This window comes from Hemitrygon akajei, chromosome 18 (genome assembly GCF_048418815.1).
Source record: "Hemitrygon akajei chromosome 18, sHemAka1.3, whole genome shotgun sequence".
In the NCBI taxonomy this organism is placed as follows: Eukaryota; Metazoa; Chordata; class Chondrichthyes; order Myliobatiformes; family Dasyatidae; genus Hemitrygon; species Hemitrygon akajei.
The window spans coordinates 28,561,954-28,706,132 of NC_133141.1; the positions used below are offsets into that span (position 1 = coordinate 28,561,954).

Sequence of the window (144,179 nt, forward strand, 5' to 3'; positions counted from 1 at the left end):
GATCGACGAGGAGCCTGATACTGATCGAGTGTGGTGTAGTGTGTGGAACCTCACCAGAGATCGACGAGGAGCCTGACACTGACCGAGTGTGGTGTAGTGTGTGGAACCTCACCAGAGATCGACGAGGAGCCTGATACTGATCGAGTGTGGTGTAGTGTGTGGAACCTCACCAGAGATCGACGAGGTGCCTGACACTGACCGAGTGTGGTGTAGTGTGTGGTATTTTACCAGAGATCGACGAGGTGCCTGACACTGACCGAGTGTGGTGTAGTGTGTGGTATTTTACCAGAGATCGACGAGGTGCCTGACACTGACCGAGTGTGGTGTAGTGTGTGGAACCTCACCAGAGATCGACGAGGAGCCTGATACTGATCGAGTGTGGTGTAGTGTGTGGAACCTCACCAGAGATCGACGAGGAGCCTGTTACTGATCGAGTGTGGTGTAGTGTGTGGAACCTCACCAGAGATCGACGAGGTGCCTGACACTGACCGAGTGTGGTGTAGTGTGTGGTATTTTACCAGAGATCGACGAGGTGCCTGACACTGACCGAGTGTGGTGTAGTGTGTGGAACCTCACCAGAGATCGACGAGGTGCCTGACACTGACCGAGTGTGGTGTAGTGTGTGGAACCTCACCAGAGATCGACGAGGAGCCTGATACTGATCGAGTGTGGTGTAGTGTGTGGAACCTCACCAGAGATCGACGAGGAGCCTGATACTGATCGAGTGTGGTGTAGTGTGTGGTATTTCACCAGAGATCGACGAGGTGCCTGACACTGACCGAGTGTGGTGTAGTGTGTGGAACCTCACCAGAGATCGACGAGGAGCCTGACACTGACCGAGTGTGGTGTAGTGTGTGGTATTTTACCAGAGATCGACGAGGTGCCTGACACTGACCGAGTGTGGTGTAGTGTGTGGAACCTCACCAGAGATCGACGAGGAGCCTGATACTGATCGAGTGTGGTGTAGTGTGTGGAACCTCACCAGAGATCGACGAGGTGCCTGACACTGACCGAGTGTGGTGTAGTGTGTGGAACCTCACCAGAGATTGACGAGGTACCTGACACTGACCGAGTGTGGTGTAGTGTGTGGAACCTCACCAGAGATCGACGAGGTGCCTGACACTGACCGAGTGTGGTGTAGTGTGTGGAACTTCACCAGAGATCGACGAGGAGCCTGACACTGACCGAGTGTGGTGTAGTGTGTGGAACCTCACCAGAGATCGACGAGGTTCCTGACACCGACTCCTGAACTCTCCCAATCTGAGTCAACCACAGAGTGGGGAGTCCGTGTGGGACAGGAGCCAGTGTGGACATCGCTCATCTATGGAACCACTTCCCATTTGTGAGATTCCTTTTCTGGAACCTCTAGCCACTGTTTTGTGGAGGACCTGTCAGAATCCCTGGGGTTTGGGGCCTGCATCGCTCAGTTGCTGGAGGTTTGATTGGCAGAGAGATGCCCATCCCCCTGTCTGACTTCAGGAGCCATATGCCTGACCCTCAGAGTGCGATGCCCCTGGGTCGAGATCACTGCTGTGAAGGTGCACAGTAGAATTCAGTACTGGGCCACTGAGAGTTGGATAAGGCTGAGCTGAGGTACGTCTTTGAGGCTGCAACTTGGGAGGATAGTGCGGGTGGGGAGACTGTGGACTGGACAGTGTATGGTCTGTGTATCTGGCTGTTGACTGCGTTCAGCAGGTCGGCTGGGCCCGACGTGGCTGTGGGGCTGAGTGCTTCCTGGCGCACAACACCAGAGGGTGCGGCCATCCCTGATGCAGAGTGATCACAGCAGTCTTGTTTTTAAAAAGGTATATTTTCATTGAACGTGTTTAATCCATGTACAACTTTAGCAAAAATCAAAAAAAAGTTACAGACACAACTACACCCACAGTGAAAAGCAAGGAACGTGTGCAGGACAGAGCAGGGTGCAAGGCATCGTGTATCTCGTGGAGCCGGAGAAAAAGTCTGCTGTGTGGGGCTCTTCAAAACCCCTCAGACTGGCTGCCAAGTCCTCCGCCCCCATTTTCTCAGACCAACCCTCCCTCCCATGCATGTGACCGACCCCCTCCAGCAGTGGCACCTTCTGAAACAAAACAGGGAGCACACTCCACTCCCAAACACAACACCCCCCCCCCCCCCCCCACCAAACCTCTCCAAGGAGTCGGCAAATTCATCTCTGACTCCAGGGTCTTGGGAGGTGGAACTGGGTGCCGGAAGAGAGGGAGCAGGGCTCTCTCTCTTGCTTCCTCTCTCTCTTTCTCTGGCCGGATGTCTCTACGAGCACCATTAGTGATTGACAACAGGGCGCCAATCGAGGGAATCTCCAAACCTTGGCCATGAGAGGAGAGGAGCACCAATGAATGTGCAGAGGGCAAAGCAGTTTCAGAATCCTCCCACCCATGGGCCAGGTGTAGACGAGACATGCTCCAGCTGCCCTGGCCTGGTCTTTGGCACAGAGCCCTTGAAATCGGGCTTCCCACACTCCCTCCCACCACCCGTCCCGGAAAAAGATTCACCCTGGTCAATGCTGGTTCTGTAGGTCACAGGTAAATATAAAATATATTGCACTCTGAGAACAGCTTGAAAAATTTACATCCAAACCCATCCCAACTCGATGTCCTCACCGAGGGAGCTTGAAAGAACGTTTAAAATCACAATCAGTGCTTTTGAATAATTTCCTTAAATAACGTTTGCAGAAATTCCACAGCAGCTCCTGGGTGCTCCTTTTCCTGAATTGCTCCTTCTTTGACCTGGAGCACAGAGGAGTTCTGCCGTGTCCCCCACGGTATGGAGCAGTGCAGTGGGTCCTCTCACTCGTCTCTCCCACATCTGGGCCATCTCGAACTTTAAGCCTCCGATGCGGCCTGTGGCTTGAGCTGCGCCTTTTTCATTGCTGGCCCGTACGGCAGTTCGGATCGTTTGAAGAAGTTGAGCTGCAACACACAGAGGGGCGCGCGGGGTTTAGTGAGCAAGATCGCGGGAGGCACAATGCGCTGTGACGAAAGAGTCTGCTAAAACAAGGGGGCCGTAACTTTTAAGGAGATGGGAGGAAAGTATAGGGGGATGTGTTTTTTCCACACAGAGATGTGAGAGTGCGAGGATCACCCTGGTTGCGATGGTGGTAGAGGCAGATGCATTAGGGGCATTTAAGAGACTCTTAGATAGACACATGGATGATAGAAAAATGGAGGGCTATGTAGGATGGAAAGGTTAGATTTATTTTAGAGTAGGCTGAAATTACTGCACAGCATCAAGGCTTGAAGGACCTGTACTGAGCTGTGGCGCTCTATGCAGCAGTTAGAGAGTCACAGGGAGTGAGGGAAAAAGATTTGGCAACTTTTACATCTCTCTCAGAACATCCTACTGTCAGCCAATGTGACTGAGGGTGGTCAAGACACTGCAGAGAACAGCCTTTAAATCCAACCAGATCCACGCTTTGTCTAAAAGAAAGAACCGCTCTGTCAGCAGTCTTCAGGCAGGTCAGACAGAGTCCACCCTCAGTCTGTGACGTGGCAAGAGGCAGGAGAGAGGGAGTGGCTGAGAGGAGAGCAGAGGAATAACCAAGATCCAGAGCGAGACAGGGAGAGAAACACAGTGGTACAGAGAGCACACAGAAAGCAGGCCTTTCACACTGAGGTTGCGTGAGATTGGAACCTGAGGTGATGGGTTAAGGGTGAAAGGTGAAATATTTGACAGGAACCTGAGGGGAAACGTCTTCACTCAGAGGGTGGTAGAACATGGAATGAGCTGACAGCAGAAGTGGTGGATGCGGGTTCAATTGTAACACTTAAGAGAAAGTTGGATAGGTGCATGGATGACAGGTATGGTGTGGGCCAATGGGAATAGGCAGAATAATAGTGTAGCATGGGCCTAAGGGTTTGTTTCTGTTCTACGATTCCGAGTGGACAAGGAAGGTGAGTTAAAGAAAGAATGCAGTAGAGGGGATAGTCCTGTGTAAAAATGAGCCAACACACCTCAGGTCTCTCTCTCTTCCCTCACCTAAATCTGGCCTCTATGCTGGAGTCACTACTGAAGGCTGCATCCTTCAGAACAGGGTGAATATTGAATGATAAAATAGGAAACTTACTTTGTACAAGATTAGGATGAGAAGAGCCAACAGGAGCAGGCCTATCAACACAGCCAGGATGATGATCCAGAGGGGCGCGGCGGACGAGCTCTCAGACTTGGCCCACACCACGTAGGTGGACAGCTGGAAAGGAGAGTCAGGGGTGTCATCCAAGCTGTACTTCAAGCCAACCACCTCACCTTTGCACACATCCCCAGGACACCCCCTTTCAGCAATGCTCAGAACACCCTCTTGCCTCTGCTCCCAGACTCTCAGTGGTCAGAGTGGAACAGGGAGTCACCCGGGTCAGGCAGGTTCACTGCGCCCCACCTGCTTTCGGCCGTGAAACATTCTCCCAACTTCAGGACCACCCCACTCTTTGCAAGCAAGCAATTTTTAATCCCCGGCCTTGTTGCCTCCCTCCATACTGTTCCCACATATTGTCATTGGGACATCACAAACTTGGAATGTGGAAGGCTGGTGGAATGAAGGGTAGTCCTGGAACTGGGTGGGCATGATGAGCAGGTCTTCATATTGGCAGGGGCACTGCCAGATCCCTGTTATGTCCCACACATAGGCGGGACAAGTGATGGGACTAATACGAGGAGCTTTTGATGGCTCTGGGCCTGTACTCACTGGAGTTTAGAAGAATGGGGGGTGGGGGGGGCAATCTCATTGAAATCTATCGAATATTGGAAGGCCTACCAGAGGGTGGTGTATCTGTGGAATTCATTGTCAAAGACGGCTATGGAGGCCATGTCATTGGGTATAGTGAAAGTGGAAGTTGATAGGTTCTGTATTAATAAGAACATCAAAGGTTACGGAGGAAAGGCAAGAGAATGGCATTGAGAGGGATAATAAATCAGCCATGATGGAATGGTGAAGCAGACTTGATGGGCCAAATGGCCTAATTCTGCTCTTGTATCAAATGGTCCCACGGCTGGATGAGTTTTTTTTTGGGGGGGGGGGTGGAGGGAACAAAGATGAGTGAATTGGGGGACTGGGGAGAGGGTAGAAAGGGGAACAAAAATGGGAGGATGAGTCAATCAGAAGGAAAAGATAGGGGAGAGGAAAGGGGGGAAAAAAGGGGTGGTTACCTAATATTGGAAAATTCGATGTTCATGCTGTTGGGTGTTGCATTACCTAGACAGGATAACAGGAGGGCCTCTTCACCCTCCGGTGCTCATGCACAGCAGCTGCTACTCATGGGACAGGCCAGAGGAACCAGCTCCTGCTCCACACGGCGGGGGGGGCAGGGAACATCACTAGGAGGCCCAGGGCACGCGGACGGGCATCTTACCGGTATGGAATCTCCAGGGTAGACAGCAGGGAGAATGCGATAGGGCATGCTGTGCACCTGGAACGACGCGTTGCAGTGGAGAGAATACGGGTGGTTTTCCATCTGAAACACACAACGGGAGAAGAGGCGACTCGAGGTAAGCGTCACTCACTGAGCGCGAGATGGCATACATGTGCATGGATATACACACGCCTACAGGCACTTGTGCAGCACACACACACACACACACGGACACGGACACACACACACACACACACGGACACAGTCACATGCGCACACACACACACAGAGCCAGACAATTGATGACGAGCAGGTTACCTGGAGGAAGGTGTGTGCCCACACATGGGAACGGATCTGTAGCACCACGTTCCCCCCTCTCTCTACCAGGCCGACCCTGCAGCTCAGCGTCAGGCACTCCACCTGCTGGCAGCTCTGCAAAGAGAACAAGGTGCAAGGTGCTGAATGCCGCCCACAGCAACTGCCCCATTAGCGCCCTACTCTGCGCGTGTTTTTGCTCGTAGCCCACTGCACAAAGCATGGCTCCATTCATGTTTCGCCCCCTCGGGAGCCTTCTTTCTCAGCCCGAGGCACACTGGATGCCTTGTCCCCATTTCCTGTGCCCCATCAGCCACTGGCATTCCCTCAGCTTGGCACTGCCAGAGGCCTCATCATTACGAACAGAGGAAGCAAGAGGCCACCCATTCCTTAAATGTCAGCTGTCCTGTGACTCTGAGGACTGACGCCCCAATCAGCAAAGGGTCATCCGAGCAGCCAAATGTGAGGGTTTTCAATTGATGTGAGATTGAGAAATGCTGCTGGAAGTGGGGTGGGGAGGCACTTAATGTGGTGGTAGCTGTGGGGGGGGGGGTGTTTACAGTGTGGGAAAGGTGGGAGATGTGGGCAGGGAGTAGAGGAAGGGGTGAGTGCCCATTCTGCAGAATGAGGTCCACATTGCAGAATGGGACACAGCCCCATGAATGAGTCAAGGCAGTGGGTGTCATTCGATGGCTCTGGCCCTGAACTCACTGGAGTTCAGAAGACTGAGGGAGGACCTCATGGAAACCAATTGAATTTGAAAGGCCTAGATACAGTGGATGTGGAGAGGATGTTCCCAGGCTAGGACCAGAAGGCACAGCCTCAGAATACAAGGACGGCCATTTAGAATATAGTCCATTTAGAATTTAGGAGAAATTTCTTTAAGCAGAGGGTGGTGGATCTGTGGAACTCATTGCCACAGACGACTGCGGAAGCTAAGTCATTGAGTATATTTAAAATGGAGGTTGACAGGTTCTTGATTAGTAAGAGTGTCAAAGGTTTTGGGGAGAAGGCAGGAGAGTGGGATTGAGAGGGATAATAAATCAGCCATGATGGAATGTTAGTATTCATTTCAAGAGGACTGGTATGTAAAAGAAAGGATGTAGTGCTGAGGCTTTATAAGGCATGGGTCAGACTGCTCTTGGAGAATTGTGAGCAGTTTTAGGCCTTTATCTAAGAAAAGATGTGCTGCCATTAGAGAGGGTCCAGAGTGGGATCTGAGATCCACCACAATGGAATGGTGGAGCAGACTCGATGGGCTGAATGGCCTAATTCTGCTCCTATGTCTAATGGGTCACAAGAATTATCCCAGGAATGAAAGAATTAACATATGAGAAGCATTTGATTGCTCTGGGCCCTGGGAAAGGAACTGCTCAAATCAACGCCAAAGGAAAGCGGGCCACAGAGGAGAATGGAAGCATTGCAGCCTTTGCTTGGTTTCTCGCCTTGACCCGCCACAGGATGACGTGGACTTTCTTCAAACCTTTTACAACCAAACTTGACCACACTCGTCTTCCATTACTGCTGTGCACATAGAGCACCGAGATCTTCTTTCAAAATCTTCTCACCAGGTAAGTTTGCAAGCTTCCTTCTCTCTAGCCACAAAACCAGGCAAATATAACATTGTATGAAATCTTCAGGACTGAATAGAGCAATTGACTGAGATCTTTCTAGGCCAGTAAATGTACTCAGCTCCTCTTTTAACCGGATGCTCACTAACATCTGTCGCAACATGGTGTGTGTTGGGGGGGGGGGGGGGGGGGGAGGGGGAATCATTTCAGGATTCTCGCCCAGACTGCAAACAAAAATTCTCTGTCCATTGTTATTTTGAATCTCAGTCCTCTAACCACTTTAAGAATTATTCTGCTGAGAAGCTATCTGATCCGTTCCATCCCACAGAAGTGCTGGAGAGAATTTTCCACAGTACATTTAAGCGTAACCTCTCAACATTTGTAGATGCAGATGTCAAAGAGGAAAACACAAGCAGAGAACATCATAGAGATCACTGTGTCGCAACAAAAGCATCTTGGGCTTTGAACAGTGTGGAAACTGGGCCAGCCAGTGGCAAGTGCAGTTTAGTGTCGATAAATGTAGAGGAGACAGGGAAGCAGACTGTCAAAGCCCACTCCCACAAACACTTGGAAGCCAGAAGTAGAAAGGGAAAAAGCTGTGGGACGATAATCCTTGGACACAGGCTTAGCTGTAGAAGAAGATGAGAAACAATGGGTACTCGCAGAGGCTGAGACGGATCTGCAGAGGGACTCAGATGCTCATTGGAGTGCCGTGCGCAGTTTACTCGCCTGTGAAGAATAGTGAAGGTGACATCAATTCTGGTCAGCACAGATCTGATGCAGAATAAGGCAAGGAGCCTTACCATTCTCACAAAGTGCACTTGGAGCAGAATCTTGAATCTGACGGTTGAAGGAATGGTCTCTCTGGAGCGAGAGCGAGGGCACTCTGCGCTCAGAGAAACGTACTGTAAATGCCGGCTGCCCAGTCCTGCCCCAGCCCCACTCTGCTAGGATTGCTGCAACACTAGCTTACAGGGTGTCACCATTCCTGGCCTGGTCACAGACGGAGGTGGCGCAGACACTGGGAATGACGGCATTACTGGCTGGTCACAGTCAGCGTTACAGCTGAGCAGTACTGGAGCTGGAACGGAGGCAGCAGCAGCAGAGTGGGGCCCGCAGGGGCAGAGGGCAGCCGGCATTTACAGTACTTTCCCCATCTCTGGGAGTCACTGGGTTTTGCTTCAGCAAGACCACCAAGATTCCGCCAGATATCAATTTCTTGGACTATTGCTTGCTTTTGCTGCTGCTTTGTTGCTATTGGCTAGCTTGATGCTGCTGGTTGTCTACTATTGGTTGGTTTGCTGCCGTTGGTTGTCTATAATTGGTTGGTTTGCTGCTGCTGGTTGGATACTATTGGTTGGCTTGCTGCTGCTGCTTGGCTACTATTGGCTGGCCTGCTGCTACAGTTTCACTGCCATTGGTTGGAATGCTGCTGCTGGTTGACCGTTATTGGCTGCTGCTGCTGCCGCTGCCGCCTCTGATTTGTTGGCTTCTTTTGGTTAGTTGCTGCTTACTTTTACTCACTGGCCGTCAGCTCCCTGTCCCCCATGCTGCAGTTGGTTGCTCCAGCCCTCTGCTCCAGAGTCTTCCATCTCCTCATCAGATCAGGTACTGTAAGGACTATTAATATTTCGGTTTAGCCAAAAATCATACTGTTTACAGACAACAATCTCACAGTTCTTCCCAGTCATGGCCAAAGTGTCGTCCTTCTGTTTGCAGACTCACAGTTATACAGCAGGGAAACAGGCCACTTGGCCCACAACATCAATACTGACCAGTGGGCACCCATCTGTGCTAACCTCACCTCTCAGCACTTGGCCCATAGCCCTCCGTAGCCGGCTGTTCACCTGGACACTGATTGAACGCTGTCCGTGACTGTCACCAGCGGTGCGTTCCGAGAGACTCACCACTCTCTGGGTGAAGAAACTCCCCCTCAGAACCCCTCTTAATCTCTGCCCCCTCACCCAAAATCTGTGTCCTCTCGTTTTATTCACCTCTGATACAGGGAACGGTTTACAAATTCACTTCCCTATCTACCTCAGTTTTGTCTCCTCTTAATCCCCTCTGTCCAGGGAGGAGAGACCCAGCCTCTCCATAGGGCAGTGCCCCACTCTCCAGTCTCTCCACATAACTGAATCACTTCATCCTGTTAATGCAGAGGAGTGAGATTCCTGGGCAGTGGGCAAGAGGTAAACCAGTTCACCTCAGGGTTCTCACACCCCCAACCGCCAGAGTGGAATTATGTAAATACAGAGCAGGTTAACAGGGCAGCTATCCAGTCCAGCTGGTGGGCCCACACAGAAAAAGGCCCTTTGGCCCGTCATGTCCACGCTAGCCATCATAGCAAACCCCCGTTTGTCAGCATTTGGTCCGTAACCCTCTCTGTCTTGGTGATTCAAGTACTGGGCAACACATTTCTTCAATGCTGTGAAAGTCTTTACTTCCACCACCCCCTCAGACAGCATGTTCCAGATTTCAACACACCCCCAACTTTCTTCCTCAGATCCCCTCTCAGCCTTAAACTGATTCTTTCTGCTATCAGACACCTTTGCCATGAGGTAAAGTTTCTCACCATCTGTCCTCTCTATCCCCGACATCCCCTTCAGCCTCCTCCGCTACAGGGAAAACAAACCCAGTCCCTCCTCATAACTGAAACCCTCCATCCTGGGCAACATCCTGGTGAATCTCCTCGTCAACCTCTCCAGTGCAGTCACATCCTTCCTATAGTGTGGTGACCAGAACTGCACACAGTTCTCCAGCTGTGGTCTGACCAGTGTTTTATAAAATTCTATCATAAATACCCAATTCTTAAAATCAGTGCCCTGACTAATAAACCTGCGTGCCTTCTTCATCACCCTGTCTATCTGTCCTACCACTTTCAGGAGTCTTTGGGGTTTGTACAGAGATCCCTCTGTTCCTCAATCATTCACAGTGTATGTTCTACATTGTTCGTCCTCCCAAAATGCATCAACCTCACACATATCAGGACTAAACTCCACCCATTTTACTCTGCAGCCTTAGACTAACCTCCTCACTGCAGCTACATGCGTCAATTTACATGCCATCTGCAAAATTGTTAATCACAGCTTCAACATTAACAACCAAGTCATTAATGTAAGGGACACAGCACCAATTCCTGTGGTACACCACTGACTATCGGCCTCCAATCACAAAAAAACAACCTCCACCATCACTCTCTGCCTCCGACCATCAATCCGATACGAGATCCAATTTACTACTTGTCTTGGCTCTAAACTTCTGAACCAGTCTTCTCTTTGATTTTCTTCATTCCACATGTAAGATCTGTAAATACAGATAAGGCTGACCAGGACAAAGCTTGACCCCAGCATACTGGGGTGGGAAGAAAGCTTGAGGCAGATAAATGGAAGCAAGGACTGCTGTGAAGTAGGCCTGGTGGGCACAGCTCCACAGGTCATGTTTGGGGAACTTCACACTTGCTCGATCAGAGTCTTTAAGGAGAAGCTAAACAAATCTCTACTGGAAAGGACATCAAGGGTTTGAGCTCCATTACTGACCCTCAGCCAAATGACGTTCATGGAAAAGGACTGGGGCAAAGAACAAGCTGCTGGAGGAACGCGTGGGGTTGAGCAGAATCTGTGGAAAGAGAGACACACAGTTGACTTTTTGGGCTCAGGCCAAGTGTCTCTCCACTAACAAGAACATTTTTATTTTGTGCTCATTGTCCATGGGGTGTGGATATCACAGCTGAGTACCTTGCTAGGCTATTTCAGGGAGTTAAGAGCAGGCCACACTACTGAGGTGCTGGGTCACAAACAGGCCTGGCTGGGTTCGGATACCACTGGGTTTTTGGGACAGTCACCATTGCTCCCTTGAGCTTTGTGGAACCACAATGCAGTCCAGTGCTGGCACAACCTGAAATAACATCTGGGAGTACGCGGAAGCAGCCCTGTTCCCAAACTAGAAACACGGAAACCACACTTCTTCAGCCACTGCGAGTCAACAACTCTGTGAGGAAGTCAGACTGTACATTTGTTCTACGTACAGAGGAAGTTCCAAGGTGATTTTGTGGCAGTTTCCAGAAACAAGGATTTGTTAATCATTCCCAGAAGTCAGAAGTTAACAATGATGTGAAGGAAATGCAGGCAGTAAATGAGGTGGGGGGGAGGGGCGACTGTCAGGTGGGACACAACCCAGAGGGGTGCAGGTGCAAAGCACTGTGGGTACCTTGTTTACAATCGGTAGTGTGGGGGGGGGCACTTTCCTTACTAAGTGACGAGGTGAGGAGAATCTGTTGCTCGTTTGCTCAAAATTCCATAAGCAACCAAAGATTTCAAAAGAAATTCTTTGGATCTGTGCAGAGTCAATTTTACAACAGTTTTAATTTTTGTGGCTGACAGGGGAATATCAACCGCCAGCATTAATAAGTTTGCTGGAAAGTGATCAGGAACAGGAATTCGAGCTGCTGTTCCCTCTCTTTCCCTCTACACCCCCCCCCCCACTCAGGGGGTCATTGGGCAGTGACGGGGAGCAGGAATCCTGGCCGATACCCCCACCTCCGACATCCTAACCCAGCGCTGCTGAGGTCACTGTTGTTACGCTCTCTCGGCGCTGATGTGGTGTGTACAAAGAAATCAGGCCTCAGTACCACAGGGAAGATGCTTCCTGAAGCAACAAAATCAGGCAACCCTGTGAAGACTCCGTGGCATCGGCTGCTCTCACTAGAGTGTAGGAGAATGAGAGGAGATTTGATAAAGGTGTACAAAATTATGAGGGACACAGACAGGGTAAGTCAAAGCAGGCTTCTTCCACTGAGGCTGGGTGAGGCTAGAACGAGGGGTCATCGGTTAAGGGTGAAAGGTGAAATGTTTAAGGAAAACCTGAGGGGGGATCTTCTTCTCTCAGCCCTGGCCTCAAGCTCAGCTGGAGAGCGGGTTCAGTCAGGGAAACGACTGCCCTCTCTGGGCAAAGCACGTTGAGATAGCCAAGCCTGCAAGGAGGTAATGTTCCAGCTTTAAAAAACACTGGTTAAGCTGCACTTGGAGTACTGTGTCATTCTGATCACCACACTATAGGAAGGATGTGACTACACTGGAGAGGGTGCAGAGGAGATTCACCTGGGATGGAGTGTTTCGGGTCTGTTCTCCTCCGGAGCAGAGGACGTTGATGGGGATTCTGATAGAGGGCTACAAAATTATGTGGGATAGACGGTGAGAAACTTTATCTCAAAGCAGAGGTGCCTAAAACTAGAGGACATGGGACTGGGGTACGGGAGCTCTAGGTTCAGAGGGGATTCTGAGGGGGTGTGGGTTGGAATCTGGAGCACACTGCCTAAGGAGATGGTGGGGGCTGAGACTCTCACAATGTTTAGTAAGTATCTGGACCACACTTGAATCACCAAAGCAAAGAAAGGTCAACAAATGGGAGAGCCACTCTCACACGGCTGACTACAGGGGTGATCTGGAGCCCACACCGTGGCTCATTGTCAGTCTCCCGCTCCCCTCCATCCTTCTCCCCAGAGTTTTAAATGCCCTCCCTCCACTTCCATTCCCACCTCACCACTTGTTCATTCACAGAGTGATACAGCAAGAGCCCCACTGCATCCACCTTCCAATGACTCACCAGGCTCTCCAGCTCCTTCAATTGCTCCGTTACCTCTCGACGCTGAATGGAATGCTGGGCCTTCTCAGAGGCCATGCTCAGTGCCAAGGGCATCTCTGTTGGAGAGTTCTGCAGCTGCACAGCATGAGAGAAGCACATGGGCCATGAGATCAACAAGATTGTAAGAGTACAGAGAAAATTTACAAGCATGTTGACCTTCCACTCGGCCTTGGATCACCTAGACAACAGCAATACCTACGTCAGACTGCTGTTCATTGATACAGCTCAGCGTTCAACACCATCATACCCTCAGTACTAACCAACAAGCTCCAAAGCCCAGGACCTCTGTACCTCCCTCTGCAACTGGATCCTTGACATCCCCTCAGGAGACCAGACCCAATCATATTTCATTAGGAGTTACAGGGGATTTGGTATCTCACCAAAGACACTTGTAAATTTCTACAGATGTACTGTGGAGAGCATTCTAACTGGTTACATCGGTGTCTGGTATGGAGGGGCCACTGCACAGGATCGGAAAAGGCTGTGGAGGGTTGTAAACTCAGCCAGCTCCATCGTGGGCACTGCCCTCCCCAGCAAACACACACTCAGTGTTTTAGGAACAGCTTCTTCAGATTTCTGAATGGACAATGAACCCATGTACACTACCTCACTTTTTTTTGTCTCTTACTGCACTATTTAATTTTAATTTTTATATCTATTTCTTATTGTAATATATAGAGTTTATTATTATGTATTGCATTGTACTACTGCCACAACACAACAAATTTCACGGCTTATGTCAGGGAAATTGTGACAGTGAAATATGACAGTGGAACCTGAGTTACAGGGAAAGATTAAACAGGCTAGGATTTTATTCCCTAGAGCGTAAGAGAATGAGAGGAGATTTGATAAAGGTGTACAAAATTATGAGGGACACAGACAGGGTAAGTCAAAGCAGATTTCTTCCACTGAGGCTGGGTGAGGCTAGAATGAGGGGTCATCGGTTAAGGGTGAAAGGTGAAATGTTTAAGGAAAACCTGAGGGGGGTTCTTCTTCCCTCAGTGTGGAATGAGATGCCAGCAGCAGTGGCGGATGTGGGTTCAACTTTGAATACGTTCATGGATGGGAGGGGTATGAAGGGCTATGGTCTGACTGCAGGTCGATGGGACAAACACCAAGGGCAGTGAGCCTCCCTGCCATCAGCCTGGTATAAAATGACCCACTGAACGGAACTTCCGGAGCACAGAGGGACGAGGCCATAGATATACCCCTCTTCAGGACGTGCCCTCTTCTCATTACTACCATCAGGGAGGAGGAACAGGAGCCTGAAGAGACACACTCAATGTTTCAGAAAGTTTCTTCCCTTCCACTATCAATGAACCCATGAACACTACCTCAATATTTTGCTCTCTTTTTGAACTATTTATTTTCATACATAATTCTGATTGTAATTTATAGTATTTTTGCACTGTGCTGCTTCACAAAACAACGAATTTTATGACGTATGTCAGTGATAATAAACCTGATTCCAATTCTAGTACAAACCAGCAGATGAACGGCCACCAGGTACTTCCCTCCCACACCCACACATGTGGACAGTTCTCCAACTCCAGAGCAGGCCACCAGTCTCCAGGCCTCAACCATCGGGCTTCAACTATCAAATTTCCGATTCATCTTCGGTATCAACCCCCAGACTAGCTGATGACAGCACCCCGAACTCGAAGACAATTGACCAGCCCTTGTGCCAGCTTGCGCCTCCTGCTCGCATGGATTTCTGATCCTGGGAATCACCAGCCTGGAGGACACGGATGTCCTTCATCGCCCGTCCTCGTCTCCGGCCTTTGAGCACAGAGCGGAGAGTAAACTGTCAATGTCTTTTTTCACCTGTCCATGTCGTTGGACTTTGAACAGAGAGCGGAGGCCTGACAACTAACTCCTCTAGATCCCTGTCCCTAAACTCTAATCTGACCTCTTTTCCGCCACAGAGCAGATGGTCTTACCGTCAGCTTGAGGGGGTTCAGCAGGCTGCTGGCTGTACAGTTCAGGGGGGCTCCTGAGGTCGTGTAGTCAACGATGTAGAGCAGGCGGTCATTTTGGAACTTCATTGGGCAGCTGACCTGTAAGAGAGTGTGGCTGATGGAGCTGGGACCATTGTTGGAAAGCTATAAAAAAAAACACAGGTGCAGAGTTGGAACTAGAGGCAGACAGACTGACAGTACAGCAGCATGAAAGACAGGGACCACTGAAACTTAGTGTCATGCAGTCCAGACTAGATACAGAGTGACTCACCCTCCACACCGTCCCATCACACACTCCCGGGGTCAGACACAGAGTGAATCTCCCTCCACACTGTCCCATCACACACTCCCGGGGTCAGACACAGAGTGAATCTCCCTCCACACCGTCCCATCACACGCTCCCAGGGTCAGACACAGAGTGAATCTCCCTCCACACCATCCCATCACACACTCCCAGCGTCAGACAGAGAGTGAATCTCCCTCCACACTGTCCCATCACACACTCCCAGGGTCAGACACAGTGTGAATCTCCCTCCACACCGTCCCATCACACACTCCCAGGGTCAGACAGAGAGTCAATCTCCCTCTAGACTGTCCCATCACACACTCCCAAGGTCAGACACAGAGTGAATCTCCCTCCACACTGTCCCATCACACACGCCCAGGGTCAGACACAGAGTGAATTTGCCTCCACACTGTCCCATCACACACGCCCAGGGTCAGACACAGAGTGAATCTCCCTCCACACTCTCCCATCACACACTCCCGGGGTCAGACACAGAGTGAATCTCCCTCCACACTGTCCCATCACACACTCCCGGGGTCAGACACAGAGTGAATCTCCCTCCACTCTGTCCCATCACATCCAAGGGGCCTGCTTCCATTTCTCTCTCTCTCACACACACACACACACACAAACCTGAAAGACGTGTTTGACTTGCGGTCCAACATCCTCTTCATTGATTGGCTTCTTTTTGGGCTTCCAGTTTTTGATGGGGAAGACAATCTTTTCCTGAAGGGAGACCCTGGCCACGAGAGAAAAGTGGGGCAGTTAAGCAGGCGTCAGTGGTGTGGTTGCCCAGGCAATGTCCTGGCCCTCAGCCAATGACACCTGGCAGTCAAGCCAAGCGATCAGCACAGAAAGCTGCACTACCCTGCCCCTCCTGGCTGCGTCCAGTGACACAGCGTGGTCCAGCTTCTCCACAGCCAGACCTGCCTTGGCATCAGATGCTCCTTCACCGCACTAAGGAACAGCTCGAGCAGAGCCCACCCTTCCCCGGGCTCGCCAAAAAGCCAGGTTTTGCAGAGATTCGGGCTGAGGAGATGAAGCTTACCCTCGGATGTTGACTTGCGCCAAGACCTCCACGTTCAGCCTGTATGCAAAAACTTCACTTCTTGAATTGTTCAAGTTCTTACTGAAAATAGAATGAAAAGAAATCAGAGGGTCAGCCCGAATGGTTGTGTGGTGATGTGAGCCGTACAGTCAGGGGAAAGCTTGGATTTGCCTCGGTGAACCCACTGCTCTGGCATTTGCCATGGCAATCGTTTGCTGAACTCACTGACTTGTTGGACCAGCTCACCATGTGGTCCTGGTTCAGGTGGGTACCCCATTCCCTCTCCCAGAGACCCTCGATAAAGCTGGCAAGTCTCCATGACAACTGATCCTGACATTGGCCCACAGCCAATCAGATTTAATATTGAAAGGACACTCACAACTGTGCGGCCAGACACTGCTTTAACTCCATTTACAAGTTTGCAGATGATCCCACTGCAGCGGGCGCCGCATCCCAAATATGATGATTCAGAGCGCAGGAGGGAGGATAGAGAGTCTACCGACATGTTGTCATGACAACAACCTCTCCCTCGATGTCAGCAAAACAACTGAGCTGGTCATTGACTTCAGAAAAATGCTTCTGTCTACATCTGCGGTGTTAAGGACGAGAGGGTTGAGAGCTTCAAGTTCCTAAGTGCGAACATCACCTAGTCCACCCTGTCTTGGTCCAACCACGCAGACAAAATGGTCAAGAAAGCTCACCAACACCTCTACTTCCTCAGGAGGCCAAAACAATCTGGCATGTCCACGTCGACTCTTACTGATTTTTATCAACACACCATAAAAAGCACTTAATCTAGCTGCATAATGGCTTGTATAGCAACTGCTCTGCCTGTGACGGGTAGAAACCGGGGAGAGTTGTGGACACAGCTCAGCACATTAGGAAACCAGCATCCCCTCCATGGACTCTGTCTACACTTCTCACTGCCTCAGTGAAACAGCCATCATCATCAAAGACTCTGCCCACCCCAGATATTCTCTCTTCTCCTCTCCCATCAGGCAGAAGATACACAAGCCTAAAGGCACATACCACTAAATCAAGGACAGTTTCTACCCTACCATTATCAGACTCTTGTACAGTAAGATGGGACTCTTCAGCTCACAATCTACCTCATTGACTTTATTGTCTATCCGCACTGCTCTTTATTTTGCATCGAGTCTGTGCTGACCATCTATACTAATCCCATTTTATTCTCCCCAGATTCTACCCCTCACTTCTACACCAGGGATAATTTACAGTGGCCAACTAACCCACCGACCCGCACGTTTTTGGGGTGTGGGAGGAAACTGCAGCACCCCCATTCACAGGGTGAACGTGCATTCTCCACGCAGTCAGTGCCCAAGGCCAACATGGAACTGGGGTCTCAGGAGCTGTAATGCCATGCAAGGCCCAGGTATTTCCTCCTGAACTAACTATATCATCAGGCTGGAGAAAGTGAGATAGGCAGGAGGTCCGTGCAAGTTTCTTTGGTGGCTTCACCATTAACGTCACCCTGGGCATACCTGCGGATCTGGAGCTCAAACTCGATGAACTTCTTGTCATCGCGCAGCTGATGAACGGTGAAGCGGAGGCCCCCTGAGAGCTGAGGGAGAGATACGGTTAGATCAGTGACAGTACCCCCTCCTCTTCCTGCGATCCATCCTCAACAGGAGTGCTGACACATCACAGTGACCAACATCCCTCTCCCAGAGAGGAAGGAAGGAATGGCTAAACGTCCAAATTTAACCTCCCAAACTCTGTTCTACTCTCAGGTTTGGGGAAGAGCCAGGTTTTCCAGCTCTCTGGGCAGTGGGATTGCTCTGTGATGAGGTAAATGGTTGTCAGCAGCTTGTGGCCTGTAGGGATTCCAGACCAGTCTGGCAGAATCCCACCCTTCCACCTCATCCCCACCATCCCAAGCTCTTTCCCAAGAAATCGTTAATCCAACCCCACAAGCAGAAACTCTGCTTGCTGCCCCTTCTATCTCTGTCCCACCATTCCTGTCCACCTCCTCACATCCAGTACACACCGCGTTCCCTCACCCATTCCCACCTCCCTGCCCCCTCTCTCCACTCCCAATGCACATTCGAGGACAAATCCGTCAGCCTCTCGCCCCCTCCCCCTCACACAGCTGTTGTGCCACACTTACGTTGGTCCCAGGCTTCATAGGGTTTCCCAGGATACACACCACAGTCTGGTTGTCACAGGTACAGCTGAGCATGGCCAGGCCCTGCAGTTGGACAAAGAGGAGGTTAGATGATGCCAGGCTGGAAGCCCGGGTACAGACTGAATTACTCTCGGGCTGTAGCAACAGCATCATGGTGTCTGAGAGGAGAGGAGGCAAGGTCACCAAGCCCTGACAAACACATAGGACTGAACAAGGAGGTTAAGAGGTGAACGTGTAAAAATAAAATGATGAGCTGATCACACACTCCCAGGGTCAGACACAGAGTGAATCTCCCTCCACACTGTTCCATCACACACTCCCAGGGTCAGACACAGAGTGAATCTCCCTCCACACTGTCCCATCACACACTCCCAGGGTCAGACACAGAGTGAGTCTCCCTCCACACTGTCCCATCACACACTCCCGGGGTCAGACACAGAGTGAATCTCCCTCCACACTGTCCCATCACACACTCCCAGGGTCAGACACAGAGTGAATCTCCCTCCACACTGTCCCATCACACACTCCCAGGGTCAGACACAGAGTGAATCTCCCTCCACACTGTCCCATCACAGACTCCCAGGGTCAGACACAGAGTGAATCTCCCTCCACACCACACCATCACACACTCCCAGGGTCAGACACAGAGTGAATCTCCCTCCACACCACACCATCACACACTCCCGGGGTCAGACACAGAGTGAATCTCCCTCCACACCACACCATCACACACTCCCGGGGTCAGACACAGAGTGAATCTCCCTCCACACCATCCGATCACACACTCCCAGGGTCAGACACAGAGTGAATCTCCCTCCACACTGTCCCATCACACACTCCCGGCGTCAGACAGAGAGTGAATCTCCCTCCACACTGTCACATCACACACTCCCGGAGTCAGACACAGAGTGAATCTCCCTCCACACCGTCCCATCACACACTCCCAGGGTCAGACACAGAGTGAATCTCCCTCCACACCGTCCCATCACACACTCCCAGGGTCAGACACAGAGTGAATCTCCCTCCACACTGTCTCATCACACACTCCCAAGGTCAGACACAGAGTGAATCTCCCTCCACACTGTCCCATCACACAATCCCAGGGTCAGACACAGAGTGAAGCTCCATACTTACCTCGTCCCGTACTATTCCACTGAAATGTGCTTCGGGAGGCAGGAATACATACAGCTCGGCCTCATACGCCCCTCCTTCACCCTGATTCCTCGCCTCAAAATTCAGTGTCAGTGGATTTTCATCACCAAAATAGACAGTTTTACGATCCCTGCAAGGAAGCATAGCATTACGTTGAGCCGGGTGGGCCAAACCATCACAGCACTTTCCCTACAGACACCTGGAATTCACAGCCAGACATTACACCAGAAGGCTGCTTGTAAAATGAGGTCACTGTTGTAACGTAAGCAAACCCAACAGTCAACTGGGCCCACAAGGAGCAGGAGCAGTGGGAACCTCTTCATGATTTCTGTGGTTTTACAAGGAGGACATGCTGCCCTTATTTGTATCGTAAGAACTCTACCATCCCCCAGCTCAGTAATTATACCGCCAGAGGCTCAATACCCTCTACAAGAAGTTTCAACATACCTCAGATTTAAATGACTGCCCTAATCCTGTCCTCTCATTCGAAGCCTTCCCACCGATGGAAATATCTCCCGGATGACACAAGGGTTGGGGGTGTTGTGGATAGTGTGGAGGGCTGTCAGAGGTTACAGTGGGACATTGATAGGATGCAGAACTGGGATGAGAGGTGGCAGATGGAGTTCAATCCAGATAAGTGTGAGGTGGTTCATTTTGGTAGGTCAAATTTGAAGGCAGAATATAGTATTAATGGTAAGACTCTTGACAGTGTGGGGGATCAGAGGGATCTTGGGGTCCGAGTCCATAGGACACTCAAAGCTGCTGCACAGGTTGACAGTGTTGGTAAGAAGGCATACGGTGCATTGGCCTTTATCAATCGTGGGATTGAGTTTCAGAGCCGAGAGGTAATGTTGCAGCTATATAGGACCCTGGTCAGATCCCACTTGGAGTACTGTGCTCAGTTCTGGTCACCTCACTACAGGAAGGGTGTGGAAACCATAGAAAGGGTGCAGAGGAGATTTACAAGGATGGTGCCTGGATTGGGGAGCATGCCTTATGAGAATAGGTTGAGTGAACTCGGTCTTTTCTCCTTGGAGCGACGGAGAATGAGAGGTGACCTGATAGAGGTGCATAAAATGATGAGAGGCATTGATCCGGTGGGTAGTCAGAGGCTTTTTCCCAGGGCTGAAATGGTTAACATGAGGAGGCATAGTTTTAAGGTGATTGGAAGTAGGTATTGAGGGGATGTCAGGAATAAGTTTATCACACAGAGAGTGGGGGGGGGGGGGTATGGAATGGGCTGCCAGCGGCGGTGGTGGAAGTGGATACAATAGGGTCTTTTAAGAGACTCTTAGATAGATACATGGAGCTTAGAAAAATAGAGGGCTATGCGGCAGGGTAAATCTAGGCAGATTCTAAAGTAGGCTACATGGTCAGCACAACATTGTGGGCCGAAGGGCCTGTAATGTGCTGTAGATTTCTATGTTCTGTGTTCAAGTCACCTCAGCATCTTACACGTTTCAATAAGGTCACCCCTCATTCCGCCAAACCCCAAAGAATACAGATCTAATTCCTTTAGTCACTCATGAGAGGGCAACTCAATCACCACTCTGTAGGAAGGATATGACTGCACTGGAGAGGGTGCAGAGGAGATTCACCTGGGATGTTGCCCGGGATGGAGCGTTTCTGTTATGACGGAAGACTGGAGAGAGCAGAACTGAACACAGTACTCCAAGTGGGGTCCTGAAGCCTGACAGAGGCGTACAAAATTATGAGGGGGTACTTAGGGCAGATAGTGAGAAACCTGTTGCCAGTGACTACCATTGGGGAGGTGGTACAGGAGCCTAAAGATCCACACCCAAAAATTTAAGAACAACTTCTTCCCCTCCACCATCTAAGTTTTGAACCGTTCACAAACCCATGGTTCATTATTCCTCATATGCACGATTTACTTTATTACTTTCTTATGTCTCAGACTGTGTGGTGGAAGTTGGGACTCTCACGTTTAAGAGGCATCTAGATGAGCAGACAACACAGTCTAGGGGTGTGCTGGCATAGCCCAAAAGTGTCACCACACTTCCAGTATCAAGAGCTCCTTAACCCTAACCCCTACGTCTTTGGACTGTGGGAGGAAACTGGGACACCCAGAGGAAACTCACATGATTACGGGGAGAACATACAAACTCTTTAGAGGAGACAGCAGTGGGAATAGAACTCCAATCAGTGATCACTGGTGCTGTAAAGCGATTGTGTTATCCACTACACTACCTTGGTACATTTTATGCTGTATTACTCTATAAACCCTTGTAAAATTCCCAGCCCACTGATCACAACTAGCCCTTGTCACATTGTATGCTCTGGTCTTTGATTTAATATTTCTCTTGGCTTTCTTTGTTAACCATAGATGGTTCCTCTTTCCCCTGTGGTCTGATTAATCTCTGCTCAGTGTTATGAACCAGCTGTTTAAATACCTGCCGTTGTTTCTCCACTGACCTACCAACCCCATCGACTCCAGACACCGGTGTGGGGGCACTGCTTCAGGACCCTAGGTATCCACCCTCAAACACAGTCCTGAGTTCTACCACGCTGGGATCACTGTCTCATTTCTCAGAAAGATTTGCTGTGCTTGCCAACTTTTTATTCCTCTGGCCATGTCTGCAATGAACGCATTCGCCTTGTAAAAGATTTGCTTACCCCTGTACGGAGAGATGCAGGTCTGGAACACAGATGTTGTCCTCCCCACAGTCGAGCTGAATCTGGGCCTGATTAAAATCCACAAAAGAAAGACGTTATTTGGTGTGTTGAAAGAGTGAAAACTCTGCCCAGTTCCTGCTCCATTTGGGACTGGTTTCAGATAAAGCAGAGGCTCCCCATCCACTGGGCCGGGCACTGTCCAGAACACCCTCAGACAGGGGCTGAGCCAGAACAGAATGCTGGAAACACTCAGCAGGTCAGGTAGTGCTTGTGGAGATAGAGGGAGACAGAGAGAGATTTATAAATAGGGAGAGAGAGGGAGAGGAGAGGGAGATAGAGATGCAGAAGGTTCAGAAGGAATGGGGTAGGAGAGGAGTGCAATCGTGATAGAGGATTCAATAGTTAGGGGAACAGACAGGAGATTCTGTGGACGTGACAGAGACTCTCAGAAGATATGTTGCCTCCCAGGTGCCAGGGTCAGGAATGTCTCAGATTGGTTCCATGACGTTCTAAAGGGGGGGAGTGAGTAGCCAGATTTTATGGTAACATTATAGAGCCGATGACTTAAGTCGGAAAAAGGATGAGGTTCGGAAGAAATAACATTGGGAGCTAGGTAGAAAGCTGAAAAGGTAGTGATCCCTGGATTGCTGCCTGTGCTATGACACAGTGAGGGTAAGAAGAGGATGATTTGGCAGATGAATGCATGGCTGAGGAACTGGTGTAGGGGAAAGGGTTTCAGATTTCTAGATCATTGGGATTTCTTCTGGGGTAGGTATGACCTAGTTTGGCAGGGGGATGGGAGCCAGAGTGGTGGGTCAGAGAATGGGGCTGTTGGTGTACAGGTAGATGTTGTGTGTAGAGAGACTGAGGAAGGAGAGGCAGTTGACAGGGTAAAATTGCAGTCAGTGGGATGGATTGAAGTGTGTCTATTTAATGCAGGAAGTATCTAGAACAAGGGAACAAGGGATCTGGTAAATGGAACTATGACATTATGGAGACGTGGCTGTCACAAGGGCAGGAATGGCTGCTCGATGTTCCAGGCTTTAGAATGTTTCAAAAAATACAGGGAGGGTGGGAAAAGAGGTGGGGCATTGTTAATCAGGAATAGTTTCATAGCTGTAGAAAGGGAGAATGTCATGAAGGGATTATTCACAGGGTCAGTGTGAGCGGAAGTCAGAAACAGAAAGGGGGCTAGCACTCCATTGGGAGTATTCTACAGACCCTCCCCCCCAATAGCAAGAGAGACCCTGAGGAATAGATCAGGGGGCAGATTTTGGAAAGGTGCAAAATGAAGCACTTGCGTAGGCTTCTGGATGGTCTGGCCCATTGAGACAGGGAAAGGATGGTAGGGTGAAGAAACCACGGTTAACAAGAGAGATGGACCATTTAGTCAAGAGGAAGAAAGAAACTTACTTAAGGTTTAGGAAGCAAGGATCAAGCAGGGCTTTAGAGAGTTAAATGGCATTCAGGAAAGAGCTGAAGAATAGACAGAAGAGCTAGAAGGGGATGAGGTGTCCTTGGCAAGGTGCTCTAACTCCAGCATGAACTGTTCCAAGCACGGCTGCAAAAGGCAGAGGGTTGGGCCTGGGACTAGCAACCTCATCCTGTAAAAACCCAGTGTTACAGAAACACCAGCAGAAGCTCTAAAGGCCTCGTCCATGAGAGAGGAAGGATACACAAAGAAAAAGGGCTATACCTGGAGACAGCGTGAAAGACCAGCCCAGGACAGGGGACTCTGGCGAGCTACTGTCAGTAGGGGTGATGGGGCTCAACTTAACCCTAACCAAGTTGTCCTACACATATGTGAAGACCTGGAGGATGACTAGAGTAAGGGTAGGACTGATCAGGGATAGAAGAACAAACATGTTCCTTGAGTCAGAGGAGGTAGGGGAGATAATTAATGACTATGTTGCTTCAGGTTTCACCAGTGAGAGGGACCTTGACGAATGAGAGGACAGCGTAAAACAGGCTGATATGCTGGAACATGTCAACGTTAAGAAAAAGGATGTGCTGGAACTTTTGAAAAAAAACGAGAATCCCCGAGGCCAGACAGGATATACCCCAGGATACTACAGGAAGTGAGGGAAGAAATTGCTGCACGTTGGGCAATGACCTTTGCATCCTCACTGACCACAGGAGTAGTGCCTGATGACTGGAGGGTGGCAAATGTTATTCCTTTGTTCAAGAAAGAGAGCAGAGATAATCCTGGGAATTATAGACCAGTGAGCCTTAGGTCAGTACTGGGCAAACTATTGGAGAGGATTCTTAGAGACAGGATGTACGAGCATTTGAAGAAACATAGTCTGATTAGGGAGAGTCAGCATGCCTCATGAGCCTGATTGAATTCTTTGAGGAAGTAACAAAAACAAATTGATGAAGGTAGAGCAGTGGATGTGGTGTATATGGATTTTAGTAATATGTTTGATGAGATTCCCCATGGTTCATTCAGAAAATCAGGAGGCAGGGGATCCAGTGAAACTTGTCTGTGTGGATTCAGAATTTGCTTGTCCACAGAAGGCAGAGGGCGGTTGTAGATGGAGCGTATTCTGCCTGGAGGTCAGTGACCAGTGGTGTTCCGCAGGGATCTGTACTGGGATCCCTGCTCTTTGTGATTTTCATAAATGACTTGGATGAGGATATGGGAGGGTGGGCTAGTAAGTTTGCAGATGACACAAAGGTTGATGGTGTTGTGGATAGTGTAGATTACAAGACAGTTTCAGGATGCAGAGCTAGGCTGAGAAAAGGCAGATGGAGTTCAACCCAGAAAAGTGTGAAGTGATTCACTTTGGAAGGTTGAATTTGAAAGCAGAATACAGGGTTAATGATAGGATTCTTAGCAGTGTGGAGGATATCAGGGATCTTGGGGCCCACATCCATAGATCCCTCAAAGATGCCATGCAAGTTGATAGGGTGTGTTGGCCTTCATTAGACGGATCGAATTCAAGAGCTGCTATGTAATGTAGTTACAGTTCTCTCAACTTTGGGGGCTTTTTCACACCTGGAGTTAAGAGGGTCCAGGACAGGTTCTCTGAGATAGTGACACCCAGGAATTTAAAGTCCCCTTCCCCTTTTTACACCTTGCCTTGCTGTGTATGACCTCTGTTCTTTCTCATTATAGGAAGAATGTGGAAGCTTTAGAGACGGTGCAGAGGAAATTTATCAGGATGATGCCTGGATTGGAGAACATGTCTTATGAGGATAGATTGAGCAAGTTTGGGCTCTTTGGAGCGAAGGAGGATGAGAGGTGACTTGATAGAGTACAAGATGATAAGAGACATAGATAGAGTAGATAGCCAGAGACTCTTTCCCCCGGAGTGGAAATGGCTAATACAAGGAGGCATAATTTTAAAGTGACTGGAGGAAACCATAGGGGGGATGTCAGAGGTGAGATTTTTTAAAAACACAGAGAGTGGTAGGTGCATGGAATGCACTGTGAGAGGTGGTGGTAGAGGCAGATACATTAGGGACATTTTAGAGGGAAGATGATAGATATGGATGATAGAATACTGGAGGGCTATGTCAGAATCAGAATCAGATTTATTATCACCGGCATGTGACATGAAATTTGGTAACGTAGCAGCTGCAGTTAAAAAAAACATAATAATAAATAAACAAGTAAGTCAATTACATGTATTGAATAGATTTTTTAAATGTGCAAAAACAGGAAATACTGTATATTAAAAAAAAAGTGAGGTAGTGTCCAAAGCTTCAATGTCCATTTAGGGATGGGATGGCAGAGGGGAAGAAGCTGTTCCTGAATCGCAGAGGGAAGGGTTAGATTGATCTTTGAGTAGGTTAACAACATCATGGGAAGAAGGATCTGTACCATGCTGAGGTGCTCTATGTCAACCCTTGTGACTTGTTGCTTTAATAATACTCATTACAGATGGTGCCAAGATGACAAAGGATGGTTGAACCTCACTTTAAACTCAGCATAATCCCATTCACCCAAACCTCGCTGAGGGGGAAGGACATACCTTTTGTACCAGGGAGTCACTTGTCGAGTAGCTGAGGATTGGCTGCAGTCCGTGGTCATCAGTGGGGTTTCTGGGATCCAGACTGAAGTTCAGTCCTATGTGTATCAGTGAGAGTTTATCTCGAAATTTATGTTCTTCCTGCCGATGAACAACAGGTTATAAATTTCACTGGTGAGAAATTCAAGTTGATCTTCAACTTCAAAACTGGAAATAGTCATGAACTCTTTGTCATTCAGCATGGAAACAGGCCCTTTGGCCCACTGAGTCTATGCTGGCCATCAACCACCCATCTACACTGATCCCACTTTATTCTCCCCGTGTTTCCATCAAATCCCTCCCTGATTCTACCCCTCACCCACACACCATTATAGCAGCCAATCAACCCTCCAACCCACATGCCATTAGCACGTGGGAGGAAACGGGAGCCGACGATCTCACAGGGAGAACGTGCAAACTCCGCACGGGCAGCATCAGAGGCCGGGCTCGAACCCAGTTCTCTGGAACGGTGATGTAGTGCTTCTAGCCACTGTGCAACTCCCCACAGCTCTGAAATCAGAATGCGGTCACCAAAACGATGCAGAATCCTGGTGAAGTGTACATATCGGACCCAATGCGAGCAGGTCCTGAGCTTGTAACAAGTTGCCCGGGGATGCAGTCAGATCCGTGCTGAGGGGCGTGGGCACCAGAGGGACTGCAGCATTGACAGAGGCCACTCAAATCGCCAGACCACAAGCAGATGACCAAAAGGTTTTGAATCAAAATAAGAAACTCTTAAGAACTTCAGACTGGGTAAGGGCTGCTGCCAGGGTATCATGGACTCAGAGTTGGAATTAGAACAGACTGTCATTCGGATTAACAGGAATAGACCGGCAAGGCTCCCGTGCCTGTTGCTGTTGCAGGAACCGTGACCATAAGTGAGTGCGGAGCAGAAACCAGCACTTACAAGGAGATAGACCTTCAGGTCTCGGCAGATCTCTGCCTGCCCATTGATGATGGTGATGTTGTCCTGATACAAAGGCTCCTGGGAATGGAGAAACAGCACTCGCTTTATGGCACCCTTCTGCTTCAGTTTGTCCAATTGCAACTCCACCTTAAAACCTGCAGAGTGAAAACCAACAATCAGAGATGGTGTTCGAGTGAAAGGAGGGAAGTGAAGAAAGGGGGTAGAGGGGGTTGGAGGAGAGGGGGAAAGATGGGGGAGGAGAGGGGTGGAGGAGGGGGAGGAGGAGTGGGTGCAGAGGGGGAAGGAGGGAGAGGGTGAGAGAAGGGGGGGAAGGGGGGAGGGAGAGTGGAGGGAAGTGGAGAGTGGGGGGAAGTGGAGAGAGGGGGACAGAGGGAGACAGAGGGGGGGGAGAGAGTGCAGGGTAGGGACAGAGGAATGCATAAGGTATGGTAAAGAGAGTGAGAATGTAGGTATCTGGGTAGGCCGGATGTGAGAGTACAGGGAGTACAGGGCAGGGTGGGAGGCTGGTGTGGAGACAGGGAAGGAAGAGGTTAGAGGTGGGGAAGTCATAAGATATTGGAGAAGAATTTGTGGACTACGTCAGGAATTGCTTCTCAGGTCAGTAAGTTACAGAACCTACCCAGTGACAGACTATTTTAGATTTTGGTTATTTATAAGGAGGATGGGCTACTATGAGATCTTGTGGTTAAATATCCCCAAGGAAGGAATGATCACAACCTGATAGAATACCAGATAAAGTTTGAAGACCAACACCACAGGACCAAACCCAGAGTGTCTCCAACATAAATAAGGACAATTGTAATGTCATGAAGGTGGAACTGTTTATGGTGGACTGAAAAAATAAGCTTAGAGATGGGTCAGTGAATGAACAGTGGCGGATATTCACACAGCTGCTCCATAACACTCAGCAGGAATTTATCCGAATTAGACAGAGGGATTCCACGACAGAGAGGCACCATCTGTGGTTAACATTAGACTTGGTCTCCATTGTTAAATTGAAAAGCAGGCATATAGAGTGGCAAGGACTGGTGGGAGACCAGAGGATGGGAACACTTTAAAATCCAGCAGCAAATGACTAGAAATTGATAAGGGAGAAAATACATTTTCAGAGAAAAATCGCATGCAACATCAAAATAAAGAGTAAGATTGTCTGTGGACACACAAATAAGAAGACAGCCAAGGTAGGTGAGGGAACTCAGGAAAATGAGACTAGTAAATTAATAACAGGAATGAAAGAAATGGGAGCTATGTTAAATCAATATTTGCGCTGGCCTTCACTGCAAATACCCACAAGATAACAGATGGGCTCATTTCAAATAACAGGGAGGAACCTGTAGAAATCCCAACACAAGAGATGACATGTCAGAGAAACTTGGGGGATAAAGGTGGACAAGTTGCCAGGACCTAATGGACTGCACCCAAAGATTTAAAGGAAGTGACAACTGCAGAGATAGTGAAGCCATTGGTTAAAAAATGTTGGTACCAGACAGGGTGGTTTGAGTATCTCAGAAACTGCTGATCTCCTGGGATTTTCACGCACGACAGTCTCTAGAGTTTACAGAGAATGGTGCGAAAAACAAAAAAACGTCCAGCGAGTGTCAGTTCTGCAGCCTGATAATGAGAGAGGTCAGAGGAGAACAGCCAGGCTGGTTCAGACTGACAGGAAGGTGACAGTAACTCAGATAGGCGCGTATTACAGCAGTGGCATGCAGAAAAGCATCTCTGAATGCATAACCCGTCAAGCCTTGAAGTTAATGGGCTACACCAGGTTCCGCTCCTGTACCTAATAAAGTGGCCACTGAAAGCTATAAAATACGCATGAATATACGTATTTATTTCTCATTGTAATTTATAGAATTTTTATAGCACTGTGCTGCTGCAAAAAAAACAGATTTCACAACATATCAGTGATAATAAACCTGATTCTGATTTGGATTCTCTTGCTTAAAAGAAATCTGAAGGCGGTGAACTACAAGCCAGTTAATTTAACATCTATTGTTGGCAAGAGGCTAGAGGCAACAAGAAGAAATAACTAATCACTTAGAAAAGCTGAGTTTAATCAAACCTGTCAATATGGTATAAGTAAATTTGTTTGAATTGTTCGAGGGTGTGACAAGGAGAGCTGATAGAGGGGAACCTGTAGATGTAGCATACCTAGATTTCCAAAAGGCATTTGACATGGAAACACATAAAAGACTGGTGCATTACTTAAGAGCCCAAGGTGTTGGAGTGTGTTAAAATGGATTGAAAACTGGCCTCATGTGGAAAGTAGAGGGTTGGAATAAATGGGTTCTCTTTAGACTGGACTGGAGGGACATAACTAATGGAGTTCCTCAGGAATCGGTTCTTTGCCTAAGGTAATTTACATAATGACCCAGTGGAGGGAACAAAATGTAATGTTTCCAAATTTGTCAATGATACAAAAGTAGATTGAAGGGCATGTTTTAATGAGAACATTGTAATTCTGACAGACTGGGTGAGTGGGCAAATGACTGACAAACAGAGTTTAACAAGAGGTCATGCATTTCAGTGAGGGGAAACAAAGGGCAGATTATTATCTAAACGTAGAGAGACTGCAAGTGAGTGACGTGCGGAGGGATCTTGGTGTTCTAGTGCACAAGTCACAAGAAGTTAGCAGGCAAGTCTGACAAGAGAGTGGCTTGTCGGCCTTTGTTGGTGAGGCTGCACGCTGTTTTGATCCCCTCATCTAAAATAGGACATGGGAGCATTGGAGGCAGTCCAAAGGAGCTTCACCAGGATCATTCCTGGGATGAGAAAGGTTGTCCTAGCAAAGGACAGGCAATATGGGACTATATTCCCTGGAGTTTCGAAGAATTACCTTATTCAAACTTATAAAATCCTCAGGGGACTTGACAGGGTAGACATTGAGATGTTTCTAGCAGTGGGAGAGCCACAAATAAGGGGATGTCTTTACAAAATAAGTGAAAACTGAGGTTTGCAGAATTTTCTTCTGTCAGAGGGGGGTGCATCTCTGGAATTTACTGCCCCTGCCTCTCCCTGTTCCTATTTTCTCGTGTTCCTGTGTGGCATTGGTATTGGTTATTATTGTCACCTGTACTGAGATACAGTGAAAAACTTGTCTTGCATACTGTTCATACAGATTAGATCAATGAATCACAGGGCATTGAGGTAGAACAAGGTAAAACAATAACAGAATGCAGAATAAAGTGTCACAGTTACAGAGAGCGTGCAGTGCAGATAAATGATCAAGTGCAAAATCATAGCAAGATAGACTGTGAGGCCAAGAGTCTATCTCATTGTACTAGGGGACCGTTCAAAAGTCTCTATTGACAGTGAGAGAGAAACTGTCCTTGGGCCTGGTGGAATGTGCTTTCGGGCTTTTGTATCTTCTGCCCGATGGGAGGGAGAGAAGAGAGAATGTCAGGGTTGGTGACACGGCTGACTGCTCTCTGCTCCAGTCTGCAGCTGGATCTACTTTGGTCAATGTGTGAGCCTGGTGACTCAGTGATCACTTCCTTCCTCACTACTAATGCCACCTGCCCTCCGAGAATCCCTGCCCTCTTGCCCTACAACGTCCCCCTTATCAAGGGCCAACTCACTGTGCATCGGATCTAATGCATGCGATGGCTTCCGGTCTCTGTGGGCTCAGCAGAGGTCCCACTGTTAGGGAATGTGACCCTCACACACCACCCTGGCCCAGGGGGCAAAGAAGGGAATTGTTACCATGATACTCACACAAGCTGAACAGTCCCACCAGCTTGCTCTGGAGGTACAGTCATACAGACAGCTGGACAAGTGATCGGCCATGTTGTGGGACAGGCTTTACTGGGTGTCTTCAGTGTTGAAAGAGGAAGGATTCTCCAACCTCTCATCCAAGAGCAGCCCCACTGGATCTGAACCCTCTCCCTTCCCTCAGCTCACCACCCCTGCGTTTGACACGGCCACTCGCCCCTCTCTGTCAGCCTGTCCTGTTTAGGTACATCACCGTGACACGGCCGTCACACTCACCGATCGAGTCTGGCACGTGTTTCCCAGACGCACTCAGGCAGAAGCTGACGTTGATGCTGCGTGAGAGAAGAGAGTGGTGATATTATACACAAGCACTTCTGGCGGCCCATCCCGGAGTAGCACTGGCAGGCAGGCCCTCAGCAGCTCCCAACTTGCTCCAGGATTGCTTCTCACTGCATTCGTCAGCTGCGCACTGACCTGTACGCATTCAGGAGTGTGAGAGTTAAAGGGACAGAGTACCCTGATATATTCTCAACCTCGGTCAGTGCTGGGCTTTAAGCCATGGCTCATTCTCGAGCCTGCAGAGTAATGTTATCCTAGGGGCCTAGGGAGCAGGCTCCAGCCCCCTGGCCAGGCTGGGAGGAGGAGGTTGGCTGAGAAGAGGACAGGCCCTGCTAGCACTCTCCTGCCTGACAGGACATGGAGCTGGAGCAGGAGGCCATCCAGCTGCCTGCAGGCAGTGGGAGCCCAGCCAAGTTGGAGACAGGACAGCTGATGAGAATTACTCCACGTGTCCCAGAGGGAGGCTGAAATGTCCAGCGGCAGAACTGGGAGGCCGTGGTTTCAGGATCCGTGAATGGGAGGGAGGGAGCTGACAGATCCCACCCCACACTGCTGGCTGAGAAAAGAGCAGACAGCCTGATAGCAGAGATGGAGATGGGTGGTGGGCAGATGTAGTATGAAGGGAGTTGTGTGTTCCCAGAAGCCAGGGTACTCTCCCTACCCCAGCCCTGCCCACCTGACGCTGCAGCCAAGAGCGGGCCCGAAGTGTGCTCCCCCCAACCGGGAAAAGCGGCTTGCAGACCGAAGCACTGCAATTCCTTGTCAGACCTGCAGCAGCCAAGAACCCTGCCTCTGGAATTCACTTGTTCAGCCACTCTGGAAGATGATCAACCTCGTGACCTGCTCAGGAACTTATTAGATTACCCTGACCTGGCAGCTTTTGTTACAGGCATGGGAAACGTCAACTGCAGTACAGCCTTCTGGGAGGTGGAATGGTTACAGCACCACAGACCATTCAGCCCATTCTGCTCGCACTGGCTCTCCAGCAGAGCAACTCATGAGTTTTTCCCAACTCCCCCATGCAAACCTTTCCTAACCATCCATCTCTCCACTCCCCTCCAGAAGGTCACAGTGGAATCTGCCCCCACTGCATCCTGAGGAGCACGTTCCAGGTCCCAACCACACACTGCGTACAAACCTCTGACCTCATGTCAGTCTTCATTCTCTGACCACAACACCCCCACCAGTGAGAGCAGTTTCCCACTCCAGTGTACTCTGAGGCCCGTGATCTCCTGTTACGGACTCAAGCGTACATTGGAAGTTTCAACCATGACGGTCAAGGTCACATTCACTAGCCTCAGGACCATTCCAAGCTGCTGCTGATCCCTGCCACATCTCTCGCTTTGTGGCATCTCCAAACTCCAAGGAGAAGAGCAAAAGAATTCTACTTGATAATACACAGTTCGAAGACGCGGTCGTAGAATTAGAACAAGAATAGCATGTGGGCAAATGGGATGAGTGTGGATGGGCAAGGAAAGGTCAGTATGCACACAGTGGGCCACAGGGCCTTTTGCATACTGTACCATTCGATGGCCATTCAGCTCTACAGGGGATATACCATTGGGACTGGCTGAAAACTACACGTACCATGTGACATCAGTGTTGTTCACTGTGCAGGCCTTCTCCTCTGGGTTGAAGACAGAAGGCGACACTTTCAGCGTGGCACTTGCACGCACAATAGGCCTGGCCCTGGACCAAGAGACAAGAGCATTAGTTCCTGAAATGGTTGCTATGGCAATGATGAGCAAGCTTGACAATCCTGAAACAACATGGGTTTGCTGACATGATGAGAATTGACAGGAACTCATCACAACACATTTTGCTTACATATACCAGTAGGATGCTTAGCAAACCCACTCCCTAGGGACAAGAAACCTTCCTCATGTAAATGAGGAAGTCCTATTCCCTGGCACCTGACAGGACAAAAGCAGCAAGGCCCCAAATCCTGGAGACATTTGGACCAGAGACCCAAGGGGTTGTTCAGAAAGGAGACACGTTGATGCTAAACAAGCAGCAATTTCCATCCCAATGCAAGGTCCCTGTGTCAAGCAGAGACCTGGAGAGATTTGGGGTCTGTAAGGCTATGACTCGTTCCCAAGCTAGCCTGGGAGTTTGAGAGGAGGGAGATGGCAGTGCAGTGGGTGAGGGGCCTGACGGCCAAGAGCAAAGGCAGCCCATGGCTCCCTGATGTTGCTGCCGCTTTCCTCAGAGGGAATGGAAGGAGATCTCCTCCACCTGTCGCACACACACCTCACCCAGACTCATCTCAGTTGTAAGCCAGAACCAGATTCAGTGCTGACCTGCACAGTTGCCTGGCAGAGCAGTGGGTGCGTGGTGCTGGACAGCGGGAGCGAGGAACATCTCTGACAGGAGCTGGACTGGTTCTGTTCACCAAGTTGGGGAAAGAGGAAGGGAGCCATGTTGTGGGGCAGAGGAGCTTGCCTGGCAGTCAGACACTTCCACCTTCTCTAGATGAGCAAGAGAAAACCTGTGTCAGGAAGCCAGACCGTGCACAGGGTCACACCTCGAGCTGATATCGACACAACGCAGCAATCTATAGCAAATATACTGAGCAGGCCATCTGCACGTTCTTACCTGTAAACCACAGCCCGATCAACACCAAACGCCCCCACAATTACATCTGAAAAACAGAAATGTAACTGAACAGAACGGAACTACGAAGGGTCAGCCCACTTTAGTGTTTACACTTCACTACAGGCAGTCCGGGGTTAAACCAGGATACAGGAGCGTGAGTTATAACAATAATGGAAACACGGCTCAAAGGTGGCCAGGTGGTGACAGCTCAGTTGCTGTTTCCAGATGAGAAGGGGAAGGACACTACAGTGTTGCTAGTTTCACCCTGACCATCGTGCAAGCGCTGAACAGAGAGCACCACTCTCCCTGTGACCATGTGGGCTTCCCCCAGGCACTCTGGTTACCCCCCACATCCCAAAGACGTGCAGGCTGATTGTCAGTATGGACTCAATGGGCCAAAGGGCCTGTTTCTGTGCTAGGTGACCCAGAATACCAGAAGCACAAGTATAATGCAGGGAACTACGTCAACGATGACGTCTATTCTGCTACTCCCCCATAAAGTGGGCGGGAGGAGGAGAGTTTACAATCCAAAGAAATACTGAAGTGGATACGTAGAGGTTTTATGAGAATGGGGAGGGAGGGGTCTTGGTTTCAAGAATAACATGAACAAGTGGGGAGGACGATGGTGCTACTTTTCCCCATTACAACTGTCCAAAACCAATGGCTTTGACTTTAATGTAGAAGGGTGCAAGAAAGAATATTTTTCCCCCAGAGGAGTAGGATTGGATTGAGGCACACACTGTCTGAGGTGGTGGTGGAGCCACCACCTGTACATTTAAAATCCATCGAGACGAGCACTTGAACCACCAAGGCAGAGAAGGGAGCGCCAACTGCTGGGCATTGGGATTGGTGTAGGTGGGTAGCTGACGGTCAGCATGAAGATGGTGGGCTAAATGGCCTGTTTCTGTACTGTGGATGTACACTAGTTGCACAAAGTAGCTCCACAGATTAAAACAGCCATAAAAAGATTTACCTCTAGTACATGACAAATGGGAAGTAACAATGTTAAATCCTGATGCTCGGTTAGAACACACACTGCACTGCGCACAACTCATCTCTGCTCTACAAAAGTCAAATTGAGACACTGGAGAACGTGCAGAGACATTGACATGGCTGAGAGCTAAACGGGGAAGGGAAGAGTGAAGAGCTAGGGGCCCTTTTTTCTGGGAACACGAACAGTGAAGGCATGACTAGAGTTTTCACTGGCTGGGCCCATGTCAGGACGGTGAAACACAATGACATGAACATCGTTACCTAGGAACTCAGGTGAAATTCTTTAACCAGTGAGCAATGAGTCTGTGGTACCCAGTCCCATGGAGAGTGGCTCAGGTAAATGACATGGGAGCGTGAGGAGGAAGTCAACAGGGAGGTGTCCTGAAGGGCAAGCAGCTGATCTGTTAGGGCCCAATGGCCTGTGTCTGTGTGATAGACGGGGCGTAATTCCATGTTACCTCTGGGATGAGGGCTGGACTTGCCCAGGAAATGGACTGCTCCTGCAAATGTCGCAGCAGCTCTGCCTTCTTTGTCACTTGCACTACCCAGATACGGGCAGGTCCTGTAGCTCACTCCCTCACCCACTGATTCCCACTTGCACTGAGACATTTGAGGCTTAAAATTCGATTGAACTCAGTCTGCAGTTGTTCCCTTAATGCACAACCGGAAAATTTCCTCCATCGTGGTCGGGAAAAAATTGTTCTACAGGGAACGGATTCCCAGCCCTCGGTTTGGGGCAGGGCTTGTTGACATCAATCCTCAATGGCCCTCTTGTTTGTAACATGCTCCACCTCCACCTACTGAAGAAACGGCTTTCCCCTCCCGCCCTCATCACTGCACGGCACAGAGAATGAAAGCGGAATGCAGGATGTGAACCGTGTATCTGCGTGCGAGAGGAAGGATAGGCACACAGAGGAAAAGCTGCAAGACTGGAATCATTAAGAAGACCTGTTTCGACCTTCTCTTGGGTGGATTACACTAATGGAAGGAGCAATTTGGTGCCCACACACTACAGTGCTGTGTAATACCTGGGTACCCGTTCATATCCAAGTCTGTTGCTCCACGGATGGCAAAGCCGAAGCTTGCTGGCATCTTGGCGGTGGCTGCCCACTGTCCCACCAGGATCTGGGAAGGAGTGCTGTTGAGGCCATCGGATTGCCCGTTGTAGATGTAGACCAGGCCCTGGTCCCCAGCGTATGGGGCTCCAACTGCCACATCTGTAGGCAGAAGATCAGGGTCAGTCTGAAGTCCCATCTAAACACACACAAAATGCTGGAGGAACTCAGCAGGTCAGGTAACATCCACAGAGAGGAATAAAGAGTCGGCGTTTCGAGCTGAGACCCTTCTTCAAAATCGGAGAGGAAGGAGGAAGAAGCCAGAATAAGAAGGTGGAGAAGCTGGGAGGTGTCGGGTGGACAAGGCAAAGGGCTGGAGAAGAAGGAATCTGATAGGAGAGGAGAGTGGACCATGGGAGAAGGGGAAGAAGGAGGGGAACCGGAGGAGATGATGAGCAGGAGAGAAGAGAAGGGGTAAAGGGGAACTCAGAATTGGGAATGGAAAAAGAGAGAAGGAGGAGGAGGAGGGAGAAGTTGAAGAAATCGATGTTCGTGGAACAGGCCCTTCAGCTCACCATGACTATGTCAAATGTGATGCCAAATTAAACTAAACCACTTTTGCCTGCACATGTTTGTCTAAGAGCATCTCAAATGCCTCCATAGTATCTGCCTCCACCACCACCCACGGCAGCATATTCTAGGCATCCAACACTGTAAAAACATGCCCCACCCATCTCCTTTGAACGCTCCCCCCTCACCTTAAATGTACGCCCTCTAGATTAGACATCTCTACCTTTGACAGTATGACTGGCTATCCTATATATACCTCTTATAATTTTATAAACCTTCATCAGGTCTCCCCTCACCCTCTGAAGCTCCAGAGAAAACAATCCAAGTTTGTCCAGCCTCTCCTTGTAGCTCATGCTCTCTAATCCAGACACATCCTGGTGAGTCTCCTCTGCTCCCTCTCCAAAGCCCCCACACCCTTCCTGTAATGGGACAACCAGTACTACGCATAATACCTTAAGTTCAGCCTGGCAGAAGTTTTATATCTGTAACCTGACTACCTTGCTCTTGAACTCAGTGCAAACACCTTCCTCACGACTACCAACCTATGCGGCCATTTTCAAGGAACTGTGCACTTGGACCCCAAGATCCTTCTGTTCTGTTGAGAGTCCCATCATTTACATTTCATCTCTCTCTGTTTCGTGCAAGCATTTACTCCGCCCTTTGCTTTAAAAGGTGCTGCCCATTGCAAATTAAATGCCAACCATCCTCCCCCTCAACGGGTTAAATCCACCTTTCCCAAACCACTGCCATCCAGGGCCTTCAGAGGCACAATTCCAGAGCTGCTCCACTCCAATGTCCTCCTTTCAGAGAGATTGTGGCGACCAAATCTCAGCCAATCTATTTAGCAAATGATTTATTTATTCACCTCCATGCAGGAGGTGTGAATGATTACCCTTTAAACCAATCAAGGTCATGGAACAGAGACCTAGAAATGCTCTCACTGCAAGGAGAAGCAAGCTCTGCATACCATTGAATCCGTCTTGATCCAGGTCCCCTAGCACTGCCACAGAGGTCCCGTATCGTCCGTAGGTGTCCTTGCCCGTCAGGTTCTGAGTGACGCCAAATTCCAGCAGGCCAGTCTGCAGATAGACGTAGACTCGTCCAACCTCCTGCAGCCTCCCCCTGGAGTCTCGCTCCATGAACATCGGTGCACCCACAAGAACATCGTCCAGCCTGTAAAATCAGCACTGTGTTTAGATGCCATGCAACAAACTGAGTGCAAGGCAAAGCTCCAGAGAGCCTGAGTCAGCATCAGTGGGATGACCGGCCAGCTGCCCACTTGGCCCATGCCTCAGAGACAGATGAAAATTGGTGCTGGCAGCCCCTGACCTCCAACCCTGCAAGAAACCACAATCTGAGATGACAAGCACTGGCCCCAGGCAAGATCTGAATTCCAGTTCCAGCACCCCAGGCCCACTGAATCCCTGCCAGAACATCTTGAAACAGTGAAGGAAACCATTCAGAAGAGCCTCATGGAAGGGGAAACACAGCTTTGTTATTTTTTTTTCGCTTCCACTGCAACAGTTTGCAGCCTGTAAGGAGCGGGCAGTGACAAGACAGCCAAGACTGGGGTCTTCCAGCCTGCCAACCAAAGGCTGGCCCATCTTCCCCAGTGCACTGCAGACAAAGGCTTCAGTCTGGCTCAGCACCCACCACAGCCCCCGAGGCAGAAGCGGAAATTGCCTCCACCCTGAACTCGCTCCCCAATGAAGTCAGCGATAAAATCACAGCCAGCTGCTTTCCCACCAGCTTGGCTGCCTACACAGCAAGATCTCAAACCGAGGCGCTTTCCGACCGCTCACTGGGACACTTTGCTCTGTGTCAGGGTTTGGGCTCTGGGAAAACAGGGAGAGGGTCAAATGGGTGAGAAGTTTGGTTTTACAGGCCCCTGTATGATATTTAACTAGGAGAGAGGAGGTGGGAGATGAACAATGAAATGAGGAGTCTGCGTGTTGGCCCGGAAACATTACTCCAACACACGGGAGTTCAGCTTTAATTGAAAAGGGCTGTGAGCATCTTCCTGCCTGGTTTCTCCTTGAACGATTCTGCAGAACACGATGACACATGCACAAGCAATTAAAAGAGGAAATCACATTTGGCATATTTTAACAATCACTTCCTACGAAATGCTGATTGTAGGAGCTGACTGGCTTAGCACAGTGCCAGGCTCCTCCTCACTGGCTGGGATAACTCACCCATCACTGTTGATGTCAGTCACTGCCACAGTGTATCCAAAGTATGAGGCCATCTGGAAGAAATTAAGGAGAGACCTCTCAGTGTTTCATTGAATTACAGTGTGAGAGTGAGAGAGCGAGTGGGGGGGAAAGAGTGAGAGAGTGAGTGGGGAAGAGAGTGAGAGAGTGAGTGGGGAAGAGAGTGAGAGAGTGAGTGGGGAAGAGAGTGAGAGAGTGAGGGGGAAGAGAGTGAGAGTGAGGGGGAAGAGAGTGAGAGTGAGGGGGAAGAGAGTGAGCAAGTGAGGGGAAGAGAGTGAGAGAGTGAGGGGAAGAGAGTGAGAGAGTGAGTGGGGAAGAGAGTGAGAGAGTGAGGGGGAAGAGAATGAGAGTGAGAGGGAAGAGAGTGAGAGTGAGAGGGAAGAGAGTGAGAGTGAGGGGGAAGAGAGTGAGAGGGAATGGGGAAGAGTGAGAGGGAGCAGGGACAGAGTGAGGGGACAGTGAGAGAGGAACTGAGAGAGAGGGGGAGAGAGTGAGTGAGTGTGAGGGGGAGAGAGTGAGAGTGAGCCTGTGTGTGGAAGCATAGCTCATTTTTTCCAGGAGGGTCCCTCCTCTTTACAATTTCTATGTGGAGCGATGCCCGGGTAATTTCCAAAGGCTCCTGGTCACAGTCCAGCACTGTGAATGAAGGTGGTGCTCAAGGCAGAGGAGGGGCAGGCAAATGTGACCTCGGTGGGTGGAGTATCCTTGGTTCCAATTCCAAACAGGAACTCACTCCTTTTCGGGCTAGCTTGCACCCACAGCCCTGAAATCACTCTGGCTGGGCGAAAGCCTAAGCAACAAGGGCTGGCTTGATCACAGACGAGTCAGGCTCCCTCAACCACAGGGAATAACCTGTGGCTCTCAACTTCACTCACCCTATCACTGAACTCTTCCCACAAACTATGGACTCACTTTTAATGTCTCTTCATCTCACATGCTCTTGATAATTTTTGCTTATTTATTTATTTATTATTATTATTATTAAGTTTTTTTTTCTGATCACCCCATTAGCACACACTAGGGCCACTAGGTCACGGGAGCAAATAAACTGGCCCCTGTCCCGGAGACAAAGGCTCCCCAGCCCAGGATCAGTCCACTTAGTGTTAACCACAGATCAAAGCCAGCGACTCTAGACACACTGGGCTCTTGCTAGCTTAGTCCCTTAGCCCTGTTGGGAAGTATTGGTCAGGCCCTGAACAACTCAGGACTCGCGTCTCCAGAATGGTGGCGGTCAATAAGAAACACAGCCGAGGGACAGAGAAACTTACTTGGTCACCGGATAAGTTGAATAAAGCTTTCATATTTGTCCCATTTAAAATGGTGACCTGTTGGAGAGATCAGAGCAGAGGTGAATCAAACACATAACCTCGGGTGGAATAGAAATAAACAGGGCAAGGGTCCCATTCCAGGACGGGCTCCAGTGCAGTAAGACACTCTCAGCTGCACTGAGGGGCAACGACGGCTCCATCCCAGCCCCTCCTCAAGGGATGTTCTGAGCTGTCAGATGTCTCCAGACCTCCCACCAAGGTGGCCGTGCCTTTCAATTTTCATTCAGTGCAGTTTGAGCCAAAAGGCTGTAAAGGCCCACCAGGGCAAGGTGGGGGGGGGGGGGTGTTCTGGGAAAACAGGGAGGGAGCAAACAGTCCCACCTCCCTCTGCTCATCGCATCACTGACGCGCCGAAGTGCTTCAACCTGGTTCATGTTTCCAGAGCCGATGCAACTGAGGGAAATACACAGGCTCTTTCAGAAGGGAGAGGAATTGGACGCAGGCAAGGAAAACAGCTCAGTGGGTGTGGCAGCGGAGTCACACCTGCAAAATGCCACTCAAGCTGACAGGCTAAATCATGTAGGGCTATGGAAATGACCGTCGGTGCTGGGGATGCAACTGCGGCTCCTCCAGCATGGGGCCCCGGGGTCATCGTCGTGCAGGAACCCACAGGAGTATGTTCCTCCCTCGGCGCGAGAGGCTGCTGTGTGCGTGAGGGCCGATTTTGACGGGCTAGCAGGTTTCCCGTAATGAGGTTTACGTGAGGGTGGACTTCTAACCCAAGTGTCTGACTGCTATTGTCATATGCCGTTGATCAGTGCTTACATATCCAATGGAATGCGTCCCGCGTGGTACCCCGGTGACATAATCTGCCAACGAGAACAGACACACTGTCAATCTAGTTCCACATCTTGGTCCTGCTGAAGTCTTCTCATCCCCTCCTCCTACCTGCTCACCCTCTCTCTCCAACCCCTCCCCTTCACAGCATCCCCATCCCCACTGCTGCCCCTTTCCCTCAGCCCAACAGCCCTCTGTCCCCATGACCACCTCACTGTCCCCTCCTTCCCACCCTTCCTCACATCGTTTTCCACACAGTTTTTTCTGTGCAGACTCACCAGAGACTGCAACATAGCCGTAGAGAGATATAATACGGAAACAGGTCCTTCGGCCCATTGAGTCTGTGCCAGCCATCAACCACCCATTTACACCAATCTCATTTCATTCTCCCCACATACCTGTCAACTCCCCCCAGATTCTAACCCTCACCCACTAACAGGGGGTAATTTATAGTGACAATTAACCCACCAACACCATGTGTCTTTGGGACATAGGGAGAAACCCACAGTCATGGGGAGAGCATGCAGATTCCACACAGACAGCACCAAGGGTCAGGATTGAACCCGGATCTCTGAGGTTGTGAGGCAGGGGCTCTGCCCCTGACAGTTTAAGGAAAAAGCCCTTTGGCACCTTCCAGGGGTAAAGTAAGAATAGGCAGTGAATGCCAGTGATTTTTTTCTCAGCTGACAAGTTGTCTCAGTTGCTCTGCAATGCCCGACATGCAGGAGAAATTCCACGAAACAAGCTGGAACACTCTCGCGACTGCAGTGCATGCAAATCTTACCTTCAGTGGAATCTCCAGTGAACTCTCCAACAGCCACAGAATAACCTTTGAAAGAGAAAGGAAACAGCTTAGCACGACAGAAGAGGGAAGGAAATGGGGAGAACTGGGTCCAGCTTGCAAGTCTCCTTACTGAGACCTCAATGAGTCCAAGGAAGGCGAGCACTCCGGCCGGCAGTGGCCCTGTTTGGAACTGTGGATCATGGCCTGGAACCCAAAGCTGAGGTCCATCCAGCTTTTCCCAGATCTACTGTGCATAGAAAATAGAACAATGCAGCACAGTAGGGGACTTTCGGCCCACAATGCTGTGCCAACCTTATAATCTACTCCAAGATCAATCTAACCCTTCCTTCCTACATTGACCTCCATTTTTCTATCATCCATGTGCCTATCTAAGAGTCTCTTAAATACCCCTAATCTATCTGCCTCTACCACCATCCTTGACAGGGCATACTACACACCCACCACTCTGTGTAAAAAACTAACCTCTGACATCCAACCCAAATACTTTCCTCCAATTAGATCTGACCATCCTGTCAAGGTCAGCATTCATTGCCTACCCCAACTTGAACCGCTGCAGTCCCAGAGAACGTGCGCTCATAGAATCACAATCTCGAGCAGCAGAAGTTGTGAAATGTCTTATGGCAGCAGCACAGTGCAGGGATAACAAATTACCAGAAGTTACAATTTTTTTAAAAAGCAAAAGATGAATAGTGTGGTAGTGTTCATGGACCATTCAGAAATCTGTTGGCAGAGGGGAAGAAGCTGCTGTTTACTGTGCAGACGATCCCGTAGCACTATTTTACAGGACTTCTTTCAGCCTGGCCTCTCACACGCTTGTGACAAGTAAAGCTAATCCTTAATCTTTATCCTTAGTGATTTCTCCAACCTCCCACGCAGCTGGAGTACAGGTACCATTGCAGCCAGCACGCAGAAGCTGTCCCTTTGAACAGTCGGCTGTTGGGGCTAAACACGACAGGTCCCACTCACCGAGGTAACTGTCGTCAAAGAAGGTCGGAGACGTATCAGTACGCATCTCCCCATCCGTGAACTGAATATAGCTGAGGTCAGCATTGGGTTGAACCACATCCTTGATGTAGGCAGAGACCAGCTGGCCTGAGAAACCAACACAGAAACCAATCAGAGCGGAGCCGAGAGAAAAGCCGGATCCCAAAGTCCTCCCCAGCCCACCCGCCCACTGACCCTCAGGGATCGGACGTCTCACCATCTCCCCCTCCCAACCCCCAGCAGGGAGATGTTCCAAGGAGAATCTGACAAGAGGATGCCTGGGACAAGGGGGTTGGTTCAGGAGGGGTCAGGGGTGAGTGAGGCAGGAGGGGGAGAGGGCGGTGACTGAAGAGAGTCAGATGTGGGGCAGTAGGTATGGCTGTCCTGAATGAACAGAGCTGGATGAGCCACTCCTGCTCCCATGGAGACGCTTCCTTGGCAGGTGGGAGGAAAAAACTTGGTATTGACAGTTGTTCTGGCCGGAAATTGTGAAATACTGTGGTAACATGGGTTGGGTGAGGGTTTCTGCAGAGCTGAGACTGGGTGGGGTCAGGAGGGTAGTGAAACAAGCAATCGCGGTGTTGAAATGGACACAAGATAGTGTTTGTGAACAGTCTGGTTGATAAAGGCTACGGATTGGGGACTGAGGATTGTGAGAAGGTTTTATCCCAGGGACACAGTGAGCTGCAGCGTACACCGAGAGAGGACAAGGAAACGCAGGGCACTGGAGTGATGTGAAATCACTCGAAGCAGTGGAGATATCCCAGAAAATGAACATTTGAATGTGAGGGAACTTGAGAGACAGTGAGAACAAGAGAGAAAGAATAGGAGAGAAGAGAGGAGAGAGAGGAGAGGAGAGACAGAGAGAGAAAGAGAGAGGCAGAGACAGAGATACACATACAGAATGCAGACAGAGTGGGAGAGCGGGAGAGAGGATAACCAGCTGTGGTGTTGAGTCCTGGATACAGAGCCTATCCATGCCCAGCTCCACTACATCCACACTCCTGTCAGGGACATGCCTTACCTTGCCAGTAGAAACTGCCTGGCCCACCGAGCACCACCCGGCCACTCTGTAAGGACACAGACAGTTGGCATTAGTGAACAGGCTCATACCCTGATACAACAGAGCCATCAGCTCTGTTTATGTGACCACCCGTCCCCCTCACTACAAACGCAGACACCAACCACCTTCTCCGTCAGTCCCTCGAGATAGAAACTGACTCCAGTTTCATGGGTTCTGATGAGGCTGATGTGGGACCTGCAAACTCTCCCACAGGTGGGCAGGAGGTGTGGGGTCTGACACCTCTCCTTCCACCAGATTTGGCAGAGACAGTGTTGCTGGGATCTCCAGTGCCCTGAGATACCTGATGTCAACAGTCTAAGTCCTCAGAAGCAAACAGAAGGGTAGAAGCACTTTCCTCAGTCGACCACAGGCCATGCTGGTACATTGAAGCATCGGACTCTGCCAGCTCCATGTCTAGCCCTGGAGACCTCTACAAAGTGCGAGGGAACCCACGAAGATCCAATTCTTGAGAAGCACAGAGCCCCCAAGCATACTGAGGGAGGTGGGGTCTAGTGTCCCAGTGCCTCAAACTTTAAAAAGTCTGTGAAGAATGGCATTAAATTGTGCCCTCTGCCCTGAAAATGAACCATCTGGTCCCATTGCCATGGCAACTGGGGCTCCCCGGTGGAGTTTGGTCACAGAAACGACACCTCACTGACTCTCAATAAGGAAGGCAAGGTGGCATTTCGGGTGGCAGGCAGTGCCACTTTGATACCCATACACAGTCCGGGATGGCTGTTTGCAGAATCCCAAGGTTCTTACCTCTGTTAGGTCGGCACTGAAACCAGCCTGGCAGAATCCCTGGCCTGAAATCGAATGCCAATCTGTGGAAATAGAGGCAGTCCAATTACATCAGTCACAAAGCTAATGCCTAAACCTCAGAAGTATCACTATGCCTGGAGCACTGGGAGGCCGATGTAAAAGGAGAATACTCTAATGAGAGGATGCTTGCAACAAGAGCTTCATGATTTGTGCTTTGGTGAAGCATCAACCACACAAGATGGGATGGAAAATGAGTCATTACTCAGCCTATCCTGTACATTAGCAGAACTTATCAGGGAGGGTAGGATATCCTGTGCCCTCGCTCCATCACACTTTCCCTGAGGTGGGTCTGAAACTTGGAGCCAGTGTGTAACAGGCACAACTACACCATCGAATGCTGCTTTCTATCAAAGATGGGTCAGGGGGACCAAAAATTGGCCCAAATGCCCTGGGATGCAGGCAAAGAGAGGAATCAAACCCCATGATGGGACAATAGAAGTGTCACCACCCACTGAGGGCAGTCAAGGGATAAGGGGCATCCAGGACACCGGAGAGGGAACTGAAGGACCACTGTGTCGGATCGTTTATACGAGGCAGCACCTACTCGTTCGACATGGCGCGTACTCCACTATGTAGCTGAAGTTGCCTGTGGAGAGGTAGCAGGTCCCCACCAATTCGTGGTCCTGTTGATATCCTTTCCATATGTAACGAGGGGCACAGGCCTGAGGAAAATAGAAAGAGAAGAGTCAGACTCATGCTTCCTCGCAGGAATTCCACCGAGTCCAGGGGGCGATGCAGTGACAAGATAGGCCGAGGGCTGAACTTTACCCACCCGGTTCGTTCACCGGAGGCACATCACAAAGCCTCCAGCCTCCCCACACGGCCCCAGCAAATACTGGCTCTCTTCAAACCTGACAAATCACAACGCTCAAAAATAAAGTGAACGCAAACCGCCCCTCTCTGATACATCTCCTGGCACACCACAGATGGGGAGACTTCAACCACTGGATTTGGACCCAGCCTGACTTTAGCCTGTGTTGGGCCTCTCTTACAATGGGGGGGGGGGTTGGTGAGGGTAGTATGGGAATCTGAAGTATCAGGCAATTTAGAGGCTGGAAAGTAATGCAGAAGTCAGCGACAGCAAGTTAAATAAAACATAGAACATAACAGCACAGTCTTCAGCCCACAATGTTGTGCTGACTTTTTAACCTCAATTCCTCCTACATAGCCCTCTATTTTACTATCATCCATTTGCTGGTCTATAATACTGTGCAAAAGGCTTAGGCACCTGTACAAAGCTAGGATGCTTGAGGTACTTGTCCAGTACTGGAGTAATTTTATGTTTTACACTGTACTGCTGCAACAAAAAATTTCATGACATATGTGAGTGATGATAAACCTGATTCTGATATGGGTCTCTATTGTGGACTGAGAGCGGGAAGGGAGACAGGGAGAGGGAGCTTAAAACCAAGGTCTTAAAAGCAAAGCATGAAGGCATGAGGTGCAAGTTGGCCATCGTAGATTGGGAAGCTACACTAAAGCTGTGTGTTGGTAAACAACTTATGTCTAACATATACAGAATACATAGTTCACAAGTTACAAGAAAAGTGGACCGACCGAGACTATTAAGAGATGGTAAAGACAGTACTAGGTCAAAAGAAGTGGCTTACAATACTGTGCAAAAGCCTTAGGCACACATATATATACAGCCTGGATGCCTAAGACCTTTGCACAATACTCCTTCTCTGCCACCTGTCCCCCACCCTTCCCAGGGTGCTCCACCCTCGCCATTCCCAACATCCTTTGCTCCCACCAGATTCACAACTCCCTCTCTCCTCCACATTGACAAATACAGTACTGTGCAAAAATCTTAGGCACCCAGGCTTTATATATGTGCCTAAGAGTTTTGATTTGCACTGAAAGAGTTTATTAAATGCCCCTAACATATCAGAATCAGGTTTAATACCTGCTTCTACCAGCACCCTCCACTCTGCACAAAAAACTTACCTCTGACATTCCCCCATATACTCTCCTCCATTGGCCCCTCATAGACTAGGGGGCAGGAGTCTGTGGGTTTCAACTACATTTATTTCAATGCAAATCTCTGACAGGAAAGGTGGATGAACTCAGGGCATGGACAGCTACATAGGACTAGGTAGTACAGCCATTACGGACGCAGGGCTAAAGGAGGGATAGGACTGGTAGTTTAACGTTCCAAAGTGCAGGTGCTATGGGTAGGACAGAGGTGGAGGGAAGAGAGGAGGAGGATGAGTTGATTAAGGGGAATATCACGGCTTTAGTCAGAGATTAAATTAAGGGGAATGATTAAGGAGCATGTCACAGATGTAGTCAGAGATGACTACTGAAGGATCATCCAGAGAAACAAAAAGGGGGTGATCACATTGTTGGCATTGTACCATAGGGTCCCGAACAGACAACAGGAATAAACATGTAGGGAGACTGTGCAAAATTGTAAGAATAATTGAGTTGTCATAATAGGGAATTTTTTAACTTTCCTAATATAGAGTGGGGGCTCCATAGTGCTAAGGGCTGAGACGGGGAAGAATTTGTTCCCTGTGTTCAGGAAGGTTTCCTCAGGAAATCCATAGAGGGCCCTGGATGCACAAGAGATCCTGCAAATGCTGGCATTCTGGAACAACGCACACAAAATGCTGGAGGAATTCAGCAGTTCGGATTCACACGCAAAGGATTTCCTCACCGGCAAAGACTATTCAGGACCCCGAAGGGCGATGAGGGAGGTGGTGTGGCACTTAGCATGGTTGCGTTCTGTTTGGGCTGCTTTCAAAGGCATGACTATGGAGAGGGCAGAGCTCAACCTGCTTTTGGGTAAAACATCAGGGCAAGTGACTGAGGTGTCAGTGGGGGAGGGGCACTTTGAGGCCACTGATGGTTGTTCTATTAGATTTAACTTATTTAAGGAAAGGAACAGACCCGGTCCACAAGTTAAAGTTTTAAACTGCAGCCAGTTAAACTTGCAGAAGTTGACTGAAGAAGGTTGTTAGTGGGTAAAGGGACATTTGGCGATATGCATAAGTGAACAATACACATCTTTTGCTACTAGCACACAAAGGAATTTAAACTCGCACGAAAGGTTGTCACCCTTTACCTCGTTGGCATGTTAAGTACATTTCACAAGCGTGCACAATCACATTTCCTCTTCTGGTTTCTGATGTGGACAGTGTTGACAACGTGGAGCTTGCACTGATTTGTCTGCAGATTTGAAAACTGGCTTATTGGTACTGTTTTTATTGAAGAAATTATTGATTCACTATGTCGAATTCAAAAGAAGCAGAGGGTGTGAAGCGCAAAAGAACTGCTAGCTCATTGAAAGCGGAATGGCTTAATGAAACAGTAGAAACTGCTACACCAAAAGCTCAAGGTCAGGAATGTGCAGCTACGAGAACTATTTATGTACAATACAGAAACTGGTGTTACCTGCATGTATTGTTGTGATGCAAAAGTTGCTGGAGAATTTGCAAATAGGAAGAAGTGGAGTGATATTTAGAAGCTTGACTTTTTAAAGCGCCATTAAACAAACAAATCACCTATGGGCTATGTGTAAAAGCTCCAGTGAGAAAATCCTTCATTACCTGCTACAGGCCTGCTATGCAATGAATACATCTCTTTATAAATTCAGTGCACACATGCTGTTGTCACTGGGCAAAAGATTGCACAGCACAAGATTTTTGCACACACTGGTCATTACAAATTAGAGGGGACATTGATCGAGATCCACATGTTCCTGTTAGAGCAAAGGCCAAGGTTGGCAGGAGTAGGGATCCCTGGGTGACGAAGGACGTTGAGGTCCTGGTCAGGGAAAAGTAGTAGGCAGCTGGGATCAAGCGAATCCCAGAGGGAGTATAGGGGATGCTGAAGTGTAGTCAAGAATGGAATCAGGAGGGCAAAAAGGAAACATGAAATGGCTTTGGAAGGAGAATCCAAAGAGATTTTATAAATATATTAAGAGAAAAGGGAAGGTGTACATGTTTTCCTGAAAGTGGAGTCACAGGTGGACAGGTTGGTGAAAGTGGCACTTGGCATGCTGGCCTTCATCAGTCAGGACACTGACTATAAAATTTTGCAGGTTTACCAGGAGCCTGAGAGACAATTTTTCTTAAAAAAAAATGCAGAACACGGTCAGCATATGGAACAAGCTTCCAGAGAAAGTGGTTGAGGCAGGTACAATAAAAACATTTAAAAGATTGTTTGTCCGACAGGGAGATGGCGATGAAAGGTACTTGGATTGGAAAGGTTTATAAGGATATGATCAAACGCAGGCAAATGAGACCACATATAGGGCACCCTAGTTATCACGGATGAGTTGGGCCAAAGGGCCTGTTTCTGTGCTGTACGACTCTGTGTGAAAGGAGAAATGACAGACTGAAGGAAGGAAAGATGATTTAGCAGAGCTCGGTCCAGGCAGCTGGAGGGCCTGGCTGCTGCTGGAGGAATGATTGAAGCAGGATGTAGGAGAGGCAAGCGTTACACGAGCTGGGACATGAATTCACGCTCTCGGGGTATGGGAGGTAAACAGAATCAATGAACACCAACACCACAGGGAAGTTGCAGAAACCAATGGCATTTGAAGACGTGAAAGCCCGGTAGATAGGTATATCATCATTTCATCAATGAAGTAGATGTCACTTACATAGCACACAGCACAGGAAGGAGCCTGCTCACAACATATCCTCAAAGGCGGGGACTCTGGAATCCAGTCCTCACAGAGAGTCAACGATTAGTCCATAACACATCCGAGCAGAATTAGGCCATTTTCTCATTGAGTCTGCTCTGCTCTGCTCTGATCTTGGTACCGTACCCCGGTGTTACACAGTGACAGACCCGTCCCCACTGGTACCGTACCCCGGTGTTATACAGCGACAGACCCGTCCCCACCGGTACCGTACCCCGGTGTTACGCAGCGACAGACCCGTCCCCACCGGTACCGTACCCCGGTGTTACGCAGCGACAGACCCGTCCCCACCGGCACCGTGGCTGATTTAATTTTCCTCTCCTCCCAATTCTGCCTTCTCCCCATCATCCTTGACACCGTAACTAATCAATACCAAATCAACCTCTGCTTTAAATATACCCAATGACTTATCCTCCACAGCAGTCTGTGGCAATGAATTCCACAGATTCACCACCCTCTGGCTAAAGAAATTCCTCCTCATCTCGGTTCTGAAGGGATGCCCTTCTGCTACGGTCCTGGAATGGACGCATCCTCTCCATGTTCACGATTTCACAAGACATGCTCATTTTCATGGGTCAGCCCATAATATTTGTTGTACTTTAATAAACTGCTGACTAGGCTGCACATGAAACACTCTATACAGTTCTGTCACCACACATTATGGCAAAGATGTGACTGCAAAGGAAAGTGTGCAGGGTCACTACAGAAGGAAACTGATGGACTTTTGGACAGGAAAGGTATCGAGGAAGAGGGGAATCAGACAAGAACAGGGTTCGTGGATGGCATTACGGAAGCTGGCCTGAGTGACCTCACTGAGAGCACCTGTGCAGGCAGATGAAACTGAGAGAGATTAGAGCCGGCAGGAAGAAGCGCACGGTGCAGGCAGCCCTCACCTCATTAAAAAAAAATCACACACATGGTGGATTGGATAGTGGACTACTTGACAGATAGACCTCAGTATGTGCGGTTGGGAGACTGTAGGTCTGACACGGTGGTCAGCAGCACAGGAGCGCCGCAGGGAACCGTACTCTCTCCAGTCCTGTTCACCCTGTACACATCAGACTTCCAATATAACTCGGAGTCCTGCCATGTGCAGAAGTTCACTGATGACACGGCCATAGTGGGGTGTGTCAGGAATGGACAGGAGGAGGAGTATAGGAAACTGATACAGGACTTTGTGATATGGTGCAACTCAAACTACCTGCGTCTCAATATCACCAAGACCAAGGAGATGGTGGTGGACTTTAGGAGATCTAGGCCTCATATGGAGCCAGTGATCATTAATGGAGAATGGGTGGAGCAGGTTAAGACCTACAAGTATCTGGGAGTACAGTTAGACGAGAAGCTAGACTGGACTGCCAACACAGATGCCTTGTGCAGGAAGGCACAGAGTCGACTGTACTTCCTAAGAAGGTTGGCGTCATTCAATGTCTGTAGTGAGATGCTGAAGATGTTCTATAGGTCAGTTGTGGAGAGCGCCCTCTTCTTTGTGGTGGCGTGTTGGGGAGGAAGCATTAAGAAGAGGGACGCCTCACGTCTTAATAAGCTGGTAAGGAAGGCGGGCTCTATCGTGGGCAAAGTACTGGAGAGTTTAACATCGGTAGCTGAGCGAAGGGCGCTGAGTAGGCTACGGTCAATTATGGATAACTCTGAACATCCTCTACATAGCACCATCCAGAGACAGAGAAGCAGTTTCAGCGACAGGTTACTATCGATGCAATGCTCCTCAGACAGGATGAAGAGGTCAATACTCCCCAATGCCATTAGGCTTTACAATTCTACCGCCAGGACTTAAGAACTCTTTAAAAGCTATTATTAATGCTTTTTGAGATAGTGATTTAGATGCATATCATATTTTTTACTGAGTTAAGTATTGTATGTAATTAGTTTTGCTACAACAAGTGTATGGGACATTGGAAAAAAAGTTGAATTTCCCCATGGGGATGAATAAAGTATCTATCTATCTATCTATCTACACACACGCAGGGAAAACAGGGAATTCCTCAAACAGGGAAAACAGAACAAAGGGGCTCCTGCTGCCGCCTCCAAATGGAAGGCAGATGATGACTCCAACAGCGATTTACTGCAGCACACAATGTGAAGCCAACTCACACAGGAATGCATCAGCGATGCAAACAGATGGAGTGAGCCAGAGTTAACATGATTCACGTGACACTACATCCCTTCAATTAGTCTGCTGAAATGCTCGACAAAATCAATCACAAACTGGTGTCAAAAAGTTTGCAATGAGACCCGTCCCCACCGGTACCGTACCCCAGTGACAGACCTGTCCCCACCGGTACCGTACCCCGGTGTTACACAGCGACAGACCCGTCCCCACCGGCACCGTACCCCGGTGTTACACAGCGACAGACCCGTCCCCACCGGTACCGTACCCCGGTGTTATACAGTGACAGACCCGTCCCCACCGGTACCGTACCCCAGTGACAGACCTGTCCCCACCGGTACCGTACCCCGGTGTTACACAGCGACAGACCCGTCCCCACCGGCACCGTACCCCGGTGTTATACAGTGACAGACCCGTCCCCACCGGTACCGTACCCCGGTGTTACACAGCGACAGACCCGTCCCCACCGGTACCGTACCCCGGTGTTATACAGTGACAGACCCATCCCCACCGGTACCGTACCCCGGTGTTACACAGTGACAGACCCCTCCCCACCGGTACCGTAGCCCGGTGTTACACAGTGACAGACCCGTCCCCACCGGTACCGTACCCCAGTGACAGACCTGTCCCCACCGGTACCGTACCCCGGTGTTACACAGTGACAGACCCGTCCCCACCGGTACCGTACCCCGGTGTTACACAGCGACAGACCCATCCCCACCGGTACCGTACCCCCGGTGTTAGACAGTGACAGACCCGTCCCCACCGGTACCGTACCCCGGTGTTACACAGTGACAGACCCGTCCCCACCGGTACCGTACCCCGGTGTTATACAGTGACAGACCCCTCCCCACCGGTACCGTACCCCAGTGACAGCCCGTCCCCACTGGTACCGTACCCCGGTGTTACACAGTGACAGACCCGTCCTCACCGGTACCGTACCCCGGTGTTATACAGTGACAGACCCGTCTCCACCGGTACCGTACCCCGGTGTTACACAGTGACAGACCCGTCCTCACCGTTACCGTACCCCAGTGTTATACAGTGACAGACCCGTCCCCACCGGTACCATACCCCGGTGTTATACAGTGACAGACCCGTCCCCAACGGTACCGTACCCCAGTGACAGACCCGTCCCCACTGGTACCGTACCCCGGTGTTACACAGTGACAGACCCGTCCCCAACGGTACCGTACCCCAGTGACAGACCCGTCCCCACTGGTACCGTACCCCAGTGTTATACAGTGACAGACCCGTCTCCACCGGTACCGTACCCCGGTGTTATACAGTGACAGACCCATCCCCACCGGTACCGTACCCCAGTGACAGACCCGTCCCCACCGATACCGTACCCCGGTGTTACACAGTGACAGACCCGTCCACACCGGTACCGTACCCCAGTGTTATACAGTGACAGACCCGTCCCCCACCGGTACCGTACCCCGGTGTTATACAGTGACAGACCCGTCCCCACCGGTACCGTACCCCAGTGACAGACCCGTCCCCACCGGTACCGTACCCCGGTGTTACACAGTGACAGACCCGTCCCCACCGGTACCGTACCCCGGTGTTACACAGTGACAGACCCGTCCCCACCGGTACCGTACCCCGGCGTTACACAGTGACAGACCCGTCCCCACCGGTACCGTACCCCGGCGTTACACAGTGACAGACCCGCCCCCACCGGTACCGTACCCCGGCGTTACACAGCGACAGACCCGTCCCCACCGGTACCGTACCCCGGCGTTACACAGCGACAGACCCGCCCCCCACCGGTACCGTACCCCGGTGTTACACAGCGACAGACCCGCCCCCACCGGTACCGTACCCCGGTGTTACACAGCGACAGACCCGCCCCCACCGGTACCAGTACCCTCGTATTAGTAAATAACAAAAGTCCCCACTTGTACTGTACCATGGTGCTATACAGAGACAGACCCATCTCCACCGTTACTGTTATACAGCAATAGACTATGTCCACCAGTACTGTAGATACCCAGATTCACCACCTTCTGGCTGAAGAAATTCTTCATCTCTGTTCTAAAGGGATGTCCTTGTATTCTGAGGCTGTGCGCTCTAGTCCTCGACTCCCCCACTCTAGGAAACATCATCTCCACGTCCAGTCTATCCAGACCTTTCAATATTCAGAAGGTTTCAATGAGATCCCCTCTCATTCTTCTAAACTCCAGCGAGTACAGGCCCGGAGCCATCAAACACGCTTCATACATTAACTCTTTCATTCCCAGGATAATTCTCATGAACATCCTCTGGACCCTCTCAAATGCCAGCACATCATTCTTAGAATAAGGGCTAACAACTGCCCCGTTCCCATATTCCAAGTCCGAGTGCATATCCACACATATCCAGGTGCAGACATGTCAATTCCAGATAAATTGAGCGCACCAAGTCCCAATGGTCCGATCCACGGGAATGCCAATGCTGCTGCGTGTCACAGGAAGGCTGGACAACTCACCAGGACAGTGTGATTGCGTGATCGGATCGTTGCTCCAAACCACTGGCTGGACTTCAGCTCCAGTTCTTCATACTCGTTGTACAGACGGTTACCTGGAAGCAAAACACAGCCACCATTTAGAATAAAACAGGAGCAAGTGTACCACAACTTTCCTTGGAAGGCAATGAAACAGTTGGCACATTGATTCATTCCAATGAAGATCAGTGGTTTCCTTCAGCAATTAATATTTTGAAATACAGTACATTGGTCGCTGTTAACGTGATATCGATGGAAGGAACAGGAGACTCTGTGACTGAGTCCCCAAATCTCTCCCCAGCTGGGGATTTCCTCACCTCATTATGTCTCCAGGGGTCAGTGCTGGGACCACTGGATTTTACACATATTCATGACCTCGAGACGAGTGTACAGGGTAAAATGTCCGAACCTGCTGACGACCCATGGTTGGAAGTGCGATGGTCTGTAAGGAGGGGAGTGACTGTCTGTTCCAGGTGAGGAACAGTGAGGCTGGCAGAATGGGCAAACAGGAGGCAGATGGAATTTAATGCAGAGAAGTGAGAAGTGAAACACTTTGGCAGAAAGAACAAGGAGAGACACCATGGACCCAGTAGCACAGTGCTGAAGGGTGTGGGAACAGAGAGACCCGGGTGTACATGAACGTCAGTGTTTGGAAGTGGCCAGGTGTGTTGGGAGAGTGGTCGGTGAAGTGTTTGTGATCCTGGGATTCGGACAGAGAACCTGATGTAGAACCTGGACAAACACTGACTCGCACACAACTGGAGGACTGCGTCCATTTCTGGTCACCACACTTTAGGAAGGATGTGAGGATGCCAGAAAGAGGCAGAAACGATCTACTGGAATGGTTCTGGGGACAAGGGGTCCCAGCTGTAGGGTTAGACTGGAGAAGCTGGGCTTGTTCCCCCTGGAGTAAAGGAGGTTGAGGGGAGATGTTGTGGAGGTGGGCAAGGTCATGAGGGATTCAGATGGGGTTATGGGGGGGTGATGTTCCCATTGGTGGAGAGGTCAAAGACTGGGGACACCAAATTAGCATTTTGTTCTAAAGATACGGGGGGGGGGGGGGGGGGAACGGTGAGGAAAACCTCTTCACCCAGAGAGTGGTGATGATCTGTGACTCAATGTCTGTAGGGGTGGAGTTTTGTACTGAAGATACGGGGGAACGGTGAGGGAAACCTCTTCACCCAGAGAGTGGTGACGATCTGAGACTCGGTGTCTGTAGGGGTGGAGTTTTGTACTGAAGATACGGGGGAACGGTGAGGAAAACCTCTTCACCCAGAGAGTGGTGATGATCTGGGACTCAGTGTCTGTGGGGGTAGAGTTTTGTACTGAAGATACAGGGGAACGGTGAGGAAAACCTCTTCACCCAGAGAGCGGTGATGATCTGGGACTCAGTGTCTGTGGGGGGTGGAGTTTTGTACTGAAGATACGGGGGAACGGTGAGGAAAACCTCTTCACCCAGAGAGTGGTGACAATCTGAGACTCGGTGTCTGTAGGGGTGGAGTTTTGTACTGAAGATACGGGGGAACGGTGAGGAAAACCTCTTCACCCAGAGAGAGCGGTCTGGGACTCAGTGTCTGTAGGGGTGGAGTTTTGTACTGAAGATACGGGGGGGAACGGTGAGGGAAAACCTCTTCACCCAGAGAGTGGTGATGATCTGGGACTCAGTGTCTGTAGGGGTGGAGTTTTGTACTGAAGATACGGGGGAACGGTGAGGAAAACCTCTTCACCCAGAGAGCGGTGATGATCTGGGACTCAGTGTCTGTGGGGGGTGGAGTTTTGTACTGAAGATACGGGGGAACGGTGAGGAAAACCTCTTCACCCAGATAGCGTGATGATCTGGGACTCAGTGTCTGTGGGGGGTGGAGTTTTGTACTGAAGATACGGGGGGGAACGGTGAGGGAAAACCTCTTCACCCAGAGAGCGGTGACGATCTGGGACTCAGTGTCTGTAGGGGTGGAGTTTTGTACTGAAGATACGGGGGAACGGTGAGGAAAACCTCTTCACCCAGAGAGCGGTGACGATCTGGGACTCAGTGTCTGTAGGGGTGGAGTTTTGTACTGAAGATACGGGGGAACGGTGAGGAAAACCTCTTCACCCAGAGAGTGGTGACGATCTGGGACTCAGTGTCTGTAGGGGTGGAGTTTTGTACTGAAGATACGGGGGAACGGTGAGGAAAACCTCTTCACCCAGAGAGTGGTGATGATCTGGGACTCGGTGTCTGTAGGGGTGGAGTTTTGTACTGAAGATACGGGGGAATGGTGAGGAAAACCTCTTCACCCAGAGAGTGGTGATGATCTGGGACTCAGTGTCTGTGGGGGTGGAGACAGGGTCAGTCAGGGCCTTCAACTGGATCGGCACCGGAGGGAATTATTTGTACGGGGTGAGGAACAAGTAGGGGAAATGGGACGGTTGGGAGAATCCACAGAGCGCCAGCAGAAACTCAATAGGATGAATGGCCTTCTGCTGTGCTGAAACTATTTTATGATTCATTCCTGGACCTTACGTGGATGAAGAATGGAGACTGAGTGTTATCAAGACCATGGTATCATTGTAGCACATGACTGCTGAAGAGCTGAAGGATAACCAGAATGCCATTGGCCTTTTATTAATTTAATGTTTGAGTGGTTCGATTGGATTTTTCAGATCAAAGATCTTTCATGGATACATGAACATTATACTTCGATTGAAAAATCCAGTCCCGACTTGACATCACACATGTATAACTACACAGGAACGCAAGGGAATGACGTATTGCAAGTGGTCTGTTCTTCTAGTGGGGTGTCCTGCCTCTGGAAAGGTGACATGCCTTCAAGGGAGTGTTTGTAAATCGTCAAGGGTTGGAAACACTGGTTAAAGTGTGAAGCATGTCACTTCCACCAAACCTGAAGGTAGGGAAGAAGGTGTCTCACCAGGGATTGACTTTGGTCCTCTGGCAAAGCAGAAACATGCAAAAAGCTAGCTTCTGAAAAGAACAGCAGCCCATTATCTGTGAGGGGTGATCCAAAGCATCCGAGTGGAGGAAAGGTGACAAGGGATTTGGGTTAGGCTGGGTCACGCAGTAATTCCCTCCGGCCAGTGACAGAAAGCACTGGGCCCACAGTCAGTTCCCATCCAATGAGTTGTTGGGACTGGAAGGCTCCCCAGAAAGTCCATCAGTCCAGAATAGGTCCCACTCAACATTAGCGTTGCAACATAAGCCAACATTTAACATGCCATTTTCTTCTTTAATTTGGACAACAGTTATTTAAGCCATGAAAATAACAACCTGAAATTTGCTCAGGGAAGCAACTCAACTTAAATATGCATTTTGGTTGAAAAATTTTGTAACTCACTCCTCCCCAGTCACTGCTGTGACCATCTGCAAATTTGTAAATCACTAGAAGCTCAGAGAAAGTAAATGAGGTTTACAGTGGTTGTTGAGCAAACAATTTTTAAGATTTCACAACTATGATGGCAAGCAATTTGGTCAGTGTTAAGCATGGAGCAGTGGTGTACTGTCAAGAGTTCATATATCTATACACTATGCCATTGAAATTGTTAGGATTGAATCCTTTGCAACACAAGATCTAGTGTAGAGTGACAATTTTCAAGTATTTCTAAGGCTTAGTAATAACCATAGCTGAAGGAATCAAAATAAATTGGCCCAAGATATTAGAGTAGAGATATTATCCAAGTTAAATGGAGCAGTGCAAGGTGTAGGAATTAGATTGCCTAAAAATACAAGGATTAAAATACATCCAGCACTGGTCAGTGCAAGCTGGGTCTCACGCTCTTCACAACTGATGCTCACTTTAGGTTTTTCAATCAGTTTGAGATTTTTAATCAGAACTCTCACCACCAGGTGCAAGAACAGTTACTACCCCTCAACCATCAGGCTCACAAACAGAAGGGGATAACTATACTTATTTACCCCATCATCGAAATGTTCCTACAACCAATGTTCTCACTTTAAGGACTCTTTATCTCATGATCTCGTTATTTATTTATGTTTGCATTTGCACAGTTTGTTGTCTTCTGCACTCTTGTTGATCTTTCATCGATCCTGTTTTACAAATTTATACAGTATGCTCACAGGAAAATAATCCCAGGTTGTATGTGGTGACATCTACGTACTTTGATAATAAAATTTGCTTTGAACTTTGTACTTTGAAATCCCCAAAGTAATCCAGGCAGATGCTCCACTGAAGGGGCGATGCATCTTCAGAATCTGCCTAGCTCTCAGCTTGGTGTTAAACATCGCTTGGAGCTCATCTGAAGAGCTGTGGGGCTCAGTGATATTCAACACCCCCAGAACAGATTAGCTGGGTCAGAATCACACTGCTCTTTGTTGGAACTTTCTGCACACAACTTGGCTGTTACAACAGTGCCCACATTTCACAATGCTTCAATGCCTTTAGAATATCTGCGGGATTCCTGATGTCAGCTAGTTTATGAAAGCAAACCTACAAACCTCTCTACAAAATGTATACTCCCGCTTTCAGAAACTGTCCTATAAACACGGAGTTCTGACCTTGTTCCTCTCCATTTACGATGATCATGGGATGTTTGGTTTGATTTCTCTGAGAACCACTAGGATTTCTGTCTCCATTGATATTTACACCAAAAGTAAATGTCTCCTATTTTCCTGAGAAACACACTGTTCATAGAACACCAGCTACTCCCGACTGACCTCACTGATAAGTTCTCACAAGCAAATCATTAGCCAGCAATTACTAACAACCTGCAGCCACTTAAATATCGCCGTGATCACTGGCACACAAGACCATTAGTTCAGGAGACATAGGAGCAGAATTAGGCCATTCAGCCCATCGAGTCTGCTCCTCCATTCAATCATGGCTGATTTATTTTCCCTCTCAACCCCATTCTCCTGCCTTCTCCCCATAACCTTTAACACCCTTACTAATCAAGAACCGATCAACCTCCACTTTAAATATACCCAACAACTTGGTCTCCACAGTCATCTGTGACAATGAATTCCACAGATTTACCATCTCTGGCTAAAGAAATTTTTCCTCATTTCTGTTCTAAAGGGATGCCCTTGTATTCTGAGTCTGTGCCCTCTAGTCCTGGACTCTCCCACTATCAGAAACACCCTCTCCACATCCACTCCATCTAGGTCTTTCTTATAAAATGCTTGTTTTCATGGATCAGGGCACATATTTGTTGCACTTTTAGAAAAGGCTGATTCAGCTGCAAATGGAGTGTTGTGTATGGCACAAGAATGCAATGAAGAGGGTGAGGAGATTCACCAGGCGTTGTGTGGGACAGAGTGCTTCAGTTAGGGGTCTGGTCTCCAAGAGGGGATATGATAAACATTTATAGAATTATAAATGGCACAGACACTCCAAAGTTGAGCCCACTGATCAACCACAGCTCCAGAAGTGTGGACTCACTTTCTGACTGAATCCAAGGCCACACTCAGTCAGTGTGGAACTGGATGGCTCAGCAATGCAGGAGAGCCTTTCCTCAATATGGTTTATACCACCTTAAACACAACCAAGCCACCAGGTCAGCTCTGAACCAGAGACTCCCGTTCATGGAATAAGTCAGCATGGAAACTGGTCAATGCTGACCAAGATCCCCTCTAAGCTAGCACCATTTCACTGCATTCCTGAGGCTTAATGGCTGAAGACTTTAGAAACATAGAAAAACTACAGCACAATACAGGTCCTTTGGTCCACAACGCTGTGCTGAAAATTACCCAGGGTTACCCATAGCCCTCTATTTTTCTAAGCTCCATGTACCTATCCAGAAGTCCCTTAAAAGACCCTATTGTATCCACCTCCACCACCGTTGCAAGCAGCCTATTCCACGCACTCACCACTCTCTGCGTAAAAAACTTACCCCTGACATCTCCTCTGTACCCACTGCCAAGCACCTTAAAACTGTGCCCTTTCATGTTAGCCATTTCAGCCCTGGGAAAAAGCCTCCGACTATCCACACGATCAATGCCTCTCATCATCTTGTACACCTCTATCAGGTCACCTCTCATCCTCCGTCACTCCAAGGAAAAAAGGCCGAGTTCACTCAACCTGTTCTCATAAGACATGCTCCCCAATCCAGGCAACATCCTTGTAATTCTCCTCTGCACCCTTTCTATGGTTTCCACATCCTTCCTGTAGTGAGGTGATCAGAACTGAGCACGGTACTCGAAGTGGGGTCTAACCAGGGTCCTATATAGCTGTAACATTACCTCTCCGATCCTAAATTCAATTCCACAATTGATGAAGGCCAATGCACCGTATGCCTTCTTAACCACAGAGTCAACCTGCGCAGCAGCTTTGAGAGTTCAATGGACTAGCACCCCAAGATCCCTCTGATCCTCCACACTGCCAAGAGTCTTACCATTAATACTATATTCCACCATCATATTTGACCAACCAAAATGAACCACCTCACACTTATCTGGGTTGAACTCCATCTGCCACTTCTCAGCCCAGTTTTGCATCCTATCGACGTCCCGCTGTAGCCTCTGACAGCCCTCCACACTATCCACAACACCCCCAATCTTTGTGTCATCAGCAAATTTACTAACCCATCCCTCAACTTCCTCATCCAGGTCATTTATAAAGATCACGAAGAGAAGGGGACCCAGAACAGATCCCTGAGGCACTCCACTGGTCACCGACCACCATGCAGAATATGACCCGTCTACAACCACTCTTTGCCTTCTGTGGGCAAGTCAGTTCTGGATCCACAAAGCAATGTCCCCTTGGATCCCATGCCTCCTTACTTTCTCAGTAAGCCTTGCATGGGGTACCTTATCAAATGCCTTGCTGAAATCCATATACACTACATCTACTGCTCTTCCTTCATCAATGTGTTTAGTCACATCCTCAAAAAATTCAATCAGGCTGGTAAGGCACGACCTGCTCTTGACAAAGCCATGCTGACTATTCCTAATCGTATTATACCTCTCCAAATGTTCATAAATCCTGCCTCTCAGGATCTTCTCCATCAACTTACCAACCACTAAATTAAGACTCACTGGTCTATAATTTCCTGGGATATCTCTACTCCCTTTCTTGAATAAGGGAACAACATCCGCAACCCTCCAATCCTCTGGAACCTCTCCTGTCCCCACTGATGATGCAAAGATCATCGCCAGAGCCTCAGCAATCTCCTCCCTCGCCTCCCACAGTAGCCTGGGGTACATCTTGTCCGGTCCCAGTGACTTATCCAACTTGATGCTTTCCAAACACTCCAGCACATCCTCTTTCTTAATATCTAAATGCTCAAGCTTTTCAGTCCGCTGCAAGTCATCCCTACAATCACCAAGATCCTTTTCCATAGTGAATACTGAAGCAAAGTATTCATTAAGTACCTCTGCTATCTCCTCCGGTTCCATACACACTTTTCCACTGTCATACTTGATTAGTTCTATTCTTTCATGTCTTATCCTCTTGCTCTTCACATACTTGTAGAATGCCTTGGGGATTTCCTTAATCCTGTCTGCCAAGGCCTTCTCATGGCCCCTTCTGGCTCTCCTAATTTCATTCTTAAGCTCCTTCCTGCTAGCCTTATAATTTCCTAGATCTCTATCATTACCGAGTTTTTTTTAAACCTTTCATAAGCTTTTCTTTTCTTCTTGACTAGATTTTCAACAGCCTTTGTACACCATGGTTCCTGTACCCTACCATCCTTGCCCTGTCTCATTGTAACATACCTATGCAGAACTCCACGCAAACATTCCCTGAACATTTGCCACAATTCTGCCGTACATTTCCCTAACATCTGTTCCCAATTTATGCTTCCAAGTTCCTGCCTGATAGCTTCATATTTCCCCTTACTCCAATTAAATGCTTTCCTAACTTGCCTGATCCTATCCCTCTCCAATGCTATGGTAAAGGAGATAGAATTACGATCACTATCTTCAAAATGCTTTCCCACTGAGATACCTGACATTTGACCAGGTTCATTTTCCAATACCAGATCAAGTATAGCCTCTCTTCTTGTAAGCTTATCTACATATTGTGTCAGGAAACCTTCTTGAACACACCTAACAAACTCCACCCCATCTAAACCCCTTGCTGTAGGGAGGTGCCAATCAATATTTGGGAAATTAAAATTACTCACCATGACAACCCTGTTATTATTACATCTTTCCAAAGTCTGTCTCCCTATTTGCTCCTCGATGTCCCTGTTACAATTGAGTGATCTATAAAAAACACCCAATTCCTGTTCCTAACTTCCACCCATAGAGACTCCGTAGACAATCCCTCCATGTCTTCCTCCTTTTCTGCAGCCGTGACACTGTCTCTGATCAACAGTGCCACACCCCCACCTCTTTTGCCTCCCTCCCTGTCCTTTCTGAAACATCTAAAGCCTGGCACTCTAAGTAACCATTCCTGCCCCTGAACCATCCAAGTCTCTGAAATGGCCACAACATCATAGCTCCAAGTACTGAGCCACGCTCTAAGTTCATCTGCTTTGTTCATGATGCTTCTTGCATTAAAATAGACACATCTCAAACCATCAGTCTGAGCGCGTCCCTTCTCTGTCACCTGCCTGTCCTCCCTCTCGCACTGTCTCCAAGCTTTCACTATTTGTGAGCCAACCACCTCTCCCTCCTTCTCTTCAGATCGGTTCCCACCCCCCAGCAATTCTAGTTTAAACTCTCCCCAATTGCCTTAGTAAACCTCCCAGAATATTGGTCCCCCTGGGATTCAAGTGCAACCCGTTCTTTTTGTCCAGGTCACACCTGCCCCAAAAGAGGGCCCAATGATCCAGAAATCTGAATCCCTTCCCCCTGCTCCAATCCCTCAGTCATGCATTTATCCCCCATCTCACTCTATTCCTATACTCACTGTCGCGTGGCACAGGCAGTAATCCTGAGATTACTACCTTTGTGGTCCTGCTTCTCAACTTCCTTCCTAATCCCCTGTAGTCTGTTTTCAGGACCTCCTCCCTTTTTCTACCTATGTCGTTGGTACCAATATGTACCACAACCTCTGGCTGTTCACCTTCCCACTGCAGGATTTCTTAGACGCGGTCAGAAACATCCCAGACCCTGGCACCTGGGGGGCAAACTACCATTCTTTATCTGTGGTGGTTCCAGTTTCAACGTAGACTTTTTATGATTGTCACTGCAGGCACCAGAATACTGGGAACAGGACCAGCAAACAAGCTGCTGGAGGAACCAGCAGGTTGAGCAGCATCTATGGAGAGAAGGGAATTATCTACGTTTTTTGTTGAAACCCTGCATCAGGACTGAGTTTCTCCAGCAGATATCTTTACCACAAGATTTCTTAGCACAAGAAAATAGGAGCCCGGAGGTGGCCATTCGACCCCTCAAGCCTGCCCTACCATTCAGTGTGACCATGACTCCTCATCATGACCCTCAGTTCCTTGATCTTTAAAATATTTCCCAATCTCCACCTTAATTTTATCCAATGATCCAGCCTCCAGCGCCCACAAAATTCCAGAGATTCACTACCCTCTGACTGAAGGAATTTTTACAAACCTCGTGTGCAATGGCTGCCCACCCCCTATCCTGCACAATACTCCAGGTGCAGCCTCACCAACACCCTGTCCAACTGGAACCTCTTCACAAGAGCATGAACAGCAGTCCAAAGCTCATGCACGGCCCCAAACACAACCTGCGGCAAGTCGAATTACATTTCTCATACTTCTCTCTGTGACCGTGTGTCCACCCAACGGGAACACTGGGACCAGCGGTCTCCCTTCTCACACCATGGGGCAAAACTGGAGGGGATGAAACAGGGAAACTGGATTCGTAAGAGGTAGAAATAGAGAGAAGGAAGAATAGACTGAGACCATAGTAAGGAATGGATTTGGTCTTTGAGAACATTCCCCAACTGTAGGACTGACTCTGTGTCTGAATAGAACATGGAACTTTACAGCACAGTACGGACCTTTCAGTCCAAGAGCTGTGCGGACCATTTAACCTACTCCAAGATCAATGTAATAATCTATCTAAAAAATCAATCCATCTATCACCTTGGCTGAACAGAGGAGCACTTTTCGTAAGAGACTAAGACAACTGCGCTGCTCCAAAGAGCGCTACATGAGGTCATTCTCACCTTCGGCCATTAGACTCTATAATGAGTCAACCTATAGCCAGGGAAGTGGTCACCTCCTCCTGTTAGACTGTTATTAATCTCTGTTTACTGAAGCTCTGTCTAAACTCTGTTTACCACACCCTGCTATTGCACACTTTGGCCCATTTATACCACCATCACTGCTTATCTGGACAGTGTCAACGTGCACCCACTACTGTATAATATTATGGGAATTCTTGCACTACCATCTTATCAGTTTGAACTTGGAAATCTTGTAATCTTTGACTCATAAGTCTTGTACATCTTATTTTTAAGGTACTTTTTTAAAATTCTTTCTATGTCTGTGCACTTGTAATGCTGCAGTGACACTGTAATTTCCTTTGGGATCAATGAAGTATCGATCTATCTATCTAAGGAAGAAGGTCCCTTACTATAGAATTACCGGCCTGGAAGCTTGGAGTGGGAGTCATTCCTGACAATAATAATCACAAGAGATTCTGCAGATGCTGGAAATCTTAAGCAACACAGACGAAATACTGGAGGAACTCAGCAGGTCAGGCAGCATCTAAGGAAGGGAATAAACAGTTGATGTTTCAGGCCGAGATGTTTCATCAGAACAATAATAATGGTGTGCGCTGTGAATGCATGATTACTGAGCCTTCAGGCTCTGGGCTGACAAAGGCAGCTTTGGCTCCAAATTCTGAATCTCAGAGACTGACTGTCATAGTCCAAGCAGATTCACCCACGCCCAGATGAGGGAGCTGCCCCATCGTGCAGGGCTGGTTAATCTGATGTAAGACACAGGTGGGCAGAAAGTTGAGCCAACGTTCACTGCTCAACCAGAAACCCAAAGGCCAGATTTACAGGGCTATGTTTGCAATCGTTGTAAACAAGATGAAGCATTCTGACCTCAGGGGGCACAAGGCCCCTGCACAAATGTTCAGCTTTCTTTTTGCTTCTTTCTACATTAATTCCCAGTGTTTGGAGCACTAACACTGTTTACTTTTTCTCTGCCAGCTGTTTCCCAGCCTCATGCCTCTCTGCATGTGACACTTGGGCCAGAACTGGCACCGTCTGAATCAGGCAGCCTGGTGCCAAACTGCCTTGTGCCCTGCCGCGTGCCAAGGCTGGCCAGTGAGCTGTGACATTCACCGCCCTCCTCTATCTCCACCTTCAGTCTTCATCCATCAGCAGCCCCATTGATCTTCCTCTGCGGCCTAGTGAAATCCAAACCAAGCATCTGCCTTACATTGCCAACAAAACCTCCATTCTTTCCTGGGAAAGGGGAATGTTATTCTTTTCCGTCATCTGTGTTGAATCATCCCTCCCCTCCACACGGCCACTGCACTTGCTTTGTTCCCCATTCTCACCCCCTCCCACCCAAGTGTCACACATGGTGAGGGTGCAGAACACACGATCCGACACCACTCGGCTGCTTTTGAAGCAAAGGTCAGGTGTCAGCGACTACGTGGAGGAACGCAGTCAGTGTTTTCATTCAGAGAAGGAAACAAACAGAACAAGAACAATTAAAGCACAGAATAGACAGCAGCCAGGCCAGGATCCTCGCTTTCCTGTCTACCCAACGACTGACAGAGAGGAGGATGACATCACCTCCTCTCCCCAGTCCAACTGACAATGTGCGTCGGAAACAGGATCAAAGATCAGCAGAAGGCCCAGAGTAAAAATAAGCACCAACTTCCCCCCGCACAGCCCCCTTCTGGTGCCATGACGATGCTTGAGAGGCAACTGCAGGCAAGCTCCCACCCTCGCGTTCCCTGTGCAATAAACGAGTGGTCACCACCTTCGTGAGATATCTTTGAAATCACGCAGTTGCTCTCATGAGAGGCCAAGGAAGCTGACAGCCGTGAGGATGGCATGTTGCCACAGGATCGCCAACCCTCAGCCGGGCTGATAAATCACAAGTAAGACGTCCACGTTTCACGGTTTGATGTCGCTGCCACACCCAGTGGCCTGCCTGTGTAAGGGTACTCATGATTCCGGAGGCATCTTTTGGGCGTATTCCAAACAAAAAGTCCTCTGTTCTGGAACATTCTATTACACGTGGCATTAAAGTGTTGTACAGTGCAGTGGAATATTTCACCTTTCAGGGCATATAATGCCTACAAAAATATGTCATGTAAAAAAATCCACCACACGGTCCAAGTTTACCCTCAGGATGATCAACAGGTCCGGGCTCAGGAAGTAAAGAAATCATCAAATTCCAACGAATTCATTCCAAACGTATTTAATCCAAGATGGAGAGTTAATCCAAACCAGGCCAGATTGAAAGGGTCAAGGTGTCAGAAAGGGCAGGGTGTCGGGGCCCAAGGTGAGGGATCACTGCTCCACGACGTTTACTTTGAACTATGGGACTCTACTGCAGACTTCAGTTCAGAAACACTCTTTGTTGCTGTTACTGTTTGCATGTTGTGTTTTTCCCCATTACACATTGGGTGCCCAATGGTCTTTTCATGGGTTATTCTTTTATTTTCTTATAGACATGAAGTTTTTATTCTCTGTACATTGGGTGTTAGATTGTCTTTCTTTCATATATATAAGGCTTGTTTTTGGGTTTCTTTGTTTTGTGGCTGCCTGTAAGCAGATGAATCTCAAGGTCGTATAATTTATACATACTTTGATAATAAATGTACTTCCAACTTTGAATAAGATGGTGCTGAGCTGTGACCTCCATTAAATCAGATGTCAGATTCAATTATATTTTAATTTTTTTTTTAGGTTCTTAAGGATGGTTTTGGAGACAGAAGGGAGTTAGGTGTCAGGTTAGGATTTAGGGGAGAGGCGGGGGAATTAGAGTTCAGACTGGAATCAAAGTCTCTGCTCCATGTTTGAAGGCCAGTGAAATGGACGTGGAACACCTGTGATTGGATGTCAAATTTGCAGAAAGTGGACGACGGGCCAGCAGGTCGTTGGTGGGTTCCAGAGTCAGAGTTCCAATGACCACAACCCCCCAGGTTTGCCAATCTGTGAGACCAGAGTTCAAGGCCTAATTTTCGGGGTCCTGTCATCGCAAGTCTGAGGATCAATGCCAAGGATCGAAGACCAAGGGTTGAATCCGAAGTCCAAAAATTGAGGCCCATTGGCCAGAGCAAGGTCTGCAAATCTGCTGGGGAAGTCAAAGCCCAACATCTGCAAGTCCGAGTTCGCTGGAGGTCTGTTCTGCAGTTAAAGGACTCTGTATGTGAGTGGGAGAGAGGAAAGGCCCTTGTTTTGCTGCTATTGTTTTGTTGCTTGCTGTGTTCTGTGTTGCTCTGCCGAGCATTGTGGGTATGCTCTGTTGGCACCAGAATGTGTGGAGGTACTTGCGGGCTGCCCCAGCACACACTCAGGTGTGTTGCTTGTTAACACAAATGATGCAGTTCACTGTATGTTTCCGGCTCTGTCAAGACATCTCCTCCGTTTGAATCAGACGCACTACACCTTGGAGAGCACAAAGCCAGTGTCTACCAGCTCAGCCACACACTGAGGATAGAAGGTACCAAGCCTGATAGCAGATGTGTCCAGGGGCCTGTGAGGGCCTGCCCTTGGCCCCTCCTTTCTCTCACTTACACTTGGTGACTCATCAAAAAGCACAATGCTAGTTCCCACATCAACCCCCACTCACATCGTCTCGCCTGACATCCAGGATGGATGAGCTGATGTTTCCTGCTGTGACCACCCTCATGAACTCAGTCTGCTGCCCCATCACCACTTTGACCGTCTGCTGGTAACTGCCTGAGGCGGAAACACACCCTTCTACTGCCAGATTCCATCTGTACCCACACCTAGGATTGCCTGATCCACCCACCCCACCTCCCCCCGGTACCGGGACCCAACCCACCCAGTCTCAGCTCTTTAGCTGCAGAAACCTCCCCAGCCTGTCTCTGGTACTGCAGGATCTGACAGCTCCCGCCAGTTCTCCCAGTATGACTCTTCATGTGTGCTTTCATCCCAGGGGGCTGCTTCCACAGATATGACCCATCCCAGTCTTCCAGCCTCACACCCCTTACACACACACACACACACACACACACACACACACACACACACACACACACACACACACACACACACACACACACACACACACACACACACACACACACACACACACACCCGCCATGTGTCCGTCCACTACCCGGCCAATCCTGTCTGCACCTTTCTCATCCTTTGGAGTTCCTTATGAGCTCTCCCTTAGTGCAAGCTTCAGTTCAACAGGCTAAATATCTGCTTGTGGCTTGGTGTTAAAATTTCTGTTTCTGTCATGTAGAAGTGAGGGCTCCTGATTTGGGTGTGGTGTGTGGAGGATGGCCGAGCTGTACCAGTGGGCAGTGCAGTGATGCTACACAGACAATCCATTCCCTGAGATCACCAAATGCAGCCTTCCTCTGGAATCTGCCGGAGAACGAAAACTTGGCTGAGTGGTGTAATAACAACAACCTCTCACTCAATGTCAATTAGACCAAGGAGCTGATTGTAGACTTCAGGAGAAGGAAACCAGAGATCCATGAGCCAGTAATCATTGGAGGATCAGAGGTGGAGAGGGTCAGTGACTTTAAATTCCTGGGTATCACTATCTCAGAGGATCTATCCTAGGCCCATCATAGATATATAATTGTGAAGAAAGCACAACAACACCTCTACTTCCTCGTGAGTCTGCAGAGGTTCAGCATGTCATCGAAAGGCTTGGCAAACGTCTATAGATGTGTGGTGGGAAGTGTGCTGACTGGCTGCATTGCGGCCTGGTGTGGGAACACCGATGCCTTTGAGTGGAAAATCCCGCTCAATTTGAGTGGATTCGGCCCAGTACATCATGGGTAAAGCCCTCCCAACTATTGAGCACATCTACATGAAACAATGCTATAGGAAAGCAGCATCCAGCATCAAAGATCCTCACCACCCAGGCCTTGCTCTTTTCTCACTGCTGCCATCAGGTAGATGGTACAGGTGCCTCAGGACTCGGACCAGCAGGTTCAAGAACAGTTACTACCCCTCAACCATCAGGCTCTTGAACAAAAGGGGATAGCTACACTCATTTAAACATTCTTTTATCTTGTTATTTCATGTTCGTTATTTATTGTTGTTTATTTACTTCTGCATTTACATTTTGTTTACAGTTTATAGTTCCTGATGTTTACAGTTTAGTTTCTGTTCTATAGATTTGCTAAGTATGCCCGCAGAAAAAGAATCTCAGGTTTGTATGTGGTGATATGTACGTACTCTGATAATAAATTTGACTTTGAATCCACTGGGTTATTCAACCAGGGACTGCAATTGTGCCAGACGTGGGGTAACAGGGAATGGTGAAGTGTCTGGGTGGAGGGGGGCAGGCGTAGTCGGAGCTGGGAAGGAGCAGAAAGGTTCCTAGATGAGGTGGCCCCGGGGTGGGTGGGGGGACAATTTGAGAGTCACAAAGAATGACTATTGCCCTTCCCGGCCAACAGGGGAACTGGAGAACTTCCCCTGACCAGCCATTGGCCAGCTCTCCCTATATCAAGAGCAAGAGGCTAGTGAAGGAGAGGGTAGGACAACTCAATCATAAAGGAGGGGACATGTGCTTGAACACGAGGATGTGGACAAGGTTATAAATGAGTAAGACAGTGAGAGCAGCTAATTTGCTAGAGCGTTTTGAGTCACAGAGCCAAACAGCACAGAAACAGAACCTTCAGCCCAGCACACCAATGTTGACTGTGTTGTCCATGTTTGGCCCATGGGCCTCTAAACTTCTCCAATGCATATATTTATCAAAATGGTTTTTAAATATTGCTGATGTGCCCACCTCAACCACTGGCAGCTTGGTCCAAATATGCCCACTCTTCGTGTAAAGCAGCTGCCCTCGTGTACCTTTTATATCTCCCATCTCTGATCTTCAACCTGCGCTCTCTTGCTCCCCGGGAGAAAGACTGTGTGTTTCTACCCTGTCTGTGCCCCTTGTGATCTTATATACCTCTACCAGTTCTCTCCGCAATCTCCTACGTTCCAGGAAAGATGTAAATTCCTGGTCTACACAGCCAGTCCTTGTAACTCAGACCCCCAGGTCGAGGCAACATCCTGGTAAATCTTTTCTGCAATCCTTTTAGTTGCGTGACATCTTTCCTATGACAGGGTGACTCAAACTGTACACAATTCTCCACGTGTGGCCTCACTTATAACTGCAACACAACTTCCCAACTCCTGAACTCAGTGCCCTGACTGATGAAGTCCAGCATGTCACACACCTTCTGCAGCACTCTGTCTGCCTGCCTGCCTGTGATGTTGCTTTCAGTGAATGATGCACTTGTACTCCTAGATCCCTCTGTACCATGACACTGCCAGGGTCCTGCCATCCACTCTATAATCCTTTAGCCTGGTTTGATCTCCCAACACCACCTATTTGTTTCTAAATATAGTATCACAAACAAAGGTCCCAGCACCGACCCCTGTGGGCCACCACTGGACAGAGGCCTCCGGTCCGAGGAACGACCATCACCCATCACCCTCTGCTTCCCTCCACTGAGACAATTATGAATCCAATCTGATATCTGCCCTTGGATCCCATGTGATCTAATCTCCCAGACTAGTCTGCCCTACCCTCAGCTACTCTTTTAATTACCGCCCCAGAAAATTCTAAGAGGTTTATCAGACACGACTTCCCCCACACAAAGTCGTGCTGACTGTCCAAAATCAGACCTGGACTCTCCAAATATCCTGTCCCTCAGAAACCCCTCCAACAATGTATCCACCACTGATGTCAGACTCATGGCCTGCAGTTTCTTGGCTTGATTTTGATACCCTTTTTAAACCACGGTACCACATTAGTCACTCTCCAGTCCTCTGGAACCTCACCTGTAGCCAGAGATGAAGCAGAAATCTATCCAAGTGTCTCCACAAATTTTTCCTTAGCTTCCCACAAGGTTGGAGAATGCACTAGGTCAGGCCCAGGGGATTCACCAATCTTAATACACTTCAAAGCCTCCAATACCTCTCCACCCTGCTAATTCGTGTGTGGTCCAAGACATCACCACTCCTTTCTCCCATTTCTTTAACTTATTGTTTTCTCCACAGTGAAAACTGAAGAGAAATATTCATTAAAAATCTCAGCCATTTCCTTTGGTTCCACACACAGACAGCCATGCTGATCTTTGAGTGGACCTATTCTCTCCCAGACCACCCTCTTATTCTTAACATACTAATAGAATGCTTGAGATTTTGACACCCCCAGAGCCTGATGGGATATACCCCAGATTACTGAGAGAGGCAAGAGATGAGATTGCTGGGGCCTTGACCATTGTTTTCATGTCCTCTCCAGCCACAGGCAAAATCCTAGAGGACTGACGAGTACTAATGTTGTTTCATTGTTCAAGAGAACAAGGGAAAATCCTGGAAGCTATAGACCGGTGAGTCTCACGTCACTGGTAGAGAAGCCATAGGGAGAAAATTTGTGAGCATTTGGAAAACCATGGCATCGCTTTCCGCCTTCTCGTCCTTCACACGAGGGCACAGACAACAATCATAACCCATCCCTGAAACAGGGCTACTGGACTGACGCAAGAGGCTGGACCTTCAGCTCCAGTGAACGCAACCCAGCCTCTCCTACAGCCAATCTCTTCCACTTCACACCCAGCACAGCAAAAAAAAATAGCATCAGGGCAGCCAAGTGCCTGCGAGGAAGGAGGCTCACATCACCTCTGTGGCTAGGCCAAGCTTTGCTGTCAACTCTGGCGCTTTCTGAACACTCAAATGACGACTCCTTGCAACTTCATCCCAGACGTGAACATTTTCTCTTCAATGTGATTCTTAGAGCTCCAGTTAAATTCCTCATACATAACAAAAATCATTTGGTCGAGCAATGGGAGGCAAAGCTTTTCTTGCTGCACAACTACTGTGTGAAAGTGTCTTGGCTCGCATCCACATATTTTCCTGAGTTAGCACAAAGACCCACTACAAGAGAATTCCCATTTGGTTTTCATATCACTCTACCACATGTTGCAATAATTTATTTTTTCAGAGGCAAAAAGAACCTGCCTGCAGGGAATTAAAACATGCAGTGGTTTGTCAGCAAAGCGTGTAGACCAAACACAAGCTCTGAGCCTGTTTCTTATGTTTTTTTTGAAAAAGTGAACATAGCAATTCACTTCTTCACCACAGCTCATCTCCTAGCAACAAGACCAGCCCCTTAACCCCTCACCCATCCAACTGGAGCTTGGATTCTGTCACATACTAAGTAGTCATTTAATACAGTTTGCCACCAGCACTATGTTCTGCTGGCAGGGAAAAAACACTCAGAGTTTTAATTAAAAATTACTGGGTCGAGCTTCAGTGAAAGAAAAGCAGAACCAGATGCTGGGCACCTGAAATGAATCAGAACACTCAGCGGGCCAGGCTGCGTCTGTGGAGGGAGAAACTGGTCGGAAACCTCCCAGCAGTCTTTGTGAGTGCTTCAGAGATGACTGGCCACTCGCAGAGACTAGAGCCACAGAAGCAAAAGGAACATTGTGAAGGGGGTGGGGGTGGTGTGGAACCTCAGCCACAAGAAGTTCTGAAACAGAAATCAAGCATGCCTGTGTTGGGGAGGGGTATCTGCCATACATCAGTGGGGAGAGAAACAGAGCTTGTTTCTGAGGTTCAAGACACCTCCTCAGACCTGAAACGTTACATGACTTTAAGCACGAGATTCTGCAGATGCTGGAAATCCAGAGTAACACACAATAAAAACTGGAGGAACTCAGCATGCATGGAATTGAAGAAACAGTCGACGTTTTGGCCCGAGACCCTTCATCAGGGCTGGAAAAGAAGGGGGAAGACACCAGGATAAAAAGGTGAGGGGGGGGAGGGGAAGGAGGACAAGCTGGAAGGTGATAGGTGAAGCCAGGTGGGTGGGAAAGGTAAAGGGCTGGAGAGGAAGGAATCTGATAGGAGAGAAGAGTGGACCATGGGAGAAAGGGAAGGAGGAGGGGTGATAGGCAGGTGAGGTAAAGAGGTAAGAGGCCAGAGTGGGAGATAGAAGAGGGAAGCAGGAGGGAAAAAAATTACTGGAAGGAGAAATGAATGTTCACGCCATCAATTTGCAGGCTACTTAGACAGAATATAAGGTGTTGGTCTTCCAACCCAAGAGTGTCCTCATCATCGGAACGGAAATGCGGATGGGAATTAAAATGCTTGGCCACCGGGAACTTCTACTTCTGCCAGCTGGAGCAGAGCTGCTCGACAAAGCGATCCCCAAACTTACACTGGCTCTCGCCAACGTAGAGGAGACCGCATCAGGGGCACCAGATTCGCAGGTGAAGTGTTGCCTCACCTTGAAGAACTGGTTGGGGCCCTGAATAGAGGTGAGGAAGGAGGTGAATGGGCAGAGGTAGCATTTCTGTCACTTGCAGGGATATGTGTCAGGGGGCAGATTAGTGGGGAGGGACAAATGGACAGGGGAATCATCGAGGGAGCGATCCTCCTGGAAAGCAGATAATGGGGGGGGCAGGGTAAGGATGTGTATGGTAATAAGATTCCATTGAAGATGGCAGAAGTTGCAGAGGCTCATGGGACGTAGGTGAGGACAAGAGGAACTCTTAAGTTAAGGTGGCAGGAAGATGTGGTGACTACGGATGTGTGGGAAAATGGAGGAGGTACAGGTGAGGGCAGCAGAAATCTCATTCGTTGAAGGAGGAGGACACCTCTGATGAGAATCTAGTCCTCATTCCCCTCCCTTCACCTTTTTATTCTGGCATTCCCCCCCCAAAAAACCCACTTCCTTTCACGTGTGTGTATTGTCTGCTTTTATTTCAGCTTTCGGTCCCTCCAGGGTTAAAACCTGCATACTATTCCCACTTGGCCTGACCTACATGTAACTCCAGTCCCATATCCTTGAGTTGAACCTCAGATAAGACCATAAAACAGGATTAATCCCCCTCAACCCCTTTCTCCTGCTTTCTCTGTAACCTTTGACACCCTGACTAATCAAGAACCTATCGACCTCAGCTTTAAATACACTCAATGACTTTGCCTTCACAGCCATCTGCGGCAATTAATTCCACAGATTCACCACCCTCAAAGAAACTCCTCCTGGAGGTCAGGCAGCATCCTTGGGAAGGAATAAGAAGTTGAAGTTTTGGGCTGAGACCCTTCATCGGGACGCTGACAGGAGAGAAGAGTGGACCATTCAAGAAAGGGGAGGAGGAGGGACACCAGAAGGTGGTGATAGAAGAGTAAGGAGAAGAGATGTGAGGGAACTCAGGATGGAGAGTGGAAGAAGAGAGAAGGGGGAGGCGGGAGAAATTACCAGGTTACAGAAATCGATGTTCACGCCATCAGGTTGGGGCTTCTCAGACTGGGAACCTGAGAGTGAAGTCATCTTGGCAGCGGAGGCCATGGACTGGCATGTTGGAATGGAAATGGGGATTGGAATTAAAATGGTTCACCACCAGGAAGTCCTGCTTGTTGCAGATGGAGCGAAGGTGTTCGACAAAGCGGTCCCCCAATCGACGTCGGGTCACACGGATATGGAGGAGACAGCATCTGGAACACCAGATACAGTAGATGACCCCAACAGATCTGCAGGTGAGATGTTGCCTCACCTAGACGTTTGGGGCCCTGAGTGGAGGTGAGGCAGGAGGTGAATGAGCAGGGATGGCACTTCTGCTTGCACGGATAAGTGCTAGGAGAGAGATTAGTGGGGAGGAACAAATGGACAAGGGAATCATGGAGGAGAGACCCCTGCCCTGCAGAATGCAGAGAATTGTGGGGGTGGGGGAGAGGTAAAAATTTGTTTGGTGGTCAGATCTTGTTGAAGATGCCAGAATTTGCGGAGAATGATGTGATGGATACGGAAGCTCATGGGATGATGGGTAAGGACAAGATGAACTTTACCCCTGTTAAGGCAATGGGAAGATGGGCGAGGGTGGGTGTCTGGGAAATGGAGAAGTGGGTGAGGGCAGCATCAATGTTGGAGGAATGGAAACCCCGCTCTTTGAAGGAGGAGGACATCTCTAATGTTCAGGAATAGAAAGCCTGATCCTGAGAACAGATGCAGTGGAGACTGAGGAACTGAGAAAAGGAAATAACATTTTTACAAGTGACAGGGTGGGAATAGTTGCAAATGGCTATGAGTCAGTAGATCTATGACAGATATCAGTATACAGTCTGTCAGTATACAGATGTAAATAGATCAAGAAAGGAGACAGAGGCGTCAGAAAGTGAATCTGAAGACAGAGCAGAAGTAATAGGTTTCAGTGAGATCCCCCTACCCCTCATTCTTCTAAACTCCAGAGCCATCAATCATTCTTCATATGTTAATTGTTCTTGTGAACCCCCACTGGACCTTCGCCAATGCCAACCCACAACTGTTCACAATGTTCCAAATGCAGTTCTGACTAGTGCCTTATAAAACCTCAGCATTACGTCCTTGCTTTTATATCCTAGTCCTCTCGAAATGAATGCTAACATCGCATTTGCCTGCCTTAACACCAACTAACTTGCAAGTTAACATTTAGGGAATCCTGTTCTAGTTTGCCCAAGTCCCTTTGCACCTCCAATTTCTGAATTTTCTCTCTGTTTATAAAATAGTCAATACCTTTATTCCTTCTACCAAAGACTCTTCTGATCTGTCCAAGTCCTTCTGTAGACTCCCTGCTTCATCAACACCATCTGCCTGTCAACTGATTTTTGTATCATCCGCAAACGTGGCCACAAAGTTATTAATTTTGTACAAACCCATCAATTCCACAACCAATGGAGTAGTCATTGCCAACCGCGAAGGATAAGCATTGGAGCCTGGATACCCACCAGAAAATAACAGTCAACAGACTCTTGGAATCAAAGAATCAACAAACGCTCCAGCATTCAGGAATTTCAGCAGACACTTCCTGCCACTTGTAGCCTCCAAGCCAACCATTTTTTCCCATTTATTTAAGAGCAAGAGACAGAACAAAAGGGCTTAGGTACAGAGTACTGAGTTCAACAAACTCTACCTGTTAGATCAAAAGGAATCTGCTGGCAGTCTGTGTCGTTCAGGCCCCAGGAACACGAGTAGACTGCCCCACTTTCCGTAATGTTTGGCTGGCTGGTATTGGCTTTGGGAGCTCCAATCAGAACAACTGGCCTGAAATACAAACATGGAGAACGTTAGGAACAAGGCTGCTGATGGCAGCCCTGTTGTCGGTGCTGGCTGAAGATTTGGCTCCAGTTGACCAAATGAGCAGTAAACGAACAGAGAAACCCAAAGCTCACACTCAGCACAACGCTCTCAGAATGGTCCACAACAGAGCGTCTCCACAGCTCGAGTCCGATGGAGCGCTTCCATCACCGTGGCAACAAGCAAGACACAGAACACAAGGAAATAGCCACTCGGCCCCTCAAGCTTACCCCACCACTCAACATGATGATGGCTGACCTGCCCCAGGCTTCATCTTGTCTCCTGTGCCAGTTCCCCATCACTACCGTTCTTTCCAAGGTGATCTTCCTCTTTAAATGCTCCCAGGGATCTGGTCTGCACACCGCTCCAGGTTAGAGCGTTCCAGGGATTCACCATCCTCCTACGTGCCTCAGTTTTAAGTGATCGCCCTCACAAAGAGTGGAGTCCTCAGCAATAGCTCAACAGCTCCACATCTCCCCTGTCATGTTCCCTTAGGTCTCAACAAGATTACCCCTCATTTTTCTAATCCTCAAATAACATAGATTTAACTTCTTCAGCTGTTGTTGGCTAGACAACCATCTCATCTCAGGAATTAGCCAGGTAAATTCCTTTTGGACTGGCTCCAATGCCAGTACATCCTTTCTTAAATGAGGAGACCACAAGTGTGCACAGTACTCCGAGTGTGGTCCCACCGACACTCTGTACTTAGAGTCATAGAGTTATACAACATGGACACATCAGGCCCTTCGGCCCAACTGGTCCATGCCAACCAAGGTGCCTTCCTGAGCTAGTGCTATTCCCATTTGCCTCTGTTTAGCCCATTTCTCTCTAAACTGCATGGACGGGCTGGACTGAAGGGTATAGCTTCATGACTCTATCCTTTCCTATCCATGTACCCGTCCAAATGTCTTTCTTAATATTGCAATGGTCCCCCCCTCTGCCACTTCCTCTGGTATCTCCTTCCAACACTCTCTGTGTGAAATGCTTGACCCTTGAGTCCCCTTTAAATCTTTCCCCTCTCACCTTAAACCATGTCCTCTAGTTTTAGATTCCCTACTCTGGTTGGAAGGCTGTGACCATTGGCTCATGATTTTATAAACTTCTACAACTTCTCTCAGTCTCTTCACTCCAGGCAAAACAGTCTCATACTGTCCAGCCTCTCCTTATAACTCAAGTCCTCCAGTCCTTGTGAAACTTCTCTGTACCCTTTCGAATTTAATTTAATTCTTCCAATAGCTGGGTGACCAGAAATGCACACAATACTCCAAGTGGGATCTCACCAATACACAACAGAGATCCTGCCTTTTGTGACTCATGCATTGGGATATCTAGGTCCAACTCATTTGCATTCTCTTCATTTAAATAATAAATCGCCTTTAGATTCCTCTTGCCAACGTGCATGATCTTACACTTCCCACAAAAAGCTCCATTACCAAGTTTCCACCCAATCACCCAACCGATCTATATTCTGTTCTGGAGCCCAAATATCCCCAACACAACATCCTTTCCACTTTTTTGTTGTGCCCTCAGAAAACTTAGATACACTCTGCCCACTTTTCTGCAAATCAGTAATACAAGTCAGAGAATATTGTGAGCCAAGAACTGATCCCTGAGGTCTTCCACTGGCTCCATCCTTCCAGCCTGTAAAAGTCCAAAACGGTACGAGGGGCAGAGCACGTTCAGTGAAGGAAAGAAATGCGGAAGGTATTAATTGTTCTAGAAAATGCTGGAAACACTCAGTAGGCCAGACAACACCTGTAGGGAGAGAAAAACAGGTAATGTTTCAAGTCTTTAACCCTTTGTTGGAATTGAAACATTAAATCTGTTCCTCCCTCATGGATACTGTCTGATCTACTGAGACTTTCCTGCATTCTGTTCTTATTTCAGATTTCCAGCAATTGCAGTTTTTGAAAAGCAAACACGAGGAAATCTGCAGATGCTGGAAATTCAAGCAACACACACAAAATGCTGGTGGAACGCAGCAGGCCAGAAGCGCTGTCGACATTTTGGGCCGAGACCCTTTGTCCCTATAGATGCTGCCTGGCCTGCTGCGTTCCAATTGCAGTTTTTTGCTTTTTAACGGCCCAAGCACGAGCCTACCCCAGATGAAAATCTGTCTAATTTACTTCAGGTAGTTAACAAAGGATCAACGAAGGATTAACTTTATCTGCCAAATACATTTAACATGTATTAGGAATTTGCTGCGGTGTGTTGGTGTGATGAGCACCCAAAAGTGACAACATTCAACAATTATACAGATTAAAGAATGATTGAAGTACGGATATGGAATAAATGTGCATAGATACATAAATACCAGCATGTAGTTACAATGTAAACAGCATTGTAAACAGTAATCTGCAGTGCAGTGGAGTGACTGAGGTAATGGAGGGGGAGGGGGAGGCTAACTAGAATGGATAATCAGATTAGTTGCCTGGGGGAAGAAACTTCTAAAATGGCGTGAAGTTTATGTTTTAATAGCCCTATTGCACTTTCCAGAGGAGAGCTTTTGGAGAAGGCAGTATGCTGGGTGGGTAGATTGAAAGCCCGAGTTGAGCTGTTCGCTGCCTCGCTGAGAAGATGGCAGCTGCCCATGTTTGCCAGTGTGAGGGTATCTAGACATATAACACACACTTCTCCACTGCAGAGCAAGCCTCCTGAACCTATGGTGGGCAAGATACGACAGCCAGCCAAGCCTCAAACACAGCAGAATGTGCTGCAAGTGGCAAGCGGATGAACCAAATGTGAGCAACCCGGCCCAGCCTTTTAGGAGCAGAGATCCCATGAAGCAAAATGTCTGTCCTGCACAGTAATTGAAGTATTAAGACTACAAGGCAAAGAAAGAGATGATATGGCAAATTAGCAATGCTCAGTCCTCTCTCTCGGCTACCACACTGAACCAATTCCCAATGAAATAAGGTCACTCCCCAGGCTTCCTGCAATTGGAAAGTCTCCAAGAATCAAGCCTAATAGTCCCCGAGATAAGAGGCTTGTTAGGACCTACAGTCATCTCCTGGCCCAAATGCTCTCGGCAAGAGAGAGGAATATGGCTCAGAAACCACGGCTCTCACAGTCCTTACCTTCCGACTGCACGCGCGGACCTTTGATCCACGACAACCAGATACTAGAGGGAGTTTGATGGACCCTAGTTGAGGACCTTCAACCCCTGCCTCACCATGCAGCAATCTAAACTGTCAACATGCTCCTTCCACACCAGCAACGAAATGGAATGAGGAAAAAGGTCAGCTTCAATACAGCTAGGAGGAAGAATTTTCCTCACCTCAGGATTGACAATGGCCTTACTTGTGCTTTCAGCGGCGTGCAAGGGGTTAGTGGGCTCAAACAAATCTCCGCCACTGTCCTGGATCAGAAATTGACTGCAGAAGACTTAAAACCCACAAACTTGTTGAATTATTTTTATTGTAGTTTGAACTTCCTAATTTTACCCCTATTTTTATATAATCATTTATATATATATATCTCTAGTCAGATATGAGCTGACCACAACTACCTTTTCATCTCTTCCTTCCTTTGTTTCTCTTGACACTTCTTTGCTTTTGTAACACTGAATAACACGGCTGTAAGCAACAAGTCTTGACTTCCGAAGAACCTTTGGATTGCAAAAGCACCAGGTTCCGACACGGTTGAAGGCAGTAGCATGGACACTGAGGTTGGCACTGGGACCATGGTAACATCGCTGCTGCACCCCAGTCCAACTTCCTGTCACTGCAGTCTCCCATTGCTGACATCATCCACGTAACCTTCTTTGTCTTCACGTTAAGTATCACAAACAGGGTGGGGGGGGAAGATGCTGGTGATCCTCTTGGTGGTTTTAACTATCTATAAAGTTTTGCAGTCCTCCTATACTACACAATGCTGCAGTCAGACTCCACGGTGCTCCTGTAGAAAGCTGAGAGAATGGGGGCAGAGAGCTTTGCATGCCTCAATGTCCTCACAAAAAGTAGATGCTGCTGTGTCTTCTTGACTAGTGAGAAGGTGTATTGGGTTCAATCTTCCAGTCAAGGTGGGGCCAAGCTGCAACGTCTGTCGAGATCAAGGCTCAGCCAGTTGTTTCACAGGCTTGTAGAGATGTTTTTGGGGAGTATGGGGAGATAGGAGTCAGGGTAGAGTTTAGGTACAGGATTGAGGGTCAGTAATTGAAGAGTCAGAGGCCAGAGCTGGTATTCAGAGTCGATGTTGGAGTACTCTGCAGCTTCAGAATCCCAGAGGGTGGGTGGGTCGGCGGGACAGAAACTAACGATCCAAGTTGGTGATTCCAGAGTCAGAGGTTTGTACAGGTGGGGGTCATGAGGCGTGGTGACTACCCACCACCACTGGTCACCAGGCGAATCCCAAAGTCGAGACCAAAGGTTAAACCTGTGGTCGATGAGTCCTGAGCTCGAAGCCCAGAGCCAAAGTCCTGTGATCGGCGATTCCTGGGGTCGCCACCCTGAGGCTGGCGAAGTCCAGAGGACAAAGCTAAAGGTCAAAGTCACCGACTGGAGAGTCCGCAGGTAGAAGCCCGAAGGTCAAAGCTCCTGGATCGGCGAGTCCAGAGGTCAGAGGTTTGATGTCTGCAAGTCTGGGAGTCCAAGGCCAAGGCCAAGGACTGGAGTGGGAGGGAGTGTGAGTAGGAGGGGCTTGTTTTGTTTTTGTTGTTGCTTGCGTTGTCCTGCTGAGCATTGTGGGTATGATGCTAAGTTGGTGCAGGAATGTGTGACGGCACTTGCAGGCTACCCTCGGCAGATCCTTAGGGGTGCTGGTTCTTAACTCAGAACAATGCTTTTCATTGTGTGCTTTGATGTACTATCTATTGACAAGGACCAAAATCCATCATGTCTTCTAACTGTGGGCAAACTACCAATGCCTACAATGACCCCCTCCTCCCCGGCAGCACTTCCATTGAGAAAACCCTGCATGTTTTGCCCCCTCCCCCACTATATGAAAGTCATCCAGCACAGAAACAGGCCCTTCAACCCATCCATCCACATTATCCCCCCTCATTCCCATCAGCTCCCCCAGGTGTCTACCACTCACCCACACACAAGGAGGCTATTTTCAATGGCCTATCAACCCACCCTTTGGGATGTGGGAGGAAACTGGGGAAAACCCGCTTGATCAAAGCACTCGAGGTCAGCACTGAACCCAGGTCTCAACCCACACAGATAGTCTCCCTATAATTATCATATTGAAGTGCTTTGTAATTTAGCCAGCCAGGGCATCCTTTCTGTGGATCCCTGGGTCTGCTTCCTCCGCCCTACCCCCACATTACTCGTTTCCCTCCCTGCCACACTCCATTATTAAAGACCCTAACCACCCAGAGCATGTCCTTTTCCCGTTGCTAACATCAGGGAGGAGGAACAGCAGCCTGAAGACACACACACAACGTTTTAGAAACAGCTTCTTCCCCTCTGCCATCAGATTTCTGAATGGACGCGGAACCCATGAACACTACCTCAACTAATTTGCTCTCTTTTGACCTGCTTATTTAAATTTTTTGTTATAATTTATAGTATACTTTATGCCTTGCACTGTACCACTGCCGGAAAACAACATATGTTAATGATAATAAACCTGATTCTGACTCTGATCCAAACTCTGGGACTGAAGAGGAAGGTGGGTGGGTGTTTATTGGCCTGACACCAATCACAGGATAAGCTCCAGGCTTGCGGAGCACATGGCTGCAGATCCGTGTGGACCCAGTGGACTCACTTCCACGCCCGCTCCCTCGACCCAGCACGAGCAGCACCCATCGACAAGCACTGACATCAGAAAACTTCGGACAGGAGGACTGAAGTGGACTCGGTGATCATACACAGGATGCGAGGTGGAAGGGTTCAGCAAGGAAAGCTTGGAGAGCCGGGCTTTCCTTAGGGAATGCCCGGCAACTAACCTCACTGCACAACCCCAAGGCCAAGCTGGGCCGTCTGTGGAACTGCCTGCGGACAGATCAGCACCTGGAATCCTTCGGACAGAATGCTGTCAGTGATGCACCATCAATAACTCACGCTGAGACTTAGGAAGTGAGATATCGGCTTTTATTGACTGGAAGAATAAACAACACTACATCCTGGGGAAAATGAGGGAGAGCAGCAGCCCACAGTCGCCTTTATACAGGGGTCTGTGGGAGGAGCCACAGGAGCAGTCAGACAGGTATATCTAGTTCACCACAGTCAGGGCTGGCAGGACCCAGTGCAGATTGTCTGCAGAATGATCATATCACAAGCACAGGCATAACAAGACTCAATTAGAGTTGAATTAGCAGCAACTAAAGCTGCTGGCACAGACCGTGGGTTCTGTGATTGCTCAGTGTCTCTGTCTGGCACTGTGCTGGAGAAACCTTTGATCTGGAGCGTTTCTCCTCCACCTTCAGCCACAGACTCTCCCTGTCTGTGCCCCCTCTTGCTGCCCTGTTACTGTCAATGTCACCGTTAACCCTTTCACATGTGTCCTGTCCCACAGCAGCAGCTACGCACCCCAGCCCCGTCACCACTCCTGCCCGGCCAGGACCGGAGAAGCTCAGTCCGTGTTTGGGACGCGGAGCCGGCGTAGACGTAAACATCCACAGTAATTGAGGCAGAACCACAGACAGCCCACTCTCCCGGGTACCGTGATTAGGGCTGTAGTTTCCTGAACTTCCAGGGGAACAAAATCGGCCCTAGTTTCCTGCCCCAAGCCGCTCGGCATGGCCGTGGGAGTCTCCTGGGCCGTCGCTGGGTCTCTGGAGTTGGATAAACATCACAACCCACATCCTGTCCCTCGGCTGTTGGCTGCCACCCAGTTGCTGTGTGGACCCCTCACAGCAGCACCACCGGTCATCTCGGAAGATTCCCAGGGGAACGAGGAGACCAAGCTGCAGGGTGTTTGTCTGTCAGATGGGCATCTGCAGTGTCTGTCTCTTGCCAGGGGAATGGAGTTTAGAAGTAGTAAGGTTTTGTTGCAATGTAATAGGATGGGTGAGACCATACCTGGAATATCCTTGTTTCAGGAAGGATGGAGACCATGCTGAGAGGATTCACTGGGTTGTTGGCTGGGGTGAGGGGTCAATGTATGAAGAGGCTCAGCAGGAGGAGATGCTGACTGGAGCCAAGTGGAACTCGACACTTGGGCGAGGATGTTGAGGGGAGTGGGGAGTGAGGGAGGCCGAGACTGGGTCAGCCACAAAGCAGGCTCGAGTGGCCACACGATGAGAGAGTGAGTCATTGCATATTGTGAAAGAGTGAGTCATTGTATATCAAACCATCCCAGATGATAAGGCTTCAAAGAGAGAGGAGATTCCCCCAGGCAAAACAGGGCTCTAATGAGAAGGCTGACAGCAGCAGACATGGTTTGAATGGTTGCATGGTCGACCACAGATAATGATCAACATCGTCTACTGAATTATTACTGAAGCTGCCACGGAGCTGCTTGCCTGTTAAGCAGACAACGACCTCACGAAGGTTTTTGTTCAGGGAGGAGGCTGGGGCTGGAACGAGCAGCCCAGAGCAAAGTGGCAGTAACCAGAGACGAAAGCTTGAAGTGGACCGACTGGCAGAAATTCAGAGCGCCGCGCACTGGTGTTTGGAACTGGGGAAATGGGTAGCCTTTGAACAGACAGGAAGTTGCCATGTTCTGAAAACCAATTCAATCATCTGTTGGCCGAGATAGAAATACTGGCCTAGGAGACACATGGTGTCTTTCAAATCCTTCCAACAACGCAGCTCGACAGACCCTGGCGATCTGCGACGTCAAACCCACCAGCACGTGACCCAACAGCATAACGCTCGCAGTTTGCTACCAGTCTCGCAGTCCCCGATTCATGCTGAGGGACGTATAGGTAGAAGTGAATGGATTGGCATTAGGGTCAGAAGCCAAGAGTCAGGGGCACACTCCGACCAGCTGACAACAGAAGAAGCACATACTGTGACAGTCACCCACTCTCCTCTTCGATGCAATCCGGTCAGGCAACAGAAAGGGGCGGCAGCCTCACCTCCTCACCACCACCGCCAGAACTTCAGATAAAGAATTTAGGTGAGTCACTGTAGCTGACCACAGCATTAACAGCACAGAGAGAAAAAGCAACAGTTTTCACCTTTGGTCTGGCAGGGGCTGATGACCTCATAAACTGCTGGCAATACACTCATCCAGAGGGGAGATCAGCTTGGACTAATGAAACATATACAGACGATTTGACAGCAGAGGGAGTGTCAGCGACACACCATCCAATCCACATTGCTCCTATATGGTATTAATGGTAAAACTCTTGACAGTGTGGGGGATCAGAGGGATCTTGGGGTCTGAGTCCATAGGACACTCAAAGCTGCTACACAGGTTGACTGTGTTGTTAAGAAGGCATACGGTGTGTTGGCCTTCATCAACCGTGGAATTGAATTTAGGAGCCAAGAGGTAATGTTGCAGCTATATAGGACCCTGGTCAGACCCGACTTGGGAGTACTGTGCTCAGTTCTGGTCGCCTCACTACAGGAAGGAAGTGGAAACTATAGAAAGGGTGCAAAGGAGATTTACAAGGATGTTTCTGGGATTGGGGAGCATGCCTTATGAAAACAGGTTGGGTGAACTCAGCCTTTTCTCCTTGGAGAAACGAAGGATGAGAGGTGACCTGATAGAGGAGTACAAGATGATGAGAGGCATTGATTGTGTGGATAGTCAGAGGCTTTTTCCCCAGGGCTGAAATGACTGACATGAGGGGGCACAGTTTTAAGGTGCTTGGAAGTAGGTACAGAGGAGATGTCAGGGGTAAGTTTTTCACACAGAGAGTGGTGAGTCCATGAGATGCACTGCCAGCAACAGTGGTGGAGACAGATACAATAGGGTCTTTTAAGAGACTCTTAGATAGGTACATGGAGCTTAGAAAAATAGAGGGCTCTGTGCTAGGGAAATTCTAGGCAGCTTCTAGAGTAGGTTACATGGTCAGTACAACATTGTGGGCTGAAGGGCCTGTAATGTACTGTAAATTTCTACGTTCTAACTCAGCTGCATGGCACCTACCCTTACTCTTCAGTGATTAGAAACAGGGGCACGAGGTGAACACACGATGTGGGACTGTAAAACGGCCATCATGGTGGAACAGCCTGTGTGTAATGCTTGGATATCCTGGCAGAGCCTGACGGGAGTGAGAGCGAGGGGTGGGTGAGAGTAAGGGGGAGGAGGCAAGAGTGAGCGTGATCGGAGGAAGCTCCTCCACCAGGTACGCCCCTGGCACTGCCACCTTGAGCAACACACACAAAACGCCGGAGGTACTCAGCATCTATGGAGGGCAGCAAACAGTCGACGCTTTGGGCTGAGAATGTTGTGCAGAATCTCTGGCCCATCCTGGCTCCTGCACACTGCGAATGCAAACCGATTGGCGCCGGGCCACCGGCTGTCTCGGGCTATCTATGTGCACATTTCACCCACTTCGTGTGCACAGCACTGCCAAGGGCAGACAAGGCCTCCATTTCATCAGGAGGACCCAGCCTTGGACATCCCAGTGCTGCACTGGAATGTGGCAGGATTCCTGGAGAGCGGCGGGGTCCAAATCCACAGCTTTCCCACTAACCAAAAGTTGTCTACATCCATCTAACTTCATCTCTGTTCACCTCTCTCCCCACCCCTCCCATTGCCTACCTCTGCATCATCCCATCCCCTAGTCCTGCAGCAGTGCCTTCAGTGCCTGGGACCCTGACTCGGGTACATCCCCTACTCTGTGCTTCACTGAGCAAATATTTGATCAACTGCCCCCATAAATCCTCGTCTGGCTCAGGCCAAATGTATCATTTGATCCTCTGAGGTACTTGAATTTTGTGACATTGAAGGTGCTAAGTAAATGCAAAATGTAGAAAGCTCAGCATTGCAGAGTGAAGCCCAGTCCCTCAAATGGCCCTTTTCCCTCTGCAACACCGTTTTATTTGGGGATGTTCTGACCACAGGATGTCAGAAGGTGATTGTAACAGTCAGTAGCAAGTCGTTGCCAACATCCCGACAGCTCGTTAGTTCTTTGATCGCTGTTTGCTTGGACAAGTTTGACTATTTGTGACAAGGTCTTCAAAACAAATTCCCATACCACATGACATCAAAGCTGAGGAGAGCAAGTAATTTAAACTGTTCCCATACTTCACTGCCATACTGTGCAGAATGAGCCAAGCCAAGCCATGGACAATGAGAGCCTTCAGTCTTACGACAGGCACGTGGGCTAAACAAGGGATTCAAGAATTTTTTTGCAATAACTAGAGCTGCAACTCAATTAAATCCCTTTCAATTTACCTTCAATGACATTCTGAAAGATTCCAAAATTGATTGTGTTTGTATTAACATCATTTTGGCTTCTGTTCAGATTGGATGGGGGGGCTTTAGCCAACAGCCTCTCCCCACAGCTCCTCTGCATCCCCCCCCCCCCAACTTCCTACACAACTTCCTGCCTTGGCTCCGCAGTAACCAAAATTTAAATCTCTCGGACCTTTCACCTTCAACCCGCATTTGAGCGCCATTACACATTCCCCGACCCCTCACTCCACCACACCTGGCAAGCGAAGAAACCACCCTCACCAACAACTGCTTCACTATCACCCCCCGTGTGCGTCACTGAGTCGAGGGCAGCCAGCTCTGAGACAAGGCAGTACGCAGGGCAGCCGCCACACACACGGGAGTTCAACCTCAGCCAGAAACCACACCACCCACACCGAGTGTGAGGAGCTGGCAGTGTCCGGCCACAGGGTCCTCAACACAGGGCTCATGACACAACGCAATGAGGTAACGTAAGCATGTTCCAAGACAAACAGGCAAAGGGCAAGGCAAAACCAAAATGAATGTCAGACAAGCTGCAGTTTAGAACAGGCTTGAGGGAGAGGTACACAGCTCTCAAATACCCTTTGGAATCCCCGAACCAAGCAGGCCAAGAGACAGAGAACATGATGCGTCCCACCGGTACCGTACCCCGGTGTTACACAGCGACAGACCCGTCCCCACCGGTACCGTACCCCGGTGTTACACAGCGACGGACCCGTCCCCACCGGTACCGTACCCCGGTGTCACACAGTGACGGACCCGTCCCCACCGGTACCGTCCCCCGGTGTTAGACACTGACAGACCCGTCCCCACCGGTACCGTACCCCGGTGTTACACAGCGACGGACCCGTCCCCACTGGTACCGTACCCCGGTGTCACACAGTGACGGACCCGTCCCCACCGGTACCGTCCCCCGGTGTCACACAGTGACGGACCCGTCCCCACCGGTACCGTCCCCCGCTGTTAGACACTGACAGACCCGTCCCCTTCAGAAGAGCCTGCGAAAATGTCGCTTCAGAACCGAGATGAGGAGGGATCTCTCTAGCCAGAGGGTGGTGAATCTGTGGAATTCGTTGCCACAGACAGCTGTGGAGGCCAAGTCATGGGTTTATTTAAAGCTAAGGTTGACAGGTTAACCAAGCTCAGGAGTGAACGGAGGAGTGTTGGGCAGGGGCTACCAACAAAAGCTCCAAACACACATCCCTGGGAAAAGAAGACAAATGAAGTCATGTTGTGAAAGTGGAATCCACAGGTCTAATTAACCTTCGGCAAGCAGAACAAGTGCTACCTCTGCCCCTACATCTCGTCCCTCACCACCATTCAGGGCCCCTGCATTCCTTGCAGGTGAGGAGACACTTCATCTGTGAGTTTATTGGGGTCATCTACTGTGTCCGGTGCACTCAGTGCAGTCTCCTCTGCATTGGTGAGACCCGATGTAGAGTGGGGGAATGCTTCATTAAGCATCTTCACTCTGTGCACCACTAAAGGTAGGATTTCTCAGTGGCCACTCATTTCAATTCAACATCCTGTTCCCATTCTGACAGGTCCGTCCATGTCCTCCTCAAGCCATGAGGAGACCACACTCCCAGTTTGGAGGAGCAACACCTCATATTTCATCTGGGCAGCCTCCAACCTGATGGCACGAACATTGATTTCTCTAACTTCCAGTAATTTCTCCCTTCCCCCCTTATTTCTTTTTCATTATCCATTCTTGTTCCCCTCTCACGCCTTCTCTTCTCCTCATCAGCCATCACTTCCATCTAGTGTCCTTCCACCTTCCCGTTCTCCCATGGTCCACTCCCCTCTCCTATCAGCTTCCTTCTACTTCAGACCTTAACGTCTTCCACCCATCACCTCCCAGCTTCTCACTCCATCCCCTCACCTGTTCTCATCTATCACTTGCAAGCTTGTACTCCTTCCTCTCCCCCACCTTATTCTGGCTTCCTCCACCTTCCTTTGCAGTTCTGATGAAGGGGCTCGGCCCGAAACGTCGACTGTTTATTTTCACCCATGAATGCCACCTGACTTACTTAGATACTTCAGCATTTTGTGTGTCTTCGGTTGTTCAGTATAATTCTACTGTTCGCTGTCATGTATTAAACAACGCCAATTTGTATATGAATAGGTTAGCTCCCTGGTTTGCAGTGTTTTTGGATATTTCTGCCAAGGCTGAACTAATGAGTGTTGCCTTTCCCATTGTAGTAATTCACAGCAACAATGGAAGATCAGATTTAGCCTGTCCAAAATTAATTCACTTATTTTTGTAAATTACAACATTATGCCCTGGAATTTCCATTCCTGACAGTGAAATTCTAACCAGAGGATATTTTCCAATGGGAGTACCAGTGCCAATTGACAAGGTGAGCAACGAAACCCTTCTGCCTCGCAGAGAGGTTATTTCAGACGTTGGACACTGATGCCTTCTCACCTTGGTTGCAGTTTTTGGTATCAGCCACTAAGTGGCGGTGTCACCAGCGGCTGGGCCTGGCTTGCAGGTGAGCGCCAGCACCTTCACAACCTGGATCAGCACCGTAGCAGCCCCCTCGTGACCTCGTCAGCAATATAGAGGTGTCGATTTTGTCCAGCATTTCTTCCAATCAAAATCCTATCAATGATGCAGACTTTTAATAATATGTCACATAGAATAATTTATTGGTACTTTAAAATTGTTTTTATTTTTCCATTCATTTTCTGGATGTGTGCATCTTTGTCAAGGCCAGCACTTATTGCCCCTTGAGAAGGTGGGGGATGAACGGCCTTCTTGTACCGCACAGTCCTTCTGTGGTGAAGGTGCTCCCGCTGTGACGGTGAAGGAATGGAGAAATATTTACAAGTCAGGAAGGGGTGTGAGTTGGAGGGAACCTGCAGCTGGTAGTCTTCCCTGCACCTACTGCCCTTATCCTGTTGGGTGGGAGAGGTGGTGGATTACGGAGGTGCTCACAGTGCAGTTTCTGCAATGCATTTAGTAAGTACAGTCGGCCCTCCTTATCCGCGAGGGATTGGTTCTGGGACCCCTTGCGGATACCAAAATTCGCGGATGCTCAAGTCCCTTATTCAACCTGTCTCAATGCGGTGGACCTTAGGACCCAGCAGAACCCCAAGCCTTATTCAACCTGTCTCAATGCGGTGGACATTAGGACCCGGTGGCGGAGCTCTGAATCCACAGTGTTTCTGTTCATGAAAATAATCACGATCAGGATTGAAAATAAGGTGGAAGTAATAAAGCGATCAGAAAGAGGTGAAACACCATTGGAAAAGCGTTAGGCTACGTCAGTCAACGATCGGAACAATTTTAAAGGATAAAGTCAGAAAGGCTCTGCCCCGATGAAAGCTACAGTTATTACTAAGCAACGCAGTGGTTTAATTATTGGGTTTTGGGGTTTTGATCCTCCACATCAATCCGGCATGGATTTCCTGAGCCCGGCATTGAAACATACGTTTCTTAAGTGTTTTATATGCATAGAAAGGTAAAATATATATTATATACTAAGACAAACATTTGATTGACGCTAAATAATACCGGATGTACCTGTTCCGACTTACTTAGTAAAGAGAACTTCCGGTTTTTTTCGATCACGATCCACGATAACCTACACGCATCCTCCCATATACTTTAAATCATCTCTATGTTACTTATAATACCTGATACAATGTAAATGCTATGTAAAATAGTTGTTAATACTGCATTGTTTAGGGAATAATGAGAAGAAAAAAAATTCTGTACATGCTCGAACAACAAGTGCTGGAAGAACACTTCCAGGTTTTCTCGATTCGCGGTTGGTTAAATTCGCGCATGCAGAACTCGCGGATTAGGAGGGCTGACTGTACAGTCATGTAGCACAGAAACACCATTTGCCCCAAACGGTCCATGCCAACATAGGTGCCCATCCAAGATAGTCCTATTTGCCCGAGTTTCACCCATAACCTTCTAAACCAATCCATGTATTGGTCCAATGTCTTTTAAAATGGTTATTTCACCTGCCTCAAGCACTTCCACTTACTCAACACCCTCTCTGTGATAAATGTTGTCCTGCAAGTTCCTGTTAACCCTTTCCCTTGTCACCTTAAAATTATGCCTTCGAGCTCTTAATTTGCTGACCCTGAGAAAAAGACTGTGTGCATTCAACCTCACTACGCCCCTCTTGATTATATACATCGTTTCTCAATCTCCTACACTCCATGGAATAAAGCCTGTCCAATCTCTCCCTAAAACTCAGACCCTGGAGTCCTGACAACATCCTTGTAAACCTTTTCAGCACTCTTCTCAGTTTAATAACCTCTTTCCTACAGCAAAGGGACTAAAATTGAACACAATACTCCAAGTGCTTCCTCAGCAACTGCACATAATCACCTAACTTAGAAACCAAATGTCCCGGCTGATGAAGTTCAGCATGCCAAAAGCCTTCTTCACCACCTCATAGCCCAGAAATTTGTCAACCTTCAAGACATTCAGCTTCTCCTCTGCAATAATGTGGACTATCCCCAAGACCTCCCCATTAACCACCTCAAGTTCCAAAGTCTTTATATCTCTCCACTGTAAAACTAGAGGAAAGAAATAGCCATTGAGGACCTCACCCTCCCACACAAAAGTGTTCTCTTCGGTCATTCAGTAGCCCTCTTCTCTCACTGGTTGCCCTTTTTAAATTTGTAAATTCACACTGGATTTCTCTTCATCTTCTCTACCAAAGCTATCTCACGTATCCTTTTTATACTTCTGAATTTTTTTCTTGAGTACAATCCTGCATCCCATATACCCTTCCAGGGATTTAAAAAAACATTACAGCACAGTACAGGTCCTTCACCCCATGATATTGTGCTGACCTTTTAACCTACTCGAAGATCAGTCTAACATTTCCCTGAAAATAGCCCTCCATTCTTTTCATCTTCCAGATGTCTGTCTGAGAATCCCTAATGTATCTGCCTCTAGAACCACCCCTGCAGTGCGTACCTGCCACTCTGTGTGAAAAAGAACTTACCTCTGACATCCCCCCCACTCCCCATACTTCCCTCCATTCACTTTAATATTTTGCCCCCTCATATTAGCCATTTGCACCCTGGGAAAAATCTTGCGATCAGCTCAATCTATGCCTCTTATCATCTTGTACACCCCTACCAAGTGATCTCTCATTCTCCTTCACTTCAAAGAGAAACGCCTTAGCTCGCTCAACCTATCCTCATAAAGACATGCTCTAATCCAGGCAGCATCTTGGTAAATCTCCTCTGCACCCTTTCTAAAGCTTCCACACCCTTTTACAATGAGGTGACCAGAACTGAACACAATACTCCAAGTGTGGTCTAACCAGGGCTTTAGAGCTGCAACATTACCTCTCGGCTCTTGAACTCAATCCCCATCTAATGAAGACCAAAGCACCATATGCCTTCTTAACAACCCTATCAACTTGCACAGAAACTTTGAACGTGGACCTCAATATCTCTTTGTCCCTCCACATGGCCAAGAATTTTGCCATTAACACTGTATTTTGCCTTCAAATTTCCACCTTTCAAAACTAAATCACTTCATACTTTACCAGGTTGTACTCCATCTACCACTTCTCAGCCCAGCTCTGCATCCTGTCTATGTCCCATTGTAACCTACGACAGCCCTCCACACTATCCACACCACCAATTACCTTTGTGTCATTGCAAACTTACTAACCCACCTTCCACTTCCTCATCCAAGTCATTTATAAAAATCACAAAGAGCAGGGTTCCCTGAACAGATCCCTGTGGAATACCACTGGTCACCAACCTCCAGACAGAATACACTCCATCTACAACCACCCTCTGCCTTCTGTGGGCAAGCCAATTCTGAATCCACACAGCTAGGTTTCCCTGGATCCCATGTCTCCTGACTTTCTGAGTGAGCTTACCACGGGGAACATCGTCAAACTAAAATCCAAATACAACACATCCACCGCTCTACCTTCGTCAATGTGCTTTATCCCATCCTCACAGAGCTCAATCGGGCTCATGAGGCATGATCTGCCCCTCACAAAACCCTGCTGAATATCTCTAATCAGACTATACTTCTCCAAATGCTTATAAATCCTGTCTGTTAGGATTTCTCCAATAATTTGCCCATCACTGATGTAAGACTACCTGGTCTATACACCCAGTGGCTAATGAGTGTATGCTCATGGTCTTCTGCTGCAGTAGTCTATTCACTCAAAAGTTCGCATGTTGTGCGCTCAGAGATGCTCTTCTGCAAACCACTGTTGTAACGCGCGGTTATTTCAGTTACTGATGCCTTCCCATCAGCTTGAACCAGTCTGGCCATTCTCCTCACATTAACAAGGTATTTTCATCCACAGATCTGCCACTCACTGGATTTTTCACACCATACTCTGTGAACTCTAGAGACTGTTGTGCATGAAATTTTCAGGAGATTAACAGTTTCACTCAAATCTCCCCATCTGTCACCAACTGTAAAAGTCACTTAGATCACATTTCTTCCCCATTCTGATGTTTGGTCTGCACAACAACTGAACCTCTTGACCATGTCTGCAACTTTTTATGCATTGAGTGCCACGTGATTGGCTGATTAGATATTTGTATTAATGAGCAGGTGTACAAGTGTACCATGGAGTGTAATTTCTAGAGTTATCCAAACTCTCTTTCTTGAGCAAAGGAGTAACATTTGCCACCCTCCAATCCTCTGGTACTATTCCTGTGGCCAGTCAATACGCAAAGATCATCCAAAGTGCAGCAACTACTTCCCTCGCTCCCCAGAGTAACCTGGAGAGATTTATCTAACTTGATTATTCACTCAATCTCAGATGTCTAGACCTGACCCATGGCTCTTCCTTTTACCTGGCCAGAACCTCAATGTCCCTCATCATGGAAGGATTCCTCCTCCTGCTAGCCTTGCCCTTCACTCTAACAGGAACATGCAGATCTTAAACTCTCGATATCACACTTTCGAAAGCCCCAGTTTAGAATGTGAAATTATGGACTAGATCCATCCCTTTCCATGACTATCTCCTAGCATTTTATGTTCTTCAAACTCCCATTCCATTACCTACTAGAGGGGGTCGAAGGGACAGTCACAGAATGATCAACCCCAGCTTATTTCTGGATAATCATCTCAGTCATCACTGATAATTGCTGCTATGTTCTCCTTAATCATAATGCCTTCTGCCTTCCCTCTGCCTCTATCCGACCTGAAGCACCTGTACCCCAGAACATTACCAGTCCTGTCACTCTATTAGCCATGTTGCCACCACCATCATTTTTCTGAACTTCCCAGGTTATTTTTGTAATTTATAGTCATTTTAACTAAGCACTGCAGTCACTAAATGACATTCACACCATCTAGTAAGTCTTTGACAACAAATCGGATCAAAACTCAGTCCCATGTACTAATCTGAGTTCATCTGCCCAATGTGTTAGAACTCTTCATTTCATTTTCAATTTTTTTATTGATTTTAAAAAAATGATAAATACAATAGAACTCTTGCATTGAAATAAGTAAAATTGAATCCCATAGAATTGGCACACTCCCTGCCCTGCCCGTCTGTCTGATAAGTGCGCGCCACAGTCCATGTGGGCCAGTGGTGAAGGGAGGGAGTGTCGTACATTGAGCATAGGATGCAAATCAACATGCTTCATGGTTAGTTTCTTAGACATAATCTCAGTCTCATCCCAGATTAAATGCCCCAGAACAGACATCAAGAGCATTGCAAATTTGCATAGTGGATTGACTGGAGATTAACACAGCTAACGACAGCTGAGATTGTTATCGCATACTTCAAACAAATTCATCGCGACAAAGCTGCAAAAACAGCGCACAACTATTGCGAACGTATTCACAAGAAATTTTTTTTACGAAGTCAAAAGTAGACAAACAGGTGAAATGTACAGATTTCAGAAGACAATAAGACCACAGAATATAGGAGCAGAAATAGGCCATTCGGCAAATCGAATCTGCTCCGCCATTCAATCAGGGGCTGATCCAATTCTTCCAGTCATCCCCACTCCCCTGCCTTCTCCCCATACCCTTTGATGCCCTGGCTAATCCAGAACCTATCCATCTCTGCAAACAAGCATATGAAAAGTCTTCAGCTTTTTTTAAAAAAGGGACAGGACGAAGAGAAAGACATTTTCACAGGCCATTGAAAAAGACATCATTCCCGATGCTTTACCATGGTACTGTACAGCCACAGCCCCATCGCAACTGAAATTCTACCCCGGTGTTATACAGAGACAGATGCGTCCCTACTCTTACGGTACCATAGTGTTAGACAGTGACAGACCCGTCCCCACCGGTACCGTACCCTGGTGTTACACAGTGACAGACCTGTCCCCACCGGTACAGTACCCCGGCGTTACACAGCGACAGACCCGTCCCCACCGGTACCGTACCCTGGTGTTACAGTGACAGACCCATCCCCACCGGTACCGTACCCTGGTGTTACACAGCGACAGACCTGTCCCCACCGGTACCGTACCCCGGTGTTATACAGTGACAGACCCGTCCCCACCGGCACCGTACCCCGGCGTTACACAGTGACAGACCCGTCCCCACCGGTACCGTACCCCGGTGTTACACAGTGACAGACCCGTCACCACCGGTACCGTACCCCGGTGTTGTACAGTGACAGACCTGTCCCCACCAGCACCGTGCCCCGGCGTTATACAGCGACAGACCCGTCCCCACCAGCAGGGTACCCCGGCGTTACACAGTGACAGACCCGTTCCCACCAGTACCGTACCCCGGTGTTACACAGCGACAGACCCGTCCCCACCAGTACCGTACCCGGTGTTACACAGTGACAGACCCGTCCCCACCGGCACCGTACCCCGGTGGTACACAGGAGAGTGAGCAGATAATCCATCAGACTTACAGGGAAGTAGTCACCCTAAAGTTGCAGGAGGCAGGCAGCTGGGTGACGGTCAGGAGAAATGGAAATATGAATAGGTTGTCAGCGCAGAGCACCCCTGTGGCCATTCCCCTCAATAACAAGTGTACAGTTTTGGATACTGTTGTGGGGATAGTATCTCAGATACCGGGTACCTGGCACTGAGCATAGGTCCGTGGTGCAATGGGAAAGAGAGAAGAGAGAGAAAAGAGGAAAAGATAGGAGATTTTGTGGATGTGAACGGGACTCCCGAATGTTGCCTCCCAGGTGCCAGGGAGAGGGACGTCTTGAATTGTGTCCACAACATTTTGGAGAGAGAGGGAGAGCAGCCAGATGTGTTGGTACATATTGGTACCAATGATACAGGAAGGAAAAGCAAAAAAGTCCTGAAAAGAGCTTTTAGAGAGCTAGGCAGAAAGCTGAGAAGCAGGACCTCCAGGGTAGTCATTTCTGGATTGCTGCCTGGGCCACACGCCAGTGAGGGTAGAAACAGGATGATTCGGCAGATGAACGCATGTTTGAAAAGCTGGTGCGGGGGGGGGGCAGGGCTTCAGGTTCTTGGATCGTTGGGGATCTCTTCTGGGGGAGGTATGACCTGTTCAAAAGTGACAGGTTGCACCTGAACCTGAGGGGGACCAATATTCTTGTGGGCAGGTTTGTTAGAGCTGTTGGGGAGGTTTTAAACTAATTTGGCAGGGGGGTTGGAAACCAGAGTGAAGCGACTCAGGATACAACGGATGGTAAAAAAAACCCAAAGATAGCGTGCAGTCAAACTGTCAGGAAGGGCAGGCAGGTGATAGGACAACATTATCCTTGTGGGTTGAGTTAAGAACCTGCAAAGGTAACAGGCCTCCAGACAGTAGCTGGGATGTGGACCACAGATTACAATGGGAAATAGGTGTGTCAAAAGCCTTTTGACATAATATTGTATTAATGATAAGACTCTTGGCAGTGTGGAGGATCAGAGGGATCTTGGGGTCTGAGTCCATAGGACACTCAAAGCTGCTGCACAGGTTGACTGTGTTAAGAAGGCGTATGGTGTGTTGGCCTTCATCAACCGTGGAATTGAATTTAGGAGCCGAGAGGTAATGTTGCAGTTATACAGGACCCTGGTCAGACCCCACTTGGAGTACTGTGCTCAGTTCTGGTCACCTCACTACAGGAAGGATGTGGAAACCATAGAAACGGTACAGAGACTTCCAAGGATGTTTCTGGGATTGGGGAGCATGCCTTATGAAAACAGGTTGAGTGAACTCAGCCTTTTCTCCTTGGAGAAACGAAGGATGACAGGTGACCTGATAGAGGAGTACAAGATGATGAGAGGCATTGATCATGTGGATAGTCAGAGGCTTTTTCCCAGGGCTGAAATGGCTAGCACGAGGGGCATTATTTTAAGATGCTTGGAAGTAGGTACAGAGGAGATGTCGGAGGTAAGTTTTTCACACAGAGAGTGGTAGGTGCATGGAATGCACTGCTGGAGATGGTGGTGGAGGCGTCTTTTAAAAGACTCTTAGATAGGTACATTGAGCTTAGAAAAATAGAGGGCTATGTGGTAGGGAAACTCTAGGCAGTTTCTAGAGTAGGATACATTCTGAGCCGAAGGGCCTGAAGTGTGCTGTAGAATTCTATGGTCTACATTTTAAAAGGCCAATGTTATGATAGTCATGGGAGATTTCAACATGCAGGTCGACTGGGAAAATCAGGTTGGAAATGGATCTCAAGAGAGTGAGTTTGTTGAATGCCTAAGAGATGGCTTTTTAGAGCAGTTTGACATTGAGCCTCTGGATTGGGTGTTATGTAATGAACCGGAGGTGATTAGGGAGCTTAAGGTAAAACAACCCTTAGGATGTAATGATCACAATTTGATTGAGTTCAACTTGAAATTTGATAAGGAGAAAGTAAGGTAGCAGTTTTTCAGTGGAGTATAGGAAATTACAGTGAAATGAGAGGGGAGTTGGCCAAAGTAAATTGGAAGGAGATGCTGGCAGGGATGTCAGCAGAGCAGCAATGGTGTGAGTTTCTGGGGACAATGAGGAAGGTGCAGGATCGATGTATTCCAAAAATGAAGAAATACTCAAATGGCAAAATAGTACAACTGTGGTTGACAAGGGAAGTCACAGCTAATGTAAAAGTAAAAAATAGAAAAGGATAGAGAACTGAGAAGCTTTTAAAACCCAACAGAGAGCAACTGAAAGAATCATTAGGAGAGAAAAAACGAAATATGAAAGAAAGCTAGCAAACAATATCAAAGTGGATAGTGAAATCGGTTTCAAGTATGTAAAAAAACAAAGGAGATGAGTGTGAATATAGGACCGCTAGAAAATGAGGCTGGAGAAATAATAACAGGGACAAGGAGATGGCTGATGAACTAAACGAGTATTTCACATCAGTCTTCGCTGTGGAAGGCACGAGCAGTGTGTCAAGTGTTGAAGTGTGCGAGGAGGAGAAGTGGGTGCAGTTACTATTACAAGGGAGAAGGTGCTCAAAAAGCTGAAAGACATAAAGGTACCTAAGTCACCCGGACCAGACAAACTGCACCTTAGGGTTCTGAAAGAGGTAATGGTAGGTTGGAATTATGGCGGCATTAGCAATGATCTTTCAAAAACCACTGGACTCTGACATGGTGCCAGAGGACCAGAAAGTTGCAAATGTCATTCCAACAACAACACACACAAAATGCTGGTGGAACACAGCAGACCAGGCAGCTTCTATAGGGAGAAGCGATGTCGACGTTTCGGGCCGAGACCCTTTGTCAGGACTAACCGAAAGGAAAGATAGTAAGAGATTTCAAAGTAGTAGGGGGAGGGGGAAATGCGAAATGATAGGAGAAGACCGGAGGGGGTGGGATGAAGCTAAGAGTTGGAAAGGTGATTGGCGAAAGTGATACAGAGCTGGAGAAGGGAAAGGATCATGGGACGGGAGGTCTCAGGAGAAAGAAAGGGGGGGGAGCACCAGAGGGAGATGGAGAACAGGTAAACAACTAAATATGTCAGGGATGGGGTAAGAAGGGGAGGAGGGGCATTAACGGAAGTTAGAGAAGTCAATGTCCATACCATCAGGTTGGAGGCTACCCAGCCGGTATATAAGGTGTTGTTCCTCCAACCTGAGTGTGGCTTCATTTTGACAATAGAGGAGGCCATGGATAGACTTATCAGAATGGGAATGGGACGTGGAATTAAAATGTGTGGCCACTGGGAGATCCTGCTTTTTCTGGCGGACCGAGCGTAGGTGTTCAGCAAAACGGTCTCCCAGTCTGCGTCGGGTCTCACCAATATATAAAAGGCCACACCGGGAGCACCGGACGCAGTATACCACACCAGCCGACTCACAGGTGAAGTGTCGCCTCACCTGGAAGGACTGTCTGGGGCCCTGAATAGTGGTGAGGGGGGAAGTGTAAGGGCAGGTGTAGCACTTGTTCCGTTTACAAGGATAAGTGCCAGGAGGGAGATCGGTAGGAAGGGATGGGGTGGACGAGTGGACAAGGGAGTCGCGTAGGGAGCGATCCCTGCGAAAAGCAGAGGGGGGGGGAAATGTGTTTGGTATTGGAATCCATTGGAGGTGGCGGAAGTTATGGAGAATTATACGTTGGACCTGGAGGCTGGTGGGGTGGTAGGTAAGGACAAGGGGAACCCTATCCCGAGTGGGGTGGCGGGCGGATGGGGTGAGGGCAGATGTGCGGGAAATGGGAGAGATGCGTTTGAGAGCAGAGTTGATGGTGGACGAAGGGAAGCCCCTTTGTTTAGAAAAGGAAGACATCTCCTTCGTCCTGGAATGAAAAGTCTCATCCTGAGAGCAGAGCCACTCTTGTTCGGCACACCAAGGGCTCGACCTAAGAGTTCAGCTTGGCTTTGGAGACCTAGGATCTCGGGGCTCTGGAGACAAGCGGATTGAAGGTGTAGGAGTTCCATATGTCATCGGGGGAGTTGGAATATCTGCAGCTGTGTGCCCAGAGACTCGGGATCTATGGGCACAGAGTTCGAAAAAAGCAACGCTACAGATTTTTAACATCGTAAACCCCCAAGTCGTTTGCTATGTCTCCCTGCTTGCTGTGAAAACCGAGACACCTTTCTCCCTTATTAAGGAGGGGGAGGGAGACTGTGGTATGTCGAATGTCGGGTGAACGATGTAATCCTTGGGGTAACTGTGTCTTTTCTGTTGCTTTGCTCACGCTTGAGTGCTCAGTGGCGGGTGCCGTTACCTCTTTTTGCTGGTGGGGGGAGAGGGGATCATTGCTCACTGCCGCTTACGTGCGGGAGGGAGGGGGAGCTGGGGGGGATTTTTTTGAGGTTCTAACATTTAGCTGTCATTCATTCTTTGGGGCACTCCTCTGTTTTCGTGGATGTTTACGAAGAAAAAGCATTTCAGGATGTGTATTGTATACATTTCTCTGACATTACATGTACCTTTGAAGAAAGGAGGAAGGCAGAAGAAGGGAAATTATAGAGCAGTTAGCCTGACCTCAGTGGTTGGGAAGATGTTGGAGTAGATTGTTAAGGATGAGGCTATGGAGTACTTGGTGACACAGGACAAAGTCTGCATGGTTTTTTTCAGGGATAATCCTGCCTGACGAACCTGTTGGAATTCTTTGAGAAGATTACAAGTAGGATAGATAAAGGGGATGCAGCAGAACCACTTCTTTTTATGCTGTATATCAATGATTTAGATGATGGAATAGATTACTTTGTTGCCAAATTTGCAGACGATATGAAGGTTGATGAAGGGGCAGGTAATGTTGAGGAAACAGGAAGGCTGCAGACTTGACAGAAGAGGAGAATGGATAACAGAGTGGCAAATGAAATACATTGGTGGAAAATGCACGGTCATACACCTTCGTAGTAGAAATAAATGTGCAGACTATTTCCAAAACAGGGAGAAAATCCAAGAATCTGAGATGCAAAGAAACTTGGGAGTGCAGAACACTCTAAAGGTTTACTTGCAGGTTGAGTCGGTGGTGAGGAAGGCAAATGCAATGTTAGCATTCATTTCTAGAGGTCTAGGATACAAGAGCAGGGATGTGATGCTGAGGATTTATAAGGCACTGGTGAGGCCTCACGCAGACTACTGTGAACAGAAAGGAAACACAAAGTACACTGCAGATGCTGTGGTCAAAGCAACACGTACAACAAGCTGGAGGAACTCAGCAGGTCGGGCAGCATCCGTTAAAACAAGCAGTCAACGTTTCGGGCCAAAACCCTTCGTCAGGACTGAAGAAGGAGGGGGCAGGGGCCCTATAAAGAAGGTGGGGGGAGGGTGGAAGGTGCCAGGTGAAAAACCAATCAGAGGAAAGATCAAGGGGTGGGGGAGGGGAGGCAGGGAGGGGATAGGCAGGAGAGGTGAAGAAGGAATGTAAGGGGAAAGCACTATGGGCAGCAGAAGAAGGCAGAATCATGAGAGAGGTGATAGGCAGCTAGAAGAGGAGACAGAGTGAAAGTGGGATGGGGGAAGGGAGAGGGAGGGAATTACCGGAAGTTGGAGAATTCGATGTTCATACCAAGGGGCTGGAGACTACCCAGATGGTATATGAGGTGTTGTTCCTCCAACCGGAGTTTGGCCACATCATGGCAGTAGAGGAGGCCATGTATGGGCATATCCGAATGGGAATGTGAAGCAGAGTTGAAGAGGGTGGCAACCGAGAGATCCTGTCTGTTGTGGTGGATGGAGCGGAGGTGCTCGACGAAGCGGTCCCCCAATCTGTGTCAGGTCTCGCTGATGTAGAGGAGGCCGCACCGGGAGCACCGGATGCAATAGATGACTCCAGCGGACTCATAAGTGAAGTGTTGCCTGAATGGTGGTAAGGGAGGAGGTGTAGGGACAGGTGTAGCACTTATGCTTGCAGGTACCATACCCCGGTGTGATACAATGACAGACCCCTCCCCACTGGTTATGTACCTCAATGTTATACAGTCACAGTACAGACCCCACCAGTACTATATCGAGCTGTTAGACAGTGACAGACCCGTCCCCACCGGTACCGTACCCCGGTGTTACACAGCGACAGACCCGTCCCCACCGGTACCGTCCCCCGGTGTTTGTTACCTATTCTGTTCTTCCTGTGTCGGTACGGCACTTCTCCCTCAAATACCTCAGTGCATTGTTAGAGACAGGACAGGCACATTGGAGCTGCTATACCCCAAAATGCTGATGCCCACTGGCCTCTTGCTATTCACGGTTCATGCTGCATCACATTCTGCCTTGCAGTGCCAAGCTTGTGGCTCTGCAGGAGTGGATATGAGCCAGTGACAGCAGCAGCTGGGAATGGTTTGTGGCGACACTTGTGAACTGGAAGCTGCAGTGCTATTGTCCGACTGTGGGCAAATCTCATCCTTTTCCTCCGCTCGTTACTTGCATGTCTTGGATCGGCCATATGCAGGCCCGGAATAGGTCCAATTCTTCAACAGCCTGCTGATCAACTGAGTCACGGTACACCCTTACATGCCCAGGTCCTGCTCCCTGGCACAGACTGTCCCCAGGGTCCTCAGTGTATTTGTGACAGAGGCAGTGGTTCAGAGCGACTCCAACACCCACGGGCTGCTGACTCAGCATTTGTTCTCCGAAAGGCAATTTGAGAGGGAGGAACACCGTGCCAAAGACAGACTTTTCTGAAGGAAACCGCCCCCTGGTCTCCCTGGCAGACAGTGTGTGGAGTGAGTGGAAATCCTGCAGCGTTACGTCAGACGAGCCACACACATGTTTGACAGGCCCTGGGGATCGAGTGTAAGCACTGAGGAAATCACACAACATCTGGAGTACTTGGCCACAGCTGAATATTAGTGTTTGCATTACTTCTGCTGAAGTCATGTCACCACTTGGCACTCAGTCCAACGTCCTCCCCTCTCTCATGCAGTCTTTGCAAGTTTAACATGTTCAGAAGCTGTGCCTATGGCGAGGGTGACGTTGGGCTCAATGGCATACCAACGCGAGTCTCTTCGAATCATGCCAGGCACTGCCAACTAACTGGGTATTGACACTCGCTGCACTATTAACCCTCTGGTTCCAACTCCCCATCCCTTCCCCACTGTCCAATGAGAGGTTAATGAAAGACCCTCCTCCCCTGATCTGCAGTCGGTGCAGAAGCAGGCGTGTTCGAGAGCCATTACAAACAAGTGGGAAAATGAGCGTCATTTAGCACATGTGAGAATATACCGGGGGATTTGACCGATGCCTCGACGGGGCACTGAGGCCAGCAAGGAGAGCCCCATCAGGGCAGCATCATGGGGAACCGACTGCCTGTTGCTTATTGGTTCAGGGAAGGCGGGAGAAGGAAATTGCCTGAGGAAAATAAGTTGCCTTTCCCGGAGGGTGATCCCGACGAGAGCTTTTCTTGTAGGGTACTGCCTGATGGTACAGTGTGACGGGCCCTGGCGGGGGGGGGGGGGGGGTGAGTGGGGGCGGGGACCAGGGTGTGTGGGTAGGAGGGAGGGGTGGGTGTAGGTCATAGGTGGGGACAGACACCTAGTTCTACACGGGACAGGCCTAGGGTGGAGGGTCTCACACCTCCAGTGCTGGGGTGTTGGTTGTGTCGCACGGGTGGGGGCGGGGAGGAGGGTAGGGGAATGGTTTTCTGTCCCGGAGAGTAAGTTGGGACAGGTAATGCAAAATGCAAATAGTGTGTAAACAAGAACGGGGGAGATGGGAGCCCGCCTACGATGGGGGCTGGGCTGTCACACACCGAGCTTCCGCCCCGGGACGGCTCCTGGGGTCCCGGGTTCAGTCCCCTCCCCATCCCCCAGCTCAACCCACCACAGACGGCGCTCCTAATCTCAGTCACACCCCCGCCACATACACCGTTAGAACGGCTAATAGCAGAAACGGCCGTTCCAACTCAGCACGGCGAACGTCCTCTGAATCCTACCGGCATAAGGAAATGGGACAGCTCGCTCTCCCCTCCGTCCCTCTCGCTTCCTGACTCCCTCGCCTTTGGAAGATTCCCCTACCTCCACCGTTGTTCAGAGTTTACAAAACGTCCCCTTTCCACTTAAAACGTCCCAGAAACTTTTCACTAGTTTGCTCAAACTCCCCGCAAGTTGCCGAGAGCCACTCACGTTTCAGGGTGGGGGCTGAAGAACTCCACGGAGAAGCCGAAGTAGCTGTGCCGGGGTCCGCTGAACACGGTGGGGTTGAGTGAGTCCAGATTGAAGGCAAGGGCTGCGGGCACCAACACACTGATCAGGCAGGGCAGAGGCACTGCGGCGGCGGGCGTGCGTCTCATGGCTGCTGCCGCTCTCCGCGCCCCGGCGCTCAGACTGTGGCTCCTGATTGATGGGCGAGCCCAGGGACAGCCAGCGAAACCCCAGCCCCTCCAAACTCAGCTGAGAGAGGGTGTTCCCACAACATGAGGTCATCTGTGAGAGGAGGGGTCTGACGCAAACATTGCAACACGCTGACTTCTCAAATGGTGACATCCAGCGCAACTCCCCAAGTTGTGACAAGTTAAGGCAACGGGCTGAAAGAGCGATCCATGGGGCAATCCGATATGAGCCAGCCGATCTCCAATTATGGCTTCTGCTCCTCCGGTCACAAAGTGCCGAACTCAAACTCAAACCACGTCGTCGGGTTCCAGGGATCATTAGAAACACTGCAAGACGGCAGGGTATTCCACTGGAGGGGCATCATCACACGATAACCACCCGATCCTTCTTCCCACTGACACACCCCTCACTGTGACACACTGACACACCCCACACCCCCTCACCTTGACACACCGGCACACCCCACACCCCCTCACTGTGACACACTGACGCACCCCACACCCCCTCACTGTGACACACTGACACACCCCTCACCCCTCACTGTGACACACTGACACACCCCACACCCCTCACTGTGACACACTGACGCACCCCACACCCCCTCACTGTGACACACTGACACACCCCTCACCCCTCACTGTGACACACTGACACACCCCACACCCCTCACTGTGACACACTGACACACCACTCACCCCTCACTGTGACACACTGGCACCCCCCACACCCCTCACTGTGACACACTGACACACCCCTGACCCCTCACTGAGACACACCGACACACCCCTCACCCCCTCACTGTGACACACTGACACACCCCTCACCCCTCACTGTGACACACTGACACACCCCACACCCCCTCACTGTGACACACTGACACACCCCTCACCCCCTCACTGTGACACACTGACACACCCCTGACCCCTCACTGAGACACACCGACACACCCCTCACCCCCTCACTGTGACACACTGACACACCCCTCACCCCTCACTGTGACACACTGACACACCCCACACCCCCTCACTGTGACACACTGACACACCCCTCACCCCTCACTGTGACACACCGACACACCCCTCACCCCCTCACTGTGACACACTGACACACCCCTCACCCCTCACTGTGACACACTGACACACCCCACACCCCTCACTGTGACACACTGGCACCCCCCACACCCCTCACTGTGACACACTGACACACCCCTGACCCCTCACTGTGACACACCGGCACACCCCTCACCCCCTCACTGAGACACACTGACACACCCCTCACCCCTCACTGTGACACACTGACACACCCCTCACCCCTCACTGTGACACACTGGCACCCCCCACACCCCTCACTGTGACACACCGGCACACCCCACACCCCTCACTGTGACACACTGACACACCCCACACCCCTCACTGTGACACACCGACACACCCCACACCCCCTCACTGTGACACACTGACACACCCCACACCCCCTCACTGTGACACACCGACACAACCCACATCCCTCACTGTGACACACCGACACACCCCACACCCCCTCACTGTGACACACCGACCCACCCCACACCCCTCACTGTGACACACTGACACACCCCACACCCCCTCACTGTGACACACCGACACACCCCTCACCCCCTCACTGAGACACACTGACACACCCCACACCCCCTCACTGTGACACACCGACACACCCCACACCCCTCACTGTGACACACTGACACACCCCACACCCCCTCACTGTGACACACTGACACACCCCACACCCCTCACTGTGACACACCGACACACCCCTCACCCCCTCACTGTGTCACACCGACACACCCCTCACTGTGACACACTGACACACCCCACACCCCCTCACTGTGACACACCGACACACCCCACACCCCTCACTGTGACACACTGACACACCCCACACCCCCTCACTGTGACACACCGACACACCCCACACTGTGACACACTGACACACCCCACACCCCTCACTGTGACACACTGACACACCCCACACCCCCTCACTGAGACACACCGACACACCCCTCACCCCCTCACTGAGACACACTGACACACCCCTCACCCCCTCACTGAGACACACTGACACACCCCACACCCCTCACTGTGACACACCGACACACCCCACACTGTGACACACTGACACACCCCACACCCCCTCACTGTGACACACCGACACACCCCTCACCCCCTCACTGAGACACACTGACACACCCCACACCCCCTCACTGTGACACACCGGCACACCCCACACCCCTCACACTGACACACCCCATACCCCCTCACTGTGACACACTGACACACCCCACACCCCCTCACTGTGACACACCGACACACCCCTCACCCCCTCACTGAGACACACTGACACACCCCACACCCCCTCACTGTGACACACTGACACACCCCACACTGTGACACACCGGCACACCCCTCACCCCCTCACTGAGACACACCGACACACCCCACACCCCTCACTGTGACACACTGACACACCACACACCCCTCACTGTGACACACCGACACACCCCACACTGTGACACACCGACACACCCCACAGCCCTCACTGTGACACACTGACACACCCCACACTGTGACACACCGACACACCCCACACCCCTCACTGTGACACACTGACACACACCACACTGTGACACACCGACACACCCCACACCCCTCACTGTGACACACTGACACACCCCACACCCCTCACTGTGACACACCGACACACCCCTCACCCCTCACCGTGACACACTGACACACCCCACACCCCCTCACTGTGACACACTGACACACCCCGCACCCCTCACTGTGACACACTGACACACCCCACACCCCCTCACTGTGACACACCGACACACCCCGCACCCCTCACTGTGACACACCGACACACCCCACACCCCTCACTGAGACACACCGACACACCCCACACCCCTCACTGTGACACACCGACACACCCCTCACCCCTCACTGTGACACACCGACACACCCCTCACTGTGACACACTGACACACCCCACACCCCTCACTGTGACACACCGACACACCCCCACACCCCCTCACTGTGACACACCGACACACCCCACACTGTGACACACTGACACACCCCACACTGTGACACACTGACACACCCCGCACCCCTCACTGTGACACACTGACACACCCCACACCCCTCACTGTGACACACCGACACACCCCACACCCCCTCACTGTGACACACTGACACACCCCACACCCCTCACTGTGACACACCGACACACCCCACACCCCCTCACTGTGACACACTGACACACCCCACACTGTGACACACTGACACACCCCACACCCCCTCACTGTGACACACTGACACACCCCGCACCCCTCACTGTGACACACTGACACACCCCACACCCCACACCGTGACACACTGACACACCCCACACCCCCTCACTGAGACACACTGACACACCCCACACTGTGACACACCGACACACCCCACACCCCCTCACTGTGACACACTGACACACCCCTCACCCCCTCACTGTGACACACTGACACACCCCTCACCCCTCACTGTGACACACCGGCACACCCCTCACTGTGACACACTGACACACCCCACACCCCCTCACTGTGACACACCGACACACCCCACACCCCTCACTGTGACACACCGACACACCCCACACCCCCTCACTGTGACACACCGGCACACCCCCTCACTGTGACACACTGACACACCCCACACCCCCTCACTGTGACACACCGACACACCCCACACCCCTCACTGTGACACACCGACACACCCCACACCCCCTCACTGTGACACACTGACACACCCCACACCCCTCACTGTGACACACTGACACACCGACACACCCCCTCACTGTGACACACTGACACACCCCTCACCCCGCACTGTGACACACCGACACACCCCACACCCCCTCACTGTGACACACTGACACACCCCTCACCCCGCACTGTGACACACCGACACACCCCACACCCCCTCACTGTGACACACCGACACACCCCACACCCCTCACTGTGACACACCAACACACCCCACACCCCCTCACTGTGACACACCGACACACCCCACACCCCCTCACTGAGACACACTGACACACCCCACACCCCTCACTGTGACACACCGACACACCCCTCACCCCTCACTGTGACACACTGACACACCCCACACCCCTCACTGTGACACACTGACACACCCCTGACCCCTCACTGTGACACACTGACACACCCCTCACCCCCTCACTGTGACACACTGACACACCCCTGACCCCTCACTGTGACACACCAACACACCCCACACCCCCTCACTGTGACACACCGACACACCCCACACTGTGACACACTGACACACCCCACACTGTGACACACTGACACACCCCGCACCCCTCACTGTGACACACTGACACACCCCACACCCCCTCACTGTGACACACCGACACACCCCACACCGTGACACACTGACACACCGACACACCCCACACCCCTCACTGTGACACACCGACACACCCCACACCCCTCACTGTGACATGGTGACACTGCCCTTGGAGTTTTGACCCTCCCCCACCTCCTTGTGCACCCCTCATTACCATGATCTTGGCTCTGACTGGGCTCCGATGATACATTGACCCCACTGCTTTCCAATGAGGTTAAACAGTTTTGGAGTTCGATGAACTCCAAGGTTTCCATGCTAACTTGCCTCCCTCTTGTTCTCTGAATGCCTTTCCTTAAGGGCATTTCAGGGACATCACTGCAGGGGGACACTAAGTGGTAATAGTGCTGAGGTTTCCAAAAACTGTGGACTGAATATATTAACCAAATTACCATAGGAATGTAAAAGGTTTTGCACTTTTGGGGGGGGTTTCCATCAAAAAGGAGGTCTGCCACAAGAAACAATACCCATCATCAAGGAGCCACACCACACAGGCTATGCCCATTTCTCGCTACTTCCATCGGTTAGGAGGTACAGGACCCTTAGGTCCCACACCACCTGGTTCAGGAGCAGTTATTACTCTATCAGACTCCTGAACCAGCGTGGATAACTTCACCCAGCACAACTCTGAACTGATTCTACGACCTACAGACCATAAGATATAGGAGCAGAATTAGGGCATTTGGCCCATCAAGTCTGTTCTGCCATTTCATTATGGCTGATACAGGCTCCCCTTAGCCCTGATTTCCTGCCTTCTCCCCATATCTCTTCATGACTTGACTAATTAAGAATCTATCAACCTCTGCCTGTGGCAATGAATTCCGTAGATTCACCACGCTCCAGCTAAAGGAATTCCTCCTCATCTTCGTTCTAAGTAGACGTCCCTCTATTAAGAGGCTGTGTCCTCTGGCCTTAGACTCTCCCACTATAGGAAATAGCCTCTCCACATCCACTCTATCAAGGCCTTTCACCATTCAATCGGTTTCAATGAGGTCACCCCTCATTCTTCTGAATTCCAGTGAATTCAGTCCCAGAACCATCAAACGCTCGTGATATGACAAGCCATTCAATGCTGGGATCATTTTCGTGAACCTCCTTTGAACCCCCTCCAGTTCAGTACATCCTTTCTAAGATGAGGGGCCCAAAACTGCTCACAATACTCCGAGAGGCCTCACCAGTACTTTATAAAGTCTCAGCATTATATCCTTGCTTTTATATTCTAGTCCTCTTGAATTGAATGCTAACATTGCATTTGCCTTCCTCAACACAGACTCAACCTGAAAACTAACCTTTAGGGAATCCGGCACAAGGACTCCCAAATCCCTTTGCACCTCAGATTTTTGAATTTTCTCTCCATTAGAAAATAGTCAACCCTTTCATTTCATCTACCAAGGTACATGACCATACACTTCCTGACACTGTATTCCATCTGCCACTTCTTTGCCCATACTCCTAATCTGTCTAAGTCTTTCTGAGCCTCCCTGCTTCCTCAAAACTACTTGCCCTTCCACCTATCTAAATGTCATCTGCAAACCTGGCCACAAATCTATCAATTCCATCATCCAAATCATTGACATATAACATAAAAAGAATCAGTCCCAACACAGACCCCTGTGGAACACCACAAGTCACTTGCAGCCAGTCAGAAGAAGCTCCTTTTATTCCCACTCTTTGCCTCCTGCCAATCAGCCAATGCTCTATCCATGCTAGAATCTTTCCTGTAATACTATGGGCTCTTATCTTGTTAAGCAACTTCATGTGTAGCACCTTGTCAAAGGCCTTCTGAAAATCCAAGTACATAACATCTACTAAATCTCCTTTGTCTATCCTGCTTATTACTTCTACAAAGAATTCCAACAGATTTGTCAGGCAAGATTTTCCCTTAAGGAAACCATTCTGACTTTGGCCCATTTTATCAGGTGCCTCCAACTACTGTACCCAAAAAATAACATCCTTAACAATCTACTGCAACATCTTCCCAATCACTGAGATCAGACTAACTGGCCTATAATTTCCTTTCTTCTGCCTCTCTCCCTTCTTGAAGAGTGGAGTGATATTTGCAATTTTCTAGTATTCTGTGACCATTCCACAATCTAGAGCTTCTTGAAAGATCATTACTAATGCCTCCAGTATCTCTTCAGCCACCTCTTTCAGAACCCTGGAGTGTAGACCAGCTGGTCCAGCTGACTTATCTGTCTTTAGACCTTTCAATTTCCCAAGAACCTTCTCCCTAGTAATGGCAACTCCACTCACTTCTGCCCCTGACACTCTTGAACTTCCGGCATACTGCTAGTGTCTTCCACAATGAAAATTGATGCAAAATACATATTCAGTTCATCCTCCATTTCATTGTCCCCCGTTACTACCTCTCCAACATCGTTTTCCAGCAGTCCGATATCTACTCTCGCCTCTCTTTTACACTTTATGTATCTGAAGAAACTTTTGGTATCCTCTTTAATATTATTGGCCAGTTTACTTTTGTATTCCATCTTTACCTTCTTAATGACTTTTTTAGTTGCCTTCTGTTGGTTTCTAAAAGCTTCTCAATCCTCTAACTTCCCACAACTTTTTGCTCCATTATATGCCCACTCTTTGGCTTTGACTTCTCTCGTTAGCCATCGTCGTGTCATCTTTCATTTAGAATACTTCTTTCACTTTGGGGTGTATATATCCTGTGCCTTCCGAATTGCTTCCAGAAATTCCAGCCATTGCTGCTCTGCCGTCATCCCTGCCAGTGTTCTTTTCCAATCGATTCTGGCCAGCTCCTCTCTCATGTCTCTGTAATTCCCCTTACTCCACTGTAATACTGATACATCTGATTTTAGCTTCTCCTCTAATTTCAGGTGAATTTGATCATATTATGATCACTTGCCCCTAAGGGTTCTTTTACCTTAAGCTCTCTAATCAGTTCCAGCTCATTGTACAACACCCAATCCAGAATTGCTGATCCCCTGTTGGGCTCAACCACGAGCTGCTCTAAAAATCCAGCTCGTAGGCAATCTAGAAGTTCCCCCTCTTGGGATCCAGCACCCACCTGATTTTCCCAATCTACCCCATGACTACTGTAACATTGCCTTTTTGCCATGCATTTTCTATCTCCCATTGTAATTTCTACATCCTTACTACTGTCTGGGGGTCTGTATACAATGCCCATCAGGGTCTTTTTACTTTTGCAATTCCTTAGCTCTACCCACAACGATTCAACACCTTCTGACCCTATGTCACCTCTTTCTAATGATTTGATTTTTTACCAACAGAGCAACGCCACCCCCTCTGCCTTCCTGCCTGTCCTTTCAATGCAATGTGTATCCTTGGACATTAAGCTCCCACCTATAATCTTCTTTCAGCCATGTTTCAGTGATGCCCACAACGTCATACATTTCAATCTCTAACTGTGCCACAAGTTCATCTATCTTATTCCACATACTGTGTGCGTTCAAATATAACACGTTCAGTCCTGTATTCCTCGCCCTCTTCACAGTCCCCCTTTTAACTTGCAACTCTTCCCGTTGACTCCAATTTTGCCTTATCATCAGCCTCTCCTTGCTCGCATTCTCACTACCCACTGCCTCTGTTTGTAAACCAGCTACCCCATCGTCAGCTCCATCACTCAGGTTCCCAGCCCCCATCAAATTAGTTTAAACCCTCCCAAATAGCCCTAGCCATCCTGCCCTCAAGAATGTTGGTCCCTCTCAGGTTCAGGTGCATCTTGTCCCTTTTGTACGGGTTATACCTTCCCCAGAAGAGATCCCAAAGATCCAGAAATCTGAAACCACTGCCCTCTGTACCAGTTCCTCAGCCACAAATTCATCTGCCAAATCATCCAATTTTTACCCTCACTGGTGCATGGCACAGACAGCAATCCAGAGATTACTACCCTGGAGGTTCTGCTTTCCAGCTTTCTACCTAGCTCCCTAAAATCACTCTTCAGAATCTCCTAACTTTTCCTACCCAAATCACTGGTGCCAATACGTACCACGACTTCTGGCTGCTCACCCTTCCCCTTCAGAATGCTGTGGACCCGATCCGAGACATCCCTGATCCTGGCACTGGGAGGCAACATATCATCAGGGTGTCTGTGTCGCATCCACAGAATCTCATCTCTATTCCTCTAACTATAGAATGCCCTATCATTAGTGGAGTCCTCTTCACCTCTGCTCTTCTGAGCCACAGCACCAGACTCAGTGTCAGAGACCCAGTCACTGTGGCTCCCCGCTGGTGGATCATCCCCCTCAATCGTATCTAAAGTGGTGTACTTATTATTGAGAGGAATGGCCACCCTGGCGTACCCTGTACTAGCTGCTCATTTCCCTTCCTCCTCCTGCCAGTCACCCAGGTACCTGCCTCCTGCAACTTCCCTGTAGCTCCTATCTATCACCTCCTCAGTCTCCTGAATGAGTCGAGGGCCATCCAGCCTCAGCTGCAGTTCCTTAACGTGTTTTCAGTGGAGCTCAGCTCGGTGCTCCCCATGTAAATGTGGTTATCCGGGAGGCTGGAGGTCTCCTAGAGTTCCCACATCTCCACACAGAACAAAACACAAGCCCTGGAGCCATTACCACTGCACTAACTGTGCCCTAACAGACGAGGAATGAAGAATAAAGAAGAAACTTACCAGATACTTATGGGCCCAAGCCTGAACTTGCCAAAGCTACTCCAACAATGGCCACTCTGTTTGCCCCTGCCTGTTTTTAATCGCCCCTTCTGGTGAATCCCATTCACTGATTGGGCACAGTCCAAATATGAAAACTGCTGTGAAGCACTACCTTTCTTAATCTTCATCCGCAGACCTAAGTGAGATCACTGCTTCTTCTCGTGCTCCCGCTCACAGGGCACAGTCCAGCACTTTCAAGGACGCTATAATTTATGCTCTAGGGATTATTTTTATTTGCAGTTTGTCTACTTTTGCACATTGGTTGTTTGTCAGTCTCTGTTTTTGAAGAGTTTTGCTTAAAATTCTGGTTGTATACCCTGTAAATCCCTGCAAGAAAATTAATCTCACTTTGATAATAAATCTACTTCTCGTTTTGTAAATAAAATACATTTCTGAAGTTGCCAACGTTTACTGTTAACTTAGGATAAACTTTAATAAATTTTTTTGCATTCACACTCTCTCACCAAAGCCTGCACAGAGAAACTGCTGCACTCAGAGACCCACCTGCAGAAATCACAGTGTTATTTTATGCATGATAGTTCATTACCTTTTCTGTGAAGTTTCTTGTGTCTCCTGTGAAGAGAGACACAAAATGTTTGTTTAATTTCTCCACCATTTCCTTGTGCACTAATGTAGTTTCTCCAGGCTCAGTACAGTATGTGAGCAGCCACACTAACTTGATTTGGTCTTTCCCTTTTCAGGCATCTACAGATACTCTGTTAGTTTGTTTCTATGTTACTTGAATAATCTCACCTTATTTAAAGAATAAATTGCTTTATCATTCCTTGATCTCTTTTAGTCACAGCAGCACCATCTTTCCTGTTTGTATTTTTGGCCCAAGAGGAAATAGAAGCTGAGAAAAATAGAAAACTTACACCGCAACACAGGCACTTCAGCCCACAATGCTGTGCCAAAGGTGTATTTACTTTAGAAATTACCTAGTGTTACCCATAGCCTCTATTTTACTGAGCTCCATGTACCCATCCAGGAGTCTCTTAAAAGACCCTATCGTATCCACCTCCACCACCATCGCCAGCAGCCCATTTCACGCACTCACCACTCTCTGAGTAAAAAACTTACCCCTGACATCTCCTCTGTACCTACTTCCCAGTACCTTAAACCTGTGTCCTCTTGTAGCAACCATTTCAGCCCTGGGGAAAAGCCTCTGACTATCCACACAATTAATGCCTCTCATCATCTTGTGCACCTCTATCAGGTCACCTCTCATCCTCCGTCGCTCCAAGGAGAAAAGGCCAAGTTCACTCAACCGATTCTCATAAGGCATGCTCCCCAATCCAGGCAACATCCTTGTAAATCTCCTCTGCGCCCTTTCTATGGTTTCCACATCCTTCCTGTAGTGAGGTGATCAGAACTGAGCACAGTACTCCAAGTGGGGTCTGACCAGGGTCCAATATAGCTGCAACATTACCCCTCGGCTCCTAAATTCTATTCCACAATTGATGAAGGCCAATACACCATACGCCTTCTTAACCACAGAGTCAACCTGTGCAGCTGCTTTGAGCGTCCTATGGACTCGGACCCCAAGATCCCTCTGATCCTCCACACTGCCAAGAGTCTTACAATTAATACAATATTCTGCCATCATATTTGACCTACCAAAATGAACCATCTCACATTATTTGGGTTGAACTCCATCTGCCACTTCTCAGCCCAGTTCTGCATCCTATCAATGTCCTGCTGTAACCTCTGACAGCCCGTCACACTGTCCACGACACGCCCAACCTTTGTGTCATCAGCAAATTTACTAACCCATCCCTCCACTTCCTCATCCGGGTCATTTATAAAAATCACGAATAGTAAGGGTCCCAGAACAGATCCCTGAGGCACACCACTGGCGACCAACCTCCATGCAGAAAATGACCCGTCTACAACCACGCTTTGCCTTCTGTGGACAAGTCAGATCTGGATCCACAAATCAATGTCCCCTCAGATCCCATGCCTCCTTACTTTCTCAGTAAGCTTTGCATGGGGTGCCTTATCAAATGCCTTGCTGAAATTCATATACACTATATCTACTGCTCTTCCTTCATCAATGTGTTTAGTCAAAGTATTATCGGTTATCAAAAGGCTTCTGAACCATCAGAGTGACCTCTTTTCCATTGCAAACCATTTCTACAACAGTCTGTTCTCTCTTCTACATCCTATATTTCTACAAACCCATTTCCTGTGTGCTCTATCCATTCACTCTTCACATAGTTACTGCTCATTTGGCTTCCTGGCTCTGTCAGTAGATTAAAGTCCCCTGTGATCATTACATTATGCCCCTTACACCCTCCCTACACTGCGGTGTCCTGTGTACAACCCACACGGTGTTTTCTGTCGCTCAGCTCCACCCAAACCCATTCTACCGCCTGAGTTTCTGAGCTCAGACCTTCCTGTCCCCCACCCGGTATTACCCGACACCTCCATTCTGTCCTCTACTTCAAAGGGTAAATGTCTGGAACATTCCATCCCCAGCCTTGGTCACTTCAAGCCACGTCTCTGTAATGTCTATTGGGTCAACCCCATTTATTACCACCTGAGGCACCAGTTCACAATGTACCCCGTTACAGTGTTGTGTAGATTCAGCTGGAGGGGCATCACCATCCCCTTTGCTCCATTTCCCTGCTCTCGCCTCCACGGGAAGCCGACTCCCTTGTCTTTGTGTCCTTTCCCTTCAGTACACATAACTCACTAGCCCACACAGTTGCCCTGTCCTTCAACCTTCTAAACTCCCCATCACTGCCCCTCCCCTCTCCCCACTCCCGACTCCTGACTACCCACTAGGGTAGGGAATGGTGTCCACCTCTCTGCAGTTACCCACTTCCTCCCTGGGAATTTCACACTATAGATTTCCCTCATGACTTTAAATACTCGTGTCAAATTGCCCCTCGGTCACCTACTAACTTGTCCAACCTCAGTCCCTCCAGACAGTAAACCTGTTCTGATAATTCTGGCACCTCATTCCATATCTATATCTATCCAGAGAGTTGTGGACACGGCTCAGCAATTCACAGAAACCAGCCTCCCCTCCGTGGACTTCTCACTGCCTCAGAAAAGCAGCCAGAATAATCAAAGACCCCACCCACCACCCCAGACATTGCCTCTCCCCCCACCCCCCATCAGGCAGAAGATAGAAATCTTGAGAGCACATACCACCAGGCTCAAGGTCGACTTCTAGCCCACTGTTATCAAACCATTAAATGGTCCCATACTATGATAAGGATTCTTACCTCCCAGTTTACTTCATCATGGCCCTGTATTATCACCAAGATATGTAGTGAGTTTGTTGTTTTGCAGCAGCAGTACAGTGCAAGACATTAAAAAATCAGTCTGTTACAAACAAAAAACGGAGCAGCAGAGGAATAATGAGGTAGCGTTCATGGGTTCAATGTCCAATCAGAAATCTTATGGTGGGGTAGCTGTTCCTGAATCATTGAGTGTGGGTCTTCAGGGTCCTGTACCTCCACCCTGTTGGTAGTAGTGAGAAGAGAGCAAGTCCCAGGTGGTGAGGGTCCTCAGTGATGGATGCTGCCTTGAGGCACCGTCTCTTGAGGATGTCCTCGATGTTGGGGAGGGTTGTGCCTGTGATGGAGCTGACTGGGTCAACAACCCTCTGCAGCCTCTTGTGATCCTCTGCATTGGAGACTCCACACCAGACGGTGATGCACCCAGTCAGAACGCTCTCCATCGTACATCTGTGGAAATTTGTTTGAGGCTTTGGTAATACACCAAATCTCCTCAAACTGCTGGGGTGCTGTCATCATAATTGCATCAGTGTGTTGGGACCAGGAAAAGATCCTTTGAGATGTCGATGCCAAGGAACTTGAAATTGCTCACCCTTTCCACTGCGGACCTCTTGATGAGGACTGGTGTGTGTTCGCCCAACTTCCCCTTCCACAATTAGTTCTTCGGGCTTGCTGGTGTTGAGTGCAAGATTGTTGTTGTGACACCACTCGATAAGTTGATCTACTCACTCCAATATGCCTCCTCATCACCATCTGATATTCCGCCGACAACTGTGATGAAATCAGCGAATTTGTAGATGGTTTTTGTGGTCATCACTGTAGAGATGTTGAGCAGTGGACTAAGCACTATCTTACCCGTGCTGATTGCCAGCAAGGAGGAGATGATATCCGCTATCAACACTGACTGTAGTCTCCTAATGTGGAAGTCAAGGACCCAATTGCTGTAGGAGGTACAGAGGCCCACTACCTCCTCCACACTCTCCAGTTCCCATTCCCCACTTGTCACTTGCCTCACCACTGCCCATTCCTTACTCCCCTCTCCCCTTTCTCCACTCTCCACTCTCCAGTCCTCAATCCCCACTCCCCATTCCTCTCGCCACTCCCTTCTCCCGACTTCCCACACCTCAATTCCCACTCCCCACATCTTTCTCCCAGTTCCTCACCCCATCCCCTGCTCCCGACTCCCTAATCCCTGCTCTCCACCCCTCTCTGCCTACTCCCTTCTCCACTTGCCCAATCCCTACTCCTTGCTCCCCTTTTAAAGTTTAAAGTAAATTTATTACCGACGTATGTGTATGTCACCTTACACTACAGTGAGGTTCATTTTCTTGCAGGCATTCACAGTAGAAACAAAATATAATAAAATCATTGAAACGTTACACACAAAATCTGACAAGCAAATAATGTCGAAAAGAAGACAAACTGTGCAAATACAAAATAAATAATACCAAGGACATGGTGTAAAATCCTTGAAAGTGAGTCTATAGGTTCACTCTCCACTCTCCATTCCCCTGTCCTCACTCCCCTCTCCCCACTCCTCTCTCTCCAACCAATGGTGGTGGGGGGGGGGGGGGTCTGTGACGAAGAATGTAGTGGTGCTCGGGGATAGTGCTCACTCATTGATAGTATCCCACTTCTCCACACAGATTGTAGAAACCTGTACACATTGGGCTGAGCTGCTGCAGTGCCTCTTTCTGAATCCCTCACCTCCCGCACGAGGTGACCCTGCCTCCTGGAGCAAAGTATCCCGGTCACTTTCCCATTCCCGAGAGCAGTGAAGTGTACAAAGCTCGGAATATAGCTCATCAACTCAAGAACTGATTATCCAGAGGCAGTCGGGTCCGCAAATTGTGGACAGGACACAAAGGATCTATGGATATGCAGTGGGTCAGTGAGAGGACAGGGAGTTGGCAGATAGAGAAATATGGGAAATATAAGCTTATCCATTAGGAAGGAAGAAGGGTTAAGGAAATTATTATTTAAATGGATTGAGATTGTGAAACACTGTGGAACAAAGGGATCTCGTAGTCACACAACATGAAGCAGAAGAGGAGGGCTTCCAGGTACAGCCAGTACTTGGGAAGGCTGATGGAACATTGACCTTCTTTTCCAGGGTAATAGAGCTTAGAAGCAGGGATATTCTCATATAACATTGCGGGGGGGTGGGGGGGAATGGAAGAGGAGGGTGTTGAGACCATACCTAGAGTACGGTTCTGGGCTCCATGTTTCAAAGGAATGGAGACTATGCAGGCAGAGTTCACTGGGTCGTTGCCTGGGGTGAGGGGTCAGTATTAGAAGAGGGGCTGAGCAGCTTGCGTCCATATTCAGCGGAGTTTTGAAGAAGAAACTTAGAACAATAGAATACTCTCAGGGGGAGAGGGGAGAGGGGAGTGGGGAGAGGGGAATGGGGAGTGGAGAGTGAACCTATTTACTCATGTAGCCCTAGGTTCGGCCGGCAGCTTAAGGGAAGACAGTCTCTGAAGTGGTGTAAGTTGTGAAACCGTATGTGTGTAGATGCTGTGTGATGAGCTACCCTGTTACAAATCAGTACCGCAAAATATCAGACAGTACCCCATATGCAATTAAGCGATTGAGCTTTATAATTCTTAATTTGACTATAGAGTTCGTGAAGAAAACAAGAAGAAAAAGGGCCCATTTTAATGAAAGAGTCTAATGAGCACGTTGGAGCTCACAGTTTCCCGTCCATTAGTTCCCCATCGATTTCCCCCAGGCATTGTCGACTCCCAGACCTTCACTCCAAATCCACTCCGTCCTGCAGTCTACGACCTCTCCGTTCCAGCATCTTCTCTCTCCATCGTCCGTCGAACAAAAAATCCACGAATACCTCGCTCTCGGGCACGCAAGAAAGAAAAGCACTCCCTTCATTGGGCGGCACATATTCCAAAGCCCCCGTTATCTCTATTTATAACCCAAACACTGCTGCTACAGAGAAACCATTACATTAGCAGTGAACCCTTTCCCAGGGCATTACACTCACTTTCAAGGATTCTACAACACATGTTCTCAGTGTTATTTATTTATTTTGTATTTGCACAGTTTGTCTTCTTTTCGACATTATTTGCTTGTCAGTTTTTGTGTGTAATGTTTCAATGATTCTATTGTATTTTTATTCTACTGTGAACGCCTGCAAGAAAATGAATCTCACAGTAGGAGATGGTGACATATACATACTTCGATAGCACAGTACAGGCCCTTCAGCCCATGATGTTGTGCTAATCTTATAACCTACTCTAAGATCAATCTGTTGTTTCCCTCCTACATAACCCTCAATTTTTTCTATTTTGCCTATCTAAGAGTTTCTGAAATGCCCCTAATGTATCTGCCTCTACCACCACCGCTGTCAGGGTGTTCCACACACTCACCACTCCCTGTGTAAAAAAACTTTCCTCTGACATCCTCCCTAAACTTTCCTTCAATCACCTTAAATTTAAGGCCCCTCGTATTAGCCATTTCCACCCTGGGAAAAAAGTCTCTCGATCTGTGCCTCTTACCATCTTGTACACCTCTATTGAGTCATTTCTCATCCTCCTTCACCACAATGAGAAAAAATCTTTTTGAAGCAAGGCTGTGCGGGGATGGACAGGTGGATACTGAGAGGATGTTTCTCCCAAAATTCGAATCAGGTGAATGTATACAACATTAACTTTGTTGTTTTACAGCAACAGAACAATACAATGCAAAGACATAAAAATTACTGTGAATTATGAAATAATTAGTGCAAAAAAATAGAATAATGAGGTGGTGTTCATGGACCATCCAGATATCTGATGGCGAAGGGAAAGAAGCTGTTTCTGAATCATTGAGTTTGGGTCTTCACACATACTCAACAATTCATATGGAATTGCTTTTTCACTCTCACGATGGCCTTCTGCAGGTTGTACCTGGACTTCTTGTCAGGTTCTAAACTCCTAGTCCTGAATGTCACAGATCCAGCCCTCAGCAGACAGCGAATCTCCTGGTTCATCTCAAGCTTCTGGTTTGATTACACAGAGGTCTTGATGAAGTCAGTGACGGCCATGGCATATTCATTCAGATTCCTGAATGTGTTCCAGTCCAGCGATTCAAAGCAGTCCTGTAAGCGCTCCTTCACCTCTCTGAACATATACCGGTGAGGGTATTTAGAGCCAGGACTGATAGTTTCCGAGTGAGGGCTTGTCTGTTCAGACAGAGAGGGGGAGGAACCTCTTCTCCTAGGTGGCGAATCTCTGAAGTTCTCTACCCCAGAAAGTGTGGAGGTAGAGTCACCGATTGAATTCAGGTGTGGGGGTTGACACTTGAATGAGGAAAGTGAAGACTGTGGGGAGAGAGGGTGAGCGATGCTGAGGTTGGGACCGGATCAGTTACATCCCTGGGGCAGACTCAATGGACTGAGGGGCTGAGTGGTCTTCTCCTGTTCCCATTCTTTGAGTTCTTGTGTACTAACTCTGAGCCTTTGAGCTGGTTTGGGATGGTTTCTGTCAGTGCTTAAGTACTACAGTAGCAACACATGCCCTGCCTTATCAGTATGTCAGAATTAACAAAGTAATTGAGTTAAATCTACGTACTTATTCATCTGGTTCTCTGAATAGAGAGCTGTACTGTTAGCCTTCTCTCACCAAAGACCACACTCCACAAATATGACGTTCAGTGGGCACTGCCCGCTGGGCTAAAAGACACTGGGGCCCACTCCTACTGCCTGTATGCGACTGTGTGTGGACACTTTGTTCCTGAACAGCTCTGCCCTCCACTCAACTCATGACTTCCTACATTGGGGGAGTTCCACTGAGGATCATCAACCTTTCACTGTGAACCATCAATCGCTGAAATGCTATAATATTCCTCTAAAGCTGCCTTGCTGATGGAGAAGAAGCCAGTTTTGCCCTTGGGATCTGCAAGAACAAAGTAAGCTGCCAGACTACTTTCTATGACATGTCTGTAGAGAATCCTCATGAACAGGCCAAATCCTCGTGGACACCTAATAAAGTGAACCCATAGATGTACTTTCATGATCACAGCATCAGAGTGCAGGGACCGGGTGAGGCTGGTGATATGTATACCAAGGAACCTGAAGCTGTCGACCATCTCTACAGCAGCTCCAGTGATGTGGACAGAAATGTGTTCACCAACCATCCTCATCCCCACTTCACTCTGTTAATAACCAACTCTTTTGTCTTGCTGATGTTAAGGGCTGGATGTTGAGGGTTGCCAGGAAAAGGGACTCTCAAGCCCATTGTGAGACATTTACACATTGTATGGTTTTCCACAGGTAACAAGCAGAGAGCGGTGGGGAAGGGTTACTTTCCAGACTGGGAGATGTGGAGAGCAGTGTCTCCAGGGGTCAGTGCTGGGACCACTGGATTTTACACATATTCATGACCTCGAGACGAGTGTACAGGGTAAAATGTCCGAACCTGCTGATGACCCATGGTTGGAAGTGCGATGGTCTGTAAGGAGGGGAGTGACTGTCTGTTCCAGGTGAGGAACAGTGAGGCTGGCAGAATGGGCAAACAGGAGGCAGATGGAATTTAATACAGAGAAGTGAGAAGTGAAACACTTTGGCAGAAAGAACAAGGAGAGACACCATGGACCCAGTAGCACAGTGCTGAAGGGTGTGGGAACAGAGAGACCCGGGTGTACATGAACGTCAGTGTTTGGAAGTGGCCAGGCATGTTGGGAGAGTGGTCGGTGAAGTGTTTGTGATCCTGGGATTTGGAGAAAGAACAGACACAGGGAGGTGATGTGGAAACTGGACAAACACTTGAGAGGGACGTCAGAGTTTGGAAGAGGCCGGGCATGTTTCAAATTCAAGTTTATTGTTGCAGGTCTACATATCCAGGGTATAAATGCCATGAGAGTAGCAGCACAGGTACATTATAAATAGGTTAGCATAAATTAGACACAACTTACACAACAAAATAAACAATAAGAATAATCACCCTGGACCACTGCTCCTCGTGGTACATTTTCCATCACCAAGTTTCCCATCATCAATATGCTGGCATTTGCACTTGCCCACTTCCCCGTTACGGAGAATTATACGTTGGACCTGGAGGCTGGTGGGGTGGCAGGTAAGGACCAGGGGAACCCTATCCCGAGTGGGGTGGCGGGTGGATGGGGTGAGGGCAGATGTGCGGGAAATGGGAGAGATGCGTTTGAGAGCAGAGTTGATGGTGGAGGAAGGGAAGCCCCTTTGTTTAAAAAAGGAAGACATCTCCTTCGTCCTGGAATGAAAAGCCTCATCCTGAGAGTAGATGCGGCGGAGACGGAGGAATTGTGAGAAGGGGATAGCCTTTTTGCAAGAGACAGGGTGGGAAGAAGAATAGTCCAGGTAGCTGTGAGAGTCTGTAGGCTTATAGTAGATATCAGTAGATATCCTGTGTGCTCTATCCATTCACTCTTCACACAGTTACTGCTCATTTGGCTTCCCGGCTCTGTCAGTAGATTAAAGTCCCCTGTGATCATTACATTATGCCCCTTACACCCTCCCTACACTGCGGTGTCCTGTGTACAACCCACACGGTGTTTTCTGTCGCTCAGCTCCACCCAAACCCATTCTACCGCCTGAGTTTCTGAGCTCAGACCTTCCTGTCCCCCATCCGATATTACCCGACACCTCCATTCTGTCCTCTACTTCAAAGGGTAAATGTCTGGAACATTCCATCCCCAGCCTTGGTCACTTCGAGCCACGTCTCTGAAATGTCTATTGGGTCAACCCCATTTATTACCACCTGAGGCACCAGTTCACAATGTACCCCGTTACAGTGTTGTGTAGATTCAGCTGGAGGGGCATCACCATCCCCTTTGCTCCATTTCCCTGCTTTCATTTCCACTGGAAGTACAGTCCTGTCTCTGTATCCTTCATGAAAGCATCTGGCAGCATATTGTTCCCCTGCATGCTCACTATGCCTTTAACTTCACAAATATCTCCTCACCACAACCCTCCCCACCCATTATTTCATTTACAGCCTTATCAGAGGGAAAAGGAAATATGACTGACTTAGATTTCTACTCATAAAAAGTACAATCAATGTAAAAAGTGTAAGCTATTTCTAATACAATGGAAAGCAGGGCTAAATGCAACATGCTGGGTAGAAAAGAAGTCAATCTTGAACAAACCATGCAGATGCTACCAAAACCAGATTTCCAGTTTCTGAGATTCTACAGATCCTGGAAAACCAGAGCAACAAGGATCAGAAGATTGCCTGTCTTCAGACCACAATCCCTTGGACCTTGGTTCAATCAGATGCCTCCAAATCTCGGATCCTGCTGTCTCCGACTCCAGTTCCAAGGACTTCAGATGCTGTCACACTACAAGTTATAAGGCCTCTAGCCTGGAACTTGGCCGTCACCATCTCTATGCCGAGACCTTCCTCACTGGCACTGAGCCCCCGGGCGCCCCTTTCCCCACTATCACTCTCCAACTCTGTGTCTCTCAGGCTCCCCTGTCACCTCTTGGGTCCTCTGAGCCTCCATCTTCCTCCTATCCTATCTTTCCTGAACACCCCAATCTTTCCCTCTCCTCTGACACCACCAACTTTCCTCCCCTTTCTGAGCCCAGTTCTACTCAGTGCCATTGTCCTCGCCATTCCCTCTGACCTTCCCCTCTCTGAGGCGGAACATTCCGCCCTTGGCAGGGTCCTTACCTTTATTCCCCTTCACCTGCACATCAGTGATTCTGCGCCTCCCATTACGATAAGCTCTTCTTCCATCGCCTCAGTCCTCAGCCCACTCCTTTGGCTAGAGTTCCCCACCCCACTCCAATGATCTCCTTCTCCTGTCTCCAACCCTCCTCCTCTTCCTGAATGTCCTGCTCTGGTTCTCTGCTTGCCTTGGATCTTTTCATCTCAAATTTCTGGCAAGACATCAACTGGCTTGACTTTGGGTCTCCTCTCTCCTCTTCGAACTTTGCTCCCTCTGAATGCATTGCCCTCCACTCTCTCCGTACCAATCCCAACTTCACCATCAAACCCACAGACAAAGGGGGTAGTGTGGCAGACTGACCTCTACCTTGCCAAGGCCAGGCATTACTCTCAGACACTTCCTCTTACTCATCCCTTCAAAAGGACCCCACTCAGGACCATCAGAAAATTGTCTCCTAACCTCATCAACTCTGGAGATCTCCATCCACTGCCTCCAAACTCATAGTTCCCTTACCCCGCACTGTTCACTTCTACCGCCTACCCAAGATCCACAAACTGAACTGTCCACGTTGGCCTGCACCTGCCCCACTGACCTCGTGTCCTCATACCTCAATTCCATTCTATCTCCCTTGGTTCAATCCTTCCCACCTACATCCCTGACACTTCTCATACCCTCGATCTTCTCAGTAACTTTCAATTCCCTGACCCTGACCACCTCATTTTCTCCATAGACGTCCAGTTCCTATACACTCCTATGCCCCATCAAGAAAGTCTGAAAACTCTCTGCTTCTTTCTCAACAAAAGACCAAACCAATTCCCCTCCACTACCACCCATCTCCATCTGGCAGAACTGGCCCTCATACTCAACAACCTCTCCTTTGGCTCCCCCCACTTTCTCCAAGCTCAAGGGGCAGCCATGGGCACTCAAATGGGCCCCAGCTATACCTTTCTTTTCATTGGCTACATAGAACAGACCATATTCAAAGCCTTCCCTGATAATGCTCCTCAACTCTTTCTGTGTTATATTGACAACTGCATCAATGCTGCCTCATTCACCCTTGCTGACCTCGTCAATTTCACCAACTTTGCCTCCAACTTCCACCTTGCCCTTTAATTCACTTGGGTTTTTTTCAGAGACCTCTCTCCCCTTTCTTGATTTCTCTGTCTTCATCTTTGGAGACAAACTATCTACCAATATCTTTTATAAACCAACTGATTCCCACAGCTATCTTGAATATACCTCTTCCACCCTGTTTCCTGTAAAAATGCCATTTCCTTTTCCTAGTTCCTTCATCTCTGCTTCATCCTGTTCCCAGGATGAGGCTGTCTTTTCCAGGACATCAAAGATGTCCTCCTTCTCCAAAGGACAGGGTTTCCCTTCCTCCACCATTGATGCTGCCCTTTCTCGAGCACTTCAGCTCCATCTGCCAAAAGCAAAGTTTTCTGGTGGCCAACCATTTTAATTCTTATCCCCATTCCTGTTCTGACCTGTCAGTCCATGGCCTCCTCTTCTGCCATGATGAGGCCTCATATCTAGGTAGCCACCAACCTGATGGTATGAGCATTGATTTCTCCTTCTGGTAATTTTTTGTCCCTTCCCCCTTCCCTCTTTTTCTATTCTCCACTCTGGCCTCTTACCTCTTCTCCGCACCTGCCTATCATCTCCCTCTGATGTGTTTCCTTCCCTTTCTCCCACGGTCCACTCTCCTCTCCTGTCAGATTCCTTCCTCTCCAGCCCTTTACCTTTCCCACCCACCTGGCTTCATCTATCACCTTCTAGCTATCCTCCTCCTCCCCCCCTCCACCTTTTTATTTTGGTATCTTCCCCCTTCATTCCCTGTCCTGAAGAAGGGTCTCGGCTTGGAACGTTGATTGTTTACTCCTCTCCGTAGATGCTGAGTTCCTCCAGCATTTTGTGTGTATTGACCCCATATCTCCCCTTGCACCTATTGATTTCACAGTTCAACAGGTCCAATGGAGAGCATAAAAATATATTCATTAGCCCATTGAATATTTAGACCTGATGCTAGATCAACATCTGCCCGTTCCTTATTCATTAAGCTGAATGTAAGTGCCACCGACATCAATGTAAATGTACATTGTGCAATGAATTTAAGTTAAATCCAAAGGATTTATAGAACATACAACAGTACAGCGCATGAACAGGCCCTTCTGCCCACAATGTTGTGCCAAACCAATTAAATTAGTATTCAAATCACCAACTAAACTAATTTCTTCTGCCGACACAATCTCCATATCCTTTCAGTTCCCTCATATTCATGTGCCTCTCTAAATGCCTCTTAAGAAATCCCTAATGTTTCTGCCTCTACCACCACCCTTCACATCTCTTTTGAACGTTCCCCCTCTCACCTTAAATGCATGTCCTCTAGTATTAGACATTTTAACTCTGGGAAAAAGGTATTGTCTGTTTCTTCTATGTTTGCCTCTCATAATCTCATAAACGTCTATCAGATCTCCCATCAGCCTCTGCTGCTTGAGAGAAAACAATCCAAGTTTGCCCAACCTCTCATTATACACAGGCTCTCTGATCCAGGCAGCATCCTGGTGGACTCAAAACTCAAAGAAATCAAAAAAGTTAAAAATGATACCACAGAAATTAATCTCATATAAACTCAATGCAAGTTATTTATTTGGATTTCAAGAAGGCATTCAATAAGGTGCCACATAAAAGACATCCATAAGTTAAGGATGCATAGAGTTGGGGGTGATGTATTAGCATGGATAGAGGATTGGTTAACCAATAGAAAGCAGAGAGTTGGGATACATGGGTGTTTCTCTGGTTGGCAATCAGGGGTGAGCGGTATACCACAGGGGTCAGTGCAGGGCCCACAACTGTTCACAATATACATTAACGAAATGGAAGAGGGGACCAAGTGTAGTGTATCTAAGTTCGGTGATGACAACAAAATGAGTGGAAAAGCAAATTGTGCAGAGGATATGGAGAGTCTGCAGAGAGATATAGATAGGTTAAGTGAGTGGGCAAGGGCCTGGCGGAAAGAGTACAATGTTGCTAAGTGCAAGGTCATCCACTTTTGAATGAAAAATGGAGGAGCTGATTATTATTTAAATGGTAAAAAATCGCAGCATATTGCTGTGCAGATGGACTTGGGAGTGCTTGTGTATGAATCGCAAAAGGTTGGTTTGCAAGCGATCAAGAAGGCAAATAGAACGTTGGCTTTCATTGCTTGAGGAATTGAATTCAAGAGCAGGGAGGTCATGCTGCAACTATACAGGGTACTGGTGAGGCCGCATCTGGAGTACTGCATCCAGTTCTGGTCTCCTGATTTGAGGGATATACTGGCTTTGGAGGTGGTGCAGAAGAGGTTCACCAGGTTGATTCCAGAGATGAGGGGGGGGTTAGACTATGAGGAGAGATTGAGTTGCCTGGGACTGGACTCACTAGAATTCAGAAGAATGAGAGGAGATCTTATAGAAACATATAAAATTATGAAAGGGATAGATAAGATAGAGGCAGGAAAGTTGTTTCTGCCAATAAGTGAGACTAGACCTAGGGGACATAGCCACAAGATTTGGGGGGGGGGGGAGTAGATTTAGGATGGAGTTGAGGAGGAACTGCTTTTCCCAGAGAGTGGAGAATCTGTGGAATTCTCTGCCCAATGAAGCACTGGAGGCTACCACAATAAATATATTTAAGACAAGGTTGGATAGATTTTTGCATAGCAGGGGAATTAAGGGTGATGGGGAAAAGGCAGGTCGGTGGAGAGGAGTCCATGGCCAGATCAGCCATGATCTTATTGAATGGGGGAGCAGGCTCGATGGGCCAGATGGCCGACTCCTGCTCCTGTTTCTGATGTTCTTATGTACTTAGAAGGAGATTTTCAAGAAAATATACAAATAACTGAATGAAGAACAACCTCCACACAGATATTTGTACTACAGAACTCGTGTGAATGTACATTTCACAGACCTCAGGAAGGACAGAAAAAGAGAGATTAAAAATTATGGCAGGACTGAAAAGTGTTTATTTCAATGTTCAACCTGTTATGGAGAAGGATGATGAACTTAGAGTCTGGATCAGTACATGGAATCACAAAGCCATTCCAGGGACCTGGTTGCCTGAGGAACAGGACTGGAAGCTCAAAGTTCCTGGGTTTTGTTGTTGTAGGCCTGGTAGATCAGCTGGATGAGTGGTGTTGCAACAGCAACTTTGCCCTCAACACCATTAAGACCGAGGAACTGACTGTGGATTTCAGGAAGGGGAAGTCGAGGGAACACACACCAGTCGTCATCGAGGGATCAGCAGTGGAAAGGGTGAGAAGTTTCAAGTTCCTGGGTGTCAACATCTCTGAGGATCTATCCTGGGCCCAACATATCGATGCAATTACAAACAAAAGGCATGACAGCAGCAATATTTCAATAGGAGTTTGAGGAGACTTGCTATATCATCAAAGACTCTAACAAATTCCCAGAGATGTACTGTGGAGAGCATTCTAACTGGTTGCATCACCATCTTGGGTTGCAGTCCATAGTTCACTATAAGTGGATAAGTTGGTAACGAAGGAGGATGGTGGACATGCTGAGTGTAAGAGTAAGGAAGTCAGGCTGCAGTTGTATAAAACTGTAATCAGACCACACTTGGCATATTCTCTGCAGTTCTGGTCTCCCCATTACAGGGTGGGTGTGCCCAAATTAGAGAGGATGAGCGACACGGAAAGGTTGTACTCCCTCGAGCATCAGAGGCTGAGGGGAGACCTGACAGAGGATTTTAAAACTATGATAGGGTAGGCAGTCAGAATCTTTTCCCCAGGGCAGAAATGCCAAACACCAGAGGACATACTTAAGGTGGTGAATTTAAAGGTGATGTGAGGGGCAAGACTTTACGGAATGGGTTACCAGGGTAGTCGTGGAAGCAGGCAGTTGGGTGGAGTTTAAAAGGCTTTTGGAGAAACACAAGATCAGCACAGCAAGGTGGGCAGAATGGCCTGCCCGGTGCTGTACTGTTCTATATTCTGTGAATCGTGTGTTTGGAGAAATAGAACAGCCATGTTTCATCTTGAGAATTGGGGAACGGTTCCACCAGGGTAGTGAGTAAACTGCTTCAGCCTAAATTTGCAAGAAGGAATGTCGAGGGGTTTGATGCCTCAGATAATCCCCACCAGCAGTGAAAGTGTCTTTAATATACTCACGTCAGTCTGTTGAGGAAAGATTTTTTTAAGGCAGCACCAAAAACCACATTAGCTCTGTGCTGCCTCAGTTCCCATTCAGAACTTGGACTTACTTGGCGTTGACTGAATGATTCCCAATCTCTTCTCATTCAGGCTGTCCAGGGAGAAGAGTCTGGTGTTTCCCAAGTCATTTACATCAACTCAGCCAATGGCACAAGTTCCTTTCGTATGCAGTGCATGAACTGGGCTCTCCGTCACCATGAGCACTAACTATGTGTTTACATAATGGAGACAGGCCTGTTCAAATAATAGTTCATCTTCATTTAAAAGCTTCTTGAGTGGGAGCCAGGCCAAGTAGGAGCCATTGATCTGACTCAGTGATTCATCCCTAGGAGCACCACTGAAGTAGTGAACATTTATAACTAGCTAGTCAGGGGAGCTTAGTCACAGACAGGCTGCCCTCCATGAGGTCTCGATGTGTCTGCTGACCATAGAAGGGAAAGGAGAAACTCGCAGAGAACATCCGAGGAGTCTGCTCACAAAAGGCAAGGGATTTGGGAGTAAAATTAAATGCTGTGCAATGTTGACCTTTTGTTTGGTTTGGATGTGAAGAGGAATTTAAGGTGAGAAGGGGTCAATTCAAAAGGGATGTGCAGGGCAAGTGTTTTACACAGAGGGTGGTGGGTGCCAGGAATGTGCTGCCGGGGCTGGGGGTGGAGGCTGATATGACAGCAATGTTTAAGGGGCTCTTAGACAGACATGTGAACATGCAGGGAATGGCGGGATATAAACAATCATGGTTGGCACAGACATGATGGGCTGAAGGGCCTGTTCATGTGCTCTACTGTTCTACAGGCCCTTTTCTCTGTTTCTTGAGAGCTGGTGTCAGATGCTGAGCACTGCGTGCCTGCGATGGGTTTTGCCTGCAGTGTCCACCGAGACACACCTGCAAACAAAACAAAGATGAAAATACCCAGCTCAGCCTTTCGCTGCTGCAGGGTTGACTCAGGCAGACAATAGCTCGGAAAGGCATCTTGGTCGGCTGAGAGGAATTGGGCCCAAGGGCCTGTTACAACGCTGTGAATTGATGAATCTATGAAGCTGCATTTAATAGAACAGCACAGCACAAGAACAGGCCCTTTGGCCCCTCATGTCGGTGCCAACTGACAGCACATGATTTGTATCCCTCCAGTCCTCGCACGGGCACATGCCTGTCTACCTCTTACACATTGCTATCGTATCTACCTCCACCACCACGCTGGCAACACATTCCAGGCACTCACCGCTCTCGAAAGAGACTTGCCCCGCACATCTCCTTTGAACTTACCCCCTCTCACTTTAAATGAATGCCCTCCAGTATTAGACATTTCAACCCTGGAGAAAAAAAATACCAGCTGTCTACCCAATCTATGCTTCTCATAATCTGTATACTTTTATCAGGTTTCCCCTCAGCCTCTGATGCTCTAGAGAAAACAATCCAGGTTTGTACATCTCCTTATAAGTAATACTCTCTAATCCAGGCAACATCCTCCCCAAAATCTCCACATCCTTCCTGGAGAGTGACATAGTTAATTCAGAAACAAAGGTTCTGAACTTAAAGAAGGGTAACTTTGAAGGTATGAGACGTGAATTAGCTAAGATAGACTGGCAAATGATACTTAAAGGGTTGACGGTGGATATGCAATGGCAAGCATTTAAAGATCGCATGGATGAACTACAATTGTTCATCCCAGTTTGGCAAAAGAATAAACCAGGGAAGGTAGTGCACCCATGGCTGACAAGGGAAATTAGGGATAGTATCAAGTCCAAAGAAGAAACATATAAATTAGCAAAAAAAAGCGGCACACCTGAGGACTGGGAGAAATTCAGAGACCAGCAGAGGAGGACAAAGGGCTTAATTAGGAAAGGGGAAAAAAGATTATGAGACAAAGCTGGCAGGGAACATAAAAACTGACTGTAAAAGCTTTTATAGATAAGTGAAAAGAAAAAGATTGGTCAGGACAAATGTAGGTCCTTTACAGTCAGAAACAGGTGAATTGATCATAGGGAACAAAGACATGGCAGACCAATTGAATAACTACTTTGGTTCTGTCTTCAGTAAGGAGGACATAAATAAACTTCCGGAAATAATAAGGGACCGAGGGTCTAGTGAGATGGAGGAACTGAGGGAAATACATGTTAGTAGGGAAGTGGTGTTAGGTAAATTGAAAGGATTAAAGGCAGATAAATCCCTAGGGCCAGATGGTCTGCATCCCAGAGTGCTTAAGGAAGTAGCCCAAGAAATAGTGGCTGCATTAGTGATAATTTTTCAAAACTCCTTAGATTCTGGATTAGTTCCTGAGGATTGGAGGGTGGCTAATGTAACCCCACTTTTTAAAAAAAGGAGGGAGAGAGAAACCGGAGAATTATAGACCAGTTAGTTTGACATCGGTGGTGGGGAAAATGCTAGAGTCGGTTATCAAAGATGTGATAACAGCACATTTGGAAAGCGGTGAAATCATCGGACAAAGTCAGCATGGATTTGTGAAAGGGAAATCACGTCTGACGAATCTTATAGAATTTTTTGAAGATGTAACTAGTAGAGTGGATAGGGGAGAGCCAGTGGATGTGGTATAGTTAGATTTTCAAAAGGCTTTTGACAAGGTCCCACACAGGAGATTCATGTGCAAACTTAAAGCACACGGTATTGGGGGTATGGTATTGATGTGGATAGAGAATTGGTTGGCCGACAGGAAGCAAAGAGTGGGAGTAAACGGGACCTTTTCAGAATGGCAGGCAGTGACTAGTGGGGTACCACAAGGCTCAGTGCTGGGACCCCAGTTGTTTACAATATATATTAATGATTTAGACGAGGGAATTAAATGCAGCATCTCCAAGTTTGCGGATGACACGAAGCTGGGCGGCGGTGTTAGCTGTGAGGAGGATGCTAAGAGGATGCAGGGTGACTTGGATAGGTTAGGTGAATGGGCAAATTCATGGCAGATGCAGTTTAATGTGAATAAATGTGAGGTTATCCACTTTGGTTGCAAGAACAGGAAAATAGATTATTATCTAAACGGTGGCCGATTAGGAAAAGGGGAGATGCAACGAGACCTGGGTGTCATTGTACACCAGTCATTGAAGGTGGGCATGCAGGTACAGTAGGCGGTAAAAAAGGCAAATGGTATGTTGGCATTCATAGCAAAAGGATTTGAGTACAGGAGCAGGGAGGTTCTACTGCAGTTGTACAAGGCCTTGGTGAGACCGCACCTAGAATATTGTGTGCAGTTTTGGTCCCCTAATCTGAGGAAAGACATTCTTGCCATAGAGGGAGTACAGAGAAGGTTCACTAGATTGATTCCTGGGATGGCAGGACTTTCATATGAAGAAAGACTGGATCGACTAGGCTTATACTCACTGGAATTTAGAAGATTGAGGGGGGATCTTATTGAAACATATAAAATTCTAAAGGGATTGGACAGGCTAGATGCAGGAAGATTGTTTCTAATGTTGGGGAAGTCCAGAACGAGGGGTCACAGTTTAAGGATAAAGGGGAAGCCTTTTAGGACCGAGATGAGGAAAAACTTCTTCACACAGAGAGTGGTGAGTCTGTGGAATTCTCTGCCACAGGAAACAGTTGAGGCCGGTTCATTGGCTATATTTAAGAGGAAGTTAGATATGGCCCTTGTGGCTAAAGGGATCGGGGGGTATGGAGAGAGGGCAGGTACAGGGTTCTGAGTTGGATGATCAGCCATGATCATACTGAATGGCGGTGCAGGCTCGAAGGGCCGAATGGCCTACTCCTGCGCCTATTTTCTATGTTTCTATGTCCGGCATGTCATGGGGCAACCAGAAATGGTCCAAGAGCAAGGGAGTGAGTCATAATTTGAAGTAATGAGCAAGAGACAGAGAGATCATCGCGAGGCGGGAGCCATTTGAAAAGAACAAGTCTCTAGTGCAGTGAGAATGGATCCAGAGTTAGTGGTACATTCTTTGTATAAGATGTGGGTGCTCTGGGTGACCTCCAGTCTCCCTGATAACTACATCTGCATGAAGTACATCAAGCTGCAGCTCCTTAGAGACTATGTTATAAGGAACTGGGGCTGCAGCTCGATAATCTTCGGCTCATATGGAAGAATAAAGAGGTGATAGAGAGGAGCTACAGGGAGGTAGTCACCCCTAAGTTGCAGGAGGCAGGTACCTGGGTGAATGTCAGGAGACGGAAAGGAAATAGGCAGCCAGTGCAAAGATCCCCTGTGGCCGATCTCCTCAAAAATAATGTCCAAAGCTTCACGGATATTATTTGTGTCCGTCGGGAGAACTGTTAAGACCATCCAGTGTTGAGAGGAATGTGACGGGAGCGGCCACTGATCCCAACCTCATGGATTTTGGTGTTATGCTGAGGGCGAAGATCTCCTGGGTAAGAACCAGTGGGAAGTGAATGCTTTTGTGGACTGTGGGGGCAGCTGGGAATTCCCTGGATTTGGAGACTGCCTGTCAGCTCAACACACTGCTGCAGGAGTTGAGCCAGCTCACAGTCTGCCTGGTTCCGGGCAGATCCGGCAGCAGACATCGGTCTTGTGGAGGAGGATAGAGGATCATATGGAGGGTATTAGCTTCTATATCATTGAGTCTCCTCTCATGCTCCTGTCCCAGCATAACCTTCCCATGAATTGGAAGGAAGGGAGGATCATTGCATGATATAGTCGCTGCAAGATGGTATGTTTTCAGCTTGGTATTGCAACCCCCCCCCCGAGATTCTCCTGACACCAGCGGCCGATGAGGGGGCAGACTTCTGTTTTGGGGAAGCTGGAGCCTTCAGGAAACCCAGTCCTGTCTTCAAGGGCAAACAAGCCATCTCCAGCCATCAGGCCCGTGTGAGTCCCGACCCTGTCCAGTCAGGGGTGTGCTGGAACTAGATCTCAAGTTCAGGAGCAAACCAAGGGGGTGTCCAGGCAGTCTGGAACTCTAACAGCTAAGCCAGTTGCCCAGGTCCCATCTAATCTAAAGGGAAGGCTCTGAAATGGAACCTTGGACCCTAGTCTCAAGAGCACAAGGACCACTTGTTGCCCCTGGCTGCCAATGTTTGAGGGACGGACAACAATTTGGACTGTGATTTGGCCTCTGTTTTCACTAAAGACTCTTGTGAACCTATGGAGGAGACTCTGGGGTCTGCCAAATCACCCCCACTACCTAAGGAGCCTCAGGAGTCGTCCTCAGAGGAAGGTTCAGGGGCAATTGCAGCACCCAAGCCGGTAGAAATCCCTTCCATCTACAAGGATTTGGAAGAGATCTTCAGCAAGGGAAAGGCCTTGACTCTTCTACCGCACCGACGCTACCACTGTGCAATAGATCTACTGGGATTGATTGTACGCGCTCTCAGGCCTGGAGAGAGGTGCTATGGAGGAATATGTAAAGGAGGCTCTTACCCTGGGATTCATTCGGCCCTCCACCTCTTCAGCTGGCACTGGTTTCTTCTTTGTACAGGAAAAGGATGGGAGTCTGTGGCCTTGTATTGATTATAGAGGGTTGAATCACATAACGGTCGGGAATCGTTACCCTCTTCCACTCACAAACACAGCCTTCGAGATTCTCCAAGGGGCAAGGGTATTCTCGAAGCTGGACTTGTGGAGTGCACACAATCTGGTTCGCTTAAAGGAGGGCGATGAGTGGAAGATGGCATTAATCACACTGACAGGGCACTATGAGTACCTGGACATGCACTTTGGCCTTGTGAACGTGCCAGCAGTTTTCCAAGCCTTTATAAATGATGTGCTCTGGGATGCTCTCCGTAAGTATTCCTTTGTACGCTTGGATGACATTCAAATCTTCTGGAAGTCCATGGAGGAGCATGGCTCATGTCAGAGATATCCTAAAGAGGCTTCTTTATCATGGACTTTATGTCAAGCTGGAGAAATATGAATTTCATGTAACCACCATTTCATTTTTTGGGCTTCATCATCTCTAACAGCAATCTCAAGATGGACTCTAGTGAGACGCAGGCAGTCGGAGATTGACTACCACCATCCAGAGTGAAGCAGGTCCAATGATTCCTGGGACTTGCCAACTTTTACCAACAGTTCATCAGAAAATGCAGCTCAGTGGCAGCTCTGCTGACAGTACTAACCAAGAGATCCACGGTCCCTCTTGTTTGGACTACCAAAGCAGACGCTGCTTTTGCAGAACTCAATCAGCAGTTCATGACAGCTCCCAGTTTGGTTACACCTAACCCGGACCTTCCCTGCATCATGGAAGTGGACGTCTCTGACGTCAGACTGGGTTCAATGTTGTCTTAATGGACACTTCGGACAATAAACTGCACTCCAGGCGACTATCCCCGGCAGAGGTGAATTACAACATCGGAAATAGAGAGCTGCTTGTGGTCAAGTTAGCTCTGGAGGAATGGCGTCAGTGGCCAGAACACTTCTATTGTTTGGACAGACCGCAAGAAGCTGGCTAATACTCAGGAGGCCAGGTGGTCTATTTTCTTTAATTTTGTCCTGTCCTACTGACCGGGGTCTAAGAACCAGAAGCCATATGCCTTGTCCCATCAGTTCAATGAATCTGAATGAGAGAAGCAGCCTACCAGCATTTTGCCCCAAGCCAAGGTGATTGCGCCAATGCATTGGGGAATCAACACACTTGGTTTCAAAGCCCAGACACAAGGGGAGATTCCTCAGAACAGCCCTCTGGGTTGGCTGTTCATTCTTAGTCCTGTCTGGTCTTGGGTTCTTCAACAGGAACAGGCATCGAGAATGACCACTCAGCCAGGGATTGCCCAGACCCTCGAGTTCATTAAGAGAAGAAATTGGTTGCCTGGGATGGTGAAGGTGTTCCATCAACACATGCCGGCATGCGAGGTGTGTGTCCGGAACATACCCAACCGCAAGGGCTCCCTCATCCTCTGCCTGTTTCAGACACCCATCTCCATGGACGTTGTCATGGGTCTTCCTCCTTCCAAGGGGAAGACCATTATCATGGTAATTGTGGATTGTTGTTTGAAGGCCTGCAAATTCATCAACTTGGACAGACTACCATCTGCGGCGGAGACGGCTGAAATTATCCTGCACCGGATCCTCAGGATCCATGGCTTTCCGGTGGACATTGTGTCGGATTATGGTCTGCATTTTACGTCACGTTTTTGGAGGGCCTTCTGTAAGCAATAGGGGCAACAGCGAGTCTTTCTTCTGGGTTTCACCCGCAGTCTGACTGCCAGATGGAGCGGGTGAACAAAGATTTGGAACAAACCCTAAGATGCCTGGCCTCTGACAGACTAGATGAGTGGTGCGACCATTTGATGTGGGCAGAGGTTACTCACAACACTTTACAGCACTCGGTACATGGGATGTCCCCGTTAGAATACCAATTTGTGCAAGAGGCTGAGTTTGGAGTTTCTGCGCCGAAGATCTTGTCCAACTCTGCAAGGAGAAATGGGCCAGGACAAGCTTCTACCTGGAGGATGAAATGAAGGCTAATCGTAAGAGAAGACTGGGACCAGTTTTGCAGCCTGGGCAACAGGTATGGCTATCAACTCAGGTTTTACCTCTCCAAGTTCATTTGAACCTTCAAGATTCTCAGGAAAGTCCACCTGGCGGCCTACACCTTGCAGCTCCCCAAGACCCTCAAGATCAATCCCATTTTCCACATTTCCAAATGAACACCAGCCCTTGAGCTCTACCACCATCAGACCCACCCCTGCTCAGGTTTGTTGAAAGGGAACAGGACTTCACAGTGAGAAGAATTTTGGATTCGCGAACTGTTCAGAATGTTCGGCAGCTCCTTGTGGACTGGGAAGGATTCGAACCCGAGGAACAGTGCTGGGTTCCTGAAAGGGATATCTTGGATCCAACTTTCATCCGTGGCTGCCATCATTGTCTCTCTGAGCAGCCAGGGCCGTCAGGAGTCGGCTATAGAGGAGGGGTCCCATTACAACTCGCACTCGTCCATGCCAGCTTCCAGGGTTTAGACACTCTAACTCTCCAGAATATGGATAGCTGGCATGCCCCTTTAGAGAATCAGGGTGTCCCGCTAATTGGCGGCCATGTTTTGGCACCATGATTTAATATTTTAAGAGCACCAGAACTGAGGTTCAATACTCAATCATCAGCTCAGTTTTGAATCCTCTTCTAGCGTCTGGTTTAGTGCTCTGCTCTTGTTTCAGTCTCGTATCATTTGCCGATTCTAGTCTCGGAAGCCTGGGTCCAGTGGTATGAGTAGTCATCGCAAACTGGGTCTTCCTTGGTTACAGTGGATGACCATGACTTCATCCGTGTCTTATCGTGCCTTTGCTCTCCACGGTCCACCGGAGCTGACTTCATATGCTAGGACAGGCATGTCCCTGCCTCTCTGGGGTATCATGCTGCCGGCTACCCTCACCTGGTTTAGCCTGCTGTAGAAGCGGTGTACCGGGGTGTGGCCATTGTTGCATGCAAACAGCTACTTGGAGCCACAGGTGAGAGCTGAGTTTCTGGTGGAGACCAAAGGTGAGTGAGCTGCCCCAGAATGGACACAGCAAGCCCTTTCTCCAGAGGTACAACCCCTCCCTGGACACCCATTCATGGCAGCATACATCAGATGAATTCCTCCGACAGTAACTATAGGGAACTAATACAGTTTTATAGCACTGTAGTAGTATTGGTAGTGTTCTAATTTGTTCTGTATTTCATTTTAATACATCATTTGTTACTCAGTTAAATGGTAGTTTGTTCTTTTTACACTTTTTTAACTATTTCTAACTCCAGATGTAAGGTCTTGACTCAAAAAATCAACTGTCTATTTCCCTTCACAGATGCTGCCTGACCTGCTGAGTACCTCCAGCTATTTCCATGAATCTGCAGTTAATTGGGGCAGTCGCTTAATTGGGTCAAAGTGTACTGATCCCGATGTGTCCCAATTAACCAGATTCCACTGTACTACCCTGAGATTCATTTTCTTGCAGGTATTCGCAGTAGAACAGAGAAATAGAACAGAATCAATGTAAAGCTACACACAAACAAAGAATGACAAATTTGCAAGAAACAACGAATAGTGCAAATACAAAAATAAACAAAATAATAATAATAAATAAACTATAAATATTGAGAACTTGAGATGAGGAGTACTTGAAGGTGGTAAAATCAGTTCAGTGTTGAGGTGAATGAAGATGTCCACACTGTTTCAGGAGTCTGATGGTTGAAGGGTAATAACTATTCCTGAACCTGGTGGTGTGGGACCTAAGGCTCCTGTACCTTCTTCCCGATGGCAGCAGTGAGAAGAGAGCATGGCCTGGATGGTGGGGGTCCTTGATGATGGATGCTGCTTTCCTGTGGCATTGCTCCTTATAGATGTGCTCAGTGGTGGGGAGGGCTTTTCCTGTGATTGTCTAGGCTGCATCCATCATTTTTTGTAGGCTTTTCCATTCCTGGGCATGTGGCGTCTTCCCCCTTCCCTTCCAGTCCTGAACAAAACCTCGACAGTTTGTTCATTTCCATCGATTTAAAGCAGGTACAGGGTTCTGAGTTGGATGATCAGCCATGATCATACTGAATGGCGGTGCAGGCTCAAAGGGCCGAATGGCCTACTCCTGCACCTATTTTCTATGTTTCTATGTTTCTATCAATGCTTCCTGACCTGTTGAGTTCCTCCACCATTTTGTGCACATTGCTCTGGATTTCCAGCGTCTATAGAATCTCTTGTGTTGGTGTTTCCATACCAGGCTGTGATGCAACCAGTCAGGACACTCTCCACCATGCATCTATAGAAGTTTTACATTAGATACTGAATCTGCGCAAACTTCTAAGTTAGTAGGGATTTACACACAAAATTTCCTGCAACTACACTGGGTCCAAAAGAGATGGAAATTATACACAGATGTTGAAACAAAGTGGGAAACTAAATCAAAGCCTGCAATGTTTCCTTTGCGTTTTTTGAAGCAGTTTTAATTTAAGCTCTTCTCCCTCTGACATTTTCAGCCACATCAAACATGGAGAGTGAAGCTTGCTCAGCTCCTCTTCCTGAAGCACATGAAGGTTGACAGCTTGAAAGTTTGATACATTCATCCTAAAGTCACAACCACAAGGTGCAGATTCTGTGCAATGGCTGGCCTGCCAGAGTTTACACATAAACAGCCTGTTTATGCTGATGTTAACTTCCACTGCCTGCTGACGAGATTGGCAGGAAGTCACAGTGCACACTACAGTCGACAAAATGAACGTGACAATGGGCATGTACTTCAGCATAACTTCCCACAGGAAATTCCAGAGTGCAGAGACTTTGGCGAAAGCGACTTGCCAATTCATTTTCATTTTATGTGCTTGCTAGTGGCCTTGCTGATTAATCCTTTCCTCGTCCTTCTCAGGCAGTCTCTCTTCCGGGGCTGAGGAGCGGAAGAAGCCCAGGTGTGGATCCTTTGAACTGAACGCCAGCTGGCACACGGTCTGGGCATGCTGATGTTTCAGTCCAATGTCAGGGGGTCCAAGGTGATTGGAGACCCCAGCCCAGAGGAATGGGAGATGCCCAGGAGTAGGTCCTTTGAACTAAATGCCAGCTGGCAAATGGGTTGGCCGTGATGACATACCAGGGGGCTCAAGGTGTTTGGAGACCAGGCTTTGGTGCAGATTCACACGAGCCTCTACCCTGCCATTCCACACGCTCACACACTGTGCCCTGCTTAAATTCAGTTATGGAATCATCCAGTGCGGAAACAGGTCCTCTGAGTCTGTGACGATCTTCGACCATCCTTGACAGTGAACCTGGTGTACTCTTTGGCCACGGGCAAGGTCCCAGAGGTCTGGAGAATGGATAATGTTGTTCTTTTGCTTAAGAAAGGCAATAGAGACAAACAAGGACAATATAGGCTGACACACACAAAATGCTGGTGGAATGCAGCAGGCCAGGCAGCATCTATAGGGAGAAGTACAGTCGACGTATCGGGCCGAGACCCTTCGTCAGGACTTCTTTGACAGTGCTTCTCCCTATAGATGCTGCCTGGCCTGCTGCGTTCCACCAGCATTTTGTGTGTGTTGCTTGAATTTCCAGCATCTGCAGATTTCCTCGTGTTTGCACAATATAACCTGAGGAGCCTTACAATCAGAGGTAGGGATATTGTTGAAGAATGTGCTTAGGTGTAGGATCTACTCACATCTAGAAAAGCATGGACTTAGTTTGGTTTTCTATACAACCTCAAGGGTTTTGAGGAGGTTATGAAGATGATTGATAAGGGTAGGGCAGTGGATATTGTTTAGGTTTCAAGTCAGAGAAATGTATACTACATACATCCTGAAATTCTTTTTCTTCACAGAAGAGTGCCCCAAAGAATGAATAACAGTTAAAATGCTAGAACCCCAAAGCCCCCCCAGCTCCCCCCTCCCACGCACAAGCAACAGCAAGGCAACGACCCCCCCACCAGCAAAAAAGCATCAGCACCCTACATCGAGCACTCAATCATGCAGCAAAACATCAGTAAAGACACAGACTTGCTGTACCCCAAAGACTACTTGTTCATTCCGTATTTCGACATACCACAGGCTCGCTCTCTCTCTCTTTCCCTAATAAAGCAAAAAGAGGTGTCCTCGTTTCACAACAACAGGGGAGACATAACAAACAACTCGCTGATTTGCGATGTTTAAAGACTGTCGTGTCGCTTTTTCCAAGCTCTGTGCTAATCGAATACTAATAGTAACTGGCAGCATGTCAGACTCCATGGGGAAAGGCATCATCACCCTCATCTATAAGCAGAAGAGAGAAGAGGGAGGACATCAGGAATTGTAGACCCATCTCACTGTTGAATGTGGATTGTAAGATCCTGGTCCAAGATCATCGCCGACCAGGGCCTCAGTGATCCACCCAGACCAAACCTCTGCTGTACTTGGCCGTATTTTGACATCCTCATGTTGCTCGGGGATACCATTGCTGACTGTCATGACCACCTGAAGATACTGAGGATCGGAGGCATATAATGGGAATTTGCTGGAACAGATTAGGAAGAATTTGCGACTGTGTCAATAACTGGGAAGAATTTGGTCATCAGGTGCGATGTGCTCTCAGGGCTGCGGTACTTTGTGCAGGCGTGGCCTCCTCCCCATCTGCGGCCTCAGTGATAACCCAGGAAATCTTCCATTTCTTCTGGAGGTCCATGATGGAGCAAGTCTAGTGGGTCACAATGCACGAGTCCCCAGAGAATGGGGACTAAAGTGCGCCCAATGATGACCACCATCGCTCGTGCCTGCATGAGGCAGTATGAGGATCTAAAGTATGTGGGCACCAAGTGTCACTGTGGCTTGGGCCTGTTGCCGTGCAATGCCCCAGTCCTCTGGATGTCGCTGCGCTATCTGTTCATTGTGGACAAGTTCCTCTAAGCAAATATCTTTGACCACAAGTCCATGAGGCTGTGGTCAGCACGGAACGTACAGCAGGACAGGGACACTATGGATACTATGGGGTGGTTCCCTGAGCAAACTGTCTAAACCATATATGTCAAACTCAAGGCCCGCGGGCCAAATCTGGCCCGTGGTGGAATTATCTTTGGCCCGCGAGATAATATCTAATTACTATTAAAGCTGGCCCCAGTAATCGAAGCGCCTATGGCGTATGATATGGCTAATGCTGAGTTTATTCAGGTACCAGGTTTTCAGGGTTTTTAGTGTTTATTCGGCAGTCTTGCTCGGCAGTCTTCTTCATAAGAAACGGAATTTGTAAAGTGAAACATTTTGTAGTTATAGCAGAGACTGAGACACATGAGAGCAGGCTGAAAAAACAGAGGCAACAAAAGCTGCGTTCGCACGTGTCCGACTGATCCGGCCCACATGAAGCTGCATTTTGCTCAATCCGGCCCATGACCTAAAATGAGTTTGACACCCCTGGTCTAAACCATCTGGCAGATGCCTCATTGCCAGATCAAGCATCAAGACCTCTCTCGGCTGATGGTGAGAGGGCACTCCCAATCATATCCTTCTTGTAGAGGCAACATATCATCCCCAATGTATGCTGCCCTCGGATTGGCTGTGGTGCAAAGAGAAGGCCTGTGGATTTGCTAAGAGTGTGTGGAGATGGATGCAAGGATCCATGTCCTGCTTCATCCCCAGCAGCTACATAGTAGAGGAGTCTCTAATTGACAGCCAGTTCCCAGGGACCCACACACCGAGACAGACATCAAGTGCTGCTGGAAGTTCATCACCTCAGTGCAGGTCTGCCTAAAACTTGTTTTCTTTCCCTTTTCCAAAAGAGGACCATCATGAAGGACCCCCATCACCCAGGACATGCTCCCTTCTAAGGAAGTACAGGAGCCTGAAACACACACTTTATGTTTTAGGAACAATTTCTTCCTCTATGCCTACAGATTTCTGACGAACGAACCAACTCATGAACACTATCTCACTATTCCTGCTCTCTTTCTGGACTATTTTTATATATATATCTTATTGTAATTTATAGTATATTTTGTATGTATTGCATTGCACTGTTGTCACAAAACAACAAATTTCACAACCTATTTCAATAATAATAAACCTGATTCTGATTCAGTGATTGTGGGATCACACGTTTCCAGTCTGTACTGTAGAGTTCTTCACCATACACTCCATTTACAACATAGTCTTCACCATGAGGAACGCACTTGAACTCCAGTGGTGCCCTTTGGTCCTGGAAATCTCCAAAACCCATTGGTCTCCCAGCACATTGAGATGTCCATAAGGGAATGTTGCCAACTGGCACAGTCCAGGCCACAGGAGGGTGTGCTGAAGCTCAGTGGAGTTGCCACAAGTGCCAGGTGGGGAAGGACCACAGTATAGACTCCTCCCACTATTGCACACAGAGGGGCTGTCCGGTGGGGAGGCTCTTTGAACATTGAAAGGATGCATCACGCCGGGGAGCTATAGAACAAAATGTGTGTCAACACAAAGAACGTGGAGATTTTTGCTCCACATTTTTCCTTTTGTATGTTTATCTTATTATGAATAGAGTTTATTTTTGGAAGAAGAGAATCCAATCGCCCACCATTTATGCTCCTCAATCCATGAATGGATCTGTCTGTTCTCTTCAGCAATGAAGGATGCTCGGCAGCTGTGGCAGAGCTTAAATGCTATCACCTCCTACAAAGTTAATCCAAGCGACATATTTGAACGCTTCGCTCCCTGATGAGCTCAATGCCTTTTATGTTTGCTTTGACCATCAAAACACGGAGGAATCTTCACAAACTCCCACAGCCCCTGGTAGCCTTGTGAGTTCAGTCTCTGAGGCCAACGTGAGAGCATCCTTCAGGAGGGTGAACCCACGGAAAGTGTCTGGTCTGGATGGGGTACCTGGCCGAGAACCAAAGACCCGAGCTAATCAACTGTCTTGGAGTGTTCACCAATATCTTTAATCTCCCACTTTGGGAGTCTGAAGTTATCGACCAGCTTCAAGCAGGCTTCAATTGTACTGGTGCCCAAGAAGAGCATGGTAACCCGCCTCGATGACTATTGTCCTGTAGCACTTACATCCACAGTGATAAAGTGATTTGAGAGGTTGGTGATGAAACATAGCAACTCCTGCCTGGGGAGCAACTTGGATCTGCTCCAATTTGCCTACTGTCACAACAGGTCCACAGCAGATGCCATCTAATTCGCTCTTCACTCAACCCTGGAACATCTGGACAGAAAAGATGCATACATCAGGATGCTCTTCATTGACTACAGTTCAACATTCAGTACTATCATCCCCTCAGAACTAATCAATAAGCTTCAAGACCTGGGTCTCAATATCTCCTTATGCAATTGGATCCTCGATTTTCTCACTTGCAGGCCCCCAGTCAGTTTGGATTAGCAACAACATCTCCTCCATGATCTTCATCAGCACAGGCGCTTTACACTTATGACTGCGTGGCTAAGCACAGCTCCAGTGCTATATTGAAGTTTTCTGACAACACCACTGTCGTTGGCCGAATCAAAGGTGGTGATGAATCAGTATATTGGAGGGAGATTGAAAATCTGGCTGAGTGGTGTCATAACAACAACCTCTCACACAAGGTCAGTAAGACTAAGGAGCTGATTATAGACTACACGAAGATGAAACCGGAGGTCCATGAGCCAGTCCTCATCAGGGGATCAGAGGAGGAGACGGTCAGCAACTTTAAATTCCTCAGATTTATCATTTCAGAGGACCTGTCTTGGGTCCATCATGTAAGTGTCATTACGAGGAAAGCCCGGCAGCACCTTTACTTCTTTCAGAAATTTCCAAAGATTCAGCTTATCATCTAAAACTTTGACAAACTTTTATTGATGTGCAGTGGAGAGTGCATTGACTGGTTGCATCACAGCCTGGTATGGAAGCACCAATGCCCTTGAATGGAAAAATATATAAAAAAATAGTGGATACGGCCCAGTCCATCACGGGTAAAGCCCTCCTCACCACTGAGCACATCTACCAAGAGCACTGTCACAGGAAAGCAGCATCCATCATCCAGGCCATTCTCTGTTCTTGCTGCTGCCATCAGGAAGAAGATTCAGGAGCCTCAAAACCCACACCACCAGGTTCAGAAACAGTTATTACCCTCAGCTATCAGAGGGGATAACTTCACTCACCCTATCACACAACCTACTGACTCACTTTCAAGGACTCTTCATCTCATGTTCTTGACATTTATTGCTTATTTACTATTATTATTTCTTCTTCTTGTACTTGCACAATTTGTTGTCTTTTGCACACTGGTTGTTGTCCACCCTGTTGGGTCTGATCTTTCATTGATATCTACTATAAGCCTACAGACTCTCACAGCTACCTGGACTATTCCTCTTCCCACCTTGTCTCTTGCAAAAAGGCTATCCCCTTCTCACAATTCCTCCGTCTCCGCCGCATCTGCTCTCAGGATGAGGCTTTTCATTCCAGGACGAAGGAGGTGTCTTCCTTTTTTAAACAAAGGGGCTTCCCTTCGTCCACCATCAACTCTGCTCTCAAACGCATCTCTCCCATTTCCCACACATCTGCCCTCACCCCATCCACCCGCCACCCCACTCGGGATAGGGTTCCCCTTGTCCTTACCTACC

At 48.6% G+C, this 144,179-nt stretch overlaps 1 protein-coding gene across 2 annotated transcripts; it reads right to left on the reverse strand.

Annotated features, from left to right (window-relative positions):
* Nucleotides 1–1,791: 1,791 nt before the first annotated feature.
* LOC140741230 (integrin alpha-5-like) lies at nt 1,792–103,417 on the reverse strand. 2 transcript variants are annotated; one of them, XM_073071193.1, is made up of 30 exons: nt 102,862–103,408; nt 75,538–75,668; nt 53,565–53,656; nt 44,857–44,974; nt 44,253–44,314; nt 43,452–43,497; nt 42,410–42,535; nt 41,423–41,467; nt 40,627–40,670; nt 39,802–39,858; nt 38,516–38,568; nt 37,288–37,493; nt 35,724–35,912; nt 33,703–33,748; nt 32,695–32,796; nt 31,045–31,100; nt 27,034–27,188; nt 26,091–26,228; nt 22,114–22,181; nt 19,462–19,609; nt 18,310–18,390; nt 17,684–17,763; nt 16,182–16,262; nt 15,767–15,872; nt 14,830–14,991; nt 12,851–12,964; nt 5,682–5,795; nt 5,364–5,465; nt 4,085–4,207; nt 1,792–2,930 (listed from the first exon to the last, which is right to left on the reverse strand). In XM_073071193.1, the coding sequence occupies exons 1-30, from the start codon at nt 103,026–103,028 to the stop codon at nt 2,844–2,846; spliced, it is 3,099 nt and encodes a 1,032-aa protein (XP_072927294.1). In that variant the 5' UTR covers nt 103,029–103,408; the 3' UTR covers nt 1,792–2,843. The 2 variants fall into 2 exon arrangements, 1 of the variants encoding a protein (XP_072927294.1); XR_012102036.1 differs by lacking the exons at nt 1,792–2,930; nt 4,085–4,207; nt 5,364–5,465 and adding an exon at nt 8,764–8,869 and having other exon boundaries at nt 102,862–103,417.
* Between the last annotated feature and the right edge of the window lie 40,762 nt (nt 103,418–144,179).

Coding starts and splice junctions, on each gene's coding strand:
- LOC140741230 (XM_073071193.1), bottom strand. CDS start 103,028: ATGAGACGCACGCCCGCCGCCGCAGTGCCTCTGCCCTGCCTGATCAGT. Junction 40,671..41,422: donor CACTGGAGATTCCACTGAAG/GTAAGATTTGCA, acceptor TCTCGTTGGCAG/ATTATGTCACCGGGGTACCA. Junction 5,796..12,850: donor TGAAGGAGCTGGAGAGCCTG/GTGAGTCATTGG, acceptor TTCTCTTTGCAG/AGCTGCCAGCAGGTGGAGTG.